Below are 139,451 nucleotides of genomic sequence, written 5' to 3'. Positions count from 1 at the left end.
TAGAACATCTAAAGCCATTCCATTTTGTAGAACTACTTTGCACATCTGTGTGACTTCAGTATTGAGTAAGGAGAGGCTGGTTTGTGAATCACTGAGTGCTTTATGGTATATTTATTAAGGGCTTCCCCATGCTTATTTATGCATTCTAACTCTACAGATGGAACAAAGATGGGTGTCAGATGGTCCCACCAAAGAAAGATAGATCATGTCCGTCTTTCTTTCTCTGAAGTTGGGAAGATTAGCCAGGGTGTGATGGTTTTAGTAATGTACCCATGAATCCAGGCAAAACCTAAGGTGTAGTGACCTGTCCACCCTGGAGGAAGCCGGGGGCCATTGACGAGTTCCGCATAACCAGTGGGTTCCATTTGGAGCTAGCTCTCTGATTCCAGGTCACCTCATCTAATCAGCAGCAAGCCAGTCAGTGGCCTGGATCAGGATGGTTTGGGGACATGTATCTAATGATAGCCACCCTAGATGTTGTCACTATTTGCCCGTGTATCGTAAGTATGATTCCTTTGTTCCCAACATAAAAGTGTGTTTTGACTGAGCTGCCCAATGGTGGGTGTGAGCCATATACATGTATCCCAAATTTGATATATACCCTTCTCAGTATAATAATAAGTAGGATTTTGTAACTTAGCCACTCGATGGGCATCAATTTGTGGGGTTGTAAAGCTAGGTAATATATTAATAATTTGAGGGTATAAAAGAGTCTGTTATGTCCTGATAAATTCCATGTTCTCTTGATCATGGGCCAAGAAGAAACATTCTGGTTAGTGATAGATTTATCACGAAACAGGGTATCATTATATGTTATTCCTGAAATATAAGTATATAGCGAATGCCAATCAGTGCCTTGTAAAGGGGAAACCCACCAGAGTAACCCAGAGATCCTTCACTTGGACAAAATTCCACATATCCAACAAACTGTCTGATTTTGAAGTCCAGCATAATGTTGCATCCATTGCGGAAAAGAACTGTCTGTTAAGACAGGTGAACAGAGAACAAAGAGAAAATATGCAAACTTCATTGTCATCTGAAGAAGACTTCAAGATCTTCTATGGGTTTACAGGAGTAAGAAGGCGCACTAGCTTGCTCTTGGGTTTTCTACGAAGGAGGGACAGGTTTTGTTCTAGATATATGAGTCCAGGAAGAACGTCCCTCTAACTTTACCGCAGGGGGAGTACCTAATATGACCCAGTATAGACCTTTCCATTTTGGATTTAAGTCCCCCACTGAACTTGATTTCCAGTCTTTTAAACAAACCCTGTCTCCCAGGCTTACCTCGGGTGGACTTTCAGTTATACTGAGCTGGTTTCAGGGAGCAGGTGATCAGTATAATCACTACGGGGCGTATGAATTAAACCAGCCTTCAGCGAACAGTTTAATAGAGTACGACAATGTCCTTCCAGTAACAGGTCCACCGTAGGAAATGGCTTTCTATACAATAACTCAAAACGGCTGAGTCCTACAGGCTGTTTTGGAGCGGTTCTCCTCCTGAGAATTCCTAGTGGTATGACAGTAACCCGGTTTTCTGGGTCTCTAGACTAAGCTTAGTAAAGTGTCGTATTAAAGCATTATTAGCTTTTTCTACCTTTCCACAGGATTGTAGGAAATGCTTAATTTTTAAATCTGTGCTATTTGTTGAGTTATTTGTGCAGAAAAAAGAAAAACCATTATCACTTTGCAGGGATTGTGGAAGGCCAAATCTAGAAACAACTTCTCGCAACAAAACTTTGGTTGCTACAGGGACGCCTGGGTGGCTCAGTGGGTTACACGTCTGCCTTCGGCTCAGCTCATGATCCCAGGGTCCTGGGATGGAGCCTTGTGTCGGGCTCTCTGCTCAGCAGGGAGCCTGCCTCCCCCTCCCCTTCTGCCTGCAGATTCCCCTTTCTGTGCTCTCTCGCTCTCTTTCTCTCTCTCTGTCAAATATATAAATAAAATCTTTAAAAAAAAAAAAAAAAAGGACAGCTTTGCTTACTTCCATGGTTCTCTCGGTTTTACAAGGAAAGACCTTGATCCGTCCAGTGAAAGTATCCACAAACACCAGTAGGAGTTTAGCCTTTGCAAGGAGACAACTTTGTGAAATCAAGCTGCCAGGCCTCTCCTGGATACGTTGCATGCCTTTGGACTGGTTTTAAAAGTGGAGGAGGGGTGGACTGTGCCTTCTCAATTTACTTGTGCACAAACAATACAGCATTGACAGACCTGCTTTATTGTAGTTGTTAAATTTACTCCATCAAAGATTTTTTTTAAGATTTTTAAAAAGATTTTATTTCTTTATTTGACAAAGAGAGATCATAAGTAGGCAGAGAGGCAGGCAGAGAGGGAGGGGGATGCAGGCTCCCCGCTGAGCAGAGAGCCCGATGCAGGGCTCAATCCCAGGACCCTGAGATCATGACCTGAGCCGAAGGCAGAGGCTTAACCCACTGAGCCACCCAGGTGCCCCAAGATATTTTTAATTAAATAGTCTGAAGTATTTTTGCCCAAATGAGTAGTCTGGTGTAAACCCTGTATTACCTCCCATTGGTTATTTTTGGGGATAAAGATTTTCCTTCATCATTAACAAGCCAGTCCTTTGCTTATTTTTTTTTTAATCCCCATTCCTGGGCTATGTGAACTTTTTGGTCTGAATACCCTGGAGTTATGGACTTTATTCGAGTTAAGACTGATATAAAATTGAATATTTATTTATTTTTTGCTGTTTGCTTGGCTACACCATCTGCCAAATTATTTTCTTTATATTGCGGAGTCGCGTCCTTCTGATGTCCTCTGAGGTGGATTACAGCTCCCTCCTCCCGCCCTCCCTCCCCTCCTTGGGCAGGTCTACAGTCTTGAGAAGAGTAATTATTTCAGGCCCATATTTGATTGGGGAGTTCTGGCCTGATCATAATCCCCTTTCTTTCCAAATTGCTCCATGAGCAGGTAGTACCAGGAAAGCATGTTTGGAGTCAGCGTAAGTATTAACTCTTGGGCCCGTTGCCAACTGACAGCAAGTGTAGGTGCTATTAATTCAGCCTTTGAGCAGACGTATTTGCTGGAAGGGCTTGCGCCTCCGTGGTCTTTATTAAACTAACTATAGGGTATCCAGCTTTTCTTTCTCCGTTATCCAGGAAGCTGCTGCCATCAGTAAATCAACCGTCACCTGCATTTTCAACAGGAGCATCTTTCAAATCCCGTTTGCTAGAATCAACAAGGTCCATAATTTCTGGGCAGTCGTGTTCTACCACAGAGGGACGACGGTCAGGTCCAGGCGTAAGGACAGCTGGGTTTAAAGTCGGTTGGGCTTTAAGTATTATTTCAGGCGTGTCTGAAAGTATAGCCAGCATCTAGCAAGTCAGCCTCCCATCCTCCTTTGGTGGCCTTTGGTCTCTAAGACCCTCTGAACCTGATGTGGAATCATTACTGGTAAGAACTGTCCCATGATGAGCTTTAAAGCTGCTTCTACCCAAAGGGCTGGGGCAGCTCCAGCTCAAGGACAAGACGGCCACCCCTGCATTGCATAATCAGGTGACTTTGAAAAATCACCCACCAGACTTGTTTCTTTTCCTAACTTTTAAGTAAGAATTCCCAAAGCTTGTCCCTGTTTTTCTATTACATATGAAGTAAAAGGTTTCTCTAAATTTGGTAAAGCCGAAGCTCGGGTTGATGAAAGCTTAGATTTTAATGTTACTCCTGGGCCTTAGTCCAGAGTAAAGATTCTTCTTTATCAGGGCCTTTAGTTGAATCATATAATGGTCTGGCTAAGAACCCAAATTCAGGAGTCCACTCACGGCAAAAGCTGGCCATACCTAGGAAAGTACAGTTATTTCTTTGTAGCTGAGGGTCCAAGATCTTATATAGCCATTTTTCTGTCGGTAGAGAGGGTATGGTGTTTCTTCAGATATTGTTCTTTTTATGTAGATGTTTGTGCCTTTTTAGGGGAGACACGATACCCTCTGTCTGCCAAGAAACTGAAGTTACAGAATTACTATCCGACGTCTCCTCTGTGGGTCTACAGGTTAAAATGTCATCGTATACTGACAGATTGCAGTCCATCATATACTGAGTTATAGCACCTTGAGACAAGGAGATATCACAGAGATCTCTGCAACGTGCAGCCTCCAACAAGTGAGGACCGTCTCTAACTCCCTGAGGCAAGACTGTCCACATTCATCGTGCAGCCTGCAGGCTTGAAGATGAGGCTCATTCAAAAGCGAGTAGTGGCCGTGTTTCCTCACTTAGAGGGATGCAAAAGAAGGCGTCCTTTGAATCAAGTGCTGTAAACCAGGTGGCACCTGCAGGGACCTGGGTCAGAATAGTGTATGGACTGGGCACTACGGGATGAAGAGGCACCATCGCCTCATCTAGAGCTCTTCAACCTTGCACCCTCTGATAGTCCCCATTTGACTTCTTTACTGGTCAAACTGCCATAAGGGGATTGACAAGGTGTTAAAATGCCGTGTTTGGGGCCCCTGGGTGGCTCAGTCACTTAGGTGTCTGCCTTCAGCTCAGGTCATGATCTCAGGGTCCCGGGATCAAGCCCAGCATGGGGCTCCCTGCAGGGAGTCTGAAGGGAGTCTGCTTCTTCCTCTCCTTCTGCCCCTCCCCACCATACGTGCTCTCTCTCTCCCTCAAATAAATAAATAAATCTTTGAAATAAAGTAAAATAAAATACCATGTTTGAGAAACTTATCAATAGTGGTTGTAACCCAGGTTTTGCCTCAAGTTTTAAGGGGTGTTGTCTTTTACGAGGTATAGTGGCCGGTCCTTTAAGGTTATTTTAACTGGCTGGCCTTAAAAGCCCATCCTGGGACATCGCAATTCCAGACCTGTGGGTTTACTTCCTTCCAGATGTCAGAAGGGATACTGGAGTAAGGTTTTGATTCACTAGATGCTAAAGAGAACAAGTCATCCTCTTCTTCAGTATGAGCAAATCTGTTGCCTAGTTTATACATTAAATCTCATCCAACTACTGCAGTGGGACAAAACAGAAAGACTAGAAAGGAATGAGGAACCAACTAGTTTCTACATTTACAGTTGAAGGCATTGTCTGGAGACACATTTTAGTTTCCCTATGCCAACCATTTTATGCTTAGAAAGACAAGTAGGGCCAGAGAGCTGAATAAAAACAGAGTAAGGGGCTCCTGTATCAGTAAGAAAATTGATAAAATTATGTCCTACATCCAGGGTAACCCAGGGCTCCGCCATCTTGCTGTCCCAGGGAGGGAGACCAACCTGCGTCCCGTCATGCCGATCTGCCAGTTCCTGCCGGAGATGAGGGCAGTCTCTCTCTCAATGTCTTTTTTTTTTTTTCTTTTTGACAGATAGGACATAGCCCTGGGGGAGAGCCTTGGTTTGGATACTCTTTGCTCCAATGTGTGGTCTGGCTACCCATAGCGTGGTGTCTTTCCTGATCCTTTGTAGGATACTGGCTCTGTCTTCGGCCCCTGGTCAGTCTGGTGTTGGGGGCACCCACATGGGGCAGCCAATACTTGAGCCTGTTAGCTCTCTGGTCCCTTTCTTGCTCTAAAGTCACATCCCTGTTATTAAAGTCCCCAGTAGCTACCTCTAGTAGGCACTGGGTGGGAGCTGGAGAACCCAAGCCATTTTAGTCAGTATCAGGTGGGTGTCAGATGCCAACTGATTTATGAAGGTTTAGTATCGTTATTCCCTCAGGTGAAGTTGGGTCCAGATTTGTATATTTACAGATGGTTTCTACTAAATGACCCTGAAGCAGAGCTAGATTCTCAGCATCTCCTTGAGTAACTTCCTGATTTTTATCAAAATTTACAGGTTTAGAGAATCCTTTTTTCATTTCTTCTATTGAACGAGTGATCAAATGGTCTTGTCTTTCCCTTCCTGCTCTATCCTCTTGGTAACTCCAGTGTGGCTCAATATTTAGGACAGCAGGTCTCCCTACCAGATAATGTTCCCTATCTATCCCTGATAGCTCATCAGTAAACTCCTGCCCAGGAGCTCCTGCCCAGAAATGGTTCCTTTCCTCAGGGGTGCAGGTACGAGTTAATATGATGTCTATATCTTCCCAGGTCAAACGAAACATAGTAGATAACAGTTGAAAGTGCTCAATATACTGAGAGGAATTTTTTTTGGAATATCGTCCTAATTGTTGTTTTATCTGAACCAGCTCTTTCATAGAGAATAAGGCATGGTCTCTAACTGTGCCCATTTCTCCACTAATAACTTCCCTAAAAGGATGCATTCCAAATTTAGATGGAGCTCCTGGGAGATAGGGAGCTCCACTCCTGGTATGTCCATTTTGGCTGGGAACAGACAGATCTTGGGATTTATAAGAGGGAGGGATAGCAACAGAGCCAGTGTCCTCTCTGTCTGGACTGGCTGGTGATCCCTCCAGTGGCCCAGGTTTGTTAGGAGGAATGAGTCTCTTTACACAATCATCATCCTATATATCCAGAGGGGGCTTATTAACCTGGCTGCCGGTTAGAAACATTCTGCAAGAGGCCCTCAGTTCTGGGTCCTGATTTAGGGCCATGAAGGCCTGGACACACAGGGTACCTCAGCCCATTTGCCCTGTTTCTTACATAAGTGATTTAATTTATAGATCATCTTAAAGTATAATGTCCCATTAATGGGCCATTTTTCTCATCTCCTAAGGAGTACTGAGGCCAGGCAGTGTTGCATAAGAAGATCAGTTTGTTGAACATACTGTGCAATGTTGGTTTCTGAAGTAGAACCCAGTGATTCATCACTTACGTACAACACCCAGTGCTCATCACAAGTGCCCTACTTAATGCCCATCACCCATTTAGCCCACCCTCCACCTACTTCCTTCCATCAAACTTCGGTTTGTTGTCTATCATCAAGAGTCTCTTATAGTTTCTTACTCTCCCTCCTTTTTCTTCTCCCTTCCCCTGTGCTCATCTGTCTTGTTCTTAAATTCCACATATGAATGAGATCGTATGGTACTTGGCTTTCTCTGACTGATGTATTTCACAGAGCATCATACACTCTAGCTGCATCTGCATCATTGCAAATGACAAAATTTCATTCTTTTTGATGACTGAGTACTATTCCATTATATGTATACACCAAACTTCTTTATCCACTCATCAGTCAATGGACATTTGAGCTTTCTCCATAGTTTGGCTATTGATGGTAATGCTGCTCTAAGCTTTGGGGTACATGTACCCCTTCAAGTCTGTATTTTTTATTGTTTGGGTAAATACCTAGCATTGAAACTGCTGGATCATGGGGTAGTTCTACTTTTAACATTTTGAGGAACCTCCAAACTGTTCTCCAGAGTGGTTGCACCAGTTTCCATTTCCACCAACAGTGCACAGGAGTTCCCCCTCCTCTACATCCTTCCCATCCCCTGCAAAGTTTCCTGTGTTGTTAATTTTAGCCATTATGGCATGTGTGAGGTGGTATCTAATTATGGTTTTGATTTGTGTTTCCTTGATGATAAGGGATGTTGAGCATCTTTTCATGTGTCTTTTGACCATCTGGATATTTTCTTAGGAAAAGTGTCTATTCATGTCTTCTGCCCACATCTTAATTGGATGATATGTCTTTTGGGTGTTGAGTTTGACTAGTTCTTTACAGATCTTGGATACTAGCCTTTTTTCAGATATGTCATTTGCCAATATCTTCTCTCATTTCACAGACTGCCTTTTAGTTTTGTGATGGTTACCTTTGCTGTTCAGAAGGTTTTTATCTTGATGAAGTCCCAATAGTTCACTTTTGCTTTTGTTTCCCTTGCCTCAGACAATGTGTCTAGTAAGAAGTTACTATGGATGGGGCACCTGGGTGGCTCAGTGGGTTAAAGCCTCTGCCTTCGGCTCAGGTAATGATCCCAGGGTCCTGGGATCGAGCCCCGCATCAGGCTCTCTGCTCGGCAGGGAGCCTGCTTCCTCCCTCTCTCTCTGCCTTCCTCCCTGCCTACTTGTGATCTCTGCCTGTCAAATACATTAATAAAATCTTTAAAAAAAAAAAAAAGAAGTTACTATGGATGAGGTCAAAGAGATTCTGCCTGTGTTCTCCTCTAGGATTTTGATGGTTTCCTTTCTCACATTTAGATCTTTCATCCATTTTGAATTTATTTTTGTGTATGATGTAAGAAAATGGTCCAGTTTCATTCTCCTACATGTGGCTGTCCAATTTTCCCAACACCATTTGTTGAAGAGACTGTCTTTTTTCCATTGGATAGTCTTTCCTGATTTGTCAAAGATTAGTTGACCTAGAGTTGAGGGTCCATATCTGGGATCTCTATTCTGTTCCATTGATTTGTGTGTCTATTTTTGTGCCAATACCATACTGACTTTTTTTTTTTTTTAGCTTTTCAAACGTTTTAAATTTTATTTTATTTTTCAGTGTTCCAAGATTCAATGTTTATGCACCACACCCAGTGCTCCATGCAATATGTGCCCTCCATAATAACCACCACCAGGATCACCCAACCCCTCACCCCACTCCCCTCCAAAACCCTTTATTTCTCAGAGTCCATAGTCTCTCATGGTTCATCTCCCCCTCTGATTTCCCCCAACTCACTTCTCCTCTCCATCTCCCCATTTCCTCCATGTTATTCCTTATGCTCCACAAGTAAGTGAAACCATATGATGATTGACTCTCTCTGCTTGACTTATTTCACTCAGCATAATCTCCTCCAGTCACGTCCACGTTGATACTAAAGTTGGGTATTCATCCTTTCTGATGGAGGCATAGTATTCCGTTGTATATATGGACCATATCTTCTTTATCCATTCATCTCTTGAAGGGCATCTTGGCTCTTTCCACAGTTTGGCAACTGTGGCCATTGCTGCTATGAACATTGGGGTATAGGTGGCCCTTCTTTTCACTACATCTGTATCTTTGTGGTAAATATGCAGTAGTGCAATTGCAGGGTCATGTGGTAGCTCTATGATGCTTACAGATTTGTAATACAGCTTGAAATCCAGAACTGTGATGCCTCCAGTCTTGTTTTTCTTTGTCAGGATTGCTTTGGCTATTTGGGGTCATTTGTGGTTCCATACAAATTTTAGGATTGTTTGTTCTAGCTCTGTGAAAAATGCTGGTGGTATTTTGATAGGAATTGCATTAAATGTGTAGATTGCTTTGGGTAATATAGAATTTTAACAATGTTTGTTCCTCCAATCCATGAGCATAAAATGCTTTCCCATGTCTTTGTGTCCTCTTCAATTTCTTTCATAAATGTTCTGTAGTTTGCAGACTACAGATATTTTACCTCTTTAGTTAGGTTTATTCCTAGGTATTGGAATTCCTAGGTATCTTATTGTTTTTGGCGCAATTGCAAATGGGATTGAGTCCTTGATTTCTTTTGCTGCTGCTTCATTATTGGTGTATAGAAATGCAATATATTTCTGCACATTGATTTCATATCCTGCAACTTTGCTAAATTCACATATCCAATTTTTTGGTGGAGTCTTTTAGGTTTTCTAAATAGAGTACCATGTCATCGGCATATAGTGGGTTTGATTTCTTTCTTGCTGATTTGGGTGCCTTTTATTTCTTTTTGTTTTGTGATTGCTGAGGTTAATACTTTCCGTACTATGTTAAATAGTAATGTTGAGAGTGAACACCTGTCTTATTCTTGACCACAGAGGAAAAGCTCTCATCTTTGAAGATGATATTAGCTGTGAAGTCTTTCATGTATGACCTTTATGACATCGAGGTATGTTCCAAATATCCCTACTTTGTTGAAGGTTTTTATGAAGAATCGATGCTGTGTTTTGTCAAATGATTTTTCTGCATCTATTGAGATGATCTATGGTTTTTATCCTTTCTTTTATTCATGTAGGGTATCACGTTGATTTATGAATATTTTTTAAAGATTCCATTTATTTATTTTACAGACAGAGATCACAAGTAGGCAGAGAGGCAGGCAGAGAGAGAGGGGGAAGCAGGCTCCCTGCCAAGCAGAGAGCCTGATGCGGGGCTCGATCCCAGGACCCTGGGATCATTACCTGAGCCGAAGGCAGAGGCTTTAACCCACTGAGCCACCCAGGCTCCCCTGATTTATGAATACTGAACTACACCTTGGGTTCAAGAACAAATCCTATTTGATTGTGGTGAATAATTCTTTTCATGTACTGTTCAATTTGATTTGCTAGTATTTTATTGAGAATTTTTGCATCCATATTCATCATGGATATTGGTGTGTAATTCTCCTTTTAGTGGGGTCTTTGTCTGCTTTTGGAATCAAGATAGTGCTGACTTTGTAGAATGAGTTTGGAAATTTTCTTCCCATTTCTATTTTTTGAAAGAGTTTGAGAAGACTGGGTATTAACTGTTCTTTAAATGTTTGGCAGAACTCCCCTGGGAAGCCATCTGCCCCAGGACTTTTGTTTATGATTGTTGGTTGTGATATCTCCTTTTTCATTCATGATTTTATTTATTTGGGTCCTTTCTTTTTTCTTTTTGATAAGTCAGGCTAGGGGTTTATCAATTTTATGAATTCCTTTGAGGAAGCAACTCTTAGTTTCATCGATCTGTTCTACTGGGGTTTTTTGTTTCTATATCATTTATTTCTGCTCTAATCTTTATTATTTCCCTTCTGTTGGCTTTAAGCTTTACTTGCTGTTCCTTTACTAGCTCCTTTAGGTGGAATATTAGATTGTGTATTTGAGACGTTCCTTGTTTCTTGAGGTAGGCCTGTATTCCATCAGACTTCCCTCTTAGAACTGCCTTTGATGCATTCCAAAGGTTTCGGACTGTCATGTTTTCATTTGCCTTTGCTTCCATGACTTTTTTTAAATTATTTATTCTTTAATTTCCTGGTTAACCTATTCATTCTTTAATAGGATGTTCTTTAATCTCCATGTATTTGAGGTCTTTCCAATTTCTTTTTTCTTTTTTGTGGTTGACCTCGAGCTTCATAGCATTGTGGTCTGAAAATATGCATGGTATGATCTCAATCTTTTTGTACTTGTTGAGGGCTGATTGTGACCCCATACGTTCCTTGCAAATGCTCCACGAATACTCAAAAAAAATTCATATTTTGCTGCTTCACGATTAAAAGTTCTGAATAATATGTTAAGTCCATCTGGTCCGGTGTGTCATTCAAAGCCATTGTTCCTTGTTGATTTTCTGCTTAGATGATCTGTCCATTGCTGTAAGTGGGGTGTTAAAGTCTCCTATTATTGTATTATTATCAATGGGTTTCTTTGTTCACTTTTAATTGACTTACACATTTGGGTGCTCCCAAGTTGGGAGCATAAATATTTATAATTATTAGATCTTCTTGATGGATAGACCCCTTAATTATGACATAATGCCCCTCACATTTATTACAGTCTTTGTTTTATAATCTAGTTAGTCTGGTATAAGTATGGCTACTCCAGCTTTCTTTTGACATCCATTAGCATGATAGATGGTTCTCCATCCCCTCACTTTCAGTCTGCAGGTGTCTGTAGGTCTCAAATGAGCCTCTTGTAGGCCGCAGATAGAGGGATCTTGTTTTTTCATCCATTCTGACACCCTAGGTCTTTTGATTGGAACATTTAGTCCATTTACATTCAGAGTGATTATTGAAAGGTATTTATTTAGTGTCATTGTGTTACTTGCAGTGTTGGTGTTTCTGGTGATATCCTCTGTTCCTTTCTAGTCTTTGTTGCTTTTGATCTTTCTTTTCCCCACTCAAAAAGTCCCCCTTAAAATTTCTTGCAGGGCTGGTTTAGTGGTCACAAACTCCTTTAGTTTTTCTTTTTCCTGGGAATCTTTTTATCTCTTCTTCTATTCTGAATGACAACCTCACTAGACAAAATATTCTTGGCTGCATATTTTTCCCACTCAGCAACTTGTATATACCGTGTCCTTCCATTCTGGGCTGTTAAGTTTCTGTGGACAGATCTGCTATGAACCTCATTGCTCTTTCCTTGTAGGTTAAGGACCTTTTTTCTTCTTCCTGCTTTTAGGATTCTTTTTCTTTGTGTATTTTGCAAATTTGACTATGATATGCCTTGACAATGGTCAGCTTTTGTTGACTTCAATGGGGGTTCTCTGTGCTTCTTGGATTTTGATGTCAGTGCCCTTCCCTGATGAGTTGATTCTCACACTGACTTCTTTCAGTGGAGATACACCTCCAGAGCACAGGTGTACCACAAAGGGGTGGTACTCAGTGTAAGTGGCACTGGACTCCACTAGGTGGCACTGCCTTGCTCCCTGATGTTTTTCAGGGCTGATGGGTGGGATGTGCTCAGCTTTCTAGTCCGGGAGATGTAAGTTTGCATCCCCCACTCTTCAGTGAACACTTACAGAAGTGCAATCACTCACCCTTCTTGTGTCCCTGGTTTCTGTGTGAATTCTGCTTTCGCCCTGCCTGTTCTGAGCTGTTTTATCTCAGGCATGCAATTGAGTTTCAGAACTCCAAATTTTAGGAATTCTTGTGGTGCAGACCCACACTGTTCCTCTGGGGGAGGGTCTTACTGTGCTTTTGTTGTTTGCTGGCCTTCCCAGGAAAGCAGTTGCACAAACACAGCTGTTTGCAGTTTACAGCAAGGTGGATCAGAAATCCAACACCAAGACTCGCTGCTCTGAGCCAGATCCCCACACCTATGCCTGGGAACCGCGTGCACGCTGACACCACATATTCTTGGAACCCAGGAGATCTTCACCCAACTGTACTGTCACTCCTGGCACTCTGCCCCACTTTGCCACCTGAGCACCTGTCAGCCTGGCATGCCCCTCACAATAGCAGATGTCTACAAGTTCAGACTGTGCACTCTGCTCCTTATAACACTTTGTGGTAGCCTCCAAAAGCAGGATCACTCCGTGCTGCCATAGCTCAGCTGTATCTCCCCCAAGTCAACTCTCCATACCTCCTACCTTCCAGAAGGAGGTCAGTTTTCTACTTGTAGACTTGCAGTGTTTGTTTTCTCAGAACTCTGATTGATTTTTCTGATGTTCAGAATGATTTGATGACTATCTAGCTATGTTGGGGAGAGACGAGCTTAGGGTGCTTGTCCCTAAGGAGCACCCTTAGGGTGTTCCTTCACCATCTTAACTCTCCAGCTTTTGTCTTTTTAAGATCTTGCCATTTGAATTGATTCCAGTGGGTTAAAATTATTCCAAAGGAGAGTCTTGGGGACTGAAGAAGAAGATCCCATGTTCCTAGAAAAGTAGAGAAAGTCTATTACCAAAAAATCCCCCAACCAACTCCCGGATGGTGTCACACCAGGATGTCAGAAGTTCCAGGTGTCAAAAGCCACTGGAGGCACCCTTCAAAGGAATTGGTATTGATCACCATATGGCGATCCCATAAGGGCCCCACAGGAAGGATGCCAAGAGCCCCTCCTTCCCCATTGCATTCTAGACTACAAATGGGTGCCAGAGAATGGACTGAAATGCAGTGCTGTGCCATGAGAAACCTGCCATTTTTAAACCATGGAAAACATCAGAAAAACTTTACAAGGGAACATTACCCAGTTTTGTCAATAGAGGACACTAATGAAAAACAGAAAAGACAAAAATCCATCATGATCTACGTGACATCCCAATACATGTAAGCTTTACAGCCAGTTTCTCTAGGAAACATCCTTGGTTGGGTTTTAATTCTAACTGGTTTGGGGCTGTTCTTAGTGGAGGTCCCTTGGCTAGAAGGGGCTAGGCCAGGGGTGTGGAGAGAATCACATTAGACCAAAGAAGGGGAAACCTCAGATGGGAGTCTTATGATCAGCAGCTTTGCTAGTCACTTAGGTAGCTTTCCTGTGCCCAAACCAGACAAATTTGTATAAGGACAGGAATAAAGAGAGGTCCTCAAGTTTCTGGGTCTTATTACCATTTTGGCCAGGGTAAACTTCTAGCCAAAAGACAGGATTTCTCCTCTTCCTAGAGTGGCCACAGGCTAGAGGATTAGAGCCTGAGCAATCAACAGGAAAGTATTCAATAAGACCATACTCCTTGAAAAGCTCCTGGAGTGAAAGTAAAGGGACAGGAGAGGAAGTACTCACCAAATTGGCATTAAGGATCAGAGTCCAGATGAGTGGATTCAAAGCCCCAGATTGGACACAAAATGATGTAAGTGATATGATTTGAAGTTTTGGGCTTCTGAGTGAATGACCAAGGAAGAATTCTTGAAACATTTCTGGTGCAAAAAGTGATTTTATTATAACACAGGGACAGGACCTGTGGACAGAAAGAACTGCACTGGCATTGTGATGGGTGACGTTCTGTACTTTTAGGTTTGTGGAGGGAGGTGGGGTAGAGATAAAGTAAGTTTCAAAGGAATTTTGAAGCAAGCATTTTGAGATGTTGAGGGTCTAGCTGCCGTTAAGATAAGATACTCTTAGTCTCTAGCAAAACGACATTAAGGCAGCCGTGAGTTCCTCGAGGAAGGTCACACTCTACATGTCTCAGGGATCTATCAGTGGGATGCAAGCTATAAGGAGATTTAATTTAAGCTAGATTTCTCTTGCCTTTGTTTTCCTCGTTAGGGACCCAACAGAAGAAAGGACCAGAGAGCTGAAAACAGGTCAACAGAAATACTTCAGTGAGGGGAGCAGAAAGGAAAAAAAGCCCATGAGGCAGATCAATATCCACATTGTGAGGATTTCAGAAGAAGGAAGGAAGGACCAGAAAGATAAGGAGATAATGGCCAAGAACCCTTCGGAACTGGGGAGGGAAATTGACAAACTATGAGAAGTGTTTGTGGGGCTGAAACAGGAAATAATTAGGAAAGACACTTGGACCCTGAGGCTGCAGAGGGCCCCTCTGGGGATGGTCCACACTGGACACAGGGTTTCTGTGTGAGTGGATGGGGGTTTCCCTTTATAGGGCAAGGGCCTGCCTGAAGCTTGTGGTGCCCAGAGCACCCACTGCATGGTGGCAGCTCCTGGCCTCTGGGACGAGGCCAGCTCCCTCCACCCTACCCTCCTTTGTTTCAGAGATCTTGGCTGATCTCACTAACTGACCATTTGGATCTCTTGTTGTTGTTTTTTCCTCACAAACTTAAATTTCTGCTCTTATGTTAAATTCTCCAATAAAGAGTAAACCCATGAAACCCAAAGTGCCCTCCACCTTGATCCCAATAAAAGCAGAAGAACCCCAGTCTTGTGGCCTTGCTGTGTGGTCCCAGGTGTGTCATGTACTTCCCAGGACATGTGAGTAACAAACTCCCCCCAACTCCCACGCTGTGTTTCCTGATGGTTGTTGCAGGGGACAATGGTGAGAACCACGGGGGCTGGTCCAGGCGCAATGTGGTGGTTGACAGGCTGAGACCCCCACAACATAGGTTCGCGTTTGGCTGCTTGTTCACTTACCCCCAATCTGTGCAGGTCTCAGGGGCACTTACGGAAGCCTATTCTGCTAAACTGCAGAGGGATATGTTTTTGTTTTTGTTTTCTAAGTAGCCTCAGTGCCAAACGTGGGGCTGCAACTCGTGTCCCTGAGATCGAGAGTTGCACGCTCTACCAGCTGAGTCAGTCTGCAAACTTCTCTTACTTTCCTCTTCAGCAACTTCAGGCCACGTTATATAAAGCTCAAAAGGTTTTACATCTGCTTTAACCCTTTGACTTTGTGGGGCTCCCATCATAAAACACACTTAGATGCCAGACTGACCAAGTGCATCTGTACTAGGACCTCATGTGACACCGAAGTTTGTATGAATTTAAGGTAAGGAAGGGGGTTTCCATTTGAGAAATGAAGAAAAAGTCATTTGCATACTAGGAAATCTGTAGCTTGGCATTTTCTGAGGACCCAGGCACAGCCTTGGAGACATTTGTCCTGGCAGACGTGGACCACCAGAAGGTGGCCACCAACATTGGAAATAGCACATCTACCAGCCCGAACGAGAAGGGCCATGTAGGAAGGTAGCCACATTCACATTTTGAGAACACCAGCAAGACCTGATTATTTTACTTCCTTTTTCTAATTCTGCGGGCCTTATCTGAGTACCACTCTCTGGCCGTCCTTCACAGACGGGCGAGAAGCCTGGCTTCTGGTGAGATGGGCTTTCCCTGCCATCGGCCGGACCAGGTCCCTGTGCTTCTGTGGCTGCTGCTGCTGATCCTGGGTGAGTAGGGGTCAGACTGGGACAGAGGCCCAAGTTCCTCCTGTCAGCAGGTGGAGGGAAAGCCAGGGGGCTTCTTTCTCTGCTTCCCCTTGGGCTTCGGACACACAGTAAGAGGTGGAAAGTGAGCAGAGCTGGGTTTCCAGCTAAACCAAAAGGCTCCAGAGACCTGGCCATCCTTTGTGGCACCTTGTCTTCCTGCCTGTTTCCTTTCTCACCTCATAGGAAGCTTGGATTTTTCTCTCTGAGAAACCACACCTCTAAATGCCCAATTACTGCCTACAAGGGCGAGGGGAGGAAGGTCTGCAGAGCAACGTGGCTCCTTCCCGACATTTTAAGCCAATATTTAACCAGATACTGAAAAAGTAGGGGGAGGGATGCCCGGGTGGTTCAGCTGTTAAGCTTCTGCCTTTGGCTCAGGTCTTGATCCCGAGGTCCTGGGGTCAAGCCCCGCATCAGGCTTCCTGCTCAGCAGGGAGTCTGCTTCTCTCCCGCTCTGTCTTTCCCCCTGCTTGTGCTCTCTCTTGTTCTCACTCTCAAATAAATAAATAAAATCTTAAAAAAAGAAAAAGGAAAAGTAGGGGGAACAGTGCCCAAGAAGTGAGGAGAAAGGGGGAGATAAAGCATTTCTCCAAGCCCTTCTCTGCCTCTGCTCCGCCCAGTTCAGGCCAGAGAAGAGAGCGAGAGGGAGCACAGGCTACTGCGTGCACAGCAAGGCGGCCAGGGGTGCAGATACGAGCCATTCACGCTCATCACAGAAATCAGAGGCTGCATTGTTGTTTGGGGGCCAGGGGAGGTGTGGAATGTGCGGAAAGAAATGGGAGGAAGAGCCCAAGAAGGGACTGTGGCTGGGTTGCTGGGAATTTCTCAGAGTCTGACCGAGGGTTGGAACAGTGTCACCCCATGCTAACCTTTAACCTTTGGCTCTCTCACAGCTCCCGGACGAGAACAATCAGGTCAGTCTTCCTTTCCCTCTCCCTCCTGCTCTGTGGGCATTGGTCCTTCCAGCCAGCATGCCTGTCCCTGTAAATGGGGGCTGAGGTTGTGCCAGACTGAGTGGTGCTGTCACTCTGGGGTCACACCTGTCACCATGGCCAGTGAGCAGAGCCTCCTGTGATCCCTGCAGCCTTCTGTCCTTTCCCCATCAGTGCAGGGCAAGGAAGCATTTGCAGAGGCAAGAGGCTAATGTCCAGAACCTTCCATCTGTCTCTTTTTTTCCCTAAGGACCATCCCCCACACCCATATGTTCAAGCTAGAGCCACCATCAAAGGACAGAAAAGCAGCTCCTATTCACAGAGGAAGTGCTGCACCCAAATCTTCATACACTCCACAGGGAGCTCATGCTGCTGTCCTGCTTCAATTTCTGGTCCCATTTGTCATTTGCAATTTTATATACAAAGGGGATTTCTCGAGCAGCCCATGCCTCTCCATTCAAATTTTTTTGTGTCCCTTCATCTTTTATTGTGTCTGACTTAGACGGAGTGCAGACAAAAGTTGCCTTCCCCATAGAATCTCAAGTGAAGCAAAGTTTAAAAGTAATGAAAGCAGGAAAAAATATGTTGTCCATTACCTATGAGCAACCATGTAGGAAGGGATTGTTCAGAGTCTAGAGACTACATCCCAGGCCCACCCGTACCTTGACAGGAATGCACAGGACAAGAACGTTTCAGAATCATCCACCTTCAGAGGCCCTCATAGTGCGTCCCCAGCTCCACATCCCATCTCCCAAGCTTTTCAGAACCCACCCCAGGGACCTGAGACCTCTCCCTTATGGCACCCACCTGCCCACTTCTGGCCTGTGCAACGGGAGAGGAAGAGCAGGTTCTGCCCCAGGCATGTCCCCCAGTTGTATCTGCTCCTTTCCTGATGGGAATCGGCCCAGCAGCAGTTGGGGACCTCCCCTGGGTTCAGCCCACCTCCCGTCTGCCTTCACCTGCCTGCACCTTTCTCTTTCCTGTTTAGGAGCACTTCCAAAAGCTTTTCTTCTCCTCGACCCTCCATGGTCCAGAACCTTCAAGGGAGGGAAAGTAACTCTCACCTGCAAGGATGACCATTCTCAGGCCCAGAGATACGTATCTTGGTATTGCGATGGGATTTTCTTGGGACGTAAACCTGGAACAATCCAAATAAACAAGTCTGGATATTATAAATGCAAGACCCTAAGATCTTCCCTCAGTGACCTTGTGCATGTGGAATTTTTATCTGGTGAGGAAAGAAAGGAGTGAGTCTCTGAAATCAAGCTGCTGGGCACGTGTCTGAAGGCTGGGTGAACGCGGGGAACACAGACAGTGTTGTAAGCAGGCATGAGGATATTTGATGAATTGACCCTAGTTGGGAGAATGAGGAGATAGGGCTGTGGAGGACAGTACACTGTCCGTCTCCTCCATCCAGAGACATGTCAGTAACCCAGAAGCCACCAGGCAAGAAGGGACTCGGGTCTGAAGGAAGATAGGGTAGAAAATTGCTCTTTTCATGATACATATGAGGATCTCTTAGGTACATTTTCTGAAAATTAGTTCACTATCTAGGACAAGAGAGTATTAGTAGTGGGGCCACATGGAAGTGGTGGTGGAGGATATTCACCGATGTGTGCAGGGCCATAGTTCTTCCCTCAAGGACAGAAGTGAGAGTTTGAAGAAAGAAACAGATGGAGTATGTTTGTTCACTCTTTGCAGATTGGCTGATCCTCCAGGCTTCACACCCTGTCTTTGAAGGAGATGATGTAACTCTGAGATGCCAGGGGAAGGAAGAAGAAAATATTTGTGAAAAGACTTACTACAAAAATAAAGAAAAAATGAGACAGTGGCCACAATATCAGTCAGGGGTCAGAATACATTCAGTCTCCATGGACAACAGTAAATTTCATTGTACTGCTTCTAGGAAATATTTATGGGGCACAAGGGAAGAAATTTCAAAACCTTTAAAGATCCAAGTTCAAGGTAATGGCTGTACTCCTGTGGGTAATAGGTCTTGACAGAGAAACTGTGTGGGGATCAAAGAGGGGTACTCATCAGTGGGGACCTCATGAGAGGCCTCTTCTGAGCAGCCACGGGAAGGAGGTGAGAGGTGGTTCCATCTCCATGGGTCTCTACCTTCTGACATTGTGCTGAGAACACAGATGTCCCTCTCCAGGAGCTCGGAGTCTCACTGCCCTGGGAACTGTTTTTGTTCTTCTCCCTAGAGCTGTTTCCACAACCTGTGCTGAGAGTCAGACCTTCCCAGCCCATTGAGGGGAGCCCAGTGAAACTGAAATGTGAGACCTGGCTCCCTCCACCAAGGTCATTCATTTGGCTTCAGTTCTGTTTCTTCAGAGAAGATAAGGTCCTGGAACCTGGTTGGAGCAATTCCTCGGAGCTCCAGATCCCCACCATGTGGAGTGAAGACTTAGGGTCCTACTGGTGCCAGGCAAAGACAGTGACTCCCAATATCATTAAAGAAAGCCTGAGATCCCAGATACATGTACAGAGTGAGTGTCTCTGGGGCAGAGGGAAGGGAGAGGAGAGCAGAGAATTACCTCTCTTGCTCCCTGAGATAGTGAACATGGCAGAGAGGAGCTACCAACCATCCCACTATCCTTTTCTCTTAGGTTCAACATTGGTTTAACTTCCCTATAACATTCTCTTCCATCTAAGTTAGGTAATAATCATTATTGATCACTTGCAGGGTGTCTAACCTGTCAGGGCCACAAAGACATACAGGGCACATTCTATAGTGGGTCAACGGTTAACAAGAAGCACCAATGACCACATGCAGTCAGTCTGCAGAGGCCCTTTGGGGTGTCCATGTGTCAATCAAAAGTTGTTCCAAAATAATCAGAAAAGAGAAAGATAAACACAAACTGAAATAGAGAAGAAGGTGGGGAGGTGGTGCTGAGACTGGAGGAGGCTTGGAGGATGGAGAGGGGTTTGGGTTCTGAATCAAGTCACTTCAGGATACAAGGAACCTTCCCTGTTCTCTTTCTTTATGGTCCATTGATGCAACAGAGGTGCCTTAGAGATAAAGGTCTTTAAAATTTGACTGTGGTCAACGTTAGGTTTAAAAGAAGATAGACCTGGTGCCCACATTACCCGAGGACAGAAACTGTTGTGTGTGGGGACAGGTAATGTTCCCTTCATAATAATGTACAATTACCCACTTTGGACCCTGCCTACTGTACCTGTTGCTATTGGCTTATTCGCGGCAACACCAGCCTTCTCCTTGGTTCTGTAGCACCTGCCTTTGAGACCTTCTCAAATTCTCCTCTGTCCTCCTAGGGATTCCTGTGTCTGATGTGAATCTAGAGATCCAGCCCCCTGGGGGCCAGCTGATTGAAGGAGGAGATATGGTCCTTATCTGCTCAGTAGCCAAGGGTACAGGGACTATTGCATTTTCCTGGCACCGGGAGGGCACAGAGAGAAATTTGGGCAGGAAGATGATGCGTGCCCTGTCAGCAGAGTTGCGGATAGCTGCAGTGAAGGAGCAGGACGCTGGGAGGTACTACTGCTCAGCCGACAATATTCAAGGCCCCATCCTCAGTAATTGGATCAGAGTCACACCAAGAAGTAAGTTCCTCTCTTTTTCACTCAACCTTGTTCCCAAGCCAGGGTTTAGTTTCTTTGTCAGCCAGAAGGATCTTCTGAAGAAGGCAAGGAAAAGACGTGTGGAGGTGTAAATGCCAACCAAGGAATGGCAAAGGTGGAAAGTAAGGTGAGACCCTCTCTGACAGCTCCTGTCTCACTCAGTTCCAGCATCCCACCCCATCCTCACTGTCAAGACACCCAGAGCCCTGGCCGTGGTGGGGGACATGGTGGAGCTTCGCTGTGAGGCCCTGAGGGGCTCTCCCCCGATCCTCTACCGGTATTACCATGAGGACGTCATCCTGGGGACCAACTCGGCCCCCTCTGGAGGAGGAGCCTCCTTCAACCTCTCTCTGACAGCAGAACTTTCTGGAAACTATGCCTGTGAAGCTGACAACAACCTGGGGGCCCAGCTCAGTGAGGCAGTGACACTCAGCGTCACAGGTAGGACTTGTCTTGATCCTAGCTCTATACTCCTACTACTAAATTATGCTGGATGTTTCCTTTATTATCTGGTATACATACTCAATTAAAACCACTGATGAACTATGTTTCCTCCTTCAGTTCCAGTGTCTCGCCCTGTCCTCACCCTCAACCCTGCCCGGCCCCAGGCTGTGGTGGGAGATTTGTTAGAACTTCGCTGTGAGGTCCAGAGAGGCTCTCCCCCAATCTTATACTGGTTTTATCATGAAGATGTCATCCTGGGGAGCACATCATCCCCCTCTGGAGGAGGAGCATCTTTTAACCTCTCTCTGACCACAGAACATTCTGGAAACTACTCCTGTGGGGCTGACAATGGCCTGGGGGTCCAGAGAAGTTACATGGTGACACTCAACATCACAGGTGTGTTGGAGGTACCTGAGTTTCAGATTATAGTTAAGGTCAATAAAATATTTTTCCTACAGACGTACAAATTCTACCATCAAAGTTTTTGAACATGCACACCAAGGCTTGGGGCTTCTAGAGATTGTGTTGATTTCATGGGGGAAGGAAAGGGAATAGATTTCAATCTTAGATGCTGACAACCATGGGCCATTATTTTGAAAATTACCAATTATAGTGGAGATAATTCAAATGGAGGAATCAGAACCTGGAAGAAAACTGTTCTGATAGATCTCTACTCCCCACCTACATGTTGTCTAGGTCAAAAACACTTGCCACCAGAACTCAAATACAGGTCTTCCCATTTAGGGTTTTCCACAAGCAAAGCAATCCATATCACCGTGGGCATCATCGGGTGCCTGCTAAGTATGCCTGGCCTTGCTGCTACTGCTTATTTGGTGAGTTACTTCAGGACCCAAAGGAAATCAGGTGGGTGTCTATGTGTTACCCTCTGATGTTGTGACTTTTGCCATGGCTATCATAATTTGGACTTGTGTAGTGCGTTCTCTTAAGATGATTGTTCTCTTCCAAATAGTAAACCCTCAGTTCTACTCACTGGCACTCTGTAGGCAACAGTGACAAGAAGGCAGAATACATTTCTCAATGAAGTTGTCACTCCATGTGTTTAATCTGAGATTTAAACTAGGTAGCAGAGTTTTGCTTCCAATTAAAAATTAGAAAGGTAAGTATTTGCCATCCCACCCCCGGTTCAAAGCTTACTGAGAACAAAAGGAATAATATTAAAAAGTCTTTCATTTGTTACAACAAAAAATAGGTAATAGCCATGGTGCAAACCATACATTCTGAGATATATTTGAGTGCCAGTCAAATATTGTGAAATTTGGAAAATTAATACGAATGCTGAGAATGAAATGAAATGGACTCTGAAAACCAATCTGAGGGTTTTGAAGGGGCGGAGGATGGGAGGTTGGGGGAGCCAGGTGGTGGGTATTAAGGAGGGCACGTATTGCATGGAGCACTGGGTGTGGTGCATAAACAATGAATTCTGTTACGCTGAAAAGAAATTTTAAAAAAAGAAATTAAAATTTCAGTTTTTTATCATTGCAAGTATATAGAAAGACAATTTATTTTTTATGCTGATCTTATATCTTGAAACCTTGCTATATACATATTTATTAGTTCCAGTCTCTCTTTGATAGATTCCATCAGATTTTCTATGTAGGTGATTCTGTCATCTGCAAATAAAGATAGTCCTGCTCCTTCCTTTCCCATCTGAGTTACATTCATTTCTTTTTCTTGCCTTAATGCACTGGCTAGAACCTCCTGTATAATGTTGAATAGAAGTGGTGATAGCAGATATAGCATATCAGCATAGCAGGTCTTTTTCCTGATATTAGGGGAAAGTATTTGGTCTCTCATCATTTAATATGATAATATTAGCTTTGGATTTTTTGGTAGATGCTCTCTATTAGGCCAAGGAAGTCCCTACTATTTATAATTTGCTGAGGATTTTTATAAGGAAAATCTTTGTCAAATGCTTTTTCTACATTGATTGAGATGATCATGTGATTTTCTTTTCTAGTCGACTGGTACGGATTTTGAATTTTGAATGTCAAAACAATCTTGCATTTTTGAGGTCAACTTCACTTGGTCCTGACTGTTGAATTTGATGTGGTAAAATTTTGTTAAGAATGTTTACAACTACGTTCATGAGGGATACTGCTTGGTAGCTTTATTTTCTTATCATATCTTTATCAGACTTGATGTCAAGGTAACACCCATTTAGTTACCACTTCTAGTATTTGTCATTCCTTTTTGTGTCTCCATATTTCCATATGGTATCATTTTCTTTCTGCCTGAAGTATGTTTCACATTTCTCAGAGTATGGGTCTGCTGGTGAACTTGACTGGTCGTGTTGCTAAAGTCTATTATATCCGTAATGATTTTCTACTTGATCTATCAGCTATTGAAAGAGGGGTATTGAAATCGCCAATGCCAACTATGGATTTACCCATCTCTTTTTACAATTCCGTCAAGTTTTGCCTTGGGTATTTTGAAGCTCTTTTATTAGGTGCATAAATGTTTGTAATTGTTTGTGTTTTTGGTGAAATGATCAGCTTATCCTTGTGAAATGATATTTTTATCCCTGTTAGTGTCATTTACTCTGAAGTAGTCTTTGATACTAATGTATTAATAAAGTACTGTTAACATGGTATTCTTTTTTAAAAATATTTTATGTATTTATTTGAGAGAGAGGGTGAGAGAAACAGCATGAGAGGCGGGAGGGTCAGAGGGAGAGGCAGACTCCCCGCTGAGTGAGGAGACTGATGCAGGACTCGATTCTGGGACTCCAGGACTGTGATCTGAGCTGAAGGAAGATGCTTAACCGATGAAGCAACCCAGGTGCCCCTAACATGGTATTTCTTTATTCATCTTTTCACTTGTAACCTATATAGGCCCTTATATTTAAGGCATTTTTCATAAATCCAGAGCGTATAATTAATTGTTGCTTTTTATCCAATATGACAGTCTCTATCTTTTAACTAAGGTATTTAGATCATTTATATTAATGTGATGATAAGACTAGATTTAAAGTCTATTATTTTGCTATTTATTTTCTATTTGTTCCATTTGTTCTTTGCTTACCTTTTCCTTTTTTTCTACCTTCTTTTAGACCAAGTGAGTATTTTTTATGATTCCATTTTTCCCTCTGTTGGCATATTAGGTATATAATTCTTTGTTATGTTTACTTCACTGGTTGTTTTAGCATTTCTAGTATAGATAGCTAAATTACCACAGTCTACCTTCAGATGCATTCAGTCACTTCACATATAGTGTAAGAATATTACTGGGGTGCCTGGGGGGCTCAGGGGGTTAAAGCCTCTGCCTTCGGCTCAGGTCATGATCCCGGGGTCCTGGGATTGAGCCCCGCATCGGGCTCTCTGCTCAGCCTGCTTTCCCCCTCTCTCTCTGCGTGCCTCTCTGCCTACTTGTGATCTCTATCTCTCTCTGTCAAATAAATAAATAAAATCTTAAAAAAAAAAAGAATATTACTATTATAGGACATCTGGGTGGCTCGGTCGGTTAAGCATCTAGCTCTTGATTTTGGCTCGAGCCACGATCTCAGGGTCATGGGATCAAGCCTCCCATTGGGCTCCAAGCTGAGCTGCAGAGTCTGCATGAGATTGTTTCTCCCTCTCCCTCTGACTCTCCTCCCACTCGCTTTCTCTCTAAATGAGTAAATAAATAAAGAAATAAGTGAAATTTTAAAAAAAAAAGGATATTCCATTGTGCACTCCATTTCTTCCCTCCTAGCTGCAGTGCTATTACTTTTGTATACAGTCACTTACCTGTTAGTGATTAAGTATAATTTAAGAGACTTAAGTATAATTTAAGAATTTTACATACTTACTTAAGTAGTTACCACTTCTGATTTCCTTTATTTCTTTTTGTATCTTCAAATTCCATCTGGTATTATTTTCTTTCTGCCCCAAAGATTTCTTTTAACATTTCTAATAGATGGGTCTGCTGATGATGAATTATTTCAGGTTTTATATAGTCTGTAAAAGTCTCTGTTTTGCATTCATTGTGAAAGATGCCTTTGATGTTATAGGATTATAGGTAGAAATTTTTTCTTCTTTACATATTTTAAAGATATTGCTTTACTATCTTCTTGTGTGCATTGTTTCTGACAAGAAATACACTATCATCCTTTGTTCTTCTGTGACTGCGGTTTTTTCCTCTCTAAATGTTTCTCATGGATCAGGGATTCTTGAACTAATGGACTTTTTAATTCAGTGTCTTGGGTGCCTGTAAGGTTTCACTACTTTATATTTTGGAATTACTAAAACTTTTCTTTCTGTCTGTCTCTCACTTGGCATAACATGACACTTCCTTTTCTGTCAGGCCAAATGCTTATGTTCTCCCTTTCTTAGGGCTTATGCTGAAAATCAAGCAAGCAAACAAAGAAATAAAAAGAATATTTGGATCTCAATTTAATGAAAAAACTTACATATTTTTTTCTTAATGATGCTGATCAAGCATTGTCTCCTTACTCTTTTGTTTTCAGGTCAATTAATGAGCCTCTGTCCTGTTTCTTTGCATGAAAAATGGCACCAATATTTTATGACTGATATTTTAAAGCTATTTAGTATTTTCTTAAATAACATTACATGTAAATTAAGTCTACATATCATTTTTTAAAATATATATGAAAGGAATAAGAGCACTAAGCTTTATGGTTCTCATCATAAAATGTATCACTCATTTAAAGCCTATTATATGTGATTTTGTAGTTTGTCTACTCCCAGTTATTCAATAACTACATCTCAGTTCAATTCAGTCAGTATTATTATCGCCATATTAGAGATGAAAAAAACAGAGATATTTCATAAGTTATCTTTCCAAACTCGTGTATCTATTAACAGTCAGAGTTGGGGCTTACTTGGGGTTCTTCCTAGCCTTTGACTCCATATTCTCTCCACTGTACATTTGTGACTTACGGAAGGCTGGTCACATCCCCTACTTTCAAAACTACTTTTCTGTTTTATCACCTGTATTTGTGTCACTTACTAATTAAAAACATACTATAAGTGCAGACATTAAGACCTTACCGTTGAAGTTAATAATGGTCAAAAAATAGATTGCTCAGCCATACAACACCCAACACAGGGAAGTCAAGATTAGCAGCTATCATTTTATGTGATCCATGAGAACAGAAACCCAGGAGGTTCTAACATCTCGATCTAGAGGAAGTCTTGTTTTAAACAGCAAACTCAGTAAGAAATTCTGACAGTCTACCAGTCAGAGGGTATCTGACTTCCTCATCTCACAATCTTGCCAACTTCCTTCTCATTATCCATCAGCCTGCTCAGGGAGGAGCTCAGCCCTCTCCACTTTTTCTTTTCTTTTTTTTTTTTTAATTATGTTATGTTAGTGACCATACAGTACATCATTAGTTTTTGATGTAGTGTTCCACGATTCACTGTTTTTGTAGAACACCCAGTACTGCAAGCAACATGTGCCCTTCTTTATACCCATCATGGGACTAACACCCCCACCACCTTCCCCTCTAAAACCCTCAGTTTTGTTGCTACCCTATGACCCAACAATTGTACTGCTGGGTATTTACTCCATTTTTTTGAAAAGAGAATTCTGTCTGCTCCTTAAGGCTGAGTGTATCCAACCCATTACCAAAGAGAGTGGTAACTGTATTAACTCTGTGACTGAACTGCCTGGATGAAAGTTCCAGTAATGTAATTTTCCAGACACTTGATATCCAGCAGGTAAATTAAACTCTCCAAGCCCCAGTTTCTTTATGGTCATAAAGATACTATTTACCATTTTGGTGGTATCCACGTCAACTGCTTAGTCCCGGACCAGCCCATACGTCTTCAGTGATACTAACCTGTGTCCTGTAAATAGCCACCTTCTAGGTCTATTCTGTCTTTTGCAAATGAAGAGATAAACAGACTTGCAGACACATCCTGAGACTTAGCTCACCCACCCACAAGGGAGGACAGGGGCTGTTGACTGATGCGAATCGCAATTTCTCTAAGGAGCTGTCATGCACCTCTAGTTTAATTCATGGTTTGCAGACATCAATCATTTTTGATGAGAATGTTTACTTGGGATAATAATTCATGGTGTCTAAGCCCAGTGAGACAGATGCAGAGCCACAGATAAATAGGCAGCAGTCAGGAATGGGCTCTAGCAGGCGTCCTGCATTGGGGCAGGCCAAAAGGATTTCAGTGTCTCACTGATGATGGAAAACTGCCATATTTTCAAGGTTGATGGAGTAGCCTTCTGGATTAGGTTTACCTGTAATCACCTATTATACAAATTGTCAATGTGCCCCCTTTTTTTAGTCCTCAAAGTATATACTTTAATTTGTTCAGTTGCTGAACCAAACTTTACTGAATATTGTCAACATTTTATCCACTGGGAAAATAAAAATAATTAAGATGAGGTTGCAGCCTCAAGTAACCCCCTCTTTCATGATGGAGAGAGTTGGAGGGAAACCTACAAATAGGTAATTGCCATCCAGTATGGTGATCTGAATACTGCAGGTTTCCACATGTGTGTAGATAGGTCACTTCAGAGCTCGCTGGCCCCAGGGAAAGCCCTGGAGGAGGAAAGATCAGTTGGAATCAGACAGGTGAAAGAGAAGGGGAGAAGGGGTGTGGAGAAGACAGTATTACCCAGCTGATCGGGTTTGCAAGGACCACAGGTACAGACAGGTCTGAGCTGGATATGGGAGCCCTATTTATTCACCCGGTGTAGGAACTCTGTCTCTGGTCTCCATCTCCTGGGGCTGCAGCCAGGACAGAGAAGAGGAAGAGGAGAAGCCCTGGGCCCAGAGTGAAGTACTAAGTTGTCTCTCTTGTGCTACTTGGCCACACCTCCTTAGAGTGCATGCTGCTTTCACTGACTGAATAAGTATGATTCTGGGCAACCATCTTTCCAGACCCCACCTTCCTCATCAGTAATATGCCACAGGGGGATAGAGCCCGATGTTCTCTAAGATCTGCCATGGCTGAGACCTAAAATGAATCTGATTTCCTGGAAAGGGCATTCTGATGTGGAGCCCACTGCCTACACAGCTCACTCATGATCACTGATCTTCTGTTTTTCAGGAGGACTTCCTGCCACTGGAATACCCAGGTGAGGTCTCCTTTCGTGTGCTGACAACATTGTCAGGACCTATTCATACCCACAAGACAGGGCCACGGGGTTATATGTACATTAAAAAATATTTGACTGGATTTCCTATTAACATTTTCAAATTCTTACAACATCCAAAAATGTGATTCAGAAAGCCACTTCCAGCCATATCTATGATAATACTCACTCAGACCTCTGCATACCCAGGACTCATGTCACTTGCTCTCCGTGTCAGTCTACCTGTTCAGATGTGCCCTGGTGGAGAGCTCACTGCGCCCACCCTAGTGGAGTCCTCTGTCACAGGGATCCACCTCATACTTCCCCCTCATTCCTCCACCACACACTCATTCGGGACGTAATTATTAAATGCTGGTAATGTTCAATTCACAGTATTGATTGCAGAAGGAAACAGAAGTGGGGGGAAAAAAACACTCTTTTCCCGGAGATCTATCAAGGTATTTTACAGGAAAGGTAGATGATTGTGATATGAGCCGGAGTATTGAAAGGGACCTTTTAAAAAAGACGAAGGTTGCGTTTCGGGGGGGTGCAAAAGTCTTTGTGTATTAGTGTTTAAACATTTAAGTGTTTGAGAACAAGAAGAAGTTGAGCAGATCTAACTGTTTACTGAAAAGACCTTGAGACTCTGCACTTTGGCCCGCTGACTTTTCATCAGTCGTCCCTGGCTGTCACGCTATCTTGGGCCACACGTCGCGTCACACACACCTTCTGAGTTCTCTTGAGAGAGTCAGGCAGACTCAGGGTAGGCAGCCATGATATTTTAAAGAATATTTTATTTATTTATTATTTGAGAGAGAGAGAGAGAGAGAGAGAGCACAAGCAGGGAGAGGGCAGAGGGAGAAGGAGGGAAAGATCAGAGAGAGAGTCCCAAGCAGGTTCCACATTGAGTGTGGAACCTGATGCGGTGCTCGATTTGACAACCCTAAGATTATGACTTACGCCAAAATCAAGAGCCCGACACTTAACCAACTGAACCAGCCAGGCGTCCCCACAACCGTGGTATGTTTACAGGGACCACGCTGGGCTCCTCCTGGACACTGGTCTTCCTGAGACTCGGTGTGATCCACAAATCCTTCTATCCCTGTGTCTCTCCCTGTCTGTCCCAGTTACAGTCCCAAGGAGCATCAGGAGCCTTCCTGGTCCAGACCCTGCAGCACAGACCCCCACAGGCCCCCCCACTCTGAGCCACCAGCCGTGATGGAGCTGCAGCCAGTGTACAGCAATGGTGAGACTTCCTAAGTAGCCCAGGGCCCCAGGGATGAGCCAAGGTGGGAGGGGAGATTGAGCAACTGCCCAAGACTGAGTCACACTCAACTTGAAAATGACACTCCTGGCACTGTGTCTGAGACAGAAGATGAACTTACTAGCTGAGAAGAGTCTAGAACGTGGGCTCTTGGCTAGAGCGAGCTGTCATCTCCTCTCTCACAGTGAATCCTGGAGATGACAACCTGGTGTATTCCCAGATCTGGAGCAGCCAGCAAACAAACGGAAATCCAGGTGAGACCCCTTCCAGACCAGGGGAGGTGAGGCAGCCATGCATGAGGGGATCTACGAGGGGCCTCTGATCAGGCCTCTCAAGTAGGAGTGGGCCACGGAAGGAAGGCATCATCTGCTCCCACACTGCCACCATACGGCTGTGTCCCTCCCCTCGGAGCCATGTGCACTGCCACCGGACCCCACAAACTCTCTGAGGACAGACACTAGTGTTTCCACAAACTTACCAGTAGCACCCAGTGAGGTGCTTGGGAAACTATGGGCCTCTTCAAATATTGTTTTAAAAGAATGCATGACTGCTAATTGCTAGTGTCAGCCTCTCATAACCTAATGTGTAGACAATCATAATTCTCCCAAATGGTCTGATTTCTAATCTCATCCTCCTCTGGTCCCCAGACACTGTTTCCAGCACGATCCCTCTGAGAGGCCCTGCCGATCACACCCTGGCCTGGATTCACGGCCTCGGTGACCCTTCATTCCAAAGCTGGACCCTCGCTTCCCCCTGCACTTTGGCCCCTCCCAGAGCTCTGTCCTTACTCCAGCCAAGCTGACCCTCCCCATCTTCCTGCTCACACTGGGCTGTTGCATGCTCTGGTGCTCATGTCTCTTGTCTGCCTGAAATGCCCTTCCCCCACCTACTTTACCCGGTGACCCCTGCTCACATGTCAAGACATAGTTCAGGTGCCTCCGTGAAACGTCTGCCCACCCTCCCTGTGTCCAAGCCTGGGAGGATGGGTTAGCCTTTTGGCAACAACAGCATTCATTATGTATTTCCATCGGGTGCCCATCGTACGTGTTGCATACATCTACACGTCCATTGTTCCTCTTAAAAATTATAAACTCCTTGGGTACAGGGACTGAGTTTGTTGTTTCTCTGTCCTTGTAGCTTAATAGAAGGTCATTGTTTCCTGAATACTTACTAATAAATGAATGAAAGAGATCCAGAGGACCCTTGGAAAGAGAAGAAACACACACGCTGAATTTTCTTACTGCTTCACTGCAGATCCTTGCTGGGAATTTGCTGTGTGGCCTTAGAACGCCAACCCCCTCTCCAGCCTCCTCCACTTTCCCTGCATGAAGCGAAGCCCGTGTTCCACTTTCTCCCAACCGGTGCACCCACAGAGGCCCTGAACGGGGGCGGGACGGGAGCAGGGGACCGCTTGGCTGGGGCGATGAGCAGTGGAGAGAGAAGGAGATCATCCAGAGAGTCGCTCTGGGCATTTGGTGGGCAGGGAAAGGCTTTATCAGTGTGTGGGGGTGGAAGAACCCCGCAGAGCAAACCACCAAGAGCCCAGTTGCGGAGGAGAGATTTTGAAATGCGTTGTGAGTGGGTTGTAAGTCGGAATATGTCACCCACAGTCTAATGCTGTCTTCCCTCCTCCCATCCAGCACCACGTTCACCAAGGACACATCGGAAGGATGAGGTGGGTCACGCTTTCCGCCTCCCTCTCGCAGAGCTCTCCTCCCCTCACCTGTGCTTAGGTGCTCACTGTTTGTGGGATTTCCACCAGGAACCTGCAGTCATCTATTCGGAGCTGAAGAAGGCACCACCAGAAGACACTGCAGGGCAGGCCCATGAAGATGCTGCAGAAAACTATGAGAATCTCCCGTGTGCACCATCAGCTCTGGACCGCTAGCCCCCTACCCAGAGGGGCCCTCGAAGACCCTGGGAGCACCTGATGCCTTCCCCTGTTCTCCGCAAGCTTCTCCTTCCATCCCGCAGGCGGGGTGAAGGTCTGCCCCCACCCCACCCCGCGCCTGAGTCTGCGTGTTCTCTGGGAACAGAATGGGCAGCATTTCAGTAAACACCGCATTTCTACACAGTAGAGACTCGTGAAAGCAGGGCAGGTGGGCCTTCCCCTCCCAGGCCCGTGGAACAAGGAGGGAGGGCGAGTGGTCTGGCCAGGATCACAAGAGTGCTGTCATGACCATGTGCTCCGGGTGCCGGAAGCTTTGAACGCGCCATCTCTGCATGAACAATTGAAACACTTTGTTTCCTCTTTTAGATGGACGGGTGGTAAGTGACTGATGATGAAGATACTAATGAAGAGGATGAATACAGGTATAGGACACACACCAATCCGCTCAGAATTGGGGGCCTTCACGAGTCTTCCTCTCCCCCAGGATCAAACTCCCCCATACATGGGGCAGTCAAGCTCCACGGTTTGGTTGTTCAACACCCACTATTTGGAGGCTCCAGAGATCAGCACCAACCCTGGAGGCCCAGGAGAGCCAGTGACTCTCACAACTCAGATGGCAAAGCCTCATGTCTCCAGGAACCCACGTGGCCCGAGCCAACAGAGGAGGGAGCGACACAGGCAGTCAGTGGGCCCACGGGGTACACCCCTCCCATTGCCCACCGACTCCCAAATAATTCAAGAGCTGAGCGTCCACCACAGGAGAAAGCATTTAAAAAGCATGCCATCTGTTCCTAGGTCTCCAGAAAAGTGGTAGAGTTGCTTGGAGTGGCTTTTATTCACGTGAATAAGGGATTTGTCACCTGGGGTGACGCTGAACTTTGGATCGCTGTAAAAACGATAGGGCGTCGCCAGCTGGTGTGTTCACTGAGGACTGGTGTGCTTCAGCTGATACAAGCCATGGATGACGTTGATTTTACACCTGCCCTGTTTAGGACTTCCAGTAAATAACACAGCAAGGCTTTGCAAACCTTTGGAATAGTGAAATAAAAAGAACTAAGTGTGTTTCAAAGATTATTCCTTTCCCCATGGGTGTCAGAATCCGGAGCAAGGGGAAGTGTAACATACAGCAAAGCTTCATCCAATTTGAGGTTTTAATCTTAGCCTCATGAATTTGGCTGGCAAGCTAGTTGGCTGAGGCAGGGGGCAGGGAAGTGATGTCCTTCCTAAAGAGGGAATACGTATTTTTGTTATGAAAGAGTGACTTCTGTGTCTTGTTTCCATATTAGCAGGTACAAAATGCTCTCCAGAATGTACGCCTGGCCTTTAGAGACAGCAAGAAATCCAGGTGTAATCGGTATCTATGCTTAAATTTGGCCCCAAATGCCTCCCAACTTTAGGTTCCAGGAAGAATAGAGCCCTATAGAGGGAAGAGGGACATGACACTAGGTCCCAGCTGTGGGAAACCCATCTGAAAGAGTGGTGACAAAAGGCAAAGTCCCCAAGAGAGAGAGGCGGCATCAAGGCAGCATCCCAGGGCCGGTAAGAGTCATTCTGCAGGAGGGTACGTCAGACACCAGGACGGTAGCCTCTCACGTGGGCAAGATCCATGATGCCAGCGAAAGATGGGGACAGCAAGGGGCTCTCTGGTGCTCAGTACTGTTCTGATGGGGTGCAGACCCTCTTCCCAGAACTCCGTATCCAGGTCCTCAAACTGAGGGCAAACAGTACCTGTCAGCAGCCAGGGAGAGGCTAAGGAATAATTGAGAAAATATCCAAGAGGGCGCCATGTTTCCAGCAGGTCAGGAAGGTAACATTTAAGACCTAAAGATTAAAGACATGACCATGATTTCTTTCTCTACATTATATTTATTTATTTACTTACTTACATATGTCCCAAAGAACAATTTAAACACAATAAATCACATATATCTGAAGTATACCATTTCATGTTTTGGCAGATAAGAAACCAAGAAAACAAGAAACCACCGCAATCGAGACCCCAAACATCTCCATCACTCCCAGTGTTCTCCTGCCCTGAGGAACACATTTTTCCCTCCACACCATCTCCTGCCATCACCAGATGCTTTCTGTCACTATAGATTAGGGTGTATTTTCTCAAGTTTTATGTAAATAGCACCATACAGCATATACTCTTTTGTGCCCGGTGTCACTCACTAAGCAGAAGAATTTTGAGACTCATTCACATTGTTTCAAATAGCCACAACGTAGTCCTTTCTATTGCTAAATAATATTCCATTGGATGTGATACATTTTTATTATCCATCTATCTGTAAGTGGACATTTATATTGTTTCATTTATCATTATTAAAAATAAAACTACTATGAAAATTCACATACAAGTGTTTGTGTGGCCATGTTTCCATGGCTCCTTTGTAAACAGCTGGGAGTAGAATTGCTGACTCACATGTTTAAGGTTTGAAGAGGCTTGATACTCTTTTCCAAAACACCTGCGCCAGTGCCACATGCCCTCGAGCACTGACTGATAGCTACAGTAGTTCCACACCCTTGTCAACACTTAGCATTGGCAGCCTTTAACTTTAGCCACTGCAAAGAGTGTGTGTTGTAGTGTAGTGTGATCTCACTGTGGTTTTAATTTCTCTGCTGATCCATGATGCTGATTCTCTTCCCAAGTCCTTATTGGCTCTCTGCAGATCTTCTGTGAAGGGTCTGTTCACACCTTCCACTTCTGCAAGAGTTTGGCGTCTTAAGTTTTTTATTCTGGTCTGATTTACAAGTTGTAAATACCTTCTCTATGTCTGTAGCTTGCTGTTCATTTTCTTAATGATATTTTTTGAAGAGAACAAGTTTTTAGTTTTGAAAAAGTGCAATTTATCAACTTTTTAATTTTATGAGCCTACTTGTGTTTCCTATCTAAGAAAGTATACCATGAGGTCAAAAATATTCTCTTCTACTTTTTGCTAGAATTTTTATAGCTTTCGCATGTACATTCAGGTCTATGCACCATTCAAAGTGACTTTTTTGATGTATGTTTGGTATAGGAAAAATATTCATTTTTCCTGTGAACATCCACTTGTTCCAGCATCCGTTCCTGAATAATCATTCTTTTGTTTCTTTTAATTTGAGTTTTTCATCTCTTATCCAATTACTGGAGTTATTTATGTATCTGGGATATATATCCCTGTGTCAGATATATGTTTGGCAAATATTTCCACCTGATTTGTGATCTGTGTTTATATTCTTTTAACTGTGTCTTTCAAACAGAAAAGATTTTTAATTTAATAGAAATTATTTACCATTTTTTCTCTTATAGTTCACGTTTTGCATAGCCTGCTTCAAAACTACTTGCCTAACTGAATATTATAAATATCTTTTTCACATTTTCCTCTAGAAATGTAACAGTTTTTAACTTATCTTATATTTAAATATATGGCACATAGCAAGTTAATTTTTGTATACAGCATGAGGTAAGAGTTGATGTTGATTTTTCCCACATCCAGGTGTTTTGTCACCATTTCCTTAAGAAACAAAACAAAAACAAAAACCCTACCTCTTCCCCATAGAATTACTTTATAACCTTGTCAGCAATCAGTGGGCCATATCAATGTTAGCCTACCTCTGGGTTACCAGTAGATGATCTTACACATCTGTCCTTATGCCCCAAACCGCACTTTCCTGATTACTGTTGCTTTGTGTTAAGTCTTGAGATCAGTTGGTATAAGCTCATAACTATGTTGCATTTTTTTTTCCAAGATTGTTTTAACTAAACCAGTTTTTTTTGCCTTTCCGTATGAACTTTTACATGGATTTTTTCAATGTATTCAAGGAAGCCTCTTAGAATTTCAATTAGGGTTGTATTAAATCTATGGATGAATTTGAAGAGAGCCACCATCTTAAAAACTCTGTCTTCCTATCCATGAACTTCATACAGCTTTCCATTTTTGTAGTTCTATTTTGCACATTTTTAATTAAATTTATTCCTAATTGTTTTATACTGTATGCCAATACAAGTGGAGTTTTCATCTCCTTTTTTTTTTTTTTGTATAAACATATCTTTTCTTTCTTTTTTTTTTTTCAGGTGTTCTATGATCTGAATGTTTTTTTTTATTTATTTATTTTCAGCGTAACAGTATTCATTGTTTTTTCACCACACCCAGTGCTCCATGCAATCTGTGCCCTCCCTAATACCCACCACCTGGTTCCCCCACCCTCCCACCCCGCCCCTTCAAAACCCTCAGGTTGTTTTTCAGAGTCCATAGTCTCTCATGGTTCACCTCCCCTTCCCATTTCCCTCAACTCCCTTCTCCTCTCCATCTACCCTTGTCCTCTATATTATTTGTTATGCTCCACAAATAAGTGAAACCATATGATACTTGACTCTCTCTGTTTGACTTATTTCACTCAGCATAATCTCTTCCAGTCCTGTCCATGTTGCTACAAAGGTTGGGTATTCGTCCTTTCTGATGGAGGCATAATACTCCATAGTGTATATGGACCACATCTTCCTTATCCATTCATCCATTGAAGGGCATCTTGGTTCTTTCCACAGTTTGGCGACCGTGGCCATTGCTGCTATAAACATTGGGGTACAGATGGCCCTTCTTTCACTACATCTGTATCTTTGGGGTAAATACCCATTTCCTTTTAACATTATTACTAGTACGCCTTGGTAATACTCCTCAATTTTCTGAAAGAGTTGGTATAGAATTGAAATGTTTCCTCCTTGGATATTTGATAGACCTCACCAGCGAGGCTGTTTGGACCTGGATTTCTCTTCATGGGAAAGTTTTTCGATAAGGAACTTATTAAGCTCTTAATTGATGGAGTACTATTCACTTTTTTTTCCTTTTGTGTCAATTCTGTCAAGTTGTATTCTCCAAGAAATTTGTTCATTTCATTTAGTTGTCAATTTTATTAACATAAAATTTTACCTAATAGTTTCTAATTTAGTGCTGACTTTCTTTCATTCCTAGTATTGCTGATGGTTTTCCTCCTTCACTTTTTGACCCATTTAGCTAAGTTTCTCAGTTTATCAAAGAATTGACTTTGGTCTTTGTTAATTGATTCTGGTTTTTTGTTTTTCAGTATGTTGATTGCTTCTGTTATCTTTATGGTTTTATTCCTCTGACTTACTTTGTATGTAGTAGGCAGAACTCTTAAATGGATCCTAAGATTCCTGCCCCCAAAGACCCTCATCCTTGTCTTATCTTCTCTTCTTGAATGTGATCAAGACTTGTCAATATGATGAGCTATCACTCAATATATAGGCTTCTAATCATTGATCTTTGGTTAATCAAAAGGGAGATTTTCCCAAGCTATCTAATCAGGTATGTCTTGAAAAAGAAATGAATCATCAGAGAGATTCTCCTACAGGCCTCAAAGAAGAAGCAAGCCACATGCTGGAAAGGGCCCATGAGGAGAGGGACCATGTGCAGGAGCTGAGGCTGGTCCCCAGGCCACTGCAGCAAGAACAAGAGGACCTCACTCACACAGCGGAAAGGAAATGAAGGGAACTCAAGAGGGGATCTTGCCCTTGTTAGGCCTCCTTATGAGGATGCAGTCAACTGACACCAGATTTCAGACTTGTGACACCTTGAGCAAAATACCCAGTGGAAGTTCCAGGCACCTCACCTACTCAGACGGCAAGAAATATATGTTTGTTAGTTTAAGCTGCTTTATTTGTTGTAACAAAAACACAACAATAGACAATGAATATGTTTTCTTCTCTGCTCCTCTGTTTCTTGCTGCTTTTTTTTTTTAAATAGAAATTGGAAATGAGGGGGAAGGACAGAAGGAGAAGGACAGAGAGAATCCCAATCAGGATCCATACCCAGTACAGAGTCCAAGCTAGGGCTCAATCTCATGACCCTGAGATCATGACCTGAGCCAAAATCAAGAGTCCGTGAACTGACTGAGTCACCAGGTGCCCCCCCCCCCAGTTTCTTGCTTCTTAAAATGGTACATTGAGTTATTCGATTTCAACCTTTCTTCTTGTCTAATATCAGCATTAAAAGTTATGAGGGTTTGATTCTAAAACTTGTGGAGCTGAATCCCAAAGTTTCGTTACAATTGATATGGTTAGATTTAAGCCTTCTGCTTTTTGTTTTTTGTTTTCCTCTGATTTGTCTTTCTCTGCCCACTCTTCCTATCTTCTTCTAGATTATCGGTATATTTTTTAAATATTTTATTCAGTTCTAAATAGTCTCTAATAGCCATTATGATTTTTCCTTAATTCAATAATTATTTAAAAGAATGTTAATTTCCAGGTATTTGGGATTTTCCCAAGTATTTTATTGGTACTGATTTTTTATTAGTACATTTTCATACTTAAATGTTCTTCTAAAATTTCAATTTAATAGCTTGATAATATTACACTTTATAGATGTATTCTCACTTGCCATTCCATCAGTTTTGACAGTTCCTTTTTTCTATTTTTATAAAAACTTATAGATGAAATTTTTGTATGCATCTCTGATTTTTTTCTCACAATCAATTCTTATTGGGAAAAGGAATAGAAAGAACTTTCCAGCTCTTAATACAGAAAAGATTCACAGTTTGTGGTCCTAGAAACATTGTTCATGAGTTTTAACATCAGGTAGTTCACTTTTTCCTTTATAAAAATGATAAAAATTATGTTTTATTGCTTAAAGTTTCATGTATTGGTTATTAGTGGATTTGAATATAATTTTGTGTGTTTTGGGCAGAGTTTTTTTCCTTTAATCTCTTGTTTAGAATTGGAATTTTACTCATTTTCTAGAAGTAGGAATAGTCCTTTCCTTTTTTTTTCTTTTTTTTTTTTAATTTTTAAAATTCTTTTTTTAAATTCAGTTTAGTTGACATATACTGTATTATTAGTTTTGGGTGCAGAATTTAGTGATTCATCAGTTGCATATTACACCAGTGCTCATGACATCAAGTGTCCTCCTTAATGCCCACCACCCAATTATTCCTTCCCCATCCCAGAATCCTCAGGTGGTTTCCTAGAGTTCAGCCTCTCTTATGGTTTGCCTTCCTCTTTATTTTTATCTCATTTTATGCTTTCTTCCCTTTCCCTGCATTCATCTGTTTTGTTTCCTAATTTCCACATATGAGTGAAATCATATGGTATTTGTCTTTCTCTTACTGTCTTATTTCATTTAGCATAATATCCTCTAGCTCCATCCACATCATTGAAAATGGCAAGAGTTCATTCTTTTTGATGGCTCTGGGGGGGTGTGTGTACATAAACACCACTTCTTCTTTATCCATTCATCTGTTGAGGGACATTTGAGCTCTTCCCATATTTTGGCTATTGTGAACATTGCTGCTATAAACATTTGGGTGCATGTGCCCCTTCAAATCACTGTTCGCATCCTTTGGATAAGTACCTAGTAGGGTGATTGCTGGGTCATGGGGTAGCTCTATCTTTAATTTTTTGAGGAACCATCATACTGTTTTCCAGAGTTGCTGCAAGAGTTTTTATTCTCACCAACAGTGCAAGAGGGTCCCTCCTTCTCCACATCCTCACCAACATCTGTGGTTTCCTGAATTATTAATTTTAGCCATTCTCACTGGTGTGAGGTGGTATCTCATTTTGGTTTTGATTTGTATTTCCCTGATGCTGAGTGATGTGAGCATTTTTTCATGTGTCTGTTAGCCTCTTATATGTCTTCTTTGGAGAAATGTCTGAAGAATAAAACTGAACCACTTTCTTACACCACACACAAAAATAGACTCAAAATGGATGAAAGAGCTAAATGTGAGACAGGAATACACCAAACCCTAGAGGACAACACAGGCAGCAACTTCTTCAACCTTGGCTGCAGCAACTTCTTGCTATGCAGGTCTCCAAAGACAAGGGAAACGAAGGCAAAAATGAACTATTGGGACTTCATCAAGATAAAAAGCTTTTGCACAGCAAAGGAAACAGTTAACAAAACTAAAAAATAACCTATGAATGGGAGAAGATATTTGCAAATGACTAATCAGACACAGGGCTGGTATTCAAAATCTATAAAGAACTTATCGAACTCAACACCCAAAACACAAAAAATCCAGCCAAGAAATGGGCATTAGACATGGTATAGACTTCTTCTAATGAGTTGTAGGAGTACTTCATGAACTGGGGATACTAATTATTTATTTATTATGTGTGATGTAGATTCATGGTATGCTATTTGCCTTACAGTTTTGTTTATGGTATTTTAATATGCCCAAGTCCTCTCATAGATTATGAAGATATATTTCTCACTAAGATGCTCTCTTCTAGCTGTTGGTTGTGGGTCATAGGACATCTCCTGAGACTTCTCTAAGTTTCTCTAAACATGAAATCCAGACTTAGCCTAAAGAGAGGAAATATTTGTGTGAATGTGGGAGAGAAGCCACTTCTCCAACGGTGTTCTCTAAAGCAGAATGTCTTGATGGTCTTATTCTCTTTTTTTTTTTTTTTACTTTTTTTTAAATTTATTTTCAGCATAACAGTATTCATTGTTTTTTCACCACACCCAGTGCTCCATGCAATCCGTGCCCTCCCTAATACCCACCACCTGGTTCCCCCAACCTCCCATCCCCCGCCCCTTCAAAACCCTCAGGTTGTTTTTCAGAGTCTGTAGTCTCTCATGGTTCACCTCCCCTTCCAATTTCCCTCAACTCCCTTCTCCTCTCCATCTACCCTTGTCCTCTATATTATTTGTTATGCTCCATAAATAAGTGAAACCATATGATACTTGATGGTCTTATTCTTAATGTGCAAATCAAAAGCAGTGCTCATTGATGAATAAAGAGACATGTATGTCAAGAGTAATAACTCAACACAGTATCCTCTCAAAGACCACTTTGGTATCTGTTTCCTCCTGAGACTAACCTTTCCATGCATGAAATCATATTCATAAATTGTCTCCTCCTCACAACTGTAAATCTTCTTTCCCTTCCTTGGATTGGAGGAAGGTGAATGGATCTATCAATGCATACCACTCTGAAATCAATCTCTCCCCTCTTCCTTATCAGTGGATGATCAATGTGATTCTCTTTCCACAACTGGCATTTCTTCTACCCCAGTGCTGCTTTACATGTGGTGGGAGGGATAAAAATGGAACAGAGGGAAGTAGACACAAAAGGAAGTAGTGGTTAGTGGTCTGCTGAGAGACTTTTCAGAAGACTATAAATCACAAAGATGAGAAAATGAAAATTCTGTGCAAGTCTCTAGTTTCTTCTCTTTGGCAATTCCAGGCAAAAGAAAAAAAAATATGTCCCTTCTTCTGTTCTCTCTTCAAGATATCTAGGCAGTCTGTCTCCCTGATCAGTGCCCAGAGGCTCCTATGTGTCTACCTAAGCCCCTTTTAACAATGAGTGTGGTCCCCCATCATCCAAGGCCACAGGTGTAGTCACACCTGCCTGCTTGCCTTTCTGTGTGAGCATGGCCTGCCCTACAGGTAAGCCTGTTTTCTGAGGAATGGCAATGAGGGGTTAAATACGATCTCCAAAGAGAAGGGCAGGTTTTACAGGTGGCTACTGGTGAAACAATGTCTGAGCTATAAATCTGCTCATAATTCAGCAGCTGACAGTGATCCATCCAGTGAGATGGATCTGGAAACAAACATGCACCAAGGGAGTCTTACCAAAAAGTGCCTTCTTCCTGCCAGAATCAAGTGGTCTCACTGTGATCAGCTTCTGTTTTCAATACCCAGCCCAGCCACTTTGCTTCGGCTTCAGGTTAACTAGGTGTATGGAATATTTCTTGGCACAAACTCCTTTTGTCCCTCTGTACCTGGTAGAACTAGAAAGGTTGCTACACTAGTTTGGAAAAGAGAAGACACTTGCTCTCCACACAGGCTTAAATATACTGAAAGTAGGACTTGCTCTTTTATTCATAAAATATCAACAAGCTTCTTTTGGAATCAGAAACCTGGTCCTAGTTATATGGCCTTAAGTAGAAATGGGAACTTATTCCCACTGGGAATGGCTTTTAGAACACGGGTCGGGAAGGTCAAGAACAAACTGGGACCGGAAGGCGGCGTGCTATGGGAAGCTAGCAGGAACCTGCCCCTCCCCCTGCCATGGGTGTCCTACTCAAACTCTCTGTGCCCCATCTCCTTATCCTAAGATGAGAACAAACGTTCAGCTCATAAGATCTTGTGAGGGTTAAATGAGTTCATGCATGTGAAAGGCTTAGAACTATGTCTGGAATAGCCAAATGCTAGCAGTTTCTCTTCTGTCTGCTCTTGCTTCTATCTGCCTACACATCAGTTTCTATTTTGTTTCTCTGACCGAATGTTCCAGCATCTGAAATCATCTTTTATGCTTAACTGTTCAGTTGTATGACATCAGCCTTCCTTCACAGCCTCTGTGGAGAGGGATGGGCTGCTTCACTGTGTGCTCCATGCGAGTGCTGAGAACTCAGGCTAACTCCCACGGATGCTCTGAACATTTCTGCTCTGAAAACGTCACTCTCTGGCATACCCGGGCTGTTTCTCTCTCCCCATGGAAGGCTGGACTTCTGGAACCAGGGAGGCACGTGCAGTGAACCTCGACGGTATCCACGGATTGATCAGAATTCATTTGTTTCAAGTCACACTGATGGAGTAGATGACCACATGCAACACTTGAAGTCCTGCCCCCAGAAGATTTCCTTCATCACCTGCTTTAAGGAACGATCCTGGTTGGGGATGCCATGTGACAGCAGACCCCTTCCAGCATATCGTACAAGAACACCTGTGAAGCCAGTCCTGGTTCCTTATCTCCAATGAACTGGTTGTAAGGAGTTCTGCATGAGGCCATAGGTGAGGACTACAGGAGAAGACAGACAGCAGAAGTCAAGCTACATGCTCCTACAATTCCCGTATGCCAGCGTGAGCCAGTGAGGAGGGACACTGCTGTGCACACACAGCCTTGTGGTCACAGGAGACTTGCTCATGACGAGCAGTTCAGACTGCCTCATCTCTGGATGTGCCATATGGAGCATGAAATTTCCAATAAGACCCAGGGGTGTACTGGATGATTTTCTCATAAAAAAAAAGAGTATAGTTTTCCCTAAAACCCTAGGAGTCGTATCCTAATTCTCTCATCCTGGCTCCTTGGAGGACCCACGCAGCACCCATATTGGTTGCAGTCACTCGAGATCACAAGTATCTGATCATGGGCAACACGAGATCTACTGTATCCCTTGTTTCAAGTGGTTGAGCGGTTTCTGCAGCATTCTGAGCTTGCAGATCCTTCTCTTGCCCTGGGCCTGGCTCAAAACTGACCACCTTATGGACTACTCGGCAATCAAGTAAGAACAAAACACTTAAATGAGGAATATATTGCTTCCAAAATCCAAAGGAATCTGCCAAATATTGTATCTCTTCTTTAGCGACAAAGGGGTGTAAGTGGCAGCACTTTGCTTTAACATTGACGATGTCCTGAAATGGGGTTACTAACATCATCTAACTTAGAGGAATTCTGTAAAGTGGGATACTTGCACCAGCACATGGCATTGAGCAAGTGCTCGTAAGTGTTAGCTCTGACGATGATGATGGTGATGCCGATTACATTTATTATTGTTGCTGTATTTGACATTTAAGAAAGATTGCACAGACCAGACATTTTTAGTTCTCTAAAAACCTTCTTTCTCCCCCTCCTGGCCATGGCATGCCACAGTCAGCTGGGTCAGAGGAACAGAGGTAACATCTGACACAGATGAGAGCCACAGAGAAGGCCACATCTCTCCCTAAAAAGCCGCTATCAATTTCAAGAAACCAGTTTATAAAAAAATAAATAAATAAAAATTAAATAAATAAATAAATAAAAGGAAAGAAACCAGTTTATGTCTGCTCAAACAGCTGCTGGGCGTCTGAATCATTTTACATGTAGCCGCATGTTCCACAGAAACCCTAGACTGTTTTATGGTTTTTAGCAAGAATATGATAGGAAGTATCCACTGTCCTCAATTCCTGTGTATGTTTGTGTCAGTGTGTGTACAAGGCAGGACTATGGGGAAGAATGGGAGATCCATACTAGGAGAAGCTGTGGGCTCTCGTGTCTGGAAACAGAGCCAGAGATCCCAAATTCATGTGTGGAGTGAGTTTAGTGAAAGGAACAATGGGGCTGGAAAGAGGACAATAGAGCAGGACATCATTTGGATCTTAGTTCCTTCCTTCGCATCAGGTGGGAACAGGGCTCTATACCAGAGAGGTCCTGAAGCCATCCTGAACCCCTCTAATGCGTGCTGGTGCATTAGGACCAGAGACCAAGCATCACACAGCTTCAGCATGGCCACCAGTTTCCTCTTCCCTTTACCTTTCCTCTACTGGGTGACCACGATGGTGCTCTGGAGGTCATTCAGGACACCAGTGGCCTGAGAGGTGCAATCGCCATGGGCAGGGAGCCAACAGTCAGGCAAAGGACAGCCCGGTGCCAGGACTGACCCCATAGGGAGGCACGTGTGGGTCAGGGAAGATGATGGTGAAGTGGGGGGTGTGAGGAGGTCTGAGCACATGGCACAGACTGTAGTTTTTCCCTCCTGCAGTGTCCCTGCAGAGGAAGGCTGATGCTCCCATTACTAGGCCAGCACATTCTTCTCCAGAGCCACCCCTGCTGGAGGGAAATCAGGCTCCTGAGGTAAGCACACAGCCCAGATGAGGAGGAAGAAGTCCTGCTTCCTACAGAAGTACATTCACAGTGGACACCCACCCTCCTCAAGCCCCCTCTGCAAACCCCTCCGTGGCCGAGTACTACTATAGTGACGGGGACGCTGATGAGTTTCCTGGCCACTCAGTCCCTTTACCTATGGTTGAATCTCCTGCGTAACTCAGATGCCCAGCCAGGTTTGGGCCACTTTGGGTAATTAACAAAACTAAAAATAACATAAGAAATATTGAGCAACAGATACTGTGACCATCACTTAGCATACATTAATGAATTTAATCTCCGTTTGAGAGGTATTACTACTGTTTTCCCCATTTCACAGATGCAGAAACCAAGGTACAGGGAAGTTGAGCAACTTACCCAAAGTGGCGCAGCCAGTAGCCGGCTGAGGGAGCATGGCCCCAGAGCCTTGCTCTCTTGCTCACACACTAGTCGTAAAAAGTACGCCAAGCCCACGGAAGATAAGTGATTCACTCAGGTTAACCAACCAGTAGCCAAATCACTAAATTTTCAGGTGCAAAGTACCAGCTGGCTGGCCTTGGGAAGATAGGGATCTCACACTTCCCATTCATTCCACTAACGTGTATGAAGCACGAGCTCTCTGCCAGGTGCCAGGAGGGAGAGACACAGTGGGATGGACCAAGGCACTGGGAGCCAAGGACTATATAGGGCGGCAGTCCCTGACTGCACTTCTGGGCAAGGAGCCTGCCAGACCGTCTTCTGCGGTGCCAGAAACCAGTGGACCCCTTGTGTGCAATCCATCCCCAGAGAGGTGCCTTTGGCCAACACCCGTGCTCTGCCGTGTGTGAAGGGTGCCGGGGCCAACGCCCGCTGCTGAGGCTGCCGTGTCTGGTCCACTCTCACGGGCTGGTTCACTTAGTCAGCATTTATTGTGCATGTACCATGTGCTAAAGATGCTAGAATTTTCCTTCTGATTTAACACTCAAGACAGAGAACTGGGGAAAAGCTTCAAAGTAGGAATATGAACATGCTGCATTCCACATCTCTTGCCCTCGCTGGCACTAGGCACAGGGAACAACCCCCACCCCCACCCCTGCTGAACTCCTACTTCTTCACAGTCCACTCAGTGTCCCTGTCTCTGAGAAGTCCCATTGTTCTCCCAACTCCACCTTTAGGAATAATGATGAAAGATAGTTCCTAATGATAATAACAGCTAGTCCTTAACATAGCACTTACCTTGAGCCCCACACTGTTCTAAGTGCCGGACATAGGTTAACTGGTTGTATATAGCATTCTTTACATACGAGGGACTTAGCCGCAGAGAGAGTGAGCAAGTTAGTCAAGGTCACACAGCTAGCAAATGATAAAGCCTAGTTTTGAACCCAGAAGTCTGTCTCCAGAATCAATACAAAGATGCCATAGATTTAAGACGATATTTTATGACACATTTCAGAACACGAAGAAGAAACACTGCATTATATGTATACTAAAACCCTGCCTTGACGACGATTGATATATAACCACATAATTGTATCCATTTCTTCCTTGACGTTGCATTTGACTCTTGTGTCCAAGAGTCCCTCTTGCCCAGAGTGTGGATCTTCTGAACCACTTGAGCCGGCAGCAGTATACGTGGGTACTTTTAGGTGTAAAGATATAGTTTCCAAGCACAAAGTTAAGTCAAAGTTTCACTTTTTATCTGTGTTGTACCATGAGTTACCGTAAGTTAAGTATTTTCTGGGACACTAGCCCAATATAATAGAAAGGTATGTACAAAGCCTAGATCTTTGAAGGAAATGACAATGAGCAATGCTGTTGATGAAGATTTCCAATCAGGTGATTCGTTTTCTCTGAACTTGACTCAGACATCCCCAGCTTAGATTCATCTTGGTCACGCCAGGCCAGAGGGGCTGCTCCTGGTAGACCTCACCTGCACTACCCATGCACAGGTGTATCAGGCAGCATGTGACCAATCTTGCCAGACCCTGTGCCTCTCTTAGCGCTGCACACTGTCTACCTTTTAGCTCTCTTGCCAGTCTTTCTCCCTCTCTCTGCTTCACCCTGGAACCTCCCCAGCCCTGGTCTCTAACTCAGCCTTCCCAGACAAGCCAGCCTTTCTCCTCTCCCTCTGAATCACCATGGAACTTCCCAGCCCTGCTCTCTAACTCACACTTCCCAACCAAGGACCAGGAGCCCGTGTAGAGCCAGAGTGAGTGCTGTTGTCAGGTAGGGCCTCCAAGGGAGGGGCTCACCTCTGTGAGGTGAGGCTTGTAAGGATGTCCTCGACAACCCAGGTCCTACTGAGACTCACTTGGGGGGTCAAGATAGGCATGCAGCAAGTGGTTGGGGAAAATGCTTGTGTGAGTCCTTGGCCACAGCCTCCTGTCTAACCTTGTCCTTCTTTCAGAACATCCAGTCTGCCTGGACATGCTTATGCCCAGCTCCGGAGCTTACGTCCAGGTCCCTCACCTGCCCATCAGGGATAAGAAGGTGAAGTTGAGCTTTGGAGCAGTGCCTCTGCCTTTGCTGGAGCTGAGGGGTGGTGGGATTCAGGACACAGCAGAGCCCTGCCAAGCAGTGCCTGCTGCCCCCCTCGGCACAGACAGCAACCACTCCTTGGCATGCAGGAAGAGAGTGGTCTCTGCTGCTGATTTCCTTCAGGGCCCGCAGCTACTGTGCCTCTTTCCTGTCTGGGGAGAGAGGCTGAAGCCCTGGGTTATCATGTTTCAGGACTGGGCTGTAAAAGGCTCATTGTTTTTTTGTTTGTTTGCTTATTTGTTTGTTTTACTACTCCTGATTCTCTCATTTCTTCTGGCAGAACCCCTAGGAACACCCAGGGAGGCAAGCAGGGTCCAAGTTCCTGGCTTTTCTCTTCCAGGGACTTAGTCTCCAAATGGAATATGTGGTTCAGTGTATTAGACAGAGCGGGCCCTCAACAAACCTTATCTTCCTTTGTCTTCATGAATATTTTCCTGCTCAAGATCCCTCTGTTCTCTTCTCCACACTGAAGAAAGGGCAGCCTTAGCCGAGTGCCCCAAGCGTGGAGGGGACCCTAGAGGGAACTCCAGTAAGTAAGGAATGCCCTGCAGGCATGTCTTGATCTTGACTCAATCTTCAGGGTCTCCAGGTGCTGACTGGGATGGCCATGTGCACCCCTGCCTGGAGCCCTCAGCCACTGTTTTGAGGAAAAGGAGAAATATTCACCAGGGAGCTGGCCAGGTGGCCTGTGACTCAGAAGTGTCCCATGAGGATGCTAGAGAAGCTTCTGAGCCGTCCGGTCCCGACCTGCTCATAACCCAAACCCAAACTCTCAGGGACCAGAGCTTGCCTGGCCAAGCTACCCGCTGGCCCGGTACTCTCCATTCCCTCACCCATGGCTATCTCACCTGCACCCTGCAGTGATGCCAGCCCTGCCTCAGGGCCCTCAGCTGGGGCAGCCAGGACATAGAAGGGACACAGGCCAAGGGGACCTGGGTGAGTAGGAGCTTCGAACAAGCCCCGAAGACCGGCTGTGCAGAGTCAGCTCCTGCACACGGAGAGCAGGAGCCTGGGACCAGGCCATAGCTGACACAGCAGAGCCCCTGGGGCATGTGTTGCCATGGTCCTTGGGTTATGTGGTAACAGAGGGCATCCACTGAATAAACCATGGGAGGAGACTTGGACTCCGCCACTCAAGTCAAAACCACATCCCTGTCCATAACAGTGGGTCACTGCACCAGAAAGAGACTCGCCAACAGCTCTTCACTTTGATACCAGGAAGACCAAAACCTGAGCTTCCGGCCACTTGAACATGTGGGCACGACGTTCCAGTATGATATAAATCTTGACTTTTGAATCTTGACTCTCACACGTATTTCCATCATCCACCTCATGAGGCCTGTGTACATGAATAAACAACAGAATAACGCAGTGTAGACAGCTGCAGTGAGAAAACCAGTTGTGAGAACAAACTCCTGCCACATGCCCCTGCCCCAATGGCAGACTTCCATTCCTACCACCACAGTGGAGCGCACAAACTACAGCACGCTGCATTAATTTAATTATGTGAAAAACCACCATCAGTCCAGTAAGTTCCTGGCTAACAATTTCCCTTCCTCACTCTGCATCTTCTACTTTCCATTCCTAAGAAACAAATTAATTCTTAATACATTTTTTAGATTAACTTCACATCAATTTAAAAGAAAAAAAGAAAAACACTTGACTTTCCTAGGAGATTTGAGCATGAATATTCTGTCTAGAATTTTTTTACACCACTGGCCCTTGTGGTTCTCAGGCCTGCGGGTTTGGACTGGAACGCCACCAGTGACATCCCTGGTGCAGATGACAGACTGTGGGACTTCTCCATACAATGAAGTACATAGTATGGGTTATGCTTCCATAATTGCATGAGGCAATCCCTCATAATAAACCTCTTTTCTCTGGGGAACCCTGACTGATACAAAGCACAAAGAACTATCTAGTTCAACAAAAAAGAGGACGTGTTTGGAACAAGAGCAGCATGACCTCTGTGCTTTGGAGCTGGTGATCCTGGCAGGCACCCACGAGTAAGTTACAGACCTGTAAGATCTGAAAATGAGATGAGGTGTGAGAATATCTGGTTGACACATGGATAGGAAAGACCATGGCAGAGACTCAAGAACGACGACATTGGTTCTCAGGACACATTTGGGAATAGTCTCTTCCCCACTCTGTTTTTGGAAGACAGGTGACACGGCAGAACAAGAAGGAGATTGGGGCTGGGTGGGAGTGCTGACCACCATGCACACTGTCTGACCTTGGGAGCTTGTTGTCCTCTCTGAGCCTCTGGCCTCCTATCTGCAAATGGGAGCAATTGCCCCATCTAGTAGGGTGGTTAGAAGACCAAATGAGACCTTCTAAGCAATCCCTGTTGCAAAGAAAGCATATCATCAATGGCAAATTTAATGTTGGATAATTGATACCATTTTTACGATGGGAAGTAATGTCCTTTTTTAGATACTCCAAAAACAATGCATCAGAACGTCTCCAGTGAATCTTACTTGTGTTGTTGCCATGATATTCTCCATCCTGGGTGCCCAAAACCAGGCACATACATGGGCTCCTGCGTGCATTCATCTGCACTCATCCAGTCTCCAGTCCGTTATTTCAGTCAGAAAACTCTTGGTTCTGGCAACAGAATGACTCTGGGTCTCTTTTTTCAAAATGGGGATACTTTACTAGAAGTATATCAAGGACTCGGAAAATGGGAGAACGAGACTTAGAAATGAGTGAGAACAGATGGGAGCTGGAAGCCCAAGCGTTAGGAGCCACAGCAAGTGTCCTGCTATAGAAACCTGACCCACACACTGCCCCTTCCACGGTCGTGGCTGCACAGCTCTGTGCCACCAGCAGAGCCCCGGGGTAGAGGTCTGACTGGCTGAGCCTGGGTCACAGCCCACCCCAAGGCAGCTCAGGCAATGGGGGAATGAAGAGTCTTCTTCCTTGGGCTTTGCAAATGAAAGGCTACCCTGCCCTCAACCACACTTATCCTTCAGGTAAGTCCATCTAAAGGAAAATCAAAGAACCAGCGGGAAGATGGTCCTCTGAGACACCAGATAAATAAGTGAGCAACAGGAATCTGCTGAAGGCAATAACTTGATCATCTGAGGATTTGACTGCCTGACCTCCAACCCTACTTCCCTTCTTAAATTTCAGAGAACACCCTTGGCGATAAGATTCTTTGAACTTCCACTTTTTGAACTTCTTTATCCTGACCTATGAGAACCTCTGTTACCGCAACTCTGACACCAGTTTTAGGACATCAAGATTCTCCAAGTCAGTGGCACCCTGTGTATTCCATCTCTATCCTTGGACATCTGCGAGAAAGTGCCAAGGTCCAGGTAGTCCCAGCCCCACAGGGAACTGTGATTATCTGCTGATGGCCTGCTTGCCCCAGCGTCCCACCCCTCACCCTCTCCAGCACATACAGCCCCTCAAACTCAGTTCTTTCCCTGCCTGGAAAACTTGGACATTAAAAGAACGTGAGTCTGAGACGTTCTAGATTCTATATATTCCAACTACAGATTTATCTCATTAACCAGTTGAAATATTTTCTTGACTCTACTTTCTACTCTGAAACAGGAGATTTTTTGATTAGATGTGTTTTGTGATCTTTATAAAATCAATACACCTGCTGGTGTGACTTACCCTAATACAGGAGAATCAATTTCTCCTTATGTCTTTCTCAAAAAACCATAGTTAACTTCTACAAACCGTCAATGACCCCAATCTAGCTCTTGCTCAACATATATGGCAAGATTCCTTTTTTTTTTTTTTTTTTTTTTTAATTCTGCAGTTCTCTAACGTAGGAACTCCACCCAGTGGCCAAGAATTAGATGAGGAGTTTAGGAAATCCTCTAACTTCCTGAAACTAAGTAGTGTCTTCGTGGAGTCCAAGAGCTCTGTATTCAGAAGCCACAGGATGGCTAGGAAGGGAGAAGAGAAAGAGCCCTTGGACCCCCAAGCAGAACTCTGCCTTGAAAAATAGATGGTTTATTCTTCTTCATCTCTTTGGTATAACTGACTCTTTTTTTCAATCATAAGATATCCCATAATCGAGAGCGATGCAAGAGGGCTTACCGCAAAAGGAGTTCGCCGCCACCAAGCATCAAAAGGAAGAGCTTCTCTGTCGAAGAGAAGAGTGGTTCACCACCGTGAGCACGAGGCACTACAGGACTGGGACTTCTTTTCTTTCTTTCTGAGACCAGCCTCCTTCAGAAAACCTCCCTCATTGGCCTCCGTCACTTCTGTCTTCTCTTTTCCTCCCTGACTTAATCTACCACATTGTGAGGCAGAACCAAGGCCAGGACAGTGAAAGCATTGCCCTTGCCTATTTTGTGCACTTCTGAAAAATACTGTTCTCTCATCCACTCATGCGTTCACTTACCTGGTCTGTGTTTTGGCCACTTTTCCCAGTAGTATGTGCTGACCCCAGGGGAAATATAAAATTCTGCTGCACACATGTTCATTTGGTATACACTGTTGTAAAGGCATCATTTAAGTTAGCTACAGTTAGGAAATCAGGAACTGCAGCTTCTCTTATAAAAATTAGAAAATGAGATTACGTCAGATTTTCAGACTTGGTAACAACACGGGTAGTTGAATATCTGGCTGTTTGCAGATGCAGTGTGTACCGTCCACTTAACCACAGTCTCTACTAATCCCTGTTGTCTCCCTGAATCTGAAGCCAGACGACAGGCTGCCATGATTCTCTCAAGCACGCGGTTATTTTATTTATAGTAGATTTAAGAAAAGAGTGACTTTTTACCCACGTTTCTACCAAAAGTGGGAAAACAAAAGATAGAATAAAAACTTGTAGTTTCAAGAAAAAAGAGATCATTTCTTTGTGAAGAGTAAAAAAATGGTCCTAGATAAGTATGCAAATAAAGTGGGTCTTTGCCAATTACATACACATAAAGATACCATTATGAAATTAATTCTAGTAAGAATTATGGCAGGCTCAGGAAAGAAGCATGCTAGAGAACACAATGAACTAAAAAGAGAACTGAACCTTAAACAGGCTTCTTTTTCGTGTTCTTAAATTAAATATTGTCACTAGGGAATGCAGCTATGTGTTTAATAAAAAACAAAAGGCTTTCCAAGCACAAACACTTTCAGAGAGGGTAAATCTATAAAAGAATGTCTGTTGAGGGCAAAAATATTATGTTTCCTGAAGAGAATCAAGCGTTGGCAGATGATCAGGAAGCTGAAAATATCGCCTAGAACTGAAAGACTAAGTGTACGAAAATCTCAATTAATTCATGGCATTTTTCTATGGCAACTTGTAAGATTATAAGTATAAATAATAGCACTTGGACCGCAATGTTCACAGCAGCCATGGCCACACTCGCCAAACTGTGGAAAGAGCCAAGATGCCCTTCAATGGACGAATGGATAAGAAAGATGTGGTCCAGATACACTATGGAGTATTACGCCTCCATCAGAAAGGACGAATACCCGACTTTTGTATCAACATGGACGGGACTGGAAGAGATGATGCTGAGTGAAATAAGTCAAGCAGAGAGGGTCAAGTATCATATGGTTTCACTTACTTGTGGAGCATAAGGAATAACACAGAGGACATTAGGAGAAGGAAAGGAAAAGTGAATTGGGGGAAACTGGAGGGGGAGACGAAGCATGAGCGACTGTGGACTCTGAGAAACAAACTGAGGGTTTTGAAGGGGAAAGGGAGTGGGGTTGGGTGAGTCTGGTGGTGGTTATTAAGGAGGGCACAATTGCATGGAGCACTGGGTGTGGTGCATAAACAATGAATCTTGGAACACTGAAAGAAATAAAATAAAATTTTAAAAATAGCCCTTGGAGTAACTGTATTCATTTCAATATTATTAAGAATTAAGATGGGACTCTGGTCATGGTGTTAACAGCATATGGAGATAAGTCATATCAGATACTAATTCTATGTAACAAACCACCCTAAATTTCTTTTAAGATTTTATTTATTTGAGAGAGAGAGAGAGAGAGAACACAAGCAGGGAGAGCAGCAGGCTCCCCATGGAGCAAGAAACCTGAGCGAGTTTGATCCCAGGACCCAAGATCTTGACCTGATTTGAAGGCAGATATGTAACCGACTGAGCCACCCAGTCATCCCATCCACCCTAAAGCGTGATGGCGTAAGTCAACGGCCAGTTATTTGTATTTGGCAGCACGGGCTGGATTCAGCAAGACAGCTCTTACCGCCTGGGCGGCGCTGGCCCGATTTTTCTGGACTCTTATGTGTTTCTGCTACCAGAGGAAGGACGGCTTTGGGCTGCCTGGTTTGTGATGGCGTCACTTAGCGTGGCTGGGATGACGGACAGGGTCCTCTCCCCATGGTCTCTTAGCCTCAGCAAGCCAGCCCAGGCTGGGTCACACGGCAGTTCCTGTCTGCCAAACAGGGAAGGCAGATGCCCGCAGTCCGCCACCCAGAACTCGCACAACTTTGCTCCTGCCCCTTCTATTGGCCCAAACAAGTCACAAGGCCAGACCATATTCAAGACGTACAGAAAAAGATTTCCACTCTGTGAGAGGAGGCTCAGTGTAAGGTCATTCATGCAGGGAAGGGGAGAATTTGTGGTCTGCTGTAAGTGGTGGTAAGTTGAACAGCGCCTGGACAAACTTAGCAAGCAGAGTGTAGACAGGCCTCCACAGTGGCCACGGCCAACACTGCGCTCACGGGAAGTTTAAGCTCAGGAGCGCCTGGTGGCTCAGTCTTCATTTCAGTCGTCATGATCTCAGGGTCGTGAGATTGGGCCCTGCATCATGCTCGCATGGGGTGTGGAGCCTGGTGAGGAGCCTCCCTCTCCCTCTGCCCCCACCATTCTCTCTCTCTCTCCAAAGGAAAAAATAAAAGAAACAGAGAAAGAAATCTAAGCTCAAGCTGGTACTTCTTCCCAGTGGTAGGAACTGACAATCCTGCATTACATCACTGACTAGGAATCAGTCAGCACTAAAACATTAGGCTTCTCAAATTCAGTAGCTAAAGCCATGAACTAGACATGCCCCTGAGATGAGCAGGTCAGAGTTTAGCTCTTTACCTGAGAGTAAGACACAGGGCATGGTGGTCATCGAGGAGTCTTGCTGGTCACACCAAAGGGACTAGAAATGAAATAACTTTCTCCCATCATCTGAGGAGCAGCTGGCCTCAGTTCCCCACAAGAGATTAGATCAAATACGGGGCCTTTCCGCGGATAATACAATCCCATTTAAATACTAACCATTTCTCCAAGAAGCACTCATTCAGAATCGCCTGAAATTAGGAATTTTAATCACTGAAGTCAGTTTCTAGAAATAAAGGTGTGGATAGCCATGCAGAGTCCCAAATCATGGAACTGAAAAGTGAATGTGGAAAATGAAACTTGAAACATCAGCCAGCATGGTTAAAGGGGCCTTTCCCAACGAGTGTGATCATTGACAAGTAAGACGATATCCCACAGAACAACCAGTTCAGCAGCGTGGAAACTCCAGAACCGTACACAACTCAGCAGCAGCTCTCCTAAATACAACGACCTCTGTGCGGAGTTTCTCCCCGTGATCGGGAGTGCTTGTAAACTTGTACAGCAGTAACACAATAACTGAAGATTGTCACCGTTTAGAGTTTGCAGAACTGAATTTTATGTTGCACATACACTACAAAAGGCCAACTCTGGTCCGGATTTCTTGATGCAGAAGTAAAGACATCAGGTTCCAGTTCCCAATTTGAACGCGATGAACAATGAAAGAAAAAGTGATGATTTAATTATGTCTACATTCCAGTTTGTTTTTTCAAACTTGGATTTAGAATGTAATCTCCAACTTCCCCTGTTTATATTACACAGCACACAGTTCCAATAGCTCAGTAAAAACAATTACACTTTTGTTTCATTCTGGCAGTTGATTTTGCTCACACCTCACTTTCTTCACTCCACACCGCCTGCCAGGATCCCAAGGCTTTGAATTCACACCCCTCAAGATAGGCTGAATCAGATTAAAACAGATGCCTGGGGTGCCAATCTATGAAAAGCAAGTAAGGCAGAGTACATCGATAAAATGTAAATTTGCCCCACTCCCGTCAAGTAGGGAGAACTCTCGGGTGCAGTTTTGGAAATCATGCCTCTCTAAAACCTTCTGTCTGTTGAGGTTTTTGTCATGTGCAATTCCAGCTAAAAATCAGTAGTCACAGATGAAATCTGGAAGCCAAATGCATAGTTTAACGTTGTTTGCCAGTGGATGGGTGATTTTACTTCAGTGTTGTCAGGGAGCAAGGATGTTCTGTCCCTTCAAGGACCTTCTAGCCAGACTAAGAGTCCAACTGACATGAGACAGATTAACGGGAGAAAATCAAATTTAATAGCATGTATATGGGGAATCCACACAGACACAGAAATTCCAAAAACCATGGGGCAAAATGAGGTATCTATGTCATCCCAGACTAAGGAGAAGGCAGCAGGGGTCTGGGACCTCAGAGGAAAGGAGGGGAGTTCACAAGGCAGTGCAGAGAAGAGCAGATGTACAGTAATTAGAGGTTTGCCCTGTGTGCAGAAGGGTCACTCAGATAAAATTCATCTCTGCTAGTCACCTTTATTCTGGGAAAGACCCCCAGTTAAGATTCTTCTGCGTAGTTAAGGGAGGGGTGAAACTTTCACTTGAGCCCACAGGGTCTCTGATGCCTACAGCTCAAAATAATCCTCATGCCAGAGCAGCCCACCTTGGGGCAGCCAGTCCTCTGCCCCTATCGTATCAATTTTATTTTTTATTCTATTTATTTATGTATTCATTCATTCATTTAATTTGAGTATAGTCGACACACAATGTTATACTAGTTGCAAGTGTACAACATAGGTATCTAAGTTTTAAATTTTTTAATACACAGACTTACAGTGAATTGCCAGGTTTGGAAAATCAAATTGAATGAAAAATTATAGCTTAAAGCAATTTTTATTTTGCTAATTTTTTTTCCAAAATGTTTTAGCCAGTGGAGGTGAAATAATGAAGTTAGTTCTTACTGTTGGAGAGGAAAAAATTCTTACCTACCCTTCAAGACTCTTCTGCCTGGTCTAAGAATTAAACTGACATGATACACATCAACAGGAGAAAATAAAATTTGATTACATCCATGTGGGGAAGACACATGAGCATGAGATTCTAAAGATGTTGGGCATAATGAGGTGTTCATGCCATTCCAGACTAAGGAGAACTAAGGGTCTAGGACTTGGGGGGAAGGAAACCAATGCACAGGAAGATAGAAAAGTTACTGCCGTAAAGTAGCAACGGGCACAGAGAAATGCTCACAACAGACTTGGCTAAGACTTGGCTGAGTTCCTCCCTGTCTTCCACCTCTGGTTCATATTATACCGTAGTTATCTATGGTGAGCGCTCCCTTCCTGGAGCAGGTCCTCTGTCCAAATTCTTTGAGGCAGTCACGAGGGAAGATCAAAGTTTCTTTCTGAAACTTTTGGGCCTTGACTGCTTTGATCTTGAAATAATCTGCATGACAAATTGGTACATCTTGAGGCCACTCATTCGAATCCCACACTCTTATAAGTGAAATCAGTGGAGTGAAGCAGTATGTCCTCTCCCCTTCCAAATAAATGTCAGGTGTCCCCTCACCCCACACCTGGCCCCAGACGATGGGATAAATGGAGGCCATCACACGACACATCTAGAGGTTTAAATGTTAGAGCTCAATCTAGTAAACTAATAACACATATTTTATCCTGCTGTCTTGACAAATACAGCTCAATTATGACCCGGGAGTCTAGGTTCAAATGGAAAATTCTAGGATCTTTCGGATTCCCTACAGAAATGGCAGTGCAAGGCAAGTAAGCTTATGGTGGCTGGCCCCAAGCCTGCGGTGTCTTCCTTCTCCCCCAGTGCCCAGCTCCATGGCAGAGCAGAATACATGCAGACAAGCCAGCCTGCACACATGAGCTTCTTACACATCCGGTAAACGGCACCATCTGTGTCAATCCCTCAGAAAAAGATAAGCAAATGTGCCAAAATGTTAACAGCTGATGAATCTGGGTAAAGGACATGCCAGTGTTCATTGTGTTATTCTTGCCATTTTTCTAAAAGTTTACTTTTTTTAAATACAGGACAATATTAGCCTTTTGTTTTAAAAAGGTAATAAATCTCCAAGTTGTGAAGTGGACTGACTTTAACCTATAGAGCTCACAAGGGACAGAGCAAACCCACAGGAAGGCCTTAGGCTGCAGACCTACTTGCACGGTCTCCACCACATGCGTGTGAGTCGTGGGCCTGGAATAAAGGGCCCTAAAGAGCAGTGTTTCTGTTCTCAATTTAAGATTTATGTATTTATTTGAGAGAGACAGAGAGCATGGAGGGGGCTACAGAGGGACAGGGAGAGAGTCTCAAGCAGGCTTGGAGCTAAGTGCGGAGTCTGACGCGGGGCTTGATCTCACAACACTGAGACCACAGCTGGAGCCGAAACCAACAGATGGACATTTAACCGACTCCAGCCCCCAGGGGCCCCTCAGTTGGTCCAGTTTTTGAACAAAAAGATCTAATATGTTCATGAACATGGAGGAGTCTAGACTTAGAACAGGTAACCATCTTGGAAAATTTTCTAATACCAGAAGAGTGTCTTATGCCATTGGAGGTTAGAACTCTCCGTGTCTGTATGTAGGAACGTGAAAGAAGTCTTGCAGATAGCACTGGCCTCCAAAGATGTGTCATGGAGCAGACGCGCTGCCTTCTCTCTGAGGGTCAAAGCTGACCGTTCTAAGGATTTACTCCTCCATCACCAGCAAGTCAGCCTCAGGATGATGGTCACACAAACCATAGCAGCTGTTTTGAGAGCAGAGGCTGTTAATACCAAGATCTATAACAAATTTATCTATTCAGGGTTTTTTTCCACTCATAAAGTCCTCTCAAGATGACAGATTTCCTGTCCCTCACTTAAAAATGCATAACTTTCCCCCAGTAATGAAGAACATACCCAGCACCCAGATCTTAGTTTCTAAGTGCCATTTTCCACAGGAAAAGACAGGGAGCCTTGGAGGAATGGCTGATTCTAGAGCTGGGGCAGGAAAACACAAGACAAGCCCAGAGTACCTTGTGGTGCCAGAAAGTTCTGGAAGTGCTCAGGAAAAAGCAAAAGGATGAGGGCATGTCCAAGGGACCCACGAACTAATATGAAAGAGCCCCCAGTGGCCAACGCTCGAACATTTGAGCAGTGAATTAAATGAGGTAGCATGGATTGTCACCCAGCGTACAAAGTAAATGCACATGAGTCGGAGGAGAGAGAAACAAATGATTGAATGAATGAGTGAACACATAAACAAATAAATGAAGAAGAAGAGACAAGTCTTCCTCACAGAGCTGGAACTTAACCCCTTCCTTGTCCCACCCCCTGAGGGACAGGACCCAGGGCTTGTTTCCAAACAGCCGAGTGTGGAAAGGGACAAACAGCATCTTCACATTGAAGAGACCCGGGGAGACCACTGGAACCCCGGGTCACAGTGAGCAGCCCTGCAACAAGTCATGTCACTACCACAGATTCCCTGGTAGGACGTGACGGGAAGTACCCTCGAGTCCTGTGGCATTCTTTCTGAAAGCCCATATCCCCAGTCTCATGTTTTCATGGGAAAGAGTCAGACAAACCCAGACCAAAGAAATTACCAAATATTTGGCCAATGTTCCTCAATACCATCGAGGTCACAAAAAACCCCGGGAAGCCTAAGAGACGGTCACAGACCAGGGGAGACTAAAGAGAGGTAAACAAATGAGATGTGGTATTTTGGATGGGATACCGGAAGAGGAAAGGGGTATAATGGAAAACCTGTGAAATCTGAATAAAGAGTAGAGCTAGTCCTAAGGGACCCATCCTGGTTTCTTATAAGGTATTGACAGGAGGACCGCGATAGTGTGAGATGACAGCGTTCAGGGAAGCAGGAACAGGGTGAGGGATACAAGGCACTTTCTCTCCTGCTTTTGCAACTTTTTTGTGAGTCTAAACTCAGTCCAAAATTTAAGGTTAATTCTTATGAGGTATGGAGTTTTAAATGCTTTTTTGTGTGTGTATGAAAAAGATGAGGATTTTCACAGTTTCTTTCAGTTACTGCAAGTATTACTGTCCCCCCTTCATGTAAAATCTAAATGCTGTTCCTGATTAATCAAGCCACAACCTAGTAAATTGTGGTATACACACCCCATGGCTGATATTTCGAAATGAAACCACAGTTTCGGGGCCGGGAACTGAAGCATCCATTTCAGTGACTCAGACACAAAAACGAAAAATAGCCCTTGACTAATTTAAACTACTTAAGTCTTTGGAAGTTGATTGTAACGTTACTCGTGTGTGTGGACATCTTATATCATGTCAAGAATGCAGAATTTCATTTGATAATTAAAATCCACTCATTCAACAAAACTGATGCCAGAAACAAGGGAACAGGATAGGACTTCAACTTCCCCTCAGGTCTTGGTCAGCCAATAATGTTCGAGTTCCCCACTTGTGTAAACACTCTTGTTGGTTGAAAACTGTATCAATCCCAGTTCCTGGCCCTAGAAGAGTCATAGTGACACTGTTCACGGCGTGCTGGGTTCTGGGCCACGAGCTCTGCAGCATCACTGCCCGTCGCACATACTTCAATACCAGCATCCCCCTGAGTGGTTATCACCTTCACCTCCTTTGTCCCAGTGCTGAGAGTGGGCCCCGAGGATGCTGACTAGCTACTTGACCAAGGTCACACGTACAAATAGGGGCAGGGCCAGGATTTGCATCCAGAAGCCTCTCATCTCAGCCTTCCTGAGACAACTGAGGGCCACAGAGAGGTCAGAGGGCTGGGTGATGAAGGGCCAGATGCCGCCTTGACACCCTATATGTCCCCAGAGCGCCTGATGTCTATGGCTGCTGTGGCTCTTACCACATTGTATGAGTCTTGAGAAAAATGTAGTTTATTCATCTTACTATGTTTCTCAGGTCCTGGACGTTGCCTGCAATATGATCGATGTTCACGTAAGCCCTCGTTAGGGAAAGAAGCTAGGGCAGGTGCACAGAAGCATGTTGTTCTATTAGAGCAATACCGACCACTCATAACTCATCCTCTGAAGTCTTCCACTCACGGAAAGATCAAGGGTCATTTACTCGTGGGTATCTCAAAGGTGAGGATGACGGTGATGGTGACAGTGACCACTTTCCACCCTCTCCCATGCTCATCACTGTGTCCCAGAATGCTTCCTTCTCAAGTCAGGTGTCACTTCCACTGAAAAACCTCTCCTGGGTCTCCAGAATTGGGTTAGATTTCCCTCCTATCGGGCTATCAGAGCACTTCCCACTCTGTAGCTAACTCCCTGCTGCCTCTTCTGTCTGCCCCACCAGAGTGAAAGTGTACGGAGTCTTGCTTACCACTGTACTCCCAGCTCCTGGCCCCGTGCATATCATACCATTTTAGAATCCCTGTGCGTGTGTCGAAACGTTCCTATAACAGATTTTAGATTCTAGAACACTAAGTCAAAAATGTTACAGTCCATTCTCCAGGAAGAGTGAGATGGGCTATAATTCATTCTGCACTCTACCTCCTAATCAGATCAAAGCAGGTCGCTTCCTCCGAGACAAATGAGTCAAGATATTTTCATATACATCAGACAGGCGATGAGCTGTCTTATGATTCAGATGCTTCATCGTATATGGATGGTCGGCTGCAAGTGGTCCAGCAGAGGCCTGAGCGTTCAGAGAAGTGTCTTTCTGCACTGGAAGAGAACCTCTTAAGGCGCCTGGGTGGCTCAAACTGCTGGGCGTCTGCCTTCGGCTCAAGTCATGATCCCAAGGGTACTGGGATCGAGCCCCACATTGGGCTCCCTGCTTGGCAGGAAGCCTGCTTCACCCTCTCCCATTCCCCCTGCTTGTGTTCCCTCTCTCACTGTCAAATAATTAAATAAAATCTGAAAGAAAGAAGGAAGGAAAGGAGGAAAGAAAGAAAGAAAGAAAGAAAGAAAGAAAGAAAGAAAGAAAGAAAGAAAGAAGAAAGAAAGAAAGAAAGAAAGAAGAAAGAAAGAAAGAAAGAAAGAAAGAAAGAAAGAAAGAAAGAAAAGAAAGAAAAGAAAAGAAAGGAAGGGAGGGAGGGAGGGAGAGAGGAGAGGGAGGGAGGCAGGAAAGAGGAAGGAAAGAAAGAAGAAAAGGGAACTCCTCCAGCTCTGGCGTGATTCGGGTTCATCCTTGGATTATGTGAATCTCAGCGGACTGCAGTCTTGCCTGGTATCTGGAAGCAGAGAGAATGTGTTGCTTTGTCCTTGGAAGAACGCGGCTGGAATTTCTGAAAATACGGTACCTAAAGCTTTAAGGAGCTTTTCACACCAAGAAGTCAGAGCAGTACTTCTGTTAAATAGGCATTCTGTTAGGTAGTGGCTTTTGTCCCCGGGAGCCTCTGACATCAGGTGCCAGGCCGCTGGTATTTTAAGAAAGATTCTTCTACTTCCCTTTTCACGTCGTCACTGCTGTGATCTGTTCTCAGAAGCACCTTGCTGCGCTGGCTGCCGGGCTCGGGACGGGCCCCTGTGCACGCTGCCGCTCCTCGGGATCCCGGGCCAGGCTCCCATGCTCCTGTGGGCGTCTCTGCTTGTCCTTGGTAAGTGCTGGAGGGAAAGCCTCTGCCCCGGGAGGAGACAGGGCCAATTCATGAGCAAACGACGTCCCCGGCGGGCTGTGGCACAAATGGGTTACGCTCTTATTTCAGAACCACAGGGAATGAACAAAGGGGAAGATATTGAGGGCCTGGGAGACTTGATTTCCAAAAGCACTTTCCTCACTTGTTTTTCATGGCCCACAACAACTTCCTCCTACTCCAGAAGTGGGCTTATTTTTCCATGTAAAAAAAAATCTACAGTTAGGGGCCGCCTGGCTGGCTCAGTCGGTAGAGCTCATTGACTCTTGATCTCAGGGTTGCGGGTGTGAGCCCCATGTTGGGTGTAGAGATGACTTAAAAATAGAATCTTTAAAAAAAAAAAATCTACAGTTGGGTTTTGTCACCTCCCTAATCACTGATCGTGAAAGCTGAAGGATGTGCGGAGTCTGCGTGAGTGTCCTGATTGTGAGCTGACGTAGGATTGAGCATCTGCTGGGGATGGCCATTCCTTCCCTGTAGCCCACGACCGTGTCTGCTCCAATAGCTGCAGAAAGCATGAGAGGAGCAGAAATAGGTGGTTTCCTTTGGATTATTTCCCCCTGCTTCTGTACCAGTGTTCAATCTTTGTCTAAGTGAGGCACAGGTTTCCTAGTAGCTCCAACGAGGGAAGCAAAGACCGGCCGGCCGGTCGCACACCACATAGTTGTGAAGCACGTCTGTCTTATGCCCAGCGGCACGTCCAGACCCCAACTGAAGGAAGAGGTATTAGTGTGGCTGCCCATCATGGGAACTCGGTAAAAAGTGAATGGAGGGGGACGCTGGGCCCAGTGCAGTGCTGGGCAGCGGGAGGACACAGGGACACGGAGGACAATCTCTGCCCCCAAAAGCTGACCCTCTGGTTGGGAAATCAAAGGAGAAATGCAAGAGCATTTGACTTGAAAACCGACGCCAAAGTATTACACTGTGGGTCAAGATAATGTGTGATAATTATTCATTCTTGCTGATAGTAATTAATAATTAATTGCTGAGCCCTGACCTTGCCAGACACTCTTCTAAGAGCATCGCATGTATTGATCTATCCAATCATCTAACAATCAATGAGCTGGAACTGCTATAAATCCCATTTTGCAGATAAGGGAGCCAAGGCACAGAGACAGTCTTTTGCCTTAAGCTCCGTGCAGTGGCCCGGTCGGGATGCAGACCCACCTGTGACACTAGGACCGTCTGATTGCCAGTCCCAGAGAGCTGTGATCGCGGTGCTCTTAGCCTAGAGCGGAGTGAGGGCACCGCAGCCCTGAGGCATCCAAGAACATTTCATGGAGGAGGTGGCTTTCCTCAGGGTGTGAGGGCTTGGGCGTGACTTGGCTTTTCTTGATACTGAAGGAGACTGACATTCCAGGCAGGGAGATGGCAAAGCCAAGGGGCAGCGGCAGCCACAGCGTGGTCGGGTCTGACAGACAGTGACAGTGGCCGTCAATGGAAGACTTACTAATTCGAGTCACTGAAATAAGACTACAGGGTCACGTTCACGGTCCCCGTGTGACCGATGAGGAGAGCGAGGCTGGGGAGCCCTCCACAGGTGGCCCAGCACCACGCCACTCAGCTTCAAGCCTCGGTGGCCCTGGCTTCTCCAGGGGTGGAGCCAGGCCCTCCTCTCCCACCCTCGGACGGAGTGGGGCGGGCAGTGGGCTCTCTGGGTGGGAGGGCTCGGCTCTGTGCTTTGTGCTGACCGCGGCCCTCACCTCTCTTGCAGCGCCAGTCATTGGAGAGCTCGGTAAGTAGGTCCCTTTTCCTATCTTTTATGTTTCTAGATATTCTAGTGACCGTTTCTGGAAGGAATGCTAGTAAGGGAGCCTTGGTCCCCATGTCCTTGTCCTGAGGACTTCAGGCAGGGCGGTGTCACCCTGTCCGGCAACCCGGACCCTAGGAGCTGGGAGTCACACTCTGGAGCCAAACCCGCCATTGTGTCGGGTGAAACCGGGGGGCCTGGGACGCAGGACTCAGAGGTCAAGGAGGGGTGTGCCCCCACCTGATGTGGGGTGCTGGCCAACCTGACGAGAACACAGACCCTGGAGGGACACCGGGAATAGGTTGAGACCTCAGTGCGGTCAGGGTGGGGGGCCCAGGGCACAAAGAGCTCTGCTCGTCCACCCTCCCTGGCCCAGCCCAGCATGGCCACAACCACACACGACCAGTCCACCCGACACTCCAGCACGCTGTGTAGACATTTTCCTGTGAATAGCTCAAATCATGATGCCTCTGAGCGCCCGTCCTCCGGTCAGCAGGGAGGCCAGCCTTTCTGGGCCGACAGAAGGGTCTCCAGGTGTTGTGGTCGTCCCTGAAAATCCCTTCAAGAGCACCGAGTTCATCCTGGGGGCTGCTTGCTGTCGTGCAGCCCCAGCCAGCAGGTGCGCACGCCCTCCCCTGCGGCTCCGGCTCTGCAGTCCTCCTGCTCAGTGCTGTGGACACAGACTCCCACACATCGCTGCCCAACTGGGAAGAGACTGTGACTTGACATGACTTTGCTAAAAGCTCCAGGATGGAGAAATAAAATACAGGAAGTGTCTTAGAACAGCTGCTAGACGTGCTTACGCTAGAGCATCCCAGCCTCACTGATAAGGTCCCGACGAGAGGAACTGTCCTGCAGCACCCAGCAGGGGCGGTTGGGGACTGGTGAGGAAGCAAAGTGGCTCCCCTCAGCAGAAGTTTCCCCTCTCTCGGGCACAAGATCTGCTGCCCGGTCCCCATATCCCATCCCGGAGGCTTCCCAGGAACACAGACAGTGGGGATTTCTCTTCTCTCCAGGAGAAACACGACCCCTGCTCACTGGGAACACGGGATAATCTGTACAATCCTCTGAAAAAGAAAAGGTCCGCAGAGACCCAGGAACGTCTGCGTGACCAGACAGAGCCCCGAGCTGCTTCATCTGAAACTAGCGGTCAGGTTCCGCGACGGTGTCTGCCCCTCCACAGGGAGGGCGCTTCCTTTACACTCGGGTGTAACTGAAAGACCGAGTCGGGCATTCTTGCCGACAAAGGCAAGACGACTCCAGGCCTCAAGCTCCAAAAACAGCCACCGGCCGTCGGTCCTCACACGCAGGCGGTCCTTATCCGAGCGTCAAGGTACTGAAGAAAGAACCCAGCTCAGGGGACTCCACTTAAAATTTTATGGTAAATTACATACCCCCGTAACTGAGATTTTAGTTTTGAAAAACAAAATAATGCACATGGAAATAATCTGGCTTATTTTCTGCTTCGCAGAATTTAGATTACCACAGGCAATTTGCAGAACAAATTGAATTGAATATTGATTTTTAAATGTGGGAGCTGCCGCGACTTCAGCCATCCTGGCGGCTCAGGGAGCAAAGCTGGGGGAGGAGGGAGGCAACTAAAACTGTAAGCGAGCTCCCCTCCCCTCGTCCTGACCTTGACCTTGCTTTGCTCCCTTACGCAGGGGTGAAACCTCCCACAGCATGCCCACCCCCAGCCCCTTCTGGCTCTGTTCCCCCGACATCCCCTTGCCCAGAACTGGGTCCTGTGGCCGCTAACTGCTCCCAGCGTCCTGAATTCCTGCCTCTCCACAAGAGTCCGGGAGGCCACTTTCCAATCCCCTTCCTCGCACAGCAGCGCCCGCCTGGTTAGGCCAGCAACACGAGGCTCTTCCAGCAGGTGGACAGCAGCAACAGAGGGGAAGGGGTGCGAGAGCGTGTTTCCAACAGGGAGTAACATCTCAGGGAAGAACAACGTCTCTTTCCTCTTAGTTTATCACCGGGGCCGGCCAGTTAAACAGCCAACTGCCGTGCAAACCACAGAGGTCTCCTTCTCAGACTCTGTCTCTTCCTTCCTCCCAGCTGCACCCAAACCCGTGATTTCCCTCCATCCCCCATGGACCACCGTCTTCAGAGGAGAGACGGTGACTCTGACTTGCAATGCATCTCGCGTCCACGCAGCAGAGAACGTGAAATGGTACCGGTGGTTCCTTGGGGCAGCAATGCTACGTGACACCCCAGGAAACACCTTTGAGGCCCGTGTTTCTGGAAAGTACAGGTGCCAGACCCGGGACTCACTCCTCAGCGACAGTGTCAGCTTGATCTTTTCTTCAGGTGAGCAAGAGGGTGGGTTAGTTCCAACGATAGAAGTGGTTCTGACGCCTCCTCGTCCCCTGGAGTTGGCGAGACCCGAGGTCCTTCCTGCGGCTCTAACCCTTGACCCCTGCCGGCTTCGTGTCCTAGAGCTCCTCGTGTCTACAGGTGTTTTTCGAACTTCTGTTGACGTTAGAGTGTCATCGTCAAATGGCAATCCGCGGACCTCCCTGTGCATTTCCACAGCGGAGGAAGGAGCTCATTTCAGGGGATTCAACACAGAAGCCACCTTAGCGCCGGCCCTCCAGAGAGGCACAGCCTCCTGCAGGAGAGACGACACGGACATGAGCTTACTGAGCACCAAGCAGGTGCGAAAAGTGGCCTAGGACAAGAGTTCGGAGGAGGGAGTCTCCGCCTCAGGCCTCTGTCCCCACCTGTTCTCGCGCCTGTCCCTTCTCTACTCCCACTTTCTGCCTCAGGGGCTCCACTCTCTTCCTACGCTCTCATGTCCTGCTTTGCCTACCGCACAGCCCTGCCCCGGGGAAGAGGCCGTCCCTCAGTCACCGCAGACAGAGGGGCCAGAACGGGCCTGTCACGCGGAGCTGAAGAGGAGAACGTCCTCACAGGACCCCATTCCCCATCCCTCACCCCTGGGTCTGTGTCTGCAAACAAGCCTGCTGCCGGGCGAGCCCCCGAGTGCGGTGACCCTTCCTAGTCTGTTTCCTCTGCAGAGACTCTCGCTCTGGGATCCTGTGAGCCCGTGAGCAGGCTGGTGGCGATCCTTAACTGTGTTCAACTACATTGGAGTGTCGCTCACATCCCACTCAGCTCTCCCCCCCCGCGTTAGAATCCTCATACTGTGAATCTGTCCTTGAGTAGGAAGCAGGGGTCGAGCTGGAGTGTTTGGGGCTTATTTACGAAACAAGTCACGAGGATTTGGAAGAAATGAGTGAGCCTGGGCCGGAGCCTAAATCCTGTGGAAGAGAAAAGAGAGCCAGTCGAGCCTCGTGAGCCGAGCTGCACGGAGGAAGGGGGTGTCCCTGAGTGACAGGCGCTGGTCTCTGTGCTTTCCAGAACGGCTCGTCCTTCAGGCTCCGGCCTCCGTGTTTGAAGGTGACACGCTCGTTCTGAGATGCCGCGTGAGGGGGGAAGAGAAACTGGGCACTGTGAAGTACAGCTGGAACGGGAAAGTCATCTCCTCCTCTCCGGAAGCCCGAGACCTTGCGATACCACGAGCAAGTCTGAACAACAGTGGCTTTTACAGATGCACTGGATTTCTGCAGGGAAATCGTTACTCATACATGTCGAGTGCCAGATATGTTAACATTCAAGGTACGCCCTTCGTCTCATGTAGTTGCTGAGTCATGTCAGGGCAGGGAGGGCCTGATGGGGGATCCGTACGTTAGTGCCCCAACTCCGGATAGAGAGGGCCGTAGGTCCTCCAGCAGACACAGCGCGGTCAGTGCACTGGCAGCTGCCGAAGCACAACGGGAGAGCGGGGTCAGTGAGTCTCTGTCTTGCCGGGTGTCTGTCTGAAGTTTCCTAGAACCAAGCAGCCACGCCTGCCCGTCCCGGGGCTCTAAGTGCCGCATCCTGAGAACTTGGTTTCCCTCTTCTCTCCAGAACTGTTTCCACAACCAAAGCTGGAAGTCATCCCCCCCCAGCCCATGGAGGGCGGCTCTGTAAACCTGAGCTGTCGGACGCAGCTGGCCCTCGAGCGGTCGGACGCTCTGCTGTCCTTCATCTTCTTCAGGGACCGCGGGGTCACGTTATCGAACTGGAGCAGGTCTCCGGAACTCCAGATCACAGCCGTCTGGAGGGAGGACTCGGGGTCATACTGGTGTGAGGCCTCGGCAGCCGTCTCCGGCATCCGCAAAAGCAGCCTCCCCCTGCGGGTCCGTGTGCACGGTGAGTGTCCCAGAGCCGGCGGAGAGCCAGGGCTGTGGCACCCTCCCCTGCGGCTCCCCATGGCCCTGGGCAGGGAGGGACCACCCAGCACGGATGGATTTGGTCGTCCTGATGGACGCAGGCTGGCCCTGGAAGTCAGGTACTATAATAGAATTACAGGGCTCATTTCCACCACTATCTGCCTAAAAACTCAGACCTCCTTTGGAACTCCAGCACCTCGAAATCATAGAGGTGGTTCATGAAGTTAGATTCGAGAGTCAGGGAAAACAAACAAAACCAAGAAATAAGGTGCCCCGAGCTGACACATTCTAGAAGGCCAGATCTTGGGGCAAATGATTGAGAAGATAAGCCTCAGCCTCTTCCTCACCAACAGCAGCAAATGATGGGTGTGCCCGCCCGGTGCGACGCACCAGAGAAGGACACACAGGTAAAGGCAAATATGGTGAGCATCGTCTTGTCTCGGGGACCCAGCAGGACTCCTGGAAATGAGTGTGATCCCGCCTGGCGCCAGGGGGACCACTCTCTCTGCTACCTGTCCCTGCAGACAATCCAGACTGCCAGCCGGGACCTCAGACAAAACTCAAAGGCTTCTTCAGGGATAGTCAGGCTTTCTCTCCTGCGGCCCCGTGTGTCAGGGACTATAACATCTGGTGATGTTCTAGCTCCGAACTCCACAGTCTACAGGCTACAGAGCCCCATCCAACATGCCAGCCCTGCCCTCCCCCCACAGACCCTCACCGGCCCTCTCATGTTCACACAGGTGTCCCGGCGGCCCTCACCTGCCTTCAGCTGCCTTCTTGTGCTCACATAGATGTCCCGGTGGCCCTCACCTGTCCTCTCGTGCTCACACAGGTGTCCCAGTGTCAGCCGTGCTCCTGGAGACCCAGCCCCAGGGGGGCCACGTGCTTGCAGGGGAGCGTCTGGTCCTCGTCTGCTCTGTGGCTGAAGGCACAGGGGACACCACGTTCTCCTGGCACAGAGAGGACACGGGGGAGCGTGTGGGGAGCAAGCGTCAGCGTTCCAGGAGAGCAGAGCTGGAGATCCCTGCTGCCGTGGGGAGTCACACGGGGTGGTACTACTGCACAGCGGACAACGGCCACGGCCTCGCCCGCAGCGGGGCCCTGAACGTCACCGTCACAGGTGAGGCTGAGTCTCCACGGGCCTTGTTCAGAACGCTCAGCGTTCTCAGGTTAGGGGTGGGCACGGCCAGCCCTCCTGGTGATTCTCCTCTTTCTGGCTCCATTTTGCCACTTTCCGTGGTGACAGTTTCTTTCTTTCTTTCTTTCTTTCTTTCTTTCTTTCTTTCTTTCTTTCTTTCTTTTTTGTTGTTGTTAAGTATTTCCTGTTTGTTTACTGGAGGCTTTACGTGTATCATCTCAGCTAAACTTAGACCCTAACAGAACACACATGATCTGCATTTTGTTAGTGAGACAGCATGACAGGCAGTTTCTAAACACAAATGTTAACACTCGGGTCATGGTGAGGTTCTCCAGGGAGGGAGTGCTGGCCAGGAGCCTTTTCGCAGGCTGGAGACGATGGTACGTGTGTGCACTCGGCTCCAACACGGGTTGGTGTCCAAGAGCAGCATTAGCCGGTTAACGGGCCCTCGGGGTCCTCGCCTCTCCGTGAGTCATCACAGCACGTCCACCGTCCCCGCAAACCCGACACAGACCCGCAAAGCCGGCCACAGGCCCTGCTTCATCCATTCTACAGGCCTGACAGCCTCAGTGCCCGACCCGTCACAGGCCGAGAAGCCCACGGGCACAGGGAGCCGACGCAGAGCCCAGTCACCTGCGCTGAGGGGGCAAGCCTTCCGCTGGGTCCCACAGTTCTGGCCTCTGCTTTCCCCTGCTCTGTCCCCAGGAAGCCACACAAGCCAGGCTCCCGTGCAGCCCTCGTGGCCCTGGCGACCTTCAGTCCCCTCTCGTCAGGCTCGGTCACACCCCTGCCCTCCAATAGCGCTTTCCCGGAGGGGCTCCTGGAAAGTGAACTCCTCCGGAGAGTTACCCTGCTCCCTCCCTCCGCTTCTACCTCCTCTCGCCCTGTCAGCACCAGCCTTGCCTCCTGCCACCAAGGTCGCTCAGGTGAAGGTCTACTGTCCTCCACGTTGCTAAAGTCAGCGGTAACTCGGTCTCGCCATCACCAGCTTTGGACACAGCTGGCCCTCCCTTCCTTCTTGGACCGTGCTCCTCCCTGACTTCTCAGACCTGGCTCGCTCTTGGTCCTCTGCCCATTTTTCAGACTCTCCTGCCAGGCTCCCTCACGAGGTCCTCCCTGGGTCTCCAGCTCTGGACCAGGGGCGCACGGGTCTCTGTGCTCAGACCTCCCCGTCCATGTCCGCCGTCTGCATTGTGTCAATCTGTCTCCTGACTTTGAATGCACGTTTGGCTTCTGTATACTGACGATTCCCAACTCCATCTACAGCCCAGACCTCTAGCCTGAGCTCAAAACCCGCACATCCAAGCCCTTAAATCCAGCACCCCCCCGGAGCAGCTAAGCGCCATCGCAAATGTGACTCATCCAGAAACCCGGTCTTGGTGTTTGCAGCAATCCGATCCCGTGTGACGCAGCCCCTGGGTAAACGAACCCCCCCCCACCCCCCTCCTTGCTTAGGCCAAAGCTCTGGGCTTCGTTCTTGACTTTCCTTCTTACTTTGTCTTCCGCGTCGAAGCCGCTACCAGTCCTGCTGGCTCTACCTTCAGGATGCAGCACGGAGGTGACTGATTCCTCCCACTTCCTCGGCCACCTCCTGACCCAAGCCCCCGGGCTCCTTCCTGGGTTACTGCGTCACCACAGCTGCCCACAGTCTACTCCCAGGGCAACATCAGAAGGAACCTCTAAGTCGTGTTGCTCTTCTGCATGAAATCCTCCCTTGGCTTCCCGCCAGCTCCACAGGGACAGCCATCATCCTCCGTGGCCCCCGAGGTCCTGCTGCTCGGACCTGATCTCCATCCACCGCCCCCTTCCCTCCTCCGCTCTGGTCACCATGACCTCCTGTCTCCTCCTCAAGCCTTCCAGTCATGGTCCCACCTCAGGGCCTTTGCACTTCTCTTCCATGATATTCTCGTGCTCACTGCTCATCTCCCCCAAGGTTCTACTCCCCTTTTTAGGGAGACCTTTCCAGACCACCTGTTTAACGCAGGAGCCCTTCGCCCTGACACCCCTTCTCCAGAACCCCCTGGATTCTTCCTCGAAGCACTTATCCCTGGCCTCCATGCCATGTCTCTGTCCCTCCCACTCCCCCAAACTCGCCTCACGAAGGCAGGTCTTTACTTTGACCACTACTGTATCCCCGGTGGCTGGACTAGGGCTTAGTCCATAGGAGGCATTCAATAAATATGCACGGAATAAGCGAACTTTACACACATCATCTTAGCAACCAGAGTATCAATCCCAGAAGACCAGGATATCAGGATCTCCATTCTACAGAAAAGGAGTACGAAGCCCAGAAAGATTTGGTATCGTTCACGAGGTCGCAAAGAGCACACCTCCACGCAACTGTTTAGCTCGGAGAGGCAGAGGGCTTCGTCAGTCCTCCAAAGAAGTGGTGCACAGGCAAGTTCCGCTGTCCGTCCACCACACTGAACAGGCAGAGGACGGTGCTGCGTCTGTGAGCGCTGAGCCCTGACGGAGCTGTGACCCTGAACAGTCGGGGCAGCAGCTGTGGGAAGGGGCGCTGCACGGGCAGCCCGGCTGCTCTGCCCTTTCCCCTCCGCTCCCTCGAGGCAAGTCCCATGACCAAGGGGGCCCTCCCCAGGCAGGTCTTCCCGCCAGCGGACACCACGGGACCGTCTGCCTCTCGATCTGGAAATGTCTCAGTGAACGGTGAGAGTGGCTGAGATCCCCAGCACAGACGGGCAGAGATGGGGCCTCGTGTCACACGGATGGCCCTTCAGGAGGGAGCAGAGCCAGCAGAGAGACCAGCTGCTGAGGGGCGCCACCACCACCACCACCACGTGCTGGCCTGGAAACCCAGAGGGGCTCTGACGGCAGGAGACCTGCTTCTCCGGGAAGCCTCTTGTACTGACAGATGTCCTCGGGGAGCCCAAGGCTGCACTCCCTGAAGAGGGCAGTGAGGAACCTGTTGGAAATGCACACGTGTGTGAAGGCGTTCACCTTCCCTTTGGAGGTAAGGTCGGTAGAACGCATCGAGCCCCCGTGCTCTGGGCGGCCCGCCGGCGGCTCACACGTGTCACTGGGCCGGCTTGCACGACCCTGCGAGGCAGACGTCGTCCTCCGTTAAGGAAGCAGACGATCTCAGAGATGAAGCAGATGTCAAGGGTTCGGGGGACATATGGCAGAGCGGGAATTTCTCACCAGATCTTTTTTATTCGTGGACCTTATGCAAAATCTCTGCGCTCAGAACTGGGAGAATTTCTAACAGCAGAGAAAGTCTGCAGTTGCTGGGAGCACCCGGCTAAGGGGGGGCTGTCTTAGCTCAAGCGGTTTTAACAACAGAAATTCATTTCTCATAGCCCTGGAGGCCGGAAGTCTGGTCAGGGCACCAGTGCGGTCAGGTTCTGGGGAGAACCCTCTTCCTTGCAGACAGCTGCCTTCCTGGAGCAGGTGTGAGAGGGGTGAGAGAGAGAGAGAGAGAAAGAGAGAGGTGTCTGTGGTGTCCCTTCCTGTAAGGACCCTAATCCCATCAGGGAACATGGGGGGGGCACTCTCTTCCGGATAGTGATTTCACTTTCTTCAAATACATCCCCAGAAGAGAGATTGCCGGATCATGTTTTTAACTTTGTGAGGAACCTCCACCCTGTTTCCACAGTGGCTGCACCAGCCTACGTTCCCACCAACGGGGCACGAAGGGCTCCTTTTTCCACATCCTCACCAACATTTGTTACTTCTTGTCATTCTGATAAGGGTCATCCTCTCCGATGTGAGCCAATATCTCACTGTGGCTTAGGCTTGTGTTTCCCTGATGACCAGTGACATCGAGCCCCTGGTCATGTGCCCATTGGCCACTCACACATCTTCTTTGGAAATCTTTGCTTCTGTATTCATCAGCCATATTGGTCTGTACTTCTCTCGTGGTGTCCTTATCTGACCTTGGTGTCAGGGTGACGCCGGCCTCATAAAATGAGTTTGGAAATGTTCTCTCCTCTTCAGTTTTGTGGGAGACTCGGTGTTAAGTCTTCTTCAAGTGTTTGGAAGAACCCACCAGTGACACCATCTGGCCTGGGCTTTCTTTGGTGGGAGGGTTTGTTACTGAGTCAATCTCCTGCTCATCACTGGTCTGTCTGACCTTGGCTGACTCCGTTTTTGCACACGTGGTTGCCCCAGCAGGCAACACAGCAGGGGAAAGTTGCTCTCTAGGACACAGCGGCCCAGCCGCTCTGTCCGCGGATCTCTCCCCTGCTTTGGCTGTCACGGTGGGGAGGCTGGGCTCGCGACCCCCATGAACTACTGCCTGCGGGCAGAACCATTCATAGGTCAGACATGGGTTTGTTGATTTTGTCAGGAAGGGAAACATGGGGACAGAAATGTCACCGACAGCCAGTGGCCACGTGTACCGAGTGCTTACTTTGTGGCAGGAATCACAGGTGCAGAACACCATGCCATAAACGGCAACATCGCCAGTGGTAGCGTCGTTCTGACCCATGGATGTTGTCTGTGTAAGTCTGTGGCACTGGCATCTGAAGTCTGAATTGGGTTTACCTGGGGACCAAGGATCTGCCTGCGAAGCACCTCTACCCCCCACTCTCTGCCCCACCACCCCCCACTCTCTGCCCCTCCATTCGTGTTTTCTCTTCCACAAATGTATTTATGTGTTTCCTGTCTGCCTCAACTCTGAACTATGAAGCCCTGGAGGACAGGGACCCCACTGTCCTCTTCACCGTCCTGTCCTCAAGGCCTGGCACCTGGCAGGACTCCGTAGACGTCTGCTCAGTGAATGACGGAATCTGCCAAAAGAAGTGTTTTGAATGAGCAGATAGGAGAACGGACCCAACGGAAAGTCAGAGGCCTCACCAGCCTCTCTCCTCCCCTCTGGGGCTTCTAGGAGGATGGAGACTGGGCTGTTTCCCTGAGGGGTCCCACTGTGGTCTTGTAATGGTGCTGCTGGTTCCCCGAGGGCCCAGTAGGCAGTGCCGGTCCTACGTGAGGGGCTGACACACCAGCATCATGTCATATCTTCCCAGGTGGCCTGGGGAAATTCCCAAGAGCCCAGATTACTAGAAGCTGGGACATACAGAGAAAGAGAGGAATTCCCCTTAAATGCTAATTCTGAACCGATGTCGGTGGGTCGGTGGAGGGAGCTGGCTACATTCTCGTCCTCTGGCACGGCCCCCCACCCTCAGCCTACACCCCCTACCAGAGCACAGAGTCCTGTTCCGCCGCTCAGGCTCGGGCCAGGCCGCCCAGACCAGAAGGCTGCCTCCTGTGGGACCAGCCCTGGCTTGCCCTCATCGGTTAGACCCCTCCCTCCCCAGGGCTCAGGACCCCAGCCGTGCTGAGGAAAGGTGCCAGGGCACCACGGCCCTTTCCCCTGGGGCTGACGCAGGCTCTTCCCCCCAGGGACTCCAGGGAACAGAAGTGGTCTCATTGCTGCGAAAGCCGCTGGGGTTCTGCTCGGCGTTCTTCTCCTGGCCGTGGTCCTGTGGATCTACCCCCGGCGCCATCGGAACTCAGGTGTGTGCTCTCCCTTACCCTCTGCTGGAGGCCATGCCCTATCCCCACCAGGCACCTGGGTCCCCAGCACGGCCCCCGGTCTCCCCCTCTGCACCCCTGACCCCACAGACCTACGCCCTTCGCAGAGCTGTGCGGAGCAGATGCCGCGGTGGAGGACGGCTCGCGCTAGCTGGGTTCGCCAAGGAAGGAAGTACCATTTTTTACGTTAAGTTTCAAAAACCTAATCCAAACAGTTTCCCTGGGTGGGTTTTTGGCTCCTACAGACGGGTCAACTACACACTGCCGCGCATCCTAAATCCCTCCCAAATGGACAGTCAGTATGTCACAGGGCTCTGAGAGCGGGAGCTGGTCACCCCGTAGCCTTCCTCCTCCTCGGAGACCTCCCGGAGCCAAAGCCTGAACCCTCCATCCCGTGTCCCCGCGGGCCAGCCCGCCAGCTCCTCCCCTACCTGGCTTCTTGCCTGGGCCGCGCTCAGACTAGTTTCAGGGGCCAGAGGCCTCGTGTGGGCGACACGCACAGACGCAGTTCGGGCTCTAGAGCAATTGCCCACCCCCCGCAACTCTGTCTCTTGGTTTTAATCAGTTCAGTCCACCCCATCCTGTGGTTCTCAGCACCGCCCTGTGCCCGGCGTGGGCTGCTTTGAAGACAAGCCTTCTCCGAGGGCCGGAGCGGGAGCAGAAGCCCGAGCCTGCTCTGGGTGTGACCACCAAGGCTTCCCAAAGTCCGCCGGCAGCCCTCCCGGCTCTGTGTGCCAGACTGTACCTATTCAGGGCTTCTTGGGGTCGTCCCTCATCACAGCCTTGAACCTTAATCAAGTCTCCAGCATGTTTGACCCAGGAGTGTGTAGCCCTGTCCCCAGCAAGTTAATGCATTTTGTTCCATCCTTTTCCACATCGTTTTCCTAAAGATCCATGACTGGGTGCATGTTTGAATTGACTTTTTTTTTCTGTTTTTTTTTATTTTTTTTAAAGATTTTATTTATTTATTTGACAGAGAGATCACAAGTAGGCAGAACAGCAGGCAGACAGAGAGAGGGAAGCAGGCTCCCCGCTGAGTAGAGAGCCCGATGCGGGGCTCGATCCCAGGACCCTGGGGTCATGACCTGAGCCGAAGGCAGAGGCTTAACCCACTGAGCCACCCAGGTGTCCCCTTGTTTTTTTGGGGTTTTTTGTTTGATTTTATTTTTTTCAGTGTTCCAAGATTCATTGTCTATGCACCACACCCAGTGCTCCAGGCAGTCCGCACCCTCCTTAATACCCGCCACCAGGCCCTCCCAACCCCCACCCCCACCCCTCCAAAACCCTCACTTTGTCTCTCAGAGGCCCCAGTCTCTTGTGCTTCCTGAATTGACTTTTTCTGCCGCCTTTCTAAGGCGGGTTCCCGTGCGAACTGTTTGAGAACGAGCTCCCTCTGCTGACACAAACGTGCCTTTGCTTTGTTTTGCAGGACGTGGTTTTCCGGGAAACACAGCCAGGTGAGGCCTCAGCCTTCCGGGTCTTCCAGGAACAGAATATGCAGAACTGTGGGTTCACGCAGTCAGGTCACGCCGTGTCTCTCTGTCCCCCTGCCTACGTGCCCACATTTTCACGTCCCTGGAAATGACCAAAATCACAACTTCTAGAACTTTCTGACAGCTCCTATCATGGTCTGTGAGATGCTTCTCACTAAGCTGTCAGAGAGTGGCCAGCCTTGTTCCCCGGCGGCCGGCCCATACCGTGGTCCTTGGGTTGTTCTCAAAAGAACAGTCTGGCCCTATATGGACCTGCTGAAGGTCCAGTTAAAGCATTCCTGCTCCCGGGCCCCTGCCATCGGCTGACCCCTTCCTTCCTGTTCCCCCCGCCCCACGATGCCCCTTCCTCTCTGCGTCCCTGGTCCCCTGCTTTCCGCTGACGTACTCCCGTGCCCCCTCCTCTCTGGCCATCCCACTGCCGGCGCCGTGTGCCGTTCCAGGGATGATCACGCGTCTCCCTGTCCCGCAGGAGCCCTCCCGCCACAGGCCCGGAAGAGGCGCCCCAGGCCGGGTGCCCTGCCCCAGGGGAGCTGCCGTGGTCATATGACAAAGGTGAGGAGCCCGGTAGGGAAGCCGTCCGCTGGAGCCAGGGAGAGGTAATGACCTGGAGGCCTGGCGGAGGCCCGGCGGAGGCCTGGTGTCCTACGGTATCCCAAACCCAGACCCGCAGGAAGCCGCCGCCTCACTCCGCGACCAAGAAGCACGGGGAGGAGCGTAGGAGGAGACGGGTAGCGCGGGTGGCCTGGAAACTGCTGTTTGTCCCTTGCAGAGCATGCCGGAGAGGGAGACTTGGTGTACTCCAAGATCCAGTTTATGCAGCTGGGACAAGAAGGGGCCGGTAAGTCCTGGGAAAGATTCTGGCTGCGGACTCTGTTGCTTCATTCAACACGTGCTGGTGCTGAGTACTGCGGAACGTACACTGAGTCAATCAACAAACAAGGCAGATAAAACCCCCTACAGTGGTGCTTAGAGTCTAAAGAGAGAAAAAAGACACTAAAAAATACAGCATGTATCTTTGCTGATGATCAGAACAAAAACTGAACATCTCCCGTCCTCGTGAAAATGTATACATGAATTTTTTCCCCTTTTTTAAGATTTATTTATTTATTTGAGAGAGAAAGCATGCACAAGCCAGCGTGAGGGCGGGGGAAGAGGGAGAAGCAGAGTCCCCACGGAGCAGGGAGCCTGACGCAGGGCTCGATCCCAGGACCCCAGAATCATGACCTGAGCTGAAGGCAGAGGCTTAACCGACTCAGCCACCCAGGCGCCCCTGAAAATTTCTTTTAAATAATGAATTAAGTAATCAAGTGATGAGGTTTACAAGCCACTTACTATGTGGTGAGAACATTTATAGAGACGTGTTCCCATAACGTATGTATACATAGACAAATGCTCAGTTAGTCTATACAAACAGCCCTGTGTAACCGATATCCCGGACAAGTCAGACCTGTTACAAATTACAAAAACTGTGTTTCCCACCGTTTCTTGACTCTGTGGGAGACCTTCCCAGGCACTTCAGATGAACATTTTGGCAGCACGAGCTTTTCACCACCTTCTCCAATCTCTCAGGGGACGGACGGCAGGGGGCACTGCATGTCACAGTCACCATTCCGCAGCCAGAACACTCAGTCTTCCGCTCGTTCGGGCAAATTTCAGGACGGGAGCTTGGGGGGGGGGCAGAAGGGCAGGGTGGAGCTGGCTTCTCTGTTTCTGCGGCTGGCCGCCCCTCGCTGGCCTGGAGGGCACTGGGGACCTGAGCAGGGAAGGACGCGCTCAGCTGGTGCTTGGGAGCTGGCGTCCACCTGTCTGTCTGGCACGTGCAGAAGTGGGCCCTCCCCGGGAGGTGTGTGCACGCTCTCTTCTGAGGTTCCCTGCTGGATGCTCCTTCCCGCAGCTCCTTTGGCACCATTGGACATCTCCAATCCCTGCAGCTGTTCGTGGCCCTTTAGTGTCCTCACACCCCAGCACTCACATCCAGCTTCCTACCGCTGGAGTCCCCTGGTACCCGTCAGCCCTACTGGACAGGGCTCCCTTGGCTACACTCTTGTCCTCCGTCAAAGCTGAACCACATCTGTCCCTGGGGACACCCGGGGATTCAGGTCCCTGCTGCCCCAGCAACGTCCTGATAATCCCACCAGCTGCACGTCCGCTCTCTCATCCTTCTAGACTGGTGGCTCTCAAGTATTTTTATTGTTAGCCAGTGGGAACATGCACACACACCAATACTAACGTGTCACCGAGACACAAGCTTCAAAATCGTACTGTGATGCACTCGAGTTTCTCTTCTACTCAAATTTATCGTTTTAACTAGGTTTATTGAGGTATAACCTACATACAAAGTATAATTCACTAATTTTAGATGCACAATTTGATTAATGCTAACCAACGTAACCAGGCCCAGACCCACCACCATCTTCAAGACCTGGGGGCAATTCCAGAACCCCAGAAAGTCCCTTCCTGCTCCTTTGCAGATAACTTTTCCAGCTCCACGCTGACCACCACTGACCCTCTTTCTGTCTCTAGAGTTTTGCTTCTCTACAATTTCCTATAAATAGAATCATATGTAACGTAGTCCCTTTGTCTAGCTTCTGTCCCCTAACAGAACGCTCTGCCCCTCGTCCATGTTCTTGCATATCGTAAGTAGCTCACCACTTTCTCTGACATGGAAAAAGGCTGTACCTATTTAATGTATAAAAGGGGGCAATATAGGGATAAGCGTATGCCAGTGAGCCCATCGGCATCACCAAGGCCACAAGCATATGTCTCATCTCCTAGAGTTTCCTTCCTCCCGCATTATTACTACTAGTATCTGGGTGCATGCTTAGAACACTTAACGTAAGATTTACCCTCTTACCGCATTATAAGTGTGCGATACAGTGTCATCAGCTAGAGGCACGATGCTAGTGGCTCTGTGGAGCTTGTCCATCTTGCGTGACTCAAACTTTCTGCCTTGTGGCCGTCACTTCTGCTGCCCCTCCCCACAGCCCTTGGGTACCACTGTTCTACTGTCTGTTTCTATGAGCTTGCCTATTTTAGATTGCACGTATGAAGTGAGGACATACAGCATTTTCCTTTCTGTGTCTGGATTATTTTACTTCACACAGCAACTTCCAGGTCCATCCCTGCTGTCAAAATGTCAGGATTTCCCTCTTTTTTAAGGCTGAATCATGCTCTACTGTGTGTGTGTGTGTGTGTGTGTGTGTGTGTGTGTGTCTCGCATATTCTTTATTTATCTGTTAATGGACACCTAGGTTGTTCCCATGTCTTGGCTACACGAACAATGTAGCAGGAAACATGGGGTGCAGACATCTCTTCAAGAAGCCGACTTCAATTCCTTGCGTGTACGCCCAGAAGTGGGGGTGCTGCATCATGCAGTAGTTCTCTTCTTAAGTTTTTGAAGACCCTCCATATGGTTTTCCACAGTGGCTGCACTGCCTTACACTCCCGTCAACGGTACAGGAGCGCTCCCTTTTCTCCACATCCTCACCAGCACTTGCCATCGGTGCCTTTTTAACACCAGCCATCGTAACCGGTGTAAGGTCACATCTCATGGTGGTCTTGTTTGTATCTCCCTAATGATAAGTGATGTTGAGCACATTTTCAGTGTCTGTTGGCTGTCTGTATGTCCTTGGAGAAATGACTGTTCTTTGCCCATCTTGTAAATTAAGTTAGTAGTAGTATTTTGGCTATTAACTTGTGTGAATTCCTTATGTATTTTGGATATTAACCCCTTATCAGATATATGGTGTGCACATGTGCTCTCCCATTTCATAGGTTGCTTTTCCGACGATGGCACCTCACTTGGGAATTTAAAATCCCCAATATCTTTGTGTCTCGTAGAAATTTCAGTTGTAACCTGATCCTGAACAACTTCTACAAATGATGTCAAACATCATTGCTCCCAATGATCACAAATCCTGAAAAAGGCAAAGCTAAGACCCGGTCTTCTGGGTTGCTGGGTTTGGTGCTCACAGAGCCCATCGCTGTATCTGACCCACACAGATCACCTGCTCTGTCTGTCACTCTGCTTTCTCAGGCCATCCCACTAACTGGGACCTTTGGAATGGTAGAACTGGAGCTGCCTCCCAGTCACTTCTGCTGGCTGACGGCATCTCGTGGAGCCTGGCCACTTGCTGTTTTTCACCCTCTTCCTTTGATGTACCTGTCAGAACACCACGGAAGCTGAGCACTCTGTGGCAGGACTAGTTGTCGTTCACGAACTTTACATATTAATGATCTGTAGCAAGATATCTTCCCCAGTTCCTTGAGGTTTGCATGAAATCCCTAAAACAGCATGCATGAAAAGTCCATATACATGACTATCGTTCTGGGAAGTGAGTACGTAGCTTCAATCACATCATTTAAACTATCTATAACCCTGAAAGTTCAATGGAAAGAATATGATGATAAAGAGAGGAGCCTCAATTGTCCCAGAGGCATTTTTTTTTTTGTCTCTGTCTCCATAAATCACTACATGGCTCTGATACTTTCATCCTCTTCCCTGAGACTCTTAATTTCTAACATGTAGGATCCTGCAAATCCCTCCTGCTAGCCTTCCCTCTCACTGCAGCTCCACCTCTAGAAAACCACGGAAAGTAAGAACTAGAACCCTGTAATGTGAGACGAGTTCTCCCACGGGCACACGTGTGAAGGCTCTCATGGGGACTTGCCGAGCCACCACGTGGGTGCCCTGAGGCTGGAGTGGGATGGAGGTGCTGTACGTTAAGAGAGGCAAAAGTTAAAACAGAGGGACATTCTGTGGCGACATCTGGTAAAGGAAGGGAACAAGGTTTCTTGGTGGGGTGGTGAGGAGGGACCTCAGGGATCAATGGAGCTTATAAAGAACTTGTAGAAAGTCTGGACCAAGAAATGGTAAAACAGAAAATCACGTGTGTCATAGGACATGTTGGGGGTTGGGGTGCGGGAAACACAACCATGAATGGAAAAGTTTCTGTGGCTCCAGCGTCTGGAGGAAAGCTCTCAGGCTGTTCTGAATGGGTCGTAGCGCCCTTAGTTCAGTGAGACCATTTCCCCCCACAGCCCGCACCTCCAGAACGTCTCTAGAAGACAAGGTGAGTATCAGTCCCTGACTATTTTCTGTCCCACTGCTACCTCCAGCCCCATCCTCCCTCTCTCTTTCCAGTTCCTCTTCTATCTCCTTTTCACCCCAGCATGACTCAGTCGTCTACTCTGCCGTGAAGACACGACTCCCAGAGGACTCAGCTGGAGAGCTCAGGTCTCAGGAGGAAGATGCCGTGGAAAGTTACGAGAACGTCCAATTCGCATGACTTGACCCTGATCCAAAGCCCAGCTCAAGGCCGTCCTTGGGGCCCCTGCAGTGACAAGCTGGTTCCAGTGTAGCAGTTCTTCTTGCCCGTGCGCATGCACATCCGAAACTCCCAGGTCACCTGCTCTGAAGTGGTCACGGGGCGGCCCCTGAGAGACTTGCTCAAGTGACCAGAGTGCCCGGGTGAGACAAAATCCTGCACACCGGCTCTGAGCCTAACCTGATGTGTTCTTCAGGGTCAGATTTAGGGGAAAGGATGAAGGGGGAAGAAAATTTTCTGTTGAAAACCAGAAGCACACATTTTGGTGAATTGGGATTTGCACGTAGACGCAACCGAGTGACTCAGGTCTCTGCTCAACGTGTCTCCAACAGCTGTCCCACTGGGGACCGTCTGCATTGGTTGGCTTAACTCTGAGTGGTACCTGGGTCCTTCCCAGATGGTGCCCAGAGCCACCCCTCCTGCCTACACTGTTTACAATGTCAGGCTTCAGTTGCAGACAAAAGGATCCCCGCCAGTGCTTTACAGGGACACGAATTTAAACAGGATATTAAGTACTTTACAAAATCATCTGAAGAGCCAAAGAAGCTCCAAGTGGAGCTTCTGAAAGCAGAAGGCAACTAGGTCTATGTTATTTCAGACAAAGATTTTTAACATTAGAGAAAAGAAATTTGAGAAATTAAATTAAAAAGTTAATAGCCTACAAATCTAAATTTGAGTTGAAAGTATCAGCATAAGGTGATGTGAAACCCTGCTTTAAAAAAAAAAAAAGATATTTATTTCCTAGGTCTGTCCACTGAAAAGGCGTGGAAATAATTAGCAATTCAACAGCAGTGAGCACCTTTCCAGGGACTGTAGTCTCCAAGTGCTATTTCCCCACCATTAAATAGTTGATGTGGGAATAAATCATTCTCCCAATAAATGAAGAAGGAATAAAAGAAACAGAAAACCACTATCTTGACCAGATATTTCATGGGACACCTACTGATTAGATTACCATTAAAACAGCCTAATATTATGTGTCTCTTGATGGAAGTATTCAATGTCACCTACAAAGTATTCCTGCCCAAAATATCAAAACTGGATCCCATCAAGATTCTAGATCAAACCGCCAGCTCACAGGACTGCATGAAGCTACAGCACCGCACCGTGAGACGGCACCATGAGCGCAGTCAACGAAACCCACGCCGGAAACATCTACAGGACACACGAGCAGGTTTTTCCAACAAACAAATGATGGGTGGGTGGGTGGAAGGAAGGAGGGAGGGAGGGGAAGGAGGGAGGAAGGAGGGGGAGAGGAAGGAGGGAGGTAGGAAGAAAGGAGGGAGGGAGCGAGGGAGGGCGGGAGGAGGGAGGGAGGGTGGGGGAGGAAGGGAAGGGGGAGGGGAAACCTACAAGCTCAGTGATACTTGACACACATCAACCAAAGGGGCCGCCCGCCTCGTTTGCATCCTGACTCAAACCAAGTTAAGAAAAATACCGCTTAGGAAATTCTAAAGGAAATTTGTATACTAATGTTAAGAAATTAGTGTATGTTTCAGGTGCCTTTTATTTCTTTTTGTTGTCTGATTGCTGAGGCTAAGACTTCTAGTACTATGTTGAACAGCAGTGGTGGTAATGGACATCCCTGTCGTGGTCCTGACCTTAGGGAAAAAGCTCTCAGTTGTTCCCCATTGAGAATGATACTCGCTGTGGGGTTTTCATAGATGGTTTTGATGGTACTGAGGTATGTACCCTCTACCCCTACACTGTGAAGAGTTTTGATCAGGAAAGGACGCTTTTGGGTATGCGTGGTAGTGTTACAGTTATGTTTCATTTTAAAAATACAGGTATTTAAAAAAATCTGTAAGAACTCATTCTGAGGTATTTGTGGATCAAATGATACAACCATGAGAGAATACGGACTCTGAAAAACAACCTGAGGGTTTTGAAGGGGCGGGGGGTGGGAGGTTGGGGGAACCAGGTGGTGGGTATTAGGGAGGGCACGGATTGCATGGAGCACTGGGTGTGGTGAAAAAACAATGAATACTGTTACGCTGAAAATAAATTAAAAATTTAATTAAAAAAAGGATACAACCTTGTTTGAAATAACTCAGTAAGAGCAGGGTGGGTGTGATGAAATGGGGCTGGCCGGGGGTGCACCATTTCTGAAGCTGGGTGGCAGGTACATCGTGGGAGGGAAGGGGTTTGGCACTAGTCTCTGCTTTTGTATGTTTTTAGTTTTCCACAATAAAGTACTAAAATATCCATACACAGACACCATCTCAGTCTGGACTGCCAGCACCCCCACCCTGGCCGAGGCCCCTCCTCCATCAAGCTCTGGGCTCGTTGTCTCCTTGCTGTCTCCTCTCCTCCGTACCCCCCATTCCTAGCACCGTGGTCGTGTGGTCAGCCCCTGGCAGTGGGTTCTCATTGCCCCGTGTGTGCCAGCGGCGCCCCACCGACTTCCCTCCCGGGCCTCCTAGGCCCCGTCTCCTGCTTCTTTCCCCCTCATCACTGAGCTGCCGACACTGCCGGCACCAGGACAAACGTCCCCCTAAAGCTTGCACGGAGAGCTCCTCCTCCCAGACGTCCATCAAGGCCTTGAGGTCTACCCTGAGTCACAGTGTTTCGGAAGCTGTTGTCGCCGTCTTCAGCGCAGCTAAGCTCCGCGTCTGCTCCGCTTTGCTTCTCCCCCTTAGCACATCACTTCAAAACACAGGACAAAAGTTACTTATGACACTTCTCAGACAGAACGAAATGAAGTTTCATGGGGACAACACCTTCTGTCTCTTTTGCTCACAGATAGATCCTGAGAACCTACAACTGTGCCTGGCATACAGTGGGTGCATAATAAACACTTTTTAGAGAATAAGTGATCTGTTTCATTGAAGCGAATCCCGTCCTCCCTGTGACGGAAGGGACCGAGGTAAACAGTCCGCCCAAGGAGCAAGCGGGCCCCACAGGGGTCTTCTACTCCGTGGAAAGCTCAGGTTTGGCCCCGTGTCTGCCAGTGACTGGTCTGGCCTCAGCGAGCAGGTGTTTCTAGAACCTCTGCACCCCCATCAATGCCACTTCATTTGTGCTGCGACCCTCGAGCAAGCCGGGGGTCGCGGTGGAAGAGGCAGACTGACACCCACGCCCCGCAGGTTAGAGACCTGCGCCCAGAGGGGTGCACGGCCGGAAGCTCTAGCAACACCAGGACTCCCCGGGGTGGGCTGCACCTGGCCGGAACCAGCGGGAGGCGCCCGGCCTGCCCAGGGCCCACTCAGACGCAGCTTCATGGGTTACCGGGTTCTGGAGTCAGAGCTGGGCAGCCCAATGCGACCCACCTTGCCTCTGACATCCAGGGGCCTGCCCCGGGTTGGGCTTCTCTCTGAAGAAAATGCAAGCAGCCACCAGTTTGCGTGTGCAGGGACGTGCTCAGCAAGTCTCGGGGGCCAGTGACACTGTGAAACCCAGGAGCAGAGGGACCGCATGTCCCGAGAATTAAAAGAATTTGCTGAAGTGTAACAGCCAAACCTGCTTATTTTGCTGATGCTGGGAGACCAGGGAGCACGGAGATGATTTGGCCTGGGGCTGGGTTAGTGGGATTTGGCGCACTTGCCAGGGTCTGGGTTCCTGGCACCTGCACGAGCCGTGCGCGGTGGTCCGGACCAGCGGCGTTCATGGTGGGCAGACTGTGACTGGAGCGGGGCTGACAGTGATCCCGGGGTGTCAGGCAGGACAAGGATTCCGGGTTTGTGCAGATGGGGTTGTGGATTTGTCGTGTTTCACCCTGACTGCGTCTCCCAAGAGGGCCCGGAGGACAGTGCTTTCCACTCACAGCGCTGGAAAATACATGTCAGGAAACCCAAGCCTCTCTGAAAAGCATCATAGAAATAAGCCCGGGACGGAGGTGAAGACGCGGCCTTGGAAGAGGGCTCCCTGATTCCCTCGGGTCCGGGGAGGCGCAGCCCCAGGCGCGTGCGCAGCCCCCTGAGGTCACGGCTCCCAGGAGGGCAAGCAGGGCCAGAATGGTCATCAGAATACCGCGGCTGACCAGGACTCTGGAGCAGGGACCGGGGACATAAGCAGCCACATCTGTGCCACTGAAAATGTCTGAGAGCCTGGCTTGAATCAGACAAGCGAGCCGTCGCCACCCCATAATCTGTGCTCGTTGCTCCATCAGCCAGGGTTCCGCTGCGGACAACGGAATCCGCTGCGGCTGATTTATGAGGAGAGGGATTTAATATGGGGCATTGAGGGGCGGCAGGAGAGTGAGCCTCTAGGGCTGAGCAGCTCCCAGGGGGACCTTGCCCATGGGCGGGCAAGAGAGCAGCCCCCTCCCAGCCCCCACAGCTGACTGACCATCAAGGAGCCTCTGGGGCTCCGGGGAGACCTGCTATAACCAGGGGGAGTGGGGGCGACCGGCCCACAGATGGGGACAGCCTCCTCTGCTCACGGCCCCTCTGGTTCCCCTCCATGTTACATTCATGGATCAGGATTTAATTTTCCACAAATTACTCCCCCAGAAACTTCTAGAAAGTTTGACATTCACATTAGCTTTCTCTCCCTCAGCCTAAACTTTTTTTTTTTTTTTTTTAAGAATTTTGAGGGCTTTGGACAATTCCTTGCCTTTCCACTTGAGTCTAGGTAGAAAGCTGACCTGGATGACCTCCATGCCCCTTCCGACTGCGTCTCCAGTCACCCCATGGGGCACACCTCCGGCCTTCCGCTCACATGAGTTCCATCCCCATTTCTCGCGTATTATTTTTAATAAAATCTAAAAGGCCGAGCATGAACTGGAGGTGAAATATAGAACAGCCCCCAGCCAAATGTCAGTTCAAGAGTTTCAGAAAGAGGAACCCCAGGACAGATATATCATTTATGTTTATGCAAAGGTGTGTTGGGTCTTCGGACGTCCCGGAGGCATGGAAAAATAACACCTCAAAGATTTACATAAGCAGGAGGGCGGGGGAAGGCCTCGAACCGGCTGGCTTCTGTTATTGTCTGGTTTAAAAAATGAGAGTTTTCATTAGGAAGTGAGCTCGCCTGCATGCAGCCTCCTTCCCCGAGAGCACAAGAAACCAGGGCTCCCCCGGGGGGCCGCTCAGGACCCCAGGTGACAGAGCAGGGTGCAGGGCAGGGATGATACACCTGTTGGGGACCAGCGAAAAAGGGAAATGTAAGACCCCTTGCTCAAAAGGCGAGGAAGAAAGTGTGGTTCAAAGTACAGAAATACAAAGCTTCTTCCTTTTTCCCGTGGTCTCTGCCTCGACTTGTCGTGAGGTTCTCAGTCATTCTAAGAAGAGAAAAAAATAAAATGTTCAGATATTACTATGAATCTTCTTGTCCATCGTTATATTTTAACTACGAACACAAGAGCATCTCCTGCCTCTGGGGTGTCTCCGAAGTCAGACAATGTACATCTCCTCGCTACGCTCGCACATGCATTCTGCCCTTATGAGGGGGGTGGAAGTGCGGGAAAACCACCTCTCGGCGTTTTGCACTCACTTCCTCATACGTGTGCCTCCTGCCCGCCCTGTCCGCCCTGGGGAAGCTGGGAAGGAGGGAGGTCTGGGAGGTAAAGGACTGCGCACAGGCTGCTCTGCCGCCTTCTCTCCATCAAGACGTTTCCAGCCTAAGTGATAAGCTAACGTGGGGCGCCGCGTGGGGAGGGACAAGCATGTTTCCTTGCTGTCTGAGTCTCTTACTGTGTTCGAAGCCAGGTTCAGGTTCAAACGGAAAGCGTGGCTTCTCAGGGCCGTTGGTCATCAGTGCAACAAAACACTTGCTTTTCTCTCGCGTGGAGCCTCACTGACCCGCACACCCTGTGGGCCCGCCTGGAGTTGTGTGTTCACGGGCCCTGGGAATGTGTTTGCAGACGGGCAGCGAGGAAGATGGGCACACATGAGGCAGGGATTGCCTCTGCCCCCGTGTTCACTCCACAGTCCCATCAGACTTCATTTACAAAACACAGGTCCGGGGCGCCTGGGTGGCCGACTCTTGATTTCGGCTCAAGTCATAACCTCGGGGTCACGAGATCGAGCCCCGTGTCCAGCTCCATGCTCAGATGGGCGTCTGCTTCTCTCTCTCCCCCTCTCCCTCCCTCTCCACCCCTCCCACCCCTCTCCCTCTCTTAAAAAAATAAAATTAAAATAATAAAATCTAAAAAGAAAACACAGGTTCAAAGAGAAAACCACCAGGAATTTCGAGACGGCGGCCAGGCTCAGGGCCTTCCTGAGTGCAGGCCCTGCGTGACTCCCGCCAGGCCGGCTGCAGCTCGATGCTTCACATCGTGAGGTGCCGGTCAGTGGCCGACTCCAACTGGGAACCCGCCTCCTGGGATCAAACAGGCCCCCAAAATTCAAACTCTCTTTTTCTAAATTCTCCGTGGTTATTTGAACTACCGTTGGCTTCATCATTGGGTTAGTGCTGGGGTTAGAAGGCGCTTGCACCCACGGGCCCCAGGCTGAGGGCAGCCCCGTGACACAGCTACCGTGAAGGTGGAAAGGTCAGAGGTCAGAGGCCAGGGTAGGGGGGCTCGGGAGCCCCCCACCTGCCTTTTGTGTGGCCCTTCTCGGTGCTGGCGGCCCAGACTTTACAAGCAGCTGATCCAGTCCTGACGACCAGGCTGCAAGGACGAGTAACACCTGCTTCATACATGAGGAAACTGGGGCCCAAACTCCTGAGATTCGGCCTCATGACTGCCCGACTCCAGCCCCCGCCGGCCTCCCACGCAGCAAGCCTCCTCCCTGGCCAGTGACCCGCGTCTGAACAGATGAGACCAGTGGGTGTGGAGACGGCCACGCTGGGAGGAAGCGTGCAGGGAAGAGGGCCTCTGTGCGGAGGTTTCGAGGGGATCCGCCTCGGCCCGTCCCCAAGGTGGGCAGGATGTGCTTAACAAACCTCAGGATGGCTGCCTTCCTCCTTTAGCTTTTCTACTGAGAACCAGGCTAATCAGGTAACCAAGGAGAAACAGAAATCCATGGAAACAGACTAATAGAAGACATTCGGAGGCTGAATTGTGGGAGACAGAGGTGCGGCTGGAGGACCAGCCACAAGCTGGGAGACGGGGGCGTCTGTCCCGGAGCCCCGTGCGAGGTGGACAAGCAGAGCTCACGGAGAAGGGGCAGCATTGAAGGACGAGGTTGAGGGCCAGTCTAACCTGACCAAACACCCACTCTGGACGCGGTCAGGAGGACAGTAGCAAGGAGGCAAGTGACCCAAGGGCATGGGTGGTTTGCCTCCCAGCCCCAGAAAGTCTGATGGCAGATGGCAGACAAGTCCTTTCTTCATTTTTTTCTGGCTCTTGCCCTCATCTACGAGACTCAAGGTGCTGCAGACACCACCCTAAAGGAAGTTGGGAAATCCTCCTTGACTCTCTTAACAAATCTTGTCATCCTGGCCAAGAACGCTCAAACCTCGAGACATCCCTTCCCCGAACACGGGAGCGGACACAGAGGTGAGCCCCAGAAACGTGCACGAAGTGAAAGCAGCTGGACCCAGGAGGGCACCTATCACGCGAGTCCATGCGTGCGGTCAGAAAGGCAAACCTACAGAGAAAGAAAGTAAATTAGTAATCTGCTGCCTGGGCTTGGTGGGGGAGGGGAATGGAAAGTTCTATTTGGGGTAGTGGAAATTTTTACAACTTGGGCAGTGGTGCTAAGACAAGTGAATTTTTTCATCGAAAATTGTACTTCAGTGGAGTCATTCAACATATAAGCGTTCGCTCAGTGATTTTTCCTAAGCGTTCATTACCACGTATCAGGGCAGTTAGATAGAATCCCTGAAGTGTAGGAACTTGAGAGAGCAGCAGGCTTCAGGGCAAGCTGGCTGGGTTTTGAACTTGCCAAATACAAAGTTTTCACACCAGCCCAAGGGCACAGGTGTTGTTGCCTCTGTCTGTAAAGACAAAGCAACTTGGAATCAAGTTTAATTATTTGTTTAAGGTCATGCAGCCGGTAAGCGGCAAAGCCCCGAGTCTCCCCGGGGACAGAGCCTGCTCCCCGTCCCCTATCTGGCCCTACAGAACACTGCCTACTAGATTTTCCCTCCTGAAAATGACCTCAGAGTACCATATAAGAAATTAAACTCTCCTTTCATCCAGATTTGTTCACGCCGCGAAGACTTTTCCCCGACCTGTGTGCCCCCTCTTGCCACTACGTTCCGTGAGAGCTTTCCCTGTGGTTTCCTGGACAACAGAGGATCATTATGGGAGGTGCCGCCTTTTTCCCAGATGGACTCACAGAGCCCTGCAAGGATCAGACGACTGTGGTGCATCCCCCCTTCCTACTAATGGTCCCCCACAAGCTTTTGGCTTTGATCTGCAGGGACCCAGAGCCATGGTAGGCATACGCAGAAATAGTACAGTGTGTATTTATGAACTCAGAACACGGGGTTTCAGGGTTTCCATTTCCTGCCACCAGGGACTCAGAATAGGCCCTTAATTGGTCTTGCGAATCATTTAACCATACAAAACTGCGGCTTTAGCAGTGTTGCATCTGGCACCCGGCTCGAATGTCAAAGACCGTTGAATCTCCTCACTGAATTTGTGGGACCCCTGCTCAGACAGACGGGGGTTCAAGTCCTGGCTCCACCACCTACCAGCTGTGAGGCTCTGGGTTCACAAGGGACTGGAATTTAAGGTCCTTAATGTCTTTGAGCCTCGGTTTTCCTCAGCCATAAAATGAGGGTAATAACACCTGCCTGAGGGCACGCTTAGTCCCCATTCAACACACTTCAGGGTTGATGCAAAGATTAAGTCAGGGAAGCCAGGCAATGTGCCTGGTGTGACGCTCTACTTCAGTAGGCCTCCAGCATGGGGGAACCTTGAGGATGAGGATCTTGTTCACTTCCAGATAAAGCTTATCTACCACATTTTACTCTCTGAGACCAACCACCACGGTCAAAAAGAATGAAACCTTTGAAAAGTCACATCCCCACTCACAGACTAGGAAGAACAGCTTTTAACCTCAGTGAAATGCAAATTTTAAACCAAACCAAGGGAAGAAAGAAGGTGACTGTGAACAAAGACCCCTACACAGAGCTCTAGGAAGACCTCCAGCTTCTCCAAACACTGGTGGCAAAACCCTCAAGGTCAAAGCCTCAGCACATGACCCTTACTCAAAAGGTAAGATTTCTCAGAGTTTGCAGTCTCTCAAGGTTCGTCTCCCCCTCCGATTTCCCCCAATTCGCTTTTCCTTTCCTTCTCCTAATGTCCTCCGTGTTATTCCTCATGCTCCACAAGTAAGTGAAACCATATGATAGTTGACTCTCTCTGCTTGACTTATTTCACTCAGCATCATCTCCTCCAGTCCCGTCCATGTTGACACAAAATTGGGTCTTCATCCTTTCTGAGAAAAAAACTGGGGGTTTTGGAAGGAGGGGGTGGGGGTTAGATGAGCCCAGTGGTGGGTATTAAGGAGGCGTGTATTACATGGAGCACTGGGTGTGGTGCATAAACAAATGAATCTTGGAACACTGAAAAAAATATTTTTTTTAAAAAGGCAAGATTTGGGGGTTTGGGGGCTGGGGTGGGACGGGTAGGGCTGAACAAAGCACCACACAGACACAGGAGGGGATGGTGGGCAGTCTTGTCTCTGCAGGTGCAAACGCCGTCAGCTGGAGAGAAGTACGAGCCAACCCCGTCACAGAGAAATGCCGTGAAATGCTTCAAGCCAAGAGGACTGCCCTCTGCCCCCAGGACAGAGGCCGTGGCAGAGACGGTGAGGAAATGCTCTGAAGCGACATGGGCAGGGGGGAGCTGTCTGCTGCCCGGCTCACATCCCTGGTCTTCCCCCAGCCTCTTCTTCAGCTGACACACAGCTGGGAGAGCCCGGGCCTCGTTCAGAGATGAGCTGCACTAGAATGTTACTAGCATTGGGTTCACCAAAGGACAAGAGTAATTTTGGCAAAGAGTATGGCCGGAAGTAGACCCATGCCACTAAGTCAAACAGGGGAAATCAGAAAAATTCTTTGAAAAGTTCTCTTTTTTATATAATAGACATTTTGGGAGTGAAAAACAAAAGAAAAGAAACAAGGTTGGAGGTAAATGCAAATGGTTTGAAAACAGAAAACAGAAAAAGAATACAGCTCAGCGGGGAGCCTGCTTCTCCCTCTCTCTCTGCCTGCCTCTCTGCCTACTTGTGATCTCTGTCTGTCAAATAAATAAATAAAATCTTTAAAAAAAAAAACGGATAAGACTGACAGACGGAAGAGCCAACGTACCCATTCATGGCACGCTGAGCGAAGCCAACGGAATAAATGAAAATAGAAAATATCTAAAGATGTAATAGGACATCCTGAGCACAGAGACAGGACTGGCAAGGAGACACATTCTGATGAAGGGACAGTCCAGCTGGGCGAACAGGAAGGAGTCGAGTGGCCGGAATCCAGCGGGCAGAGGCAGTGTTCGAACCCACACTGTGAGAGGACAGGACGATGCTGCAAGAAAAGCATATTGAACCCAAGAACTTCAAACCCAGATATCCTCAGAATAAAGGCAAAGACAGAGTCTTTCTAACATGCAGGAGTGTAGGGACTGGAGCTCAGGGAGCCCTGAGGACAAAATAGGACATGGAGTTGGAGGTGAGCCTCGACCCATGAGAACACGGCGCCGACACTCTGCAGCTGTAGCTCCCGCCACAAAGGGTATAACTTGGGAAATGTGGAAATCATATTATTACTAACCAGGAGGTGAAAGAGACGAAAACATGGGGAGAAGTAATGTGGGCTGATTTCTCTCTTTTTTCCTCAGGAAATAAGAGTCCAGTTAAGAAAAAGAGCTTTAAGAACACTAGAGTTGTAGAGTTAACCCACTAAGAGAACGAAGAAGCAGCTACACGGAGCCTTTTTGGAGTATGAGCAGTGTAATACAACCCTAAAAGAAAATACAGACCAGGGGCTGAAGGAAAATAAAACGACTAGAAGAGAAAGTTTGATGACACAGACTTAAACGACAAAATGAAGACCAACACAGTTGTTCTATGAATATGTAACAAATGTTATAAAAGCAATACGCATTTGGGATCTAAAAATAAGACCCAATAGGCTTTTGCATATAATATATGCAAGAAATAATTCTACAACAAAGTGACCTAGAAGGTAAAGTAAATCGATGCTAAAAGCATACCCAGTAGACACACAAACAGGAATCCTGACATTGATACCAAACAAACCTAATTCGAGCTAAAAAGAAAATAAAAAATTTAAATTGTACCAAAAGAAGGGTACTATATAGTGATAAAGAACCTGAGGTTGATCATGAATTTCCATCTGTCAGATCACATAATTTTACAACTTACAAGTCAACCAAAAGTTAGTAGTACAAGAGAACAGTAAAGATCTACTTAACATATTTAATCAGCCGGTTACACTAAGTGTGTGTAGAACCTTCTTTGCTGAAGATAAAAAATAGACACTCCTTTTCAGGGAATACTTTACAACAACAACAATAAAGACCATGTTAGGTCACAGAAACTCCTGGTAAATTCCAGAAACTAGAATATGCACACACCATATTCTTGGATTAAAATGGAATGATTAATAAAATGTCATTATTAATAGCAAAAAAATAGAAAAAGAAAAATCTACCATGTAGATACTTGAAAATTCTAAAAATTCCAGTTTCAAAGAGGAACGCAAAACTGAAATCGCAAACTATCTAGGATATGCTATAATAAAGACTGTATCAAAACTTACAAAATATGGTTAAAGCACAGAAAAAAGTTCATAGCTTTGAATATTCATATTGCTAAACAGGAAAAAAATTAAAAGAGATAAACATTTTATTGAGTAATTTGAAGACAACAATACATCTAAGAAATGCATAAATGTATAAAATACAAAACAGGAAAAAGAACTGTAATAAAATTCAAGAGCTGGTTATTTTGAAATTAAGATACAAACACCAGGAAATAAAACCCAGGAAAAATAAAGAAAATAAAATAAAAATAAAAATTGTCCTGAGGTAAGAAGAAAGTCTGAACAGATAAATGACCACGGTAAGAATTTAGACCGTTACCGAGGAACAATCTTATTAAAAAATATATATATATATCAGTTCAAGACAGTTTCACAGCTAGATTTTTTTGTAACACCATTGACTATATTCCCTACTGTACCTTAAAAGTTAATTTTTTATTTCAAATTACACATCCAATATGAGTCAGGAGCTCCCCCCCAAAAGGGCAGAGGACCTGGCTTGCACCACTGTGTACCTGTGATCTCCGGAACACACGGGCTTTTGGGACACATACACCTGTTCTCGTCTGTTTCAACCTGGGAGAAGCAGGGGCCGTTTCCACTGACAGTGCACCAGACACTCCTACTTACAGGGTCCTCTACTATTTGGGAGCTGGGAAATGTGGAGTATGTGGCTATTCAGTGAGCAGTAAATATCTGCCATATAGCACTGGCTGATGATTAAAGGCCAAGAGAAATAAAATACAAAAATTGGAAAGAATAAGGTAAAATTGAAACATACATGCATAAAAAAGCAGAAGCTGAGGCAGACTAAAATTAGTAAGAATGCAGATTTGAATGACATGATTAACAAGCTTGATCTAATTAGAAAAATAAACTCGAAGACAGAGGCATTATTAGGGATAAATGAAGTATAACTTAACGGTAAAAGAAAAAAAAATACCATTCCTAAGAGAGATATAATAAGCCAATCTCAGTTACCTATTGCTGCCTAGAAAACCACCCTCAAAACTTGTGGCTTAAAACAGCAGTGATGCTGTGGGTTGTCCATGCACCCGGGCCGGCTAGGGTCCCTCAGGGAGCTGCATTCACCTAGGAACGCAGTCAGTGGGAACAGGCAAGATGGCTTCATTCACACGTCTGGAGCCTCGCCTGGGGAGGCAGGGGCGGCTGCGGGTGGTGGGACTCTCCAGTAGGGCTCTCAGACTTCATACACGGTAGAGTCTGGCTCCAAGACAATAAAATAAACCTTGCCAGGGCTCCGAAGGGCCAGGTTCAAAACGAGCTTAGCTTTACTTCTGCCACGTTCTATTGGCAAGTCACAGGTCAGCTAGATTCAAGCGTGAAGGACGTACAATGAACTTCCTGATGGCAAGAGCAGGATGCACGTACAGATGTGAGAGGAGTTGTCTCCTAGGAGACCGTCCACCCTCTGGCCACAAATACGTACATCCTTCTTACATGAAAAATAAGCCTACCACCTCCAGAGACCCCCAAAGATCTATCCAAACACAGTAACAGATTCAGATACAGATTCGATCCTCTAAATCAGGTCCAAAGGTAGATGAGCCCCCTCAGGTTCTCAGGTTAGAAACATCTAGAGAAACTGAGGGTTGCTGGAGGGGAGCAGGATGGGGGAATGGACTAACTGGGTGATGGGCATTAAGGAGGGCAGTTGAAGTGATGAGCACTGAGTGTTATATGCCACCGATGGATTACTGAATTCTCTCTCTGAAATGAATAATACAGTATTTGTTCATTAAATTGAATTTAAATTTAAAAAATTAAAAAGGAACATATAGAGATAAGATAGACATTTAACAGTGGTAAGTGTGTCAAACCACCAGGAAGAAATAATAATTCTAAATGTATATGCACCCCATGAAACTTCAAAATATAAAATGAAAACATGAGCAGAAATGAAAGAAGTAGACAAATTCACCATTACAGTGGAGAGCTTTAACATAATTCTTTTGGTAATTGACAGAAAATCAGAAAAAAAAATGTAGCTATATTTATAAATATTTAGGAAAAACTTGATGATGAAAAAACTTGATGATGTCACTTATAGTTATATCAAAAATACATATCAAATATTTAGGAACAAGCCTAACAAAAGATGTAACTTTTACAAGTTACAGAAAATTCTTGAGAGAAGTTCAAGTTGACCTACATAAAGGGAGAGCTACCCATGTTTATGGATTGGAAGATTCACTCCGTGTTAAGTTATATAAATTAACTTACCAAGTCAGCACAATTCCAAGTATTAAAAATTCAGTGGACTTTTGGTATTGTTTTGTTTTTTTGAGAAGACAGAAGTAGAAATTCACAAGTTGATTTTTAAACGCGCAGAAAAATATAAAGAGACCAAAAGAGCCACAGATTTGTTGAGGAAGAGCGGTATCATGACAAACTATTAGATACTAAGACTTACTAAAAAGCAACATTAGGGGCTCCTAGGTGGCTCAGTCGTTAAGTGTCCGGCTTCAGCTTAGGTCACAATCCCAGGGTCCTGGATTCGAGTCCTGCATCGGGTTCCCTGCTCAGTGGGGGGTCTGCTTCTCCCTCTGCCCCTCCCCCTCTGTTAGTGAGTTCACACACTCTCTCTTGTGCTCTCTCACGTGCGCTCCTTCCCTCTCTCACTTGTGAGATAAATACACATAATCTTTAAAAAAATAAAAATAAAAAGCAGCATTAATTGGGACGGTGTGGTGCTGGCATGAGAACGGACAGCCAAACGGAAGAGAAGAGTCGCCAGAAGCAGACCCACGTGGCTGTTGGTTTATGGCAAAGGTGAAATTGCACGGAGCTGTGGAGAGCCTGGAGTTTCAGTAAACATGAGAACTGAGCAAAGTGGCCACTTGTAAGTGAATATAGACCCTTAAACACAAAAGTCAACTCCAATGATATGGTAGATAAAATAAAAGTAAAATAAATATTTCTAGAAAGTAACAGGAGAACAGTTTCAAGAGCTTGGAGTAGATAAAATTTCCTGAAAGGAACGGGAAAAACTCTAACCATAAAGGAAAAGATTGATAAAGGGCACATCAGAATTGGAGGACTGGTTTGCCAAAGGGCCTTATCACAGGGGGAACAGACAAGCCACAGACCAGGGAAGACATTGCAATACGTACCCAAAAAAGGACCCATGTCCAGCTTTAAAAGCCCACAGTACAGAATGAGAAAGTCTGAAAAACAATAGAAAAATGGGAAAGGGTTTGAATAGACATTTCACATTAAGAAAGACTATCTAAATTGTCAATTAAAATATGAAAGTTGCTCGGTTGCAAAATTCACCAGGGACACAATTGAAACCACGTTGAGATCATCCCAGCAGAAGGGCTGAAACGTACAAGAATACCTGTAATACCAACATCACCAAGGATTTCAGAGCAACGAGAACTCGCACACCCTGGTTGATGGGGGTGTGCGTTAGCACAACCACTTCGGAAAATAGTATAGTGGTACCTTCTAAAAATATACGCAAGCCTTGGGAGCTACAGATTCCACTCCCGGGCGTGTACCCAGTAGAAATGTGTGCACACACGCTCCAAGAGAGCGACCCAAGAATATTCACAGCAGTGCTGTTTGCATCCAAAAGCATAAAAAGCCTCTTTGCTCACATCTGAGGTCCTCCTGCTGGACTAAGATGGATGAACCTCTACCTACCCTGTATGCTTTTCTTGTCTCTGAGCACAGCAGGTGGGAGGAAGCACAGTATATGCAAGACGACGTGCATTTGTAGATGTGAACGGTCCCCTTAGGAGACCAGGGTATAACCTTGAGAAAGGGGTAAGAGATATTATTTGAAAGAAAGAAACTGGCATTCTTCACGGTACTAATGTCTTCAGGATGGAAACTTGACTTAAAAAGTTATAAAAGCAATACACATACATAGTAATTTTTTTTAATCAAACGGTATAAAAAGACATAAGACAAATATTTCCTTCCCCATCCACAGTCCTTTAAATGTAACTACTATTTTAGGTATACTTTCCAGGAAAAAAAAAGCATCTCTCTATCAGTTGATACACACATGCATTTCATTTTTGCCATGTACGCCACTGGGACCACAGTTCATGTATCAGTCCTCTCCTCACATCTTCCTCTTCCCACTAACCAGGGTGGAGTTGCCTGATGATCCCTGCGGGTTGGCCTCCTCTGTAATGGCTACATTGTATATTGTTGTAGCGATGTATCAGAATATTTGTAAGCAGTCCCGCATTCGTGATCTTTCCTGTGTTTGCAGTGTTTGGGCAATTCTGAATGGCGCTACCATAATCATTCTCTCCGACAATGTACGCACACTTTCCTGAAGGTAATTTCTCAGCGTTAGAAATGTGGGGACGAGGGTATGTGCTTTTTAAAAACCCTAGCATTATTTTCTCGCTTTGATTACAGGGCAGGAAAATTTGATTAGTAGTTAAAATGGGTACTTCCACTTCCTTTTTTCTAATTCACTAAGGCATCTTGCTCTCTGAAAAAGAAATTTTTCAGATGTGCTTCTTGGGGCTGCTGGGCGGTGTACTACTCTCAGATCAAAACCAACCCTGTTACTCCTGAGAAAACCGCTCTTTTGGTCTCAGCCCTGGGCAGGCCAGGTCTTCATGCTGCTGTGGGTGTCAGTACTGGTCCTGGGTGAGTAGAACTTCTCAATGGGGTCCCCAGGTGGGGCAGGGACAGCCTCTCTCTCCCCCTGGGCCTGGCCCTTCTTACAGCTCGGACATTCCTTCCTGTGTGGGGAGATTATATTCTCAGGATTCACCATCCTGTTCAGGGGTTTCTCCCTGGAGGCTGAAGGAGTGGTCAGAGCAGGGATAAACCTTCAGTCCTACAGAGGAGGAAGCCTATTGACCCCAACAGTTAAGGTTTTAGTCATTGTTTTTCTACAATAAATATCACTTCAAGAAGCCCAGAAAACGTATGATGTTTGCTTGTTCCTATTGCCTTATTTACAGAAGACCTTCCTTTTCTCTCTGCAAAGGACATATCCTTACTGCCTTGTATGACAAGCCCAGGTCCTGGTCCTGGGCAGGGGAGGGCACTGTCTCTAACACAAAAGATGTCTCCTTCCCCTATACTCAAATGCAAACCACAGCAGTGATGGGAGGACAAAGAACACAGGGGAAGGGAGGGACCCAGACGGGAGGTAGGTAAGGCACGAGGAAAACCTAAGGCATGCGACATTCTTTTTCCCCAGGCTTATTGAAGTGTAATTAACAAATAAAAACTGTACATACTTAAGATGTAAAAGGTGACATTTTAACATAATATATTATTAAAATAAGTACCATGATTGAGCTAATTAACATTTCCATCTTTTCACTTCACCTTTTGTGAGTGTTTGGTAAGAACTCTCAGAATCTACTCTCCCTGCAAATTTCAAGTATACATTATTATTAACTACAGTTACCGCTGTGCATTAGATCTCCAGAACTTATTTATCTTATATACGAAAGTTTGTTTCTTTTGACCAACATCTCCCCATTCCCCTACCGCCTGGAAAACACCAGTTTATTCTTTGCTTCTGTGTCAACTTTAGGTTCCACATGAAAGTGAGGTCATGCAGTATTCACCTGGGTCTGGCTAATTTCACTTACCTTAGTGTCCTCTGGGTCCATCCACGTTGTCGCAACAGCAGGATTTCCTTTTTTGAGGCTGAATAATACTTCATGGCATATCTGTGCCATGTTGTCCTTATCTACTCATCGGTCGGTAGATATTTAAATTGTTTCCTTATCCTGGCTATTGTCGAGAACGCAGCAGTGAACACAGGAGTGCAGGTGTCTCTGGGAGATACTAGTATCATTTCCTTTGGATGCGTATCCAGAAGTGGGATTGCTCGGTCATATGGTAGTTTTATTTTTAAGTGTTTGAAGAACCTTCATGCTGTTTCTGCACAATAGCTACTCCAAGTACATTCCCACCAACAGCACGCAAGATTTCTTTTCTCCGCTTCCTAGACAATGCTTGTTATCTTCTGCCTTTGTGATAATAATCAATCTGACAGGTGTGAGGTGATGTCTCATTGTGGGTTTTGATTTGCATTTCGCTGATGATGAGTGATGTTGAGCACCTTTTCATATACTTCTTGGCCATTTGTATATCTTCTGTTGAGAATATCAGTTCAGATCCTTACCTGTTTTGTTTGTTTGTTTGTTTGTTTTGGTAAAGAATTTATTTATTTATTTATTTATTTGGCAGAGAGAGATCACAAGTAGGCAGGGGGAGGGCAGAGAGGGGGGAGGGGAAGCAGGCTCCCCGCAGAGCAGAGAACCCGATGCGGGACTCAATCCCAGGACCCTGAGACCATGACCTGAGCTGAAGGCAGAGGCTTTAACCCACTGAGCCATCCAGGCGCCCTCCTTACCTCTTTCTTAATGAGTCTGTTTTCTTGTTGATTTGTTAGAGTTCCTTATACACGCTAGATATTAAGCCCCCTTATCAGATATATGGCTTACAAATATTTTCTCCCATTCTGCTAGTTACCTCTTCCTGCTGTTGACTATTTTCTTTGCTGTGCATAAGCTTTTTATTTTGATGCAATCCCATTTGTCTATTTTTCTTTTGTTCCCTGTGCTTTTGGGGTCATACCCAAAAAATCACATCCAAGACCAATGCCAAGAAGCTTTCTACCTATGTTTTCTTCTGGCAGTTTTATAGTTTTGGGTCTTGTATGTGAGTCATTAATACATTTAAGTTTCTTTTTGTACATGGTGAGATATAAGGGCCCAATTTTTTTCTTCATGTGAATATTCAGTTGGACCAGCACATTATACAAAAGACTATTCTTTCCCCACTGTGTGCTCTTAGCACTCTTGAAGACCAGTCGACTGTAAATGTGTGGATTTATTTCTGGGTCCTTGATTCTGTTTCATTGCTCTCTATGTTTATTTTCATGGCAGTTTGGGGTTACTATAGTTTTGTAATATAGTTTGAGGTCGAGAAGTACGATGTCTCCAGTTTTGTTTTCATTCAGTATTGCCTTGAATCTTATAATCTTCTGCAGATCCATAGAAATTTTAGGATTCTTTTTTTGAGTTCTGTGAAAAAGTGTCATTGGAATTTTGATAGGGATTACATTGAATCTGTAGATTGCTTTGTATAATATGAACATTTTAACATATTAGTCGTTCCAAGCCATAAACCCAGGATGTCTTTATATTTATTTGTGTTTTCTCTAATTTCTTTCATTGTTTTGTAGTTTCAGTATAGAGATTATTCACTTCCTTGGTTAAATTTATTCCTAAATATTTTATTCTTGTTGATGTTATTGTAAGTAGGATTGTTTCCCTGTTTGCTTTTTCAAATAGTTTCTTGCTCGTGTATGGAAATGTAACTCATTTTTGTGCATTGACTGTGTCTCCTTCAGCTGTACTAATGTGTTTTTTAGTTCCAACAGTTTTTTGGCAGAATCTTTAGGGTTTTCTATATATAGGATAATACCATCTGCGAACAGACCATTTTACTTTTTCCTTTCTGATTTGGATGTCTTTTATTTCTTTTTCGTGCCTAATTACTCTGGCTAGGACTTCCAGCACTGTATTGAATAGAAGCAGCGAGAGTGAGCGTTCCTGCCCTGTTCCTATCTGAAAGGAAAAGCTTTAGCTTGTCACCATTGACTATGATGTCAGTTGTGGATTTGTCATATAAGGAGATAATTTCCTTCTAGACTTAATTTGTTGAGATTTTTTTTATCATGAAAGTAGGTTGAATTTTGTGAAATGTTTTTATGCATCTATTGAGATAATTGTTAGATTTTTACCCTTCCTTCTGCTAATTTAGCATATCCATGTATTGCCTTGCACAAGTTGGATCAACCCAGGGTAAATTCCACATGACCCTTTCACTACACTGTTGAACTCAGTTGCCTAACATTTCATTTTAGGATTTTTTTAGATCTTAAAATTTTTTAGATGCTTATCAGAGGTATCGGCCTACAATTTTGTTTTCTTGTGATGTGCTTGTTTGGCTGACCTCAGGAAGTATGTTTGGACGTGTTCTCTCCTCTTTGTTCCTTTGGAAGAGTTTGAGAGGGTTGGAGTTATTTTTTTAAATGTTTGGTAGAATTCACCAGCAAAGTCATCTGATTCTGGACTGTTGTTTTTGTTGTTGTTGTTGTTGTTGTTGTTGTTGTTGTTTTAAGATTTATTTATTTGAGGGAGAAAGAATGTGAGTCAGGGGAGAGGCAGAGGGAGGGGAGAGAACCTCAAGTAGACTCACCTTTGAGGGCAGAGCCTGGCACGGGCTTGATCTCATGACCCTGAGACCATGACCTGAGCAGAAATCAAGAGTCAGATGCTTAACCAACTGAGCCACCCAGGCACCCCTTTGTCGTGTGTGGTGCTGACTAACAGGTAAATCTCCTTACCTGTTATCAGTCTGTTCAGATTTTCTATTTCTCCATGATCCAATCCTGGTAGGTTGTATGTTTCTGGAAATTTATTGATTTCTTCTAAGTTTTCCAATTTGTTGGTCTATACTGCTCATAGTAGTCTTTGTTTATATTTCTGTGGTATTGGTGACACCTCCTCTTTCATTTCTGATTTTATTTGAGTCTTCTCCCTTTTTTTCTTGGTCTATCTTAAGATTTGTCAATGTATCTTTTTAAAAAAAAATAGCTCTAGTTTTGTTCTTTTCTATTTTTTTTAAATTTTCTACTTGATTTGTTTCTGCCCTAATTTTTATTATTTCCTTTCTTCTGCCAACTTTGGGCTTCCTGAGTTGTAAAGTTAGATTTTTTTACTTGGGAACTTTATCTTTTTCTTAAAATAGGCGTTAATCACTATTAACTTTTCTCCTTGAATCTCTTTGCTGTAGTCCGTGAGCCTTGCTATGTGGTGTTTCCATTTTTGTTTCGCTCAAGATATTCTCTGATTTCCCTTTCAATTTCTTCTTTGACCCACTGAGTGCTCAGGAGTATGTTGCTTCGCTTTCATTATTTCCAGTTTCATCCATTAATGATTTCTAGTTCCACACCATTGTGGTCAGAAAACTCAATCTTCTTATGTTTGAGACTTGTTTTGTGACCTAATATATAGTCTATGCTGGAGAATGTTTCATGTTCACTTGAGAAGAATGTGTGCTCTGGTGCTGTCAGACACAATGTTCTATATACGTCCATTAGCTTTACATATTAGATACCTACACCCTTTGGTCTAGAGTGTTGTACAAGCCTGCCATTTCTCTCATTGATTTTCTGTTGGAATGATGTACCCACTGTTGAAAGTGGGTTATTCAAGTCCCCTACTATTATTGTATTGTTACCTATTTCTTACTTCAGTTCTGCTATTTGTTTTACATATTTAGGTGCTTTCATAAAGGGTGCAAATATATTGTATATCCTCTTGATGAATTACCCACCTTATCATTGTATAGTAACTCCATTTCTTATTACAATTTTTGAATTAAAATTTATTTTGTCTGGTAAAAGTAGAGTCATTTCTTGCCGTCTTTTGGCTACCATACCCATGGAATATATTTTCCATCCTTTTACTTTGAGCCTATGTGTGCCCTTAAATCTAAAATGAAGCTCTTGTAGGCGGCATATAGTTGTATTATGTTTATTCATTCAGCTGACCTATGTTTTTTATTTGAAAATTTAATCTTTTTAAATTAAAAGTATTTATTTATAGGTAAGGACTATGATTGTCATTTTTTCATTGTTTTCTCGCTATTTTGCAGTTCCTTTTTTTTTTCTTTCTTCCTCTCCTGTTGTCTTCCTTTGTGATTTGATGATTTTTTTGTAGTGGCGTGCTTTGATTACTCTCTTTTTATCTGTTGTGTACCTATTATAGTTTTTTTTCCTTTGTGATTACCATGAGGCTTGTAGAAAGCCATCATCAATGAGATTAGTATCCTTAGTACCCCCATAGAAGAGCCCAGAGAGAGCTCTCTCACCCTTCTGTCCTGTTACATGAGAAGATGGCTGTCTATGATGAAGAGTGCCCTCCCCAGAAAGGAATCTGCTGATGCATTGATATTGGACTTTCCAGCCTCTAGAACTGTGAGAAATAAATTTCTGTTGTTCATAACCACTCGCTATGGTATTTTTATCATAGCAGACTGAATGGACTAAGATACTGTATTTAGAGTATTCTGAATTTGAAAATGTATTTACCTTCACCAGGGAGTTTTATACTTCTGTGAGTTTTTATGTCCCTAATTAGTGTCCTTTCTTTAGTGTTCTTGAAGAACTCCTTTTTGCTTTTCTTGTAAGGTGGGTCTAGTGATGGTTAATTCCCCAGCTTTTGTTTGTGTTGGAAAGTCTTTATCTCCCCTTCATTTTTGAAGGACAGGTTTGTTAGGCATAGTATTTTGATTGATAGGGTTTTTTTTTTTCTTTCAATGTTTTGAATATATCATCCAACTCTTCCCTGGCCTACAATATTGCTAAAGAAATCCACAATAAATCTTATGGGTGTTGTTTGTATGAGATTCCATAATGAGTCATTTTTCTCTTACTGATTTCAAAACTCTCCGTGTCTTTGACTTTTGAGAATTTGAATATGAGATGTCTTGGCTAAACTTTTGATGTTCAGTCTATGGGGGTTCTTTAGGGATCATGAATCTCGATACCCATTTGTATCCCCAGATTCAGGAAGTTGTCTGTCATTATTTCTTTAAATAATCTTTCTACCTTTGTTGTCTGCTCCTTCTGGGACTTCAATAATATGTATATATATGCATATATGTATATATATGTATATATGTATATAGATTCACTCGAGCATTTTTTACTTTCACTTTCTTTCTTTTCTTTAGGTTCTTCTAACCAGATAATTTCAAATGCTCTGTCTTTAAGTTTGCTTATTCATTCTCCTGAATGATCAGTTATGCTATTGAAGGTCTCTATTGAGTTTTTCAGTTTGGTTATTTTATTCTTTAGTGCCAAGATTTCTGCTTGAGTCTTTTTGTTTCCTATTTCTTTGTTAAACTTCAGGTTTTGTGTATGTATTATTTTCCTGATTTCATTTCATTGTGTCCACTTATAGCTCACTGAGCTTAAGACTATTATTTTTAATTCTTTGTCAAGCAGTTCATGGATCTCCTTTTCTCTAGGGTCAGTTGATCTAGCTTATTAATTTCCATTGATGTTGTCATATTTGCCTGACCCTTCATTATCTGTGTAACTTTGCACTGGTGTCTGTTTATTTAGAAGAACAGATAACTTTTCAGTATGGTTTTGGCAGGTAAATACCATCTGCTGCTTCCCTGGACTTATGGGACTGCCTCCAGGATCATGGTTGAGCAGGGCTGGAGCTGGGGCTCATGGCCATTGCTGGGCCTGCAGTTGGGCCCACAGTTGGCAAACCTCTTTTTTTTTTTTTTTTTTTTTTTTTTTTTAAAGATTTTATTTATTTATTTGACAGACAGAGATCACAAGTAGGCAGAGAGGCAGGCAGAGAAAGAGGAGAAAGCAGGCTCTCCATGGAGCAGAGAGCCCGATGTGGGGCTCGATCCCAGGACCCTGGGATCATGACCTGAGCCGAAGGCAGAGGCTTTAACCCACTGAGCCACCCAGGCGCCCCGGCAAACCTCTTACCAGGGGAATGAATGGGTGTGATTTCTGCTGGATTCCTTAGTATTCTCCGTGGGTTCTTAGCTGGATGACCAAGACTACCTCTAGACTGCAGTAAAGTGGGACTGGAGCAGGGTCACAGGACTGCCTCAGCAATAACAGTCAAGCGTGAGGTCAGTGGGCCTGCTACTGGGGCCTGGATGAAGACGGTTCCTCTTGGGTCCCTTGGCAATAGGATCTAGAGGCAAGACCATGGACAAACTGGACCGGAGTTGAGTCCACGGAAAGAAGAAGTAGCTCTAGGTATGCAGGTGGGTTCAGAGTCAGTGAGTCTTCACCCAGGACATGTGCCTGCCTTCTCAAAGTGATCCTCCTTGGTCTCGGGCTCCAGTGGGATTTTGCAATCTCCTATCTAGGTCTTAAAGCTCCTCACTTTTTTCTGCGGATGGCTCCAAAATATGTGTGTCTGTGGGAGACACAGGCTGTAGACCTCCTATTCCATCATCTTGCTCCTGCATTTCCGGAACTTGACATTCTAATTGCACCTGTGGGTGTGGTTCAGTTTCTATCAATTCACACATATAAATTGGTTTGTTTTTACCAAAGTTGAAATTATTAGGATAAAATATATTTATTCATTTATTTTAAAAAAATTTTAGTAATGTTTAAGTACAGCACTACACTAGGTGCTGAGAATGATGGGAAAGCATGGGAAGTAGCATTTCTGTGCTTAGAAAGCTTATGATATAAAAGGGCCTCCAGCCAGTCCAGTGTACAAGAAACATGCACCTAACAAGATCCCAGTTAAATAATTGTCCCAATTTACCAGTGATGATGCAAGCAAATAATAAACTATATGCCAAGTAGTTGGTAATGACTTCATGAGACAGAGGAAGACTAGGAGCTGGAGGGGGCAGGGATGGAGCGGGACACAACACAAGAAAAAAGACCCCACGAAAGCTGCATGAAACACTCCAGAAATAGGAAGCACATCCCAGTGTAGCACCAGTACAAAAGGACAGGATCTTCCAGAAGCACGTGCTTTGGGACAAAACAAGATGTGTTCAAACAAGTGGTTCAAAACTTCATTCTGCTGCCTAGTAGGTGCTTAGACCAGTTTATGGCCTATAAATGGGGATAATCATAGAACTTACTTGATAAGGATATTGACAAGATTACATGAAATAATATATGTAGAAGTCTACCACATAGGAAACACTTAGAAAAGTTTTAGCTACATTTAAAACAACACAAATTCCATGGTGGCCAAGATATTTGGGTAATGACAAATAATTCATTGTTCTCTATAAAAACACTTAGGTTTGGATTACTTCTCCATCACCCTCATATGGAGAGGGATAATATCTCTCTTACCTACTGATGGATTTCCTTTGCCCTATCCAGTCCCTGGCATATAGTTGACATTTCAAAAATTTGTGTTGAGTAAACCAAATCTGTCCCTCATCTGAAATGTCTAAGCAATTTATAAACTTGCCAATTTTTCCTCCTCTGTCTTTCTATTACCCATTTCTCAAGACTGTATCCTCCTATCTCTATTTACTGACCTAGTTAATTTTTACTCAATAAATAAATATTCTATAAATATTTATGGAATATCTATTATATGCCAGGCACTGTTACAGGTTGGTGGGGGGCATATGATGAATATAAAAAGTTCCTGCTCTCACAGAACTTCTTTTCTAGAGAAGGGAAAGTAAAGTAAACAAAAGAAAAAATTTTGGATAAACACTCTGAAGAAAATTAAACATCATTATCTCTTCTCCTGCCTTCTAATCAGTCTCTCTGCTTCACATCTGTTCTCACTGATGTCTACCCACTGTCACAACATTCCATCCAAGTTTCAAATTCTAACCTTGTCACACTCTACTTGAAGACTTTCCATGCCTCTTGGTTATAATAATAAAACTGCAGCTTTCATAATAAAGCCCTAGCTACTTACCCCCCATGACATGAGCCAGGCATGCCTCTCTCACTTGATTCCCTCTCAATCCCTACCTTCCAAAACTCCACCTTAACCCCTGAACACCAGTGCTATTTCTTCACTTCTGTGCCCTTTCTGCCTCTATTACTCTCTCCATCACCTCTTGCCATGCACTGACACCTTTGCCTGGCTGACTCCTATGTGTTCATTCATTTTTCTCAAGCATCACAGTGTCAGGTACCTGTCATAGCCCACCCCCCTCACCACACACTCACACATACCCCACACACTGGCAGGGGTGGTCCTTCTATGTGTACTTCCATTGTACTTACATTCTGTATTATAATTATATAATTTTGCTTCATGTTTCTGCTTCCACCTTCTGTCAACTGCTTACCAGAAGGCACCATTTTTTGCTCATCTTAGAAGTCTAAGCATGATGATTAATATATAGAGAGACATTTGACAAATGTCTATTAATTTTTTAAAAATGAATTTCTAATGAAGGAAATAATAAATGGATAGGAAAAACAAACAGGCATTACTTTTGAAAAACCAAAGAATCCTTGGTCTGTGTTCATCTCTGGATTTTTTTTTTTTTTTCAGCTCCTGTCAGCGGAAAATTTGGTGAGTTCTCCTTTCTTTTGCTCTTCAGTGTCCCTGGATAAGTGTGTCTCCCTAATAAAGATGAGACATTTACTTACTGAGGCCAGAAGGGATGTGCAAGTGTTCTGCGGTCTATTGGCATCATCCAAGGGCTAGGATAGCCCCATGGCTACCCTCTGACTCTCCCTGGAAGAACTGACAAATGCACCAGCAGCTCCTGGCCTTTGGTAGGCCCTGCACTTACCCGTATTGCCAGTGGAACCCACTTCACCAGGCAGGACATCTTCAACTCCATGGTAAACATTCAGGACTTGGGATAGTGTTTCTCCAATCAACAAACTAGAAAATCTTATCTGATAACATCACACTGTGAAGATACCCATGTGAATATTACATTCTCTATAGTTTTAGAAGTAAAATCCTCCAGGAAATGTGTGGAGAACAGAAGAACACCCAAAAACTGGGCCCTTAAAGGAAGAAATGCAAAAAAGAAGAGATTGGGGGAGAAGAAATATTATCAGTATCACCCATTTTCTTATTTCTGACTTTTGTTGTCTTGGGTCAGAGAGTGGCCCATGAGTAGCAAGGAAGACCTACATCCTCACTTGTCCAAAATCAGCTGACCTGGGGTTTCATCCTTGCCTGGACCACCTCTGGATTCCAGTGACTGACTTGTCCATTCCTTGCTCTCACACAATTAACTATGGTGAGAGTTTCTGGGCATCTGAATCATCATCTACCAAATGAAGGTGTTAAGAAGTTAATCTCCCAAGCTTTACTCAGTGCCAAGTCTTCAGAAAATATGATTGATCCTTTTAGGAAAGTACAAACCTGTGATTTACCCAATTCCTTGGGAGGTTCTTATGAGTTGGTGAGCATGATGAAGTAGTGGGGCAGGGGTGGCTTTCTCTAGGATCCACGCCAGACTAACTAGCCATTTCTCCCACTGGCATTTGTCAGTAAATCCTGCTGGTGTTGCCTTCTTGAAATAATTTTGCTCATTGTCATCCCTGAGCAACCATTCTCCCCTGGGGGCTCCAGTGGACAAATGGCCTTGAGCATTCACTGACCTTCCTAGATGGCTTCCTTGGGTATTCTCCAAATCCTGGTCTTTGGGTCTGTACCACAAAGATGAATGCACTGGGGACCACAGGGGTCTCTATCTCATATTCTGTCTCTTCTTTCCTCAGCACCTGTATCCAAACCCGTGATTTCTCTCCACCCTCCATGGACTGTCACCTTCAACGGAGAGGCAGTGACTCTGACTTGCCACGTAGCAGAGGACAAAAAATGGTACCGGTGGTACCTTGGGCAAAAAATACTACGTGAAATCCCAGCAAACACCCTCCAGGTCCATGAATCTGGAGAGTACAAATGCGAGATCCAGGGCTTGCCCCGAAGTGATGGTGTGAGCTTGACTTTTTCACCAGGTGAGAAAAAAGTGAAAGAAATAAAAACTTTGGGAAGCATATAGTTATGCAGAACCAAAATCTATACAGATAGGACCCAGGTAAAAAGAACATTTTTTAAAATTTTTATTTAAATTCAGTTTAGTTAGCTTATATAATATTATTGGCTTCAGGGGCAGATTTTCGTGATTCATCAGCTGCATATAACACCCAGTGCTCATGATGTCAAGTGCCCTCCTTAATGCCCATCACCCAGTTACTCCTTCCCCTCCAGCGACCCTCCGTTTTTTTTCCTAGAGTTCAGCATCGCTTATGGTTTGCCTCCCTCTCTACTTTCATCTTATTTTATTTTTTCTTCCCTTCCCCTACGTTCATCTGTTCTGTTCCTTAATTTCCACATATGAGTAAAATCATATGGTATTTGTCTTTTTCTTACTGACTTATTTCATTTAGCATGGTAGCCTCTAGTTCCATCCATATCATTGCAAATAGCAAGATTTCATTCTTTTTAGTGGCTGAGTAATATTCTATTCTAATACCACATCTTCTTTATCCATTCATCTGTCAATGGGCATCTGGGCTCTTTCCATATTTTAGCTATGGTGGACATTGCTGCTATAAACTTTGGGGTGTGTGTGACTTAGGTAAAAGGAAATTTGAGAAGAAATTTCTGAATCTATGAGTAATTTTAGGCTTATAAGATTCATTTGGAAGGGTGCCTGGGTGGCCCAGTTGGTTAAGCATCTGACTTCAACTCAGGTCATGACTCCAGGGTCCCGGGATCGAGTCCTGTATTGGGCTCCTTGCTCAGCGGGGAGTCTGCTTCTCCCTCTCCCTCTGCAGCTCCCCCCTCCCCTACTCATGCTCTCTCTCTCTCTCAGATAGACAAATAAAATCTTTTTAAAGAAAGATTTACTTGGAATAATAGGCAGCATGAGAATTTTTCAGATAGGTAGATAGGCAGACAGACAGAGGTACAGCTGACCCATGAACAACACGGGTGTGACTTGCACAGATCCACTTACCTGCAGGTTTTGGGGGAGGGGGGTTGTTTTTTTGTTTTGTTTTGTTTTGTTATAAGACAGAGCTATAAATGTATTTTCTCTTCGTTATGATTTTCTTAGTTAACATTTCCCTCTAGTTTACTTTGTTATAAGAATATAGTCTATAATACAGAGAACATACAAAATACATGTCCGTTGACCATTCGTGTTATCACTAAGGTTCCTGGCACAGCTGGCTATGAGTAGTTGGGTTCTGGAGGAGTCAAAAGTTATACCCGATTTTCCACTGCGTAGAGGATCCGTGCCCACCCCCACATTGTGCAAGGGTCAACTGTATCCAGAAAGCAAGAGACAAGGAAGAAACATCTCTCTTTTTTTCCTGTGCCCTAAGGCCACGTGTCTGGATTTTGAAGCAGTTGTAATGCTGTTTCTTTCGCAAACAAGGAAGCAGTATGGTAGTAACAAGGAGCAAATAAGATGCTTGTCCTCTTTGAACTGGCAATTCCCCTCCTCAGAATTTACTGACTGAAGTCATAGATATGCACCCCGCAAACTGAAGGAACTCAAATGGTAAAGAAAGGAAACTCCCTAAGTAAATTACATCATGTCACATTGAAGGAAAACTTGAAGGCCATTAGAGGTCAGGTTCGGGAGAGATATTGATGGCAAAGTGTTCACAGCACAGTGAGTGAAAGAACAAGTTACGAAATACACACACTGTTCCGATGTCCTGAAGAGAGCACAGCACACACAGACTCTCCCGAACTTGCACGCGGAGAAGAGCACCAGAAAAGTGCACACCTGAGAAGGGATTTTTACTTACGTTTCTGCTTTCCAAGTTTACTCAGAGCGTATGTGTTCCTTTTAAAATCAGGAAGAAAGGAATTGTAATTATTTTATGCTTTCTTTTCCCCCGCCCCCTATCCTATAAAATCTGTGTGGAATAATAACGACAAGAAGGGAGCGTCCGTGGAGGGCACCCGATGGCATCCTTGTGTCTCTTGCAGCTAACCTGATCCTGCAGGCCCCCCCTTCCGTGTTTGAAGGTGACTCTGTGACTCTGACGTGCCGAGAAAAGCCAAATTTATCCCTGAAGACCAGGACCCTGTACAAGAATGACAATAAGCTGATGAACCTTGGTAAAAACCCCAGCTTCCACATCAAGCACGCGGGTCTGAAGGATAACGGAGAATACCGCTGTACTGGGTCTGAGACCCGTTGTTGCTCTTTCTCTTCAAACGCAGTCAGAATCCAAGTCCAAGGTAAAGCCTTCGTCATTTGTGAGGAGGGCTCAGGGGAAGAAGGTCCCTGAGGTGGTCGAGGAGGAGAAGGGTGAGCTGGGGCGTCACCAAACCTCGGGGCTCATTCCCGCAAGAATCAGAGAGAGTGCAAGCGTGCTTTGCGCTGAAGAGCACAGGGGTCGTGTCACCCCCTCTTTGCTTGCTCTGCTCTCCATGGCCGCAGACAAGCTGTGCTTCTCTCCAGAGCTGCTCCGAGCCTCACTGCTCTGGGTCCTGTTGTGGTTCTTCTCTCTAGAGCTGTTTCCACGACCCATACTGAGGGCCAATCCCTCCTCGCCCACCTCCGGGGAACCAGTGATCCTGACCTGTGAGACCCAGCTCCCCCCTCAGAAGTCAGATGTCCAACTCTGGTTCCAATTCTTCAGAGATGACCAGCACTTGGGGTCAGGCCGGGAGAGCTCTCTGAGAACCTCAGTGCCCTCCATCATGGGGAATGAAGACCCACCGTATTACTGGTGTGAGGCAAAGGCAGTGTCTTCCAGTGTCAGCAAAAGCAGCCAGAAACTCCAGATACCCGTGCGGAGTAAGTGTGGGCAGCTGCTGAGATCTGCTGGGAGGAGCCCGGCAGAGCCTCACATCAGCCCTTGATTATCCTGTCCGTCGATCAATAAAAGCCCCACCACCCCCGGTTTCAGTCCTCTTCCTGCCACCCAACCCAGCTCTCCCCTTACCTGCCTCTTGCTTCTTCCCCAAGTTGCCTGCTCGCGTCTGCCCAGCTGCCTGACCGAAGCACCACGGGCTGTTCGGCACAACAGAACCGCACTCTCTCAGAGTTCTGGGGGCTACGAGTCCAAGATCAAGGCACCAGCAGACTGGTGTCTGAAGAGAGGTTGTCCCGTAGTTGGCCACCATCCCCTGGTGTCCTTACCCAGTTTCCCGTTCCGTGTCTCCTCCTGCTCTCTGAGGATTCCAGTCTTATCTGATTAGGGCCCCACACTATAGCCTCCTTTAGCCGTGATGATCCCCTCAAAGATCCCATCTCCAAATAGGCCACACTGGGGGTTAGGGCTTCAACATATGCATTTCTAGGGAACAGAGTTCAGCTGATAACACATCCCCATGTCTCCTCCTGCTCCCAGATGTTTGAACATATGCCTGTCTTTTGTGGGCCTCATGCTTTGTCCGCCCCAGGACCATCACACCCCTCAGTGTGTCTGCAGCATTTCCACCCTTCTCGCCCCCCCTTTCCCTCTCTCGCCCCGCCTTTCCCTCTCACGCCCCCCCTTTCCCTCTCGCGCCCCCCCTTCCCTCTCTCGCCCCCTTCCCCTCTCGCGCCCCCCTTTCCCTCTCGCGCCCCCCCTTCCCTCTCTCGCCCCCTTCCCTCTCTTGCCCCCCCTTCCCCTCTCGTGCCCCCCTTTCCCTCTCTCGCCCCCCCTTCCCTCTCTCGCCCCCCTTCCCCTCTCTCGCCCCCTTCCCCTCTCTCGCCCCCCCTTTCCCTCTCTTGCCCCCTTCCCCTCTCATGCCCCCCTTTCCCTCTCTCACGCCCCCCTTTCCCTCTCTCACCCCCCCTTTCCCTCCTGTCCCCCAGGGATATGGAGGTGTCTCCTTCCCAGTCATCAGTCAATTGTTGACAATAACCAATATGCACCCCCTGGTGGGATACAGAGGTGAGTGGGAGCATCATGCTTATGCCAAAGATGTGGCCAGGGGTGTGGAGAACTGCAGACCAATCTCTCCTTCAGCACTGCACTCAAGGTTGTTCAGTCAGTCGTGGCCGTGAGAGGTCATAGCTTCTACAGAGGCGTCCCTGCACGCAGGGCCAACTCCAGCCCACTCCCGGAAGACACGGGATTCAGCACTAGGACCAGGGCTCAGGAGACAGATCAAGGTCCTGGCTGGCTCTGGAAACAGCCGGCAGAGTGGCTGCAGACTGGCCTGTGCACTTCTTCCTAACTCTGTTCTCTCATCTGGAAACAGAAGGAGTCAGGCTGGGCGCCGGGAGAATGGAGCGACAGAGGACAGGGTCTGGAAGGGTGTGTGACTCTGGAAGAAAGAAGGGTGAAGGGTGGATCCTTGAGTCCAGCCCCAATGAGCAGAGAAGTGGAAAACAGGGACAGAGGGGAAGACCCCTTGACTTGGGCAGGGGAGGGGTCCAGGGTCACTGGCGGGAGGAAGGAACAGGTAAGGGTGGGGCCTGGAAGAAACTTCTTCCCCAAGACCATCATTTACACTGGAAAATGGGACCGAGATCCCCCAACAAGGGGGGGCTCCGTGGGGAGTAGGGGCCACAGGTGACGGGAAGGGGAAAGGTGAACGTGGACTGACCGGTGATGGACCCGCACAGGAGCACCTGCTGACTGATGTTTCTCTCCTCAGTCCCCGTGTCTCCTCCTGTCCTCACCCTCAGCCCTTCCAGCACCCAAGCTGTCGAAGGAGACTGGCTGGTACTTTCCTGTGAAGCCAAGACGGGCTCTTACCCGATTGAGTACCAGCTGCTTCATGAAGAAGCAGTTCTCAGGAAGAAGAAGGTCACTTTTAGGGAAACGGCGACCTTCCAACTCTATCTGAAGGCAGAGCACTCCGGGACCTACTTCTGCACCGCAGACAACGGCCTGGGTATCCGGCGCAGCCAGCCGGTGTCCCTCTCTGTCACGGGTGAGCCCTGGGTGGTCGGTCCCCCGGCCGGCCAGAAGCATGTCCCCACCTTCCAGGGCCTCTACCTCTTCCTCCGCTGCCCAATGTCCTGGCTCCGGGGTCGGCTGCCCCCTCTTTGCGCATCCCCGCGGGCGCAGGGTAGCGCCCTCCTTTCCGCCCAGACCCTTGAGGAGCCAGATGTTTTCCTCTTTCTCACCACTTGTCCTGTGACTCTCCAGCTGCCCGGTGTTCTCGGAAACCACAAAATCAGTCCCCGAGGGCCCACAGGTGTTTCTTGTCCGCCTAATATCACATACTGATCACAACGGGGTACAGAGCCACGAAAGACATACGGCGGGCAGCAGGACGCGAGGTTCCCCACAGACGCCCCTCCTGCTCGGGCATGTGAGGACTGACAGGTGTGGGGCCAGATGGGCTCCGGCAGTCAGGCAGGAGGCCACGCAGGGGGCCGGGGGAGCGGAGATGGCTCAGCCTGCCCACCGGCGTCAGGCCCCGAGGCCACAAAAGTTGGTGTCCAAGTTATGGTCTCCAAGTTATGGAGCCGAAGTGATTTCCGTGGAGCCTTGAGCGTTGTGCTGTCCGTGGAAAACAAAGTCCAGGCGCAGTGTTGGGGGGCGAGGACTGGAGGGTGCGGGCCGGGACCAGTGCGGAGCCCAGTCCTGGCTCAGGACCAGAGCAGACTCCCTGTCCTCGTCTGTAGAAAAAGTACAACCAGGCTGGAGACAAGCCTGAATCCAGCCCCTCCCGCAGCTGATGCGCAAAGCATTATAAGGAAATAGCCCCGGGAGTCCTGTGGGAGGCCTCAGAGGAAAGACCGGGGAGACGCGGCTCTGACCTCCAGATAACGGAGGACACGGCCAGTGGCATCACCGTGAGCGCCCTCCGCGGCGGAAGGTTCCGCGTCACGGCGCCTCTGCTCACCTAAGGCAGGAGGGCCCTGGGGCCGGATTGCGCTCCATCTACGGACGACTCAGACCAGCCCACGTGGCCTGGGCACACAGTTCTGGGGTCGCGCAGAAGGTGTGGACCGCAACAGGGCAAGCACCAGTCCAAGGGCTATGAGTTCCTGGGCTGTAGGTGCGCAGAAGGCACCCCAGTCTCTCCTGTGCCCTGAGAGGGTTCTAGAGGAGTCTGCGCGCGAGTTGACGGCTGTGTAGCGTGTCTTGGGAAGCGGGGAAGGACAGCAAGAGGCTGTGGCCCAGGCAGGGGCAGTTGCTGAAGGCCTGCGGGGAGGAAGGGAGTGGTCCGGGACCTGGGGACACTAGAGCTTCATCCTGAAGGGAGCTCTGGGGTCTGCGAACAGTTTCACGCTGGGAGGGTCAGTGCAGGGTCACTACAGGTGAGCATGGATGGCAGAAAAGCCCGTCTGGGGAGCAGCCAGGAGCAGAGCAGAGGCCCCAAAAGAGAGGCCAGTCCAGACCCCAGGCCAGCCCCGTGGAGGGGGAAGGCGCCTGAGGACCGTGGCTGGCAGAGAAGGCGCCGTGTCCACGTGTCCCATGGAAACCAAGGGAAGAGACTGCTTGAGCAGAAGACAGGGGCCAGTTCAGACAAAGCAGAGCTGAGAGCCGGTGAGAGGCGAGAACTGAGTCACTTCCCCTGAGTCCAGCCACAAAGCACTGAATGCAGAAGCAGAATGCAAACGAGAACGGAGGACTGAGTGCGCCGGCTGCCTCACCACCTGCAGCGACAGGCCTCAGCTCCCTCTTCTGTACAGCGGGGTCCATAAGCGGCCTGCCCCGCACGACTGTTCAGCAATTCAGTAAAGGTCCGCATGCCTCTGTTTACAATCACATAAGACAAACGCACATACACCAGGCACATGCAAGGAAGCCCTATAGTATCATTATCATCACCAGCACAGAAAACCAGCTTTATAGATTGGTGGGGGTAAAAAGCAGGTCTCAGCGCACACAGAAAAAGCAGTGAGAGGAAGAGAAGTGGAGACAGTAAGTGCAGCCCCTTCCTTCAGAGACCCGTCCTCGGAACCAGGGAGAAAGGCACCGACGGGGAAGAGCGAACACGGACCTGGTAGTTAGTGTTTGTGGATTCTCCCATGTGCAGAGGACGAAACACATCTAAATGGAAATTGGAAGAAGCCAGTACAGCCAGAGCATCTGCATCTGGGACAGACAGAGGCAGCTGGGCTCCGGGGTTGGGGGAGGGATGGGGGGAGGAGGACCCTCCTTGGGCAGGGGATAGGCGGGTCTACCAGGGCCACAGGTAAGGGTGGGGCCTGGCAGCAGCAAAATAAGAAACTTCTTCCCCAAGAGCGTCATTTACACTGGAAAATGGGACTGAGGTCACCTAACAAGGGGGGTGGTTGTGGAGAAGGGGCTGTGGGTGACGGGAAAGGGAAAGGTCAGCGTGGAGGGCAGGGGCTGAGACAGGGGATGGACGTGCGCAGGAGCACCTGCTGACCGATGTTTCTCTCCCTCAGTCCCCGTGTCTCGTCCTGTCCTCACCCTCAGCCCTCCCGGACCCCGAGCTGTTGAGGGAGACTGGCTGATGCTTTCCTGTCAAGCCCAGAGAGGTACGCCCCGCATCCAGTACCAGTTTTACCACGGAGATGTCCCCCTGGGGAGCAGCTTGGCCCCCTCTGCAGGAGGGGCATCCTTCAGCGTTACTCTGACTGCAGAGCACTCCGGGACCTACTACTGCACGGCGGACAATGGCTTTGGCCCCCAGCGCAGTGACCCCAGGAGCCTGTCTGTCACAGGTAAGCCCTGGATGCCTGCCAGTCGCTCATCTTCTACTCTTGTGTCCCTCTTTTACAGAAGAGGAAACTGAGGCCCCACACGGTAAGTGGCGAGGCAGCCGGCACACCAGGGACTTTGTTCTCGTTTGCGTTCTGCATTCTGCACTGAGCACTTTGTGGCTGAAGTCAGGGGAGGTGACTCGGTTCTTGCCTCTCACACTGCCCCTTCCGCATTCTGCATGTACCTTCCAGTCCCTGCCCACCCACCCACCCCCAGCCACCTGGTGGTCCTGGCGGCTCCCTTCCTGTAGAACCAGCTACCTGGGCCTCAGCCCTCACCCAGCCCTGGCTCAGCCAGACCCCCAGGTAGCTCAACGTACTCCCTAGCTTTTGCCAGATGAATGCATTCCCTCAAAATATTTTCTCCTGCCCTGTAGGTTCAGTCCCCAAGACCATTTTTCTTAATTCAATGCACAGAAGCATCTCCTGCTTTCCCCCACTAACACATGCGCTCACGTAGCCACAAGCACAGTCAGGGGGACAAGTCGCAGGTGAGCCCTCAATTTCTCCACAGTTCCCAAGAGGTTCAAGAGATCACAGCAGGGTGGACGAGGGAAGGGGGAATGGCTTTCTGGAGTTTCCGTGATGCTCTGTCCTAACGCTTTAAAATAAGTTTCATTTTACTGTATTACATCTTTAAAGTTTGTGTTGAAATATGACACACATTCAGAAAAGTATACAAATCAGGGGTGTACAGCTCATGGTGACTCATGTAGCCACCAAAACGGTGTCATGTTCAGAGTGAAGTCACTTCTGTTTACACTGGGATCTTTGCTTACGAGAGAGTGAAAGTCTGGTCGTTCACTGGCGTGTCGGCTCTTCCGAGAGGCTGAAGTATGACCGAGAGACCTTGAGTGGCTCCTTCCCTCTTACAAGGAAACAGAGACGGGGCGTCCCCAGAGGGGGTAGGCTTGTTGTCTGGACATCCAGGGAGTGAGTAAAACAAGAAAGACAACATGTGCAGACCCGTGGAAGAGATGAGAAATGTCTCAGAATAGGGCTTACTTCTCAAAAACAGGTTATGTTAACACGCGACAAGCTAGAAGCTCCCATCACGGGACTCACAGGCCACCAGCTGTTTTCCTCGTATCCCTGCCCATCATCCCTGTTGTTCCTGGGTATCCTCCACTCCCTCCCCTCTCTCTCATGACTTCTCCTGACTCACAGCTTCTGCAACACCCAGCATCGACGGATCAGCTTCTGGGTGGGACCGCTCACTCTGGATTCCACTCTCTGCCCAGGCTGCCAGTGTTGGGTGGCTCATTGCCAAAACAGTGAGTGACTCTCACTGGTCTAACCACCCACCAAGGCCGTGGCCAGGGTACCACCCACCATTAGCCTAATAAAGTACGGAGATGACATGACACATAAGGATGTCTGTTTCAGAAAATGCTTGTTTTAGGGAACTAGAGGCATAGCGCAGATTCTGAGGTTTCCTAGAAAGAGCCAGGGTGCATGAAAAACGTTTGGGTCGTCAGACCTAAGTATGAGTCAGAAAACCTGAATGCGAGCTCTGGCTATGAACGTCACTGGTTCGTAATTTGGGCGAAACATTTAAACTTTCTTCGTCCCACTGTTTTCACCCTATATTGGTAGTTAGATAAGACAATAATTAGTGTCCATGGCAGCCCCAGAGTTCTGTGATTTGAGTTGGAACAGGAACCCAAGGGCCAGGAATTCATGATGCTCCGGAAGAAATGAAGTGAGGGAGTGTATGAGAGGCCCCAGTCAAAGCCCCAGAGAAGACAGCCGGGGAAAATCATGCAGGCTGCAAAGCTGGGCTCACTTACCTGTCCCAGCAAGAGAAAGCACCACCGTGACGGGCTTCATCGCCACTCATGGGGGAGCTTGGAGAGGCACCCCGAGGGCTGTGGGAGTGGGTGTTAGTCAGCGTGTGAGTGCAGCTGGAGATGACGGCTGCTGAGTGTGCAAAGGAGTGATGTGCTGATCTTAGGAACATGCGAGTCTGGGTGCGGATGGCCTTATCTTTGAGCCTATGGATCTGAAGGCTCTCTGTCTCCTTGATAACCCTTGTTTTAGATCATGGAAATCAAGAATGACCAAAAGAAGGCATTTCCCCCAGTATAAAGTGTGGGATAAAGATGGTTTAAGAAATTTTAGTGTTCTGGGGCACCTCAGTGGCTCAGTCGTTGAGTGCCTGCCTTCGGCTTAGGTCATGATCCCAGGGTCCTGGGACTTTGGAGAGAGGAAAGAGAACTGAGAATTTTATCCCAAATCCACGAGTCATGCTCAGACGTGCAGGGACCCAGGGAACTTAGTATCTATTAAACCCTTTTTAAAAATTACTGGATGAGGGGCGCCTGGGTGGCTCAATGGTTAAGCCTCTGCCTTGGGCTCAGGTCATGATCTCAGAGTCCAGGGACCAAGCCCCACATTGGGCTCTCTGCTCAGCGGGGAGCCTGCTTCCCCCTCTTTCTCTCTGCCTGCCTCTATGTCTACTTATGATCTCTGTCTGTCAAATAAATAAATAAAATATTTTTTAAAAAATCACTTGATGACAGAAACCAGCCAGCCAAATTAGGATTTGATACTCAAAATTACTTCACTGTGATACAAAATGTATGCACTGAATATCTTTCCGCAGCTGGAGCTCAGCACCAGCCGCGGAGAGAATCAGTTAGGAACTCTGAAACAGGCTCATTACCAAGCCTCTCTCTGGACCAATTAAACTTATAATCTCTCAGATGTGACCTCAGAATCGATATTTCTTAACACATCCTTAGGTGAGACTATTGTACAAATAGGGCTGACAACCACGGATTCAGAAATGAAAACAAAGGCTAATCAACTGTGAGAATTATGGTTAACAGAACGTGCCAAAAAAGGTAAAAAATATATGTAACAAAGAAAAGGCAGTTGGTCTAAGGGAGCAGAAGAAATAAAGAACAACACGTCTCTCGTGATCATGATCCTTATTTCGTAGTAGAGAACAAAAACTAAAAAAGACTTCACTGGATACATTTTGAAAAATTAACGAGTTTTCAAATCTTTCACTTTGTCAATAATGTCTGAATCCTTTACAGGCGGCAACTTCTCATCAATGGATTGTAGTTCACCAGCAGCCCTGGAACCACCCATGAGTAGACCACAGGGTCCCGTAGGAGGCAGTGAGTGAGTTGTTCAGAGGGAGTAACTATAGAATTGAGGCTTAGGAGCAGAGAAGGAACAATAACTAAGCCTTCGCACTTCTGTGATTCTCACCAGTGAGAGTGTGGGAATAGGAATTCTTACATTCCCTTAGTGCAAATGCAAACGGGTCCAAAGCTTTTGAAGAATAATGTAGCATAATATATGCTTATTTGAAATGTTCATATTCCTGGGACGCCTGGGTGGCTCAGTTGGTTAAGCGGCTGCCTTTGGCTCAGGTCATGATCCCAGGGTACTGGGATCGAGTCCCACATCGGGCTCCTTGCTCAGCAGGGAGCCTGCTTCTCCCTCTGCCTCTGCCTGCCACTCTGTCTGCCTGTGCTCACTCTCTCTGACAAATGAAATGTTCCTATTCCTCATCCCAGAAATTCCACCCCTAAGAACTTATACTCAGAAGTGTGTGCACGCATGGGCCATGACGGAGTTGCAGGACTGTGGTCCGTGGCATTACCTGCAGGAGGAGAACAAGGACATTCCCGGTCGGGGGGGTGGGGGCATTCCTTCAGTGCACTATGGTGAATCCACACACTGGAAGGATTTGTGCTTGTTAAACTAATCGAGCAGTATTCACCCCAAATTATCGAACTGTAAATTTGAAAGGGTTGCATTTTGTTGTGTACAAATTACACGTAGGTGAAGTTGGTCTCTAAAGGTGGATGAGATACACCCGTAAGAGTGACGTGGAAGGATGCTCGTGACGTGCTGCTGAGGGGAAAACCCGGCCGGAGACCAGGACGCGTGTGCGTGTATGTTTCATGTGTTTGCTTATCTGTTGGTGTCAACCGGTATTCTTACACGCAGGAAAGATCTAGAACGTGTCACAAATGTTCTACAGGGGTAATCTCTGAAAAATGAAAATAAAGGAAATGTGAAAAGATCCTGATGTCAACTAACTTATTTTTCCTCCCTCAGTCCCAGTGTCCCGCCCCATCCTCACCGTCAGGGCGCCCAGGACCCGAGCCGTGGTGGGGGACATGGTGGAGTTTCACTGTGAGGCCCAGAGGGGCTCTCCCCCGATCCAGTACCGGTTTGATCTCGAGGGTGTCATCCTGGGGAGCAGCTGGGCCCCCTCTGGAGGAGGAGCGTCCTTCAACCTCTCTCTGACCGCAGAACATTCTGGAAACTATGCCTGTGAGGCCGACAACGGCCTGGGGGCCCAGCGCAGCAAGGAGACCTCACTCAGTGTCACAGGTGAGTTGATCATCCCAACTGCAGCATAACTGGGACCACCGTGCCCCCGCCTTCCCCAGTAACCAAGATTGGAGGTCCCACGGGGCCCTTTTCCCTGGGACATCACAGCAGGCCTACTGCCCAAACAGCCTCCGTCTGGGAGCTCTGGACTCTGCATTTTCGGGAACCTGCACCTTCCCTTTGCTTGCTGTGCACTTCCTAGAAGCAACGCCGTAGCCACTGTGACCCAAACTTCCCTAACATAGATGCAAAGGCTCTCAGGCACCAACTGAATCCTAGTCAACAATGATCAACAAGAAAGGAAATTACAAGTACAGTGTGTCTCACCTCACGGGAGATTTAAGTGGGGTTCCCTCTGTCTGATATTCCATAAAAAGGCCAACTCACTCTCTCATTGGCCCTTTAATTTCTCTGGGCTCGGGCTCCCTCCAGGAGTTCTGGCTAGAAGACTTCCCGACATCCTCTTCTGACTGCTTACCTGTCCCTGCACATTCAACTACAGCACGGTCTCCACCTGGCCCTGTCATGGGCTGACCTCCCTGCCATGCCCCGTTTAGTGCCAGCTTGCCACCTAACCCATGGTCTTCCTCTCTACCCTGCATTCGGCCATCTGTCCATGACTCTAACGTCCACATGGGTGAACCGCTCAACACCGTGGCTTGTCATCTGCTCCACATCAGCCACTGCTGCCATGTCCACCGTGGCTCCAATAACCTGAGCACAGCCTCCTGTCCTACTTGCTCCTTCAACCCTTTGAATCGCCCCTGTCCTCAGACCCCAGCAGAGCCCCGGCTCACTGACACCTTACTCCCTCCCAGACGCTTGGTGCCATCCCCGGCTGCGTGAATAACAGGTCTCTCCTGTTCCTACTTTTAATGACACTGATTTCTCCTTCTCCCCAATTGTCTTTTGATTTCCCAGAAGTAAACTTAATCTTTGTTTTCAGATTCCCCAAACACACTTGCAACTGCATACCCAACTCCGGTGCCACACATAGCACCACACCAATGTCGTCGTTTCTTCAGATCCGCACAAATTACAGCTGGGTTCTGAGTAGTGTCACAAGGTCCCTGAAAACTATGGAAAACAGTTTCCAGTTTGAAAGCTCTCTCCAATGGAGGAACATACTTAAACAGTAGAAACTGATGGTTAACTATTTTTCCTCCCTCAGTCCCAGTGTCCCACCCCATCCTCACCCTCAGGGTGCCCAGGGCCCAGGCCGTGGTGGGGGACGTGGTAGAGCTTCACTGTGAGGCCCAGAGCGGCTCTCCCCCGATCCTGTACCAGTTTTACCACGAGGATGTCACCCTGGGGAGCAACTCGGCCCCCTCTGGAGGAGGAGCGTCCTTCAACCTCTATCTGACCGCAGAACATTCTGGAAACTACTCCTGTGAGGCCGACAACGGCCTGGAGGCCCAGCGTAGCAAGATGGTGCCACTCAGCGTAACAGGTAGGTTGGTCCCGCCCACAGTAACATCACCAAGCGTGGCATGCCTTCTCTCCCCGGCAGCCAGAGGGGAGCTCTAACACCCCCACTGCTGGTGTGACAGCCCAGCCCCAGGGAATTCCTGCCAGCAGGAATCCTGCGCCATCTTCAAGCCCAGGTCCCTCTTCCTGTATGGGATCCAAACACCTCACTAGACATCCAAAGTCTTTTTAGACCATAAACTCTAGACTGATCTATAGTTATGCTTGTGAAAGAGAAATTAATAAACTTTGAGTATATGTCTCTCTGCTCCAAAAAAAGATTTAGCCATTCCTTGCCTGGGTTTTTCTCTCTTTGACCCTCACAAGCCTCTACTCTTTTGCTTCTTTTATTACCATAAATATAAACATGCCTCAAACTTCCATATTAAAAACTCTGTAAACAATTACATTAAGTCTGTGCATAGCCCTTCAGGAGACAAAGCCAATCCTGCTTTCAAAATGATTCTTAAAGCAATGGGGACACAGGAGACCCACACAGAGAGGTGAAAGCTGGACGGCCTGGATGGAACTGGCCAGCCCTCCACCAAACTCCTCCATTCTTTACACTGGCCTCTGACCTTTTGACATTAAGTATTATATCCAAAGGAAAGCTGCTGCTTGTGAGCTCTGAACCTGTTGCGATGGCCCTACTGGCTGGCCCAACCTCCAGACTCCTCCTAGGGAGAACTGGGGTATAGCAAAAGTATGCAAAGGGCAGTTGACATGAGTGTTCTGGTCATCACCATCATCACCACCACCATCACCACTACCATCATCACCATCACCCACCAACATCACCATCATCACCATCATCACCACCACCATCATCACCACCATCACCACCACCATCATCATCGCCATCACCATCACCACCACCATCATCACCACTGCCACCACCGCCACCACCATAGCCACCAACATCACCACCATCACCTTCATCATCACCACCACCACCATCATCACCACCACCATCACCACTACCATCATCACCATCACCCACCAACATCACCATCACCATCATCACCACCACCATCACCACCACCATCATCATCGCCATCACCATCACCACCACCATCACCACCACCATCATCACCATCACCACCACCATCACCATCATCACCACTGCCACCACCGCCACCACCATAGCCACCAACATCACCACCATCACCTTCATCATCACCACCACCATCATCATCATCATCATCATCATCATCATCATCATCTCTGAGTCCTTACTTGTACTAGGCCTTGTGCTTAATATTTAGCATGTAATACCTCATTTCACCTTAAAGATAAACCAGTGAAACCATTTTTATCCCCAATTTTCAGGAGAGGAAAGAGGGGCTTAGAGGTAGAAAATAGCCAGTTTACATGTAGCTGGCAATGGGAAAGCCAGGTTGAAGGATGGGTCTACCCAGGTCTTCACCTGAGTCTGCATTGTGACATTCCTTTATGACTGTGTTTTCACACAACTTTTGAGTTTTTATTTTATTTTATTTTTGTATTACGTTCAGTTAGCCAGCATATAGTACATCATTAGTTTCTGATGTAGTGTTCAGTGATTCATTAGTTGTATATAAGACCCAGTGCTCATTACAACACGTGCCCACCTTAATATCCATCACCTGGCTACCCCATCCCCCTCCCCTCTGAAACCCTCAGTTTGGGTCCCATAGTCCAGAGTCTCTCATGGTTTGTCTCCCTCTCTGAATTCTCCCCCTTCAGATTTCCCTCCCTTCCCCTATCATCCTCTGTGTTATTTCTTATGTTCCACTTATGAGTGAAACCACATGTTAAGTGTCTTTCTCGGCTTGACTTACTTCACTTAGCATAATTCCTCCCAGTTCCAACCATGTCAACGTAAATGGTGGGTATTCACCTTTCGAGTTTTTAGCAATTATTCTGAAGGAAGACAAATCTTTATGATAAGTAAATGAATGGTACAAAAGGGCCAATATGAAAAGTGAAGATCTCAATATCCCTGCAGGAACAAACACACTTACATGTCCACATAGTTCCAAGATATAACCACTGTTAATAGTTTCACAGGAGAGAAAAGAAGAGACTTCCATGGGTATTTTTCTCTCTTTTTAAAAATTTTTTACTTAAGTTCAATTTAGTTAACATATGTAGTATTAGTTTCAGAGACAGAGTTTAGTGATTCACCAGTCGCGTACAACATCATATGCCCCCTTTAACGCCCAGTTACCCCATCCCCCCACACCTCCATCCACCCCAGCAACCTCCTTGTTCCCTAGAGTTAAGAGTCTCTCACGGTTTGTCTCCCTCTCTGTTTTCATCTTATTTTTTCTTCCCTTCCCCCGAGTTCACTGTTTTGTTTCTTAAATTCCACATAGGAGTGAAATTGTATGGTATTTGTCTTTCTCTGGCTGACTTACTTCTTTTAGCATAATACCCTCTCGAAGTCCTAGCCTGAGCAATCAGACAATTAGAAAAAATAAAAGGCATCCAACTGGCAAAGAAGAAGCCAAACTTCCACTCTTCGCAAACGACATGACAGTCTACGTAGAAAACCCCAAATATTCCACCCCTAAGTTGCTGAACTCATGGGTATTGTTCTAGAAATATTCAAATATATTATAAACATAGAGATATAACATTTTTTCACAGAGGTAGAATCAGGTTATATGTAATTCTACAACTTGCATTTTCACATAAAAAAACACATCTTGGATGTCTTTTGTATTTCATTAGTCACTTAACAAGGTTGTCTCTAGTTTTTAGCTATTATAAGAATTCTACCACAGAAATCCTTGCACAAATGTCTTTGCCTAATTCATATCAGTATCCCTAAAGGAAGCGGTCTTACAGGTAGATTTGTGGGGTCAAATTTGATGTGCATTCTAAATCAGGCAATTATTGCCATGCGAGAAAGTGTCTCAAATCCACAGTCCCTCCAGAGCGTGGTGAGGTCTGTTTGTCCACAGGCGCAAGAGTATTATCTGTCTCTTCAGGCTTTGCCCTTCTGATGGGTGTGTTTATTATAAGTATTTAATTAGGAATAGAAATAATCATCTCTTTATTTATTGACTGCTTGATGTTTTCAGCGATTCACACCTTCCCACACTTTTCTGTTGGGTATTTTTGTGCGTCTGTCGATGAAGGTCATTAGCTTTGTCTGTCATAGGAGTTTCTGTCTAGAGATTGAATCCAAGGTTGAAGTCTGACCTCTGCCCCTTGTTATAATTTCTGCTCGTTTACGAATATGTTAGAAATAGGAACTTGTATTCACTTTTGTCTCCCTCAGTCCCAGCGTCCCGCCCCGTCCTCACCCTCAGGGTGCCCGGGGCCCGGGCCGTGGTGGGGGACATGGTGGAGCTTCGCTGCGAGGCCCAGAGCGGCTCTCCCCCGATCCAGTACCGGTTTTACCACGAGGACGTCATCCTGGGGAGCAGCTCGGCCCTCTCTGGAGGAGGAGCGTCCTTCAACCTCTCTCTGACCGCAGAACGTTCTGGAAACTACTCCTGTGAGGCCGACAACGGCCTGGGGGCCCAGCGCAGCGAGGCGGTGACGCTCAGTGTCACAGGTGGGTTTCCTGTGCCCAGGCCGCAGCTGTGGACAGCTGTCTCCTCCAAGGATGTTCTGATAATCCTTGTCATGCGTGAACTGGGCACGGTTTCTCAGGGACAGGGACACAAAGCTGAGAGTTCTCCACGTGGTCCTCTTCTGAAGTGTTTCTGAAGGGACAGTGCTTGAGTGGGAGCAGGGGCCAAGGAGGATCCCTGATCTGATGCTCACCGCTGGGCCCCGTCCAGCCCAGCCCTCCAGCCCAGCCTCAGCCCGGACATGAGCTCCCTCCCCGGGAGCAGAGCCATTTCCCGGGAGGCTGCGTAGCCTCCCAGTCCTGGTGCCTGGATTCTTCCTCCCTCCCAGGCCCGGGCATCAGCTCCAGGGGTCAGAGCAGTGCGAGACCACAAGCCTCTCCCTCCAGCTCACACGTGGGGTCTCCCCTCCAGGGCTGACAGGGAGCAGAAGTGGCCCTGTTGCCACAGGCGTGACCGGGGGCCTGCTCACCGTGGTGGGCCTCGTGGTCGTGGCTTTGCTGTTGTATTGCCGTCTCCCCAGGAGAGCAGGTGGGTTACCTTCTCTTGAGTCCCTGCCCTCCCCGCCCTCTCCCCTCAGGCTCCTGCTGCTTTTGTGAGCACCCCTGAGCTCTCAGCACCTCCTCCCCCCGCGCAGTCCCGGTGCCCACCTTCCCCGCCTGCTGCCCCGGAATCCATCTGTACAAACAGAGTTGCCCAAACAGCCCTAGTGCACAGAAGATGCCTCCCTGAGACAGACTTTATCCAGCATCATAAACCTCAGCACGTCTCCCTCTGCACCCTTACGAGCCCCCAGGGAATGGGAGGAAGAGGAGAAAGACTGAGAAGTGGGAGTGAGAACAGAAACCCAGTGGGACCTGATGACTTGCTGGTTGTTTAATGGGCAGTATTTCCGCAGCTGGTCAGACCTGTTTCCCGCCTGCAGCTACGCAGCGTTGCTCTCGACAAAATCCTCTTCCGTGGTGTAACTGTGCCCCACCGCGAGCCAGGGCCAGCAGCCTTGCCCCATCTGCCACCTCCCTTGGGCGTAGCAGAGCCGGGTCCTCGCAGTCCCGCTGACCCGAGGCAGGTTCTTGTGACCCTCCGAGCACCTGTGTCCCCTGGAAAGGCCCCCTTCTCCTGGCCCCAGTGACCCTCTGTTTTCTTTTGCAGGAGGAAGGCCGACCTCTGACCCCTCCAGGTATGTCCTAGACTGTGTTGTGTGTCATTAATGAGATAAAAATGAACCAGGTCTGGTCACTGCTGGGTTGTGTGCCATGTTGTGTGACAGGTTGCGTGACCTTCATGTTACTGTTTCCCTGGGCATATGTTAAGGCCATTGCCAGGACCGTCTCACCACCACCTTCGCCACATACGCCTTCTTGCATCAAGAGGTACTAAATAAAATTTAGTGACGGACTTCCCTACCCCTATTGCCTTGGTGGTCTGAGTGACCACTACAAGACTGAACCCATCCGTGTCCTAAGCTAGTCTCAGCTTAGTCAGCCTGCCAAGCTCCGGCCACGACCAACCCAGTACCTGCTCCGGGGACGTCCTAAGAGACAGAGTCACATGACCCAGAGGCGCTGCCTGCGAAGGAGGGGCTGCCATCTTGAATCTCGAAGGCTAACCTTGGGAGCCCTGCCACGGCTCACAGTCCACCTCTGGGCAAGCCCATGGCCCCAGCATCCAAACCATGCAGAGTTCCTCTGGGCCCTGATCATGACTGATTTCTCTGAGACCCCGGTCTCTCTAAGACTTGGAATCTTGGCTTTTGTCCTTCGCAGTCACGTGGTCTTGGGCAAGTCACTTCGCCTCTTGGAACCATCCCCTTCTCCATCTATAAAAGAGGATAATGACAGAAACAGCTTCATATTTTTATAAACATTAGCACAGTGCCTGCTATGTACCCGGTGCCCATGAAGTCTGGAAACATCGTGATCTGTAACGTGATCGCTCCTAACAGCAGACCATCGGGTGTGGGCTCGGTTCTGCGTCCAGGCTTAGCAGCCACTCGGTGGAAGAGAGACCCGGCAGCAGGGAGTGATGGCCACAGCTGCTTCGTCAGGGCTGCTGGGAGACGTGGCTGTTTCTGTCTCGCAGGAGCCCTTCAGACTCGGACCCGCAAGAGCCCACCTACTACAATGTTCCAGGCTGGATGGAGCTGCAGCCGGTGTACAGCAATGGTGAGGACCAACGATGCCCACCGGGGCAGGGACCCCAGGGTTGGTCCAGGCAGGGGTGAGGCAGGCGGGGACCACGGGGCCGTGTGGAGGACGAGCTCTGGCTGGGGAATAGCTCGGACAAGAGGCAAGGACCTTGTAGCTCTCTCAAACTGCACTTTCTCTCTCAGTCAACCCTAAAGCAAGAGAAGTGGTGTACTCGGAAGTGCGGATTCAGGAGGGGAGCAGACATGCAGGTAAGACCCGCGACTCTCGACTTCAAAGGTGTGGCCGGCGCCCAGCGTGGCCTCCAGCCCTTCTGCAGGTCTGGGCCACTGGGACACAGAGACACCCTCATGCGGGGTCGCTACCTTTCTTCGCTTGTACCGGCCTGCCCTGCTGGGGTCCCTGGCCCCACCGTGCAGGCCACGCTCTCCATCCCCCACCCACGGCCTCAGGAGACACTTGCCTTGTTAGGGCTGTGGCATCCCCTACTGTCACAGAACATAGGCTAACGTCCCCGTCCTCCCTCCGTCAGCTTCTGTTGCTGCCATGACGAATGCCACCGATATATTACCTTACCGTGCTGGAGCCCCGGTCCCCCCAGGCTCACATGGAGGATCTGCCCGGGCTGCGCTCCTTTCTGGAGGCTCCGGGGGCAGAAGCACCTCCTTGCCCTTTCCAGCTTCTCAAGGACACCCCTCCCCCCAACTCAGGGCCCCTTCCTCTGTCTTCAAAGTGGGCGGTGCTGTGCTGTGTCCCTCTGATCATCTGTCCAAATCGGGTCTCCCTCTGAGCACAGCTGGGAAAGTTCTTCCCGAAATCTCACCTGGATAACCCGGGATAATCTCCCATTGCAAGGTGCTTAATCTTAATCATGTCTGCAAAGTCCCCTGTGAAGTCACCCAGTCACAGGTTCCAGGGACTGGGACACGGACGTCTCGGGGCCAGACTCTGCCTCCCACCCTAACCCACAGGGTTGAGAACGTGGAGGTGACGTGGAGATGCCGTCCCAGTAGCTCGAGGATGACTCACTGCTGGGGGGCTGGCTCTGCCCGTCCTCCCCGGTGGGTGCTCAGCCAGGAACGGCTCCAGCCTGGCTCCCTCCTGCACAAGGGAGACGGCTCTGTAGGGCAGGCTCCCTTCCACCGGTGCTCTGTGAGGAGTGCTGTGTGATTTTAGCCATTCGGCTTCCCTCTCTGGTTTCCCGATCCTCTTGTATGAAATGGAATGAACTGTGTTTGTGCTCATGCTCGGTTCAGCGGCTCACCCGTCACACACAGGAACTCACTCTCGCTCACAGCCTCCTTTGAAGTGGGTGTTGTCATGAATGAGGGAACTAAGGCCGAGGACCTTGAGTGACAGCCTGAAGTCACAAAGCCTAGACGGTCCCTCTAGGCCAGCGGGAGAGAGCCGCTTGCCGGATGCCCCGTTCCATTCCATGAGGACAGTGTATAAAAGCAATCATAACACCTAGCGTCCCACCGACATGTGTTAAGGTCCCGTGTGCCAAGTACAGCTCCAGATGCTGTAAATAAATACGCTCCGTGGGCTTCCGTGTTCATTCACAGCGGGCGGGACCACACCTGGCACACGAGACAGATGCTGGAAAATACATACATGCACACGCATACACACGCTCACCGATTCACACTAACCCCAGAGGGGCTGATGTTATTTCTCCCACCGTATGGACGAGACCGCCGGGCAGGAGAGGAGGCGGGGACCTGGCTGGGGCCGGCCCTGCTGACCCGGCGGGCTCTGTGCAGTACGCGAGAGGAGCCCGAGCTCCAGGCATTAGCAAGAGAAGAGGTGGGTTCCTGCTCTCGGGAGAGGAGGAGAGGCTGGGCTCTGCTGGAGGCCGGGGTCTCAGGACAGGGCCCTGGCAGTGCAAGGATGCTGCCGTCTGCGGGGAGGGGACCCAGGTTGGGTCGGGGACGTTGGGGGCGTGGGGCCGGGCAAGAGGGCTGGGCCGTCTCGGCCGGCTGAGGCTGCTCTTCTTCCCACAGCGGCTTCAAACTCCGCACTCAGGCTCCTCCAGACCTACCTGCCTTCCCATGGCCCGGCCACCAGCCAGCAGCCTTCCAGACCCCAGCAGTCCTCGGTCATCTACTCCCAGGTGAAGGTGGCATCCCCCCAGTCTCCACAGCTCCTCGAAGCTGAGTCCACACACACGCCCTGCACCCCAAGCCATCCTGGGGTGGGGACGTGCAAGTAGGAAGATCTGAAGGGCTCCGGGCCCCACCCGTGGCCTCTGCTGTCAGTGTGACTGGAGCACGGGCCCCGCAGGACATCGCTGTTTCCCAAGTGACAGCCCAGAGCTCATGGGATTTTTGTGCAGTGACATGTGGCTCCCACCCAGGACCATCTTGTCCCCTGGTTTCCTCGGTAGGCTTCAGCCACAGGTCCCTGTTCTGAGTCCCACTCCCACATACACCCTGACCTCTCCTCAGTGGGACCTGCTCCTGGACCTCATCCGCAGACACCTTTTCTCCCTGCAAACACCTGCCCCCCGACGGATACCTGCCCCCTGTGGACATCTGTCATCCCCACGGGCACGTATCCCCCTCTGCGGACACCTGCCCCCCCAACAGACACCTGCCCCTCACGGTGGTTTTCCTCAATGGTCATCAGCCTGGCAGCATTCAGCCAAGTGGGACAGCATGTGACCCTGGGAACAGGCGCAGGCGGGCTGCAGACCTCCTCACCATGGGGCTGTACTCCGTGCCCCCGTCTGCCTCAGACACTAAGGTCAGCCCCTGACCCAGGACAGCTCCTCCCCTGCACAGGGGCCGACACCCTGCCTGAGCCAGTGGGTTCACAGCCCCTTCCCAAGTGCCCTCTGGTGTGGGCACAGGGACGTCCTCTCACCTGTCACCGGGAGGAGACACGCACTCCAAAGGTGCGCTGTTCTGACAGAGCCAGCTCCGAAGGTCGTGAGGACAGAGAAAGACAGGGAGGGCCGCAGACAAAGGAGGCGGGACAGCTTGCTGGGAGCCGTGACCAGAGTCCAGGTCAAGAAAAAGCCACAGGAGAAACTTTGGAGACAGGGAAAATAGAACGTGAACTATATATTATTGATACTATTGAATCAATAATCTGGTATTACTTTAAGAATATTTTTGAAAATATTTGTAATACCTTGAAGTGATTCAGTAAAAGTTTTTAAACATGTGTGTGTGTTAGTGCGTATTTCTATGTGTGTATTTTGGGGGGTGTTCCAGGATTCTCCCTCCGCGTAGCCGCCTGGGAGCACTCCCGGGCAGGGAGGTTTGGTCCCTGCACACTCCGACTTGGGTCAGAAGGGTGACCACGTCAGAGCCCACTCCAGGCCACGCCACCCCTGAAGCCGAGAGCCCCTCTCCTCCCCGTTACCCTCCCCGGATGACGTCATCTGGGCTCTCCGGCAGTCTTTCAGGGCTCCTGCTAGCGCGCCAGCCACCGCGCGCCCCAGAGACTCCCAAGACGAGGAAGTTCTGTCCGGGAGGCACAGCTCTGTGGTCATAACCGTGGACTACTGGGTGGGGGGATGTAGGACTTGGGTGCACAGTAGAAAACCCCCAAGCTGACCACCACACAGCGGGTGAGGAGGCGGGCTGAAGACAGGCAGGGCCTCTGTGAAGACTGTGCGGAGAGCAAGTCGTGCGGACGGCAGACGAGTTGGAACTCAAAGACCCTGAGCTGGCCTTCGTCCCAGAAGACGTGGCAGAGACCTCCGATCTCTCAGGAGCAGCGACAATAAAGACGACAGCAACCAGGAAGCCCGGGAGAAACCAGGCACCTCAGGGAGTCGTGGTTCAAACCTGACGCAGGCTCCGTGCGGGGAGGTGGTGGGCAGATGACCGAGTGGAGGGAAGAATCCATCCCCCGTGGACCCTTGTCGTCCCAGCGCCCGAGGTTTCCCTACGTGGCCTTTTATGTCCTTCCCCGGGCGCCTCACCCCGGAGCTGGCTTCTGCACGGCTAACGTTGGCGGCATCGTGATGCCCTCACACTGATGCCCTCAGTGCGTTTTCAGAATTAACCCAAAGCACAGGACACTTAGCAACGGTGGCTTCGGTCTTCTTATACCATAAACACGCTAGCCTGACAGAAATCAGAGGCGGCGAGCTCGTCTGAGCGCACTATTTCCTTGCTTCCTGTAGTCGAGACCCCACAGATTTTGTCTTGAAATGGTACATCGAGAAATGGATTCAAGTCACTCTTTTCAAGCATAAATCAAACCCTTGGGAAAACCTTCTCATTTTACATGTCAAAACCCAGAAGTAGAGGGGCAAGAAGAAAGGAAAGTCATAAAACACTAAATTCTCTCTCTTCCCTCCAGTGGAGTTAATAGGACACTCTCTGAGGTTGATCAGTCAGGAATTTACATCTGCCACCCTGACGGTTCGGGTTGTGAGCCGGTAACCAGACGACCAAGAACAGACACTGTTAATTGCAGGGGCAAACCTCAAGGAACAAGGAGAAACTCTCTTTCATTGTCTGCTCTGGTCTACTCTTTGGATCTTCAAGCATGAGCTCGTGTCCTTCGCAGGAGAGCGTGTCTCGTGGGGGTGTCGGAGGGGTTGTTGCTGCACAGCGAAAACTCAAGGCCGAGCTGACCACTAGTGACCACTGGATGCTGCTGTGTCCCTGGGCTGGTGCCAGGCCTGGGAGAAGAGTAGCCAGGAGCAAGCTGGGTGGGGTGGGGTGGGGGCTGCCTCCTGCCCCCCGAGGCCACTGCTGGAGCCCAGCGGCTTTGCCAGGTGCCAGCAGCAGGAGAAGCAGGCCGTTCCTGGACACGGCAGCCCCAGGCTGCACGGGAGTGAGCACGCCGCCTGGAGAGCCCACATGGCACCACCTCGGGGGAAAACGTGCTGATGGGCAGGTGCGGCACGAAGGCAGGGCCGGGCCAGGCTGTCTGCGGAGGGGTGGAGGCAGGGGAGCCGAGGAAGGCCACATGGGATCCGGCAGAGGCCAGCGGGCAGGGAAGCCTTCGCATCAGGCGAGAGGGTGGAGCTCCGATTCCCGAGATCTGCCCGGTCCCAGCCTCGTGCCCCCCAGCCAGCTGCCTAACCCAAGGGCAGCTTCGGGCCCTCACCTGCAGGGTGGGGTAAGGGCAGCGCCTACCCCAAGCAGTTACTGTGAAGACTAAGGTTGAAACATTGAATCAACGGTTTCTCAGTCCGGTAGTTTCCCGTAAAGCTACGCCCACCCTGACCACAGCAGCCAGCCAGCCTCCCCCTGGGCTCTGACCCCAGCAGAGTGACAAACACCATTTACACCACACCTGTGCGTGGGTGCTTTTAGCAGTTTGATGACGGTCTCCAAAGCTGGAAACAACGCAAATATCCCCAAACTGGCAAACAGATCAATCTAATGGACAAACACCATACAACGGACTCCCGCCCGGCGCTGAAGAGAAAGACGGGGCTCCTGGTCTCTGCGACCGCAGTGTCCCCCCCAGGGACAGCTTGCCGGCTGGGGCTGGGGCGTCAGGAGGGCGGGACTGAGGGCTCCCCACGAAGGGGTCAGGGGAGCTCCTGGCGACGATGGAATGTTCTGTCTTGACTGTGCCGCTGGCGGTTACATGAGCGCGTGTATTTGCCGGGACTCAGACTGCGCCCTAAAAAGATGCTCACGTCTCGGTGAAGCTTACGGGGACCCCTTGCCCTTGCCGTGGCCCTGCTGGGTCCTCCTCCCCCGGAGGTTTGCAGGGCTCGTCCCCGCACTGCGTTCAAGTCTCTGTCCAGAAGGCACTTCCGGAGAGAGCCTAGCCCCGGCCCTGTGCCCCGTGCCGCCCAGCGCAGCGGTCCTCACGCCACCGCTCACTGTCCCTTCGCACGACTTCCAGGCTCTTCACGGTCTTACCGCTGTGTGACCTCCCGTCACGGCGGCTCGTTTCCTCGTCCTCTCCTCCCGCTACGGCGTGGAGACCCCTCGGGTAATGCGTAGACCGTGCTCGGCGGGGTCTCGTCACGTACGCTGTGAATGACAAAGGAGTAAAGCTTACAGCAGGGACAGAAGTCCTTGAGTCGTGGCTCCACCACCACCATGCGAGAGTGTCACCCATCCTGTTGGGGATGACCCCAGGCCACACTCGCCTTTACTAAAATGACACATGGCCCCGGCGCTGACCTAGGCAGGTGTCTCTTCTCTTCCAGTGGAAGGACCGCACACATCGCAAGGGCTCAGCCAAAGCCAGGTCGTGTTGTTCTGAGTGTCCAGGTCCAAAAGAGTTGCTAGGAAACCCCGGGAAGGACGGGGCAGGTGCGGGCCAGGCCAGCATGCTGCTGTGGCCAACTCCCTATGATGGGGGCCCGTCCTGGCCACTGAGAGCTCAGCCCAGCCAAGGGGACAGGGTGCGGGGGGTCCCGGGGGTCTCCTGACTGTTGTTCCGCCTGGTGGCAGCCCAGAAGCCCCAGAGCTCTTTCCGTCCAGGCTCGGCCTCCGTGCATGCCCTGCGCCACACACACTGGGGACGCCTCCAGTGACCGATAAGAACTCTGGTCCCAGAAAGTTGACAGCCTGCCCTTCAGGCAGTTTTGGTCCCGGGATGGGTGGGGGAGGGGGTGTCTGTGACGGGAGACAGACGGTGGGATCCAGCACTCCGACTCGCCTCAGGGTCGCCCAGGGCTCCCGTGTGGACACCCCGAGACTTGAGGTCAAAACACGTAATACTCCGGGATCTACTGCTTCACGTTTCTTCTGGTTTATTGTCTGTGGTTAAGGTCGTATGTCGAGATCGTAAGGTCGTATGCTGAGAAATGCTGAGAAAATCGTGGGGGGGCCGAAAGGCAGTGAACCCGGAGGCCCAGGAGAAGGCCCCGCCGAATCCCCTACGTCTTTTGGATGAAGCCAGAGCCCGTCCCCACAGCCTGCTGGCGGCCGCGGGTTCCCGTCACCTGTCAGCGAACAGAGGCGCCGACAGCTGGTAAAACGTTACCGCCAGGTGTGTCTGTGAGGACATTTCCAGAAGAAATCAGCGCCTGGGTCAGGAGACTGTGTAACAATCCCCCTCCCCAGGGCAGGTGGAGGAAAGGCAGATCCACCCCCGGCCCGAGCGGGCCGCCCGCCTCCTCCCCGGGGGACGGCAGCTTCTCGGGTCCTCTCCCACCACCCAGCGGGTGCTGCTACGGGACTCCTTTCTCATGCCGGGAAAGATCCCGGTGTCCACCAACCTCTTCCAACAAAACAAACATTCTAAGGGATTTCTGCGTTTTTTATGAACACCCACACCCAGCACAGTGCTTTTGTTGTGGTGATTCCTGTCTTTCACACCTGAACCCTCTCTCTCCAGCTATGGACAAGTACACCCAGGGCCTGGCCACAACCCCCCGTTCCCGTCCTCTCTCGGTACCATAGGCAACTCCCCCAGGGCCGGCTGTCTGTGAGGTTTTCAAGAAAACTCTCAGCTGCTTGTAACCTCAGCTACACCTGAAGTTCTCAAATTTTGTCACCTGCTGATTTCGTGCCCCTAGTCTGTATCCCCTGAACAAAACCCGATAAAACCCCGAAAGAGGCCCAGAAATAGGTAAGCACAGGGGAGCTAGGTCCAAGGTCAGGGTCCAGGGAGGAGGAACCCCATCTTTAAGTGGCTCATGAAAGCTTCCTTTAGGGCGAGGAGAGTAAGCCAGACCGTGTGGGGAAGGCTGGCAGGACCACCAGACACTCTGCAGACACTCCATCCACCCTGGGGCTTGGGCCACGCTCGTGAGGTCACCAGCTTCAGAAGGAAAGGGCTCTCCAGTTTCTGTCCTTCACACAAGGCCCTTGAGAGCTAGTAACCCTGTGTGGTGGGGACGGATCGCACTGGCCGCCAGCACCAGGACGCAGACACACAACAGGGGCAAGGCTCACATGGCCCAGAGCAGGGTGCACGTGGCGGCCGTGTGGCCAGTGCGTGAGGCAGGCCATCAGGGTCCCGAGGCGGGCTCTGTCACCAACAAGGTTTTCTAGAAGGGTCAGCAACACTAAGCACACAACGGAGCCCCAGAGCAAGAATTTTCTCGCAACAAGTGCTAAATGAGAGGCAGCTTGACAAAAATGCACTCCAAGCAAATACGTAAGAGTTAAAACTGCCCATTTCAAAGCCTGGCTCTGGGTCACTGAGCCCCCGACAGATGCAAACAGTGCCCCTCTCACAGGCACCTGTCACCCGGGCCCTCATCAACCCTCCCACCGCTGCCTGTCTTGGAGAGAGGCCACTTGCAAAAGACAAACCAAAAACTGAAACGAAAGCACTAAGACCTAATCATCAAATCCTGCCACGTGGGCTTGGAGACGGCCAGCGCCACAGCCCCGGGCACTGCTGGGGTGGGCGGGGGGACACCAGCTCGGACCCTCCAGGGCCCGTTGTGGGTGAGCCTCTCAGGGAAAGGTAATGACCATTTTCCCAAAGGCAACATCAACCTTTTGATACTGTATGTCACAGTTTCTGAAGTCTCACAGGCTCCCCACTTGGAGGCAGAAGACTTTCACGGTGTATTTCTAGAGTAATTCTACATTTTATTCTTTGTGAAAAGCTGTTCTCACAGGACTGCTGACCTAGGTAACACAGTGAGTTGTCTCAAACCAAAAACCCTGAAGACAAATGACAGGACGTACCCTTGCCTGACAAATGAATTTGGGGACGCTTCAGTCCATGGAGAACGAATTCCTTCTGCCCCCACAGCCAGCCCGCTGCTCCGGTCTGGCCAGCTACACGTCATTGCAGAAGAGCCCTTGGGAACGAGAGAGAAAGGTGGGAAGAGGATGGACTGGGCCGTGGTATCATGTATCAGCATCTGTGGGGACATCAGCTCGCCTCGGCACACAGGGAGGTTGCTGCTGTCCCAGCAGGCGCACGATCTACCCCCCCGGGCTGTTCCCCTCCCTCTGTGAGCACTCAGCAAGGGAGCATGCCCGGGTCGGCGGGAAAGGAGGGGTGTGACAGGGCTGAGCAACAGGGACTCACTGTCAAAGCCCAGAGAGAGCCATTGGGTAGGGTGGAGGCAGGAGGCTCTGCATTCCTCACCCTGGCCTTTCCCTGGTCTTCAGGACAACCGTCCATGTGGTGACAAGCTTGCCCCCGCTGTGCCCCCCATGGAGAAGCTGGGTCCAGAGACCTTCAGAGGGAACATGCACGGTGTCCTTCCAGCTAGGGGCAGGAGGCGAACAGAGTTCAGGAGGCAGCGTCCCCTCTTGGAGTCACCTGTTTTGTCAGTCATGATGGTGGAAAGGGGACGTGGTTGTAACAGGTTAGAGTTCCCTTAAAGCAAGGCACACATCCATTTCTTTACCTCGTCTGGTCGGAGTGCCGGTGCCCAGGCTGAAGACGAGGAAGGCTGCCAGAGTGTGAGTACAATTTCCAGACGTGTAGCCAGAGTCACTGGCCATCACTGGGCATTGCCTACCCCTAGGAGACCCCAAGCCCCGTTCACCCTAGGGCTGGCTTCTGATGGCGGCTAGGAGCCCGGGCCCGTCCCTGCCCCTGCCTCACAGGCACCCTGAGGATCTGCTCGGACGCTGGTTAGACGCTTCTGGTGACCGGGCGCTTATTACCTGAAACATCAGACCAGAGTGTCCAGCCAAGCTGTCTGCATTGAGAGACCCCTATAATCCTTAGCAGTGCCTTCCTGGAAACGTCCCCTAAAAGGCACACAATGCCCACTTCTCTCTGTATAATTGCTGGCAACTGGAGAGCCACAGTGTGGCACAGGGGAGACGAGGGACTGCTGACTCCATCCCAAGAGGGCTGACTGTATCCAGGAGGAGAGGAAGGTTTCGAGGGACCCCTTGGTGGGGCTGCAGTTCCACCTCGTGCCACTGGGTGTCGCTGACGGTCCGGGCACAGACCGCCCCGCCGGGCTCTCAGGTGCTCTCTAAACTACCCCCCACCCCGCCCACCAGGAACTCAGTTTTGGGTTATAATAACTTTATTGCCACATTACTCAAAGGTGTGCAAATACAAAATTCGTACACCTTATGCTTCTCGAATAACAACAAAAGTTTAAAGTATAAAATTGGAAACAGAGCAACACAATTCAAGCTAATGTTAATTTGATGTGCGTGAGGTTCTCCTGCTGGAAATAAGACGGTGATTTGGAATTTAATAGGACTCACGGGCATTCATGTTTTCTGGTCCACTGGTTACATTTACCATAAACAGCATCAACTATAAGTCATTTTTTAAATGTAGAGTTGACTCATTTTAAACCGTCTACTCGTTCTGCGACGACCCGCTAAACCCAAGAACACAAGCTCACACTAACCCAGTTCATTCCTCTCCCACTTTACGTGCCCTCGCCGTACAGAGTCATTAAAATGCTGATTAGCTTCGTGGTATTCTCCAGAGAGGGTGATATAAGTACTATTAACGCCTTCCTCGAGCTCTGCAGCCAACGAGATCTGGTCAGACCTTGGCGAGCAGGAACTACCAGGTCCCTCCGTCCTGCCTGCTCCCCCTTGAGGTGTGGCCTGGACCTAGATGTTCTACTGCTTTGCCCCTCTCGTGGCAGCCCTTGTGGTCTCAGGGCCCCACCACAGACACCGCCACCAGCCTTCGCGTTAGAGACCACTGACCTCAGAACCGTGACCCGCTGCAGCTGGTGTCACCTGTGAGGGCAAGCATCTGGGTTCCCCTCCCAGCTGGGCTCAGCTCAGCTGTGCAGCCTCAGCTCTGGACCTCCTGGTGCAGGGTCTGAAAGGGGCCTTTGCAGAAGACCATCGAATGCTGGACAATAACTGGGAAGCTGGGGTTTCATGAGGGCACCTCTGTCCCCTAGCCTCTGAAGTTAAGGTAGGAGAGGTGCCCCATCAGCTTACCTGAGCAACCAGTTCCTTCCCGTGGTGCTACTGTACATGACAAGACATGTGAGGGTGTGGGTGGGCATCTGCTGAGAACAATTCCCAAATAGCCCACTGTGGCTTCAACACCGCTGCCACTGCTCTGCCATGGTTGGTGCTCTGCCCAGACACCAATAAGCATCTCAAGTGTGGGGAATTCTTGATTCTAAATGACACAACTCTTAGCTCTATGGAAGCTTTAGATACCCTGCTATGATTTTGCTCTGGTAAAAAATAAAGAAGTAAATTGTGTAACTTCTGAAAAACTCTTCATCCTCACCCAACAATTTCTCCCAGAAAGGTTTGCAAAAACCCGTGTTTGCCAGGCTCTGCTCCTAGAGATAATACCAATGGTGCCAGTACCCCAGGACCATCCAAAAATGAAAGTACACACACATATCCAAGGGGCACTGCTGTCACCATGGGACAGAGCCAGCTCATAAGGCCAGGCCACTGGCCTGAGATGCAGGTGTTCCTAGCATATTCAGAGCAAATCCACAGAGAGTAAACGTGCATTGTTTCCCATCTAAACCCACCTGTTACAACAACTGAGTGGCCACACAGACATCCACATCTAGCCCCACTACATGGTCCTAAAAGGAAGATCCGAACTGAAAGGGGAGGCACAGTTTCACTCATAACATCCGAAGGCAAACAGCAGACCAGACTGTCCCCACTCGAACCCAAGAAGTAAAAATCCTCAATGAGCCTAATACAGAGATGTAGGAAAGTTATTTTTTTTTCTCTGGGAAACACAAGAAAATCTTGTTTATGCTTAAAATTGGTGACTTCTACTGTATGTATTTCACATGTCAATAAAAAAGTCACCCATGAGAAATGAACGCTGCTCTCCCCTGCCTCAGCGCCCTTCCCGTGCCCTTCCCTCTGCCAGCTCGGCACAGCTGGATTGGCCTCCGGAGTCCTCTGTTTGGTGGCAGGACCATTTGCTCTTCGTAATGAAGGACGGGTGCTTCTGTTTCTTTAATCCGTGGGTCTCTCTTCAGACAGACGCTCCGTGAGCGGCTGTCAGCTCATCACTGCCTGAGTCCCGGTCCTTCCACTTAGCGGAGGATGGCTTGCTTCAGTCCCCACCACAGTCTGATGGTCCTGGAGCTCGGGGCTTCTAAGCCCATCTCAGGGACCCACGAGTTCTGTTTGCCTTGAAGGACGTGTATGTTTACACATTTATTCGAATGTACACCGTGAGGCAGCCACCGTCACAATCAAGATGGAGAACACTTCCATCACTCCCAAAAGGGTGGCTTTTTCAGTCAATCCCCTTCCCTCTGGCTCCACCTGGATTCGGGCAACATGGGTCTGCTTTTTGACACTATAATCTAGTCTTGTCTAGAAATTTATGTAAATGAGTGACCCGGTCTGACTCCTTCCACTGAGCACAGTGCCAGGGAGAGCCCCCCACGCTTCTGGGTGTGTTCGTGGCCCAGTAACACTGCACCACAGCGAGGTTGTCCATTCGCCATGGACAGACCTTGGTTCCCGATCTGGGCCATTATGAAACAGACACAAAGAACATGCGTGTCCTTGTGTGGGCACGTTTGCTTGGGGCTGGGACGAGAGTGAGGCAAGGAGAGCATTAGGGACAGAATTTAAGGAGGCGTCCACTCTCGGGGCACTACAAGAGCAGCTCTGGGGAGTGAATCTCCCTCCCTGGGCACGTCTCATCTCATACAGTCTCACCCTCGGCTTTTATCTCTTCAGGAATGGGACTGTGACGTCCACAACCGAGAGTGGGATGCTGGGTCATACAGTCAACGGACATTTAAAATTATACGAAACTGCCCGACCAGTCCCCAGAATGCGCACACCACTTCTAGAACCTTCTGCCATGCATGGGAGTTCTGGTGGCTGCACCTGCTCACCCACGCATGGGCTGTTCTAGTCTTCCCGTGCTGGCCCTCGTAGGTCTGTGCAGCCGTATCTCACTGCGACCTTAATCCACATTTCCCTAGTGATTCCTGATGCTAACCACTTTTCCACATTTCAAGTAATTTGTCCACCCCTCAGCTGAAGTGTCTGCTCACATCATTTGCTCACTTTTGAGAGTCTAGTCCTCCTACCAC

The 139,451-nt window shown here is 47.9% G+C and overlaps 4 protein-coding genes across 4 annotated transcripts; all 4 read left to right on the top strand.

Moving 5' to 3' along the window:
* Positions 1-15,901: 15,901 nt before the first annotated feature.
* On the top strand, positions 15,902-21,473 carry LOC308355580 (Fc receptor-like protein 3; the record flags this gene model as incomplete). Its single annotated transcript, XM_080823898.1, has 8 exons — positions 15,902-15,985; positions 16,918-16,938; positions 17,945-18,187; positions 18,658-18,921; positions 19,164-19,448; positions 20,236-20,523; positions 20,704-20,982; positions 21,103-21,473. Exons 1-8 carry the CDS (start codon positions 15,919-15,921, stop codon positions 21,471-21,473), a joined length of 1,818 nt encoding a protein of 605 aa, XP_080680024.1. The 5' UTR covers positions 15,902-15,918.
* Positions 21,474-21,776: 303 nt separating this feature from the next.
* Positions 21,777-32,253, top strand: LOC308356072 (Fc receptor-like protein 3). Its single transcript, XM_080824749.1, has 6 exons — positions 21,777-21,849; positions 28,017-28,044; positions 29,169-29,287; positions 29,491-29,559; positions 30,946-30,980; positions 31,068-32,253. The coding sequence occupies exons 1-6, from the start codon at positions 21,789-21,791 to the stop codon at positions 31,191-31,193; spliced, it is 438 nt and encodes a 145-aa protein (XP_080680875.1). The 5' UTR covers positions 21,777-21,788; the 3' UTR covers positions 31,194-32,253.
* Positions 32,254-62,293: 30,040 nt separating this feature from the next.
* Positions 62,294-129,328, top strand: FCRL5 (Fc receptor like 5; the record flags this gene model as incomplete). The annotated part of the gene is made up of 17 exons (XM_080823896.1): positions 62,294-62,396; positions 62,571-62,591; positions 64,668-64,919; positions 109,392-109,646; positions 109,849-110,208; positions 111,214-111,292; positions 112,033-112,280; positions 114,718-114,996; positions 119,116-119,394; positions 120,566-120,844; positions 124,130-124,408; positions 124,839-124,955; positions 125,577-125,604; positions 126,507-126,589; positions 126,757-126,822; positions 128,575-128,779; positions 129,019-129,328. The coding sequence occupies 17 exons, from the start codon at positions 62,294-62,296 to the stop codon at positions 129,326-129,328; spliced, it is 3,243 nt and encodes a 1,080-aa protein (XP_080680022.1).
* Positions 65,979-81,151, top strand: FCRL4 (Fc receptor like 4). Its single transcript, XM_080824748.1, has 9 exons — positions 65,979-66,230; positions 66,522-66,806; positions 67,659-67,946; positions 73,326-73,439; positions 74,887-74,914; positions 75,420-75,502; positions 75,720-75,788; positions 79,991-80,022; positions 80,122-81,151. The coding sequence occupies exons 1-9, from the start codon at positions 66,200-66,202 to the stop codon at positions 80,236-80,238; spliced, it is 1,047 nt and encodes a 348-aa protein (XP_080680874.1). The 5' UTR covers positions 65,979-66,199; the 3' UTR covers positions 80,239-81,151.
* Positions 129,329-139,451: the final 10,123 nt, after the last annotated feature.

This window comes from Martes martes (genome assembly GCF_963455335.1).
Source record: "Martes martes genome assembly, chromosome: 15".
NCBI lineage: Eukaryota > Metazoa > Chordata > Mammalia > Carnivora > Mustelidae > Martes > Martes martes.
The sequence above is the reverse complement of the archived record's forward strand: the minus strand, read 5'-3'. Positions and strand labels throughout refer to the sequence as shown.

Excerpts from the sequence above, each read along its gene's own strand:
- LOC308356072 (XM_080824749.1), top strand. The coding sequence starts at position 21,789 with ATGCCTGGCCTTGCTGCTACTGCTTATTTGGTGAGTTACTTCAGGACC. Across the intron at positions 21,850-28,016 it reads CAGGACCCAAAGGAAATCAG|GAGGACTTCCTGCCACTGGA; the intron begins GTGGGTGTCTAT and ends TCTGTTTTTCAG. Across the intron at positions 28,045-29,168 it reads CCTGCCACTGGAATACCCAG|TTACAGTCCCAAGGAGCATC; the intron begins GTGAGGTCTCCT and ends TGTCTGTCCCAG.
- FCRL4 (XM_080824748.1), top strand. The coding sequence starts at position 66,200 with ATGTCGAGTGCCAGATATGTTAACATTCAAG. Across the intron at positions 73,440-74,886 it reads CCGGCGCCATCGGAACTCAG|GACGTGGTTTTCCGGGAAAC; the intron begins GTGTGTGCTCTC and ends TTTGTTTTGCAG. Across the intron at positions 75,789-79,990 it reads GCTGGGACAAGAAGGGGCCG|CCCGCACCTCCAGAACGTCT; the intron begins GTAAGTCCTGGG and ends TTCCCCCCACAG.